This window comes from Rhinolophus ferrumequinum, chromosome 25 (genome assembly GCF_004115265.2).
Source record: "Rhinolophus ferrumequinum isolate MPI-CBG mRhiFer1 chromosome 25, mRhiFer1_v1.p, whole genome shotgun sequence".
In the NCBI taxonomy this organism is placed as follows: domain Eukaryota; kingdom Metazoa; phylum Chordata; class Mammalia; order Chiroptera; family Rhinolophidae; genus Rhinolophus; species Rhinolophus ferrumequinum.
Window position 1 is genome coordinate 8822717 of NC_046308.1, and position 142794 is coordinate 8965510.

Here is a 142794-nt window from a genome sequence, read left to right on the forward strand (position 1 = left end):
CGCGGGGAGAGCAGGCAGTGGTTTCCAGCGCCGGACGCGGACACCCGGGCCAGCCGGGCCGCACACTCTGCAGCTTCCAGCAAGCAGACCCCGTGTCCCCATTCTAGGCCGGGCCTCAGTGGCTTCCCCCGGCTTCGCTTTCGTTTCCCAAGTTATTCATAATTATCTTTTCCCCCCAATCCAAGGCCCACGGGTACGGCGTTTTCTCCCAGATGCCAAGAGCGCGCGACGCGAAATCCTTTGCCCAAAGCTTTGAGATGAGTTCCTATTTGGGGAACGCTGGGCCCTCCGTGCTGGGCCGGAAACAGAGGCCTCGGCCCCGCTGGGGCTGAAAGACGAAGGCGAAACCCTACGCAGGGAGAGTTCCTTTCCATTTGACTCCCTTCTCTCAAATCCACGGTGCAGGGCCCCAAAACCAGCCCGCCCGCTCACAAAGGAGTCCGCCAGCTCAGCCTCCCAGACCCGCTTTCCCACACGCTCCGGAGGCCGCACCAGGGCGAGAATAAATAAAGACCTCAAGTAGATTTGAGAATCCCCATTCTTTTCCTCGGGCATTGGGCAGTACACTGGAAAGAGGCCGCAACACGTAGCATCCCTTCCTTCTTCCGGAGGACTAATGCTTTTTCCCACCCGCTCCCAGCTCGGTTTTCTCCCGAAATCTGGTTTCCTCATTTCAAAAAATTTCTGTCCTGATTTTAATACTGCAATGGATAAGAGAGCAGAGGTTCCTATTTTTAAAAGTTGAAACAAAAGTGAGGGTTGATGGCTGTTGATGTTTTTTCTTCACTTTTGCTTTGTTTCTAAGAAAGTCGCATCCCAAACCACCATATTTCTTTCCTCTCCGAAGAGAACTCACTTCAGAATCCACCCTTTTTCTGCTTCTTTCCCTACGTGTCCCCGTCTGACTCAGGTCTCCACTGAGGGAGAAAAGTAGGGAGAAGTGCAGATTGGACTGGGAAAATTACTAAGAATTATAATAATAATAGAAATGATGACAAAAGTAAACTGACCAACTCAGTTTTCCAGAGAGAGACTCAGGCCTAGGGTGGGAATTCCCCTCATTTCTCAGGGGGTCAACTTTCCCTCCTGCCTAGTTAAAACTGGCTCTATTGTATTTTTGCCAGGACTTCAGTATCTCCCTTCCCAATGTTTTATTTGGTTCCTAGCTTCCCCGTTTCTGACCGGATGTATCTAGGAAGAATGCTGGCTGTTGTGATTATTATTTTAATATCCCATATTCTCCAGTAGGTTCAGCAATTATCATTACCACTTATTTTACTCGTCATTATTCACGTTGCTATTGTTTCCTGTGCTTTGGAACTCTTCCTTCCCCCTCCCCGAAGTTTTGGTGGATGATTTTTGTTTTTTTCTCCTAGTCAGGGTCATGAAATGAGAAATGGAAGTGGGAACTTCTTTCTGGAGGCCCAGATGAGATATCAAGGCTGGAGGTTTGCAAGCTCCAGAAGGGGTAAGACACCATGCTTAGGAGGCAAAGGAGCACTCTTCTTGCTCCCTCCAATGTGAGGGTCCCCAGTGGGGGCGAAGGGCGAGGGTCTTGAGCTGAGAACCTGGTGCCGCTGACTGTCCTGGGGGCTGCACTGAGCCGGAGAACTCCAGCCATATCTGCCACCCAGAACCTGTAGAAAGGCCTTGGGGATAGTCACCATGTCTGCATGGGCAACATATCCCCATAGCCTCAAAAGATGTGGGGAGAAATAGACCGAATTCCAGGCCTTTGACCCAGTAAGATAGAGACTCGAGCTAATACCTCCAGGTCTGGGAAGGAGGCGGGGGGCATGTCTGGATACCCCCTCCCTCAACTGGAGGGTGCAGTGGAAACTTGGGAGCCTGCTGCTCTCCGGGGCTCTGGAAAGACAAATTTTCTTTGGCAAAGGGAACGGTGTCGCCCTGTCGACACGGCAGACTATTTTTCTTGTTCCCTCATGGAGGGGGGGGGAGAAAAGAGAGCAAGAAAGAGAGGGAAATTAAATCCACACGTGTTAAGCTTGCTCAAAGGGCCGGATTCAAAACCAGAGATGAAACTCCGACTCCAGTTCTGGCTGCTCGCCGGCCTCTTTCCAGCCAGCCCCAGGCTCACGGGGCAAGGCGTCCCCACTGGAGAGAATTCGATCTGATGTTTCATAAAGCGCTTTATTTAAGGGGGAAAGGGTGATGGTTCCTCTCTGTCTACACTGCAGAGTCAGAATTCAGAAGCAGCAAAACAACAACAAAAAAGGAGGTAGGAATTGTGAGAAGAATTAACCCCTGTAAGAAAGCTCAGCTTGATCGCTCCCAATGAACCCAATGATTTGTAACATTTACCCAATGGCCAAAATGAGCCAGACCAGTGGTTTTGGAAATTCCTAAGATCTGACTTTCGGACTTCGGCCTTCCTGGATCAAGAGAACCTAAAAAGCTGTTTTATGGACGCTGGAATAGCTGGTTTAATCCGCAGGGCTGACGCCCGTATCCCTTACTCCTATCTTTGGAGAGAAACTTGCCTGGAGCTGAGGCTTCAGGCCCCTGCTGCGGGAGAAGCCCTGCTCCTGCAGGAAAGGTGGGGGGGGGAGGCGAATGGAGTCGGCCACCCCTCCTGGAGCTGCGAGCGAAAACTCTAGTAATGACCTTGAAGGGGTGAAGGGAGGTGGGTGGGGGTTCGGGTGAGGAGAGCAGCCAAACCCCAAACTGGAGGGATCCGTCACCAAAACGATTGCTTGGTCGAGACCTCTAATTTTTCTTCCCTTTCAGCCGGGGCACGCGAGCGCCGCAACGGGTCTCCTATGGTCTCCTTGCGATGGGTTTCCCTCCTTTCTGGGCAGCGGCGACAGAAGGGTCCGGAAGCAGGGACCGGGACGCCTCTCTCCCTGGCCACAATCACACCCGGAAAACACTAGGGTGAAAATGACAGAGGCTCTCGGTGGGGTGCAACTGACTGAGGGTCGCGGTGGGAAAGCTCCTGGCGTTTGTTTCCGCAAGGGCCCTGGGTTTCCTGGTCACCATGGCAACCCTGGAGTCCCTTCGAACAACAACCGGGCGCCCCGGGGACAATTGCTCACTTTTGCGGAGCGTTCTGAGGCCTGCGAGGCGCTTCGGCCCCTCGCTCTTGGCTTTCTGGAGCCTCCTACAAGGCAAGGATGGAAAAACTCCCCCTTTGTCTCAACGGAGGAGAAAAATCGAGGATAGTGGAATCTGTAATCGGGAGGTTCGGGTGTTGAGCAAAAGCCCCCACTTAACAGGGTTCCGCGCGACGACCTCGGAGGCGCGCGCGAATGTAGCTTACGGGATACTTGCTGTCCTCCAAGCCCGCACCTCGAACGTGTCAACCGGGGACCCGGGATTCTGAGAGTCGCGGATCTCTTCTCAGCTACTGCCCACCCCCACCCACACTCGAGATTCCCCACATCCGTCCAAGCAACGCTTTCTCCTACCTGGAATAGCTTCTCCTAGATGAAGAAGGAGAAAAATCGGAAACTAAACTTTCGGCGTTAATGTCTGCACGGTCTTATTGAGAGAAAGAATAAATTACAATCCTTTTCCCTTTAGAGAAACCATTTTCGATTGTAGATGCAATATAAATAACAGTAAGATAATATTTGGGGGTTGCATTGCTCTCTTCTTGAACCTGCGGTGTGTGTGTGTGTGTGAGGGAAATGCTTTTCTTTTGGGAGTGGACAGTGGACAATACAGGCTGACTTATCTGTTTCCATTTTGGAGGCAACACGCTGGGAGAAAGAACCAGGGCGCTGACCAGCTTGGACTGCCCGACTTGGCGGTGATGGAGGGTCACAAAAGAGAGAGGGCCACGGAGAAAAGGGGTCCAAGCCTGGGTGCCCACAGAGGCCTTTGGCCCAGGGATGGGAGTAAGTCCTCCTCCGGGGTCTTCCCCGCCTCGTTTCACTCTCTGCTGTGGATCCCATTCATTTCCATGCTTGTCAGGCAAGACAAAACTTAGCTTCGCTCTGATACTTCCGCCGGGCCATCTAATGTCCCCAAAAGCTCAGGGCTGGCCAGTAGTGCCTCCACCCACTCCTTTCCAGTCTGAATCCCAGGCAGCCGATACAGGTTCCTTTAATATCACTCAAGACCCTTGTCTCCTTTCCTCCCCAGTATTTTGCATTAATAGCCTCAGAAGAGCCCTGCCTGTGTCCACACAGCCACAAAGAGAGAAATGTGGATATTTGGGACTCAAAAATCTGTTAACATTTGAGGTGCAGTAATAGCCAACATTGACCAAGGCCAGGAGCCGTTGCAGCGTGGTTTCTGCTCACTGGCTCACTTAGCTCTCAACGGCTCTGTGAGAAGGTGGTTCCTGGGACTGGCCACCGTGCACGCGCTGGTGGGATTTGAACCAGGTAGTCTGACTCCAGAAGCCAGGAGCTCCTCTTTGACAAGGCAGGGCTTCTCTACCACACCAGGGAAGGGAGGGGGAATGCTAAGAGGTCCGTTGGATTGGGTAAGTTCAAAGGACACTTTTTAAGCATCGGAAAACACACTCAGTTTAAAATGAAAGGCAATTGCTCCTTGAGTCCAAAGGGGTAAAGGCTTAGATCTCTTTCTTCTGTTTCTACACCCTCTCCCAACTCCCAGCAGGGAAGTAAGGGACCCAGGCAAAGGCCTAAGGGCATACAGCCCCAGATTCCTGAGCACTTAGCCAGATGAGAGGAAATGTAGGAAGACGTCAACTTCTTCTCTCCAAACCTCAGCATTCTGTTCCCAGTCCGGTTGTGTTCCCAAACCCTGGCGCACATTTATCACAGCCTCAAATCAGTACACATTGTCCCTTGGAGAGAAGGAAATTGGGTGAATGGGATAGAGAGGGGAGAGGAGATGAGCCTGGGTTGGGTTCTTTTTTTTTTTTTTTGAAACATAATGAGGCTCAGAGAGGGTGTGGATCTGCCCATGTCACACAGCCTCTGCTGGAAATGCACCTCGCTCCTTGCCATTCCCTAGGCTTTGCGCCTTCAGGTAGAGACTGAAAGGAAACCCCAGCCGCTTCCCGAGTGGAGTGTGCAGGCCGCTGTGGGCTCAGCCTGCTAAGGGTGCCCCTTGGAGGTGTGGAGGCCGCAATCTGACGTGGCTGCCCAGCCTGCGGCGTCCCAGCGTCCCTCTCCATACTCGGGGGAGAGAGAGAGCGCTTGCTAGACGAGGCCCTTCCATCTTTGCACCACTCAAGACCTAACAGGCTTCCTGGGGCCGGTGGAATCCCGCTGCCTCAAGGTTCCCGTGGCGGGTTTCAGGAAGGTCCCCGAGCTCTGGGGGTAGAGGCGGGGGGTACAGACCCGGCACTCAGAAGGACCAGCTCCTGGCGCCAGTCCTGTAGTCTCCCCAGCCCAACCCCCTGGCGCTTTCTGGCTTCTAGATCCTTCTTCCCATCACCTATTTGTCCCTGCTACGCACACCTCTCCCACTCGGGCTGCCGCAGGTCCAATTTAAGAAGAGCAGTTCTTTGAAGCTTGGGGACCCTGAGATCCAAACCCTAGGATGAACGCCCAAATGGGAGGCTCAAGGGGTCCCCACTCTCCAAATTCCTCCCGTCAGTGTCCTCCACCAGGGGCCCAGGGGTCCTTCAGGGACTGATCCTTCCTGCTCCCTGCAAAATGCACTCCCTCTGATGCAGTCCCATCTCCAAGATCCCGAAGGACCTCCACACTCCCTCCCCCAGGACGCTGGTGACCAACACCAGGCTGGGTTGTTTTGGGGTTTCTCCCAGACCTCTCACATGCCAGCTCCTCACCAACAATAGCTCCCCAAGAACCAGATTTACAGGTTCCTCGTGCGTCTGGGTGAGTACCCAGGACCCGGGAATGAGTACCTGACCCCAGAACACCTGAAACTGAGCTCAGGCCAGGGTCAGTCCTGTAGCATTCCCCAACCTCCATGCCTGTCTCCGTCTTGTAACACAGCTCAAGTTTCTCTTACCCATTGGAGAGGTGGGCTGTGTGGCTCCTTCTGCATGGCTGAATGACATTACCCCCAAGTCTCTCTGGATGACAGTGTGTCATTAGAGAAGGGGCTCAGGTGCCTCTTTGCTGTTGTGTTACTTTGTGTGCGTGTCATTGAGGGTCCTTCCTGGAGGGAGGGTATTTTAAAATATTTTTTTTCTGTGTACCTCCTTATATGAAAACACCTGCGAGTCCGCGATGGATGCATGGGGGCCCTGAGTAGGTGTAGTGCGGGCTGGTGTGGGTCCGTGTGTTGCTGTGGAATGCCTGTGTGTGTCTCGCCTGCAAGACAGCCACCACCCAAACATCACCACAGGGTCAAATGGTGCCCTGGGCTCATAACCCAGGGTTCAACTCTCCCCCATTTTTATTGGCCACTTTTATGATTATTATTTTTTACAGACAGCTCCAAGTGGGGGCCAGTGGGCCTGGGTCTCCTGGAAAGCAGTTCTGCCATTCAGATGGGAGGCCAAAGGGGCTGTCACAGGCACCAGGGCCACCAGGAGTCTATATTTAGAAACAAATTCCACAGTCACTTCCTGGGAACTGGGCGAAAGGTGCCTGAGAGCAGAGAGGACGATGTCATAAAAGAAACCCCCTCCATGCTTCCCAGAGCTCAGGGGAGGTCCCCACACTCCGGGCACGTTGGCAACTCAGGCTCAAGGCATGGGCCGGGATAGACAGCCGGACAGGCGGCAGAGCACAGTTACTTCCTCCGCAGGCAGTTAAGGAGGCGGGTAGTTGATACACAAGCACAGGGACCCACAAGCACAGGGGTGCCCGTAGCACCCCTCAGTTGTGTACCTGTTCCCAGGGCAGAGGAGTTGATTCTAAATCCTAACATTTGTTTTTGGAAGTTGGTTCCAAGGGATCAGGTGCTACAGCCTGGCTGCCCCAAGGGCCTGACCTCCAAGTCTGTGGGCCTGGTGGGCTCCCTGCATGGGGCGATCTCCTCCCTGCAGCCCTGTAGATACCAGGGCAAGACCACTGGGGACAGCTCTTACCTGAGCTACTGAGCCCGTCCCTCTACCGGCCCTGCACTGAACGCAGCAAAGCTTCTGGCCTCTGCCACTTCCACGCCGGGGTGCGGGGAGGAAGCTGGCTTGCCCGAGCTCCCCATCCTCACCATCTGTCCCCAACGGGTCAAGCAACAAGATGCCCCAGACCCAGCCACTTGGGAGTCACGTATAGCACACACAGCTATGCGCAGTCACCTGCTGCATGTCCAGGGGTGGCAATTCTGTCTCACACACACACACACACACACACACACTCACATCAGGCAGTCACCCACCACATATATAGATGCAGCGATTTGTTGCACACGGCACTCGTCATACTCCTCATCACTCATTCACAAGCACATACCCCCTGATTCTGTCACACACACGAGTACAAAGACACACTCCCTTACTTGGTCTCACACAATCTTACACAGGCAAATACACACCTGTGTAGTCACATACGCATACTCCCGTCCTCATTGTCACACAAAGACACACACAGACACACAATCATGGTATCATGGTCACACACAAGCACCCACAGGCTCATGCCTGCACATATATGGACATTAACCCAGTCGCACATGCAATCCCAAGCTGTCACATTTGCCCACAGTCACACACAGAAAGTCACCCACATAATCACAGCCCTTCACCCTGAGTCACACACACGAGCCATGTGGGCTTGCATGCACACACATGCTGCCGTGCACGGTCACGTTCACATGTGTTCATCCGTGATTGACATTCAGTCGCTGTCTGTGGGACCCCTTGGACCCTCCCGTCTCCTCTCCTGCAGCCTGGAGCATGAGTGCACTCAGTTGGGCTGCCCCTGCCCAGCCTGGCAGAAGTAACTGGGTGGGCACGATCAGGGATCATTCGCCAATGGAACGGGGTGGTTCCCCTGGAGAGAACCCCTGGTTTCAACAGCCCCACCCAGGCTGGGAATCACCAATTCTTGGGGAGGAAGGACATGAGGGTTTTTGTAGCAGGCGAGGGAGAAGCCAGTCTCCAGATACACCTACCTCTTCCTCAGCCTCCTGCAGACCCCCCACAGAGGACCCAGGGGTTTGACATAGACCCCTCCCAGAGGGTGAGACCCAAGTGGGCCCTTAGCAAAAACCAGTCCAGCTCTTTAATTTTACATATAGGGAAACTGAGGTCTAGAGGTGCAGAGATAAGAAAGGGACGTGCCCAAGTTTTCCAGGACTTCGGAGCAGAGCCGGGACGGAAACCCCATCTTCTGCCCCGGTGCAGACCACACTGTAAGATTACCGGATACCCGCCCCCCCACCACCATGGCCATCACCAGCCTTGCCCCCACTGGCTCAGGTCAGCCTCCAAGGATGCCTGAGCTACTTGTCCCTAAGCAAAAATGAGGCAACCCTCAGGTCATGTCCCATCCTTACTCACTACCCTCCAAAGGGGATCTTCAAAGTCTTAGAATAAAATCCCAGCTCCTTCCCATATCCTTAAGGCTCGGCAGGAGGTGGGTCCTGCCTGCCCCTCCCACCTCATCTCCTGCCCCTGCTTTCTGTCTCCACATTCTATCCACCTCCTCCTGTTCCTCATTTGCACCAACCGTTGTGCCCACCTCAGGGCCTTTGCACAGCCATTCCTTCTGCTCCCAGCTCTCCTCATAGCCACTGCCTTCTATCATTTTTGTTATGCGTTAGTTTATTATCTGTCTCCACCTTAGACTCTAAGCTGCTGAGAACAAAGATTGTGGCTGTCTTTTCAACACGGTATCCATCCCTTTCACATAGTCAGTACTAGATAAAATGTGTAGAATAAAATATATAAAGGTATTATAACAGATGGAGTCAGAACCAAGGATGTGAAGACACAAACAAAACATATATAGGGAATCAATGAAATGCACAAGACTGTATAACTTGCCCCACTCTGTGCATAGAATAAGAAGTCTGAATGGTATAAGTTTGGAGGGAACAGAACCCAGTAGCATATTTTCAGCTTTCTGAGCCTCGAAGCCCGGACCGCTTCCTCTCTCTGTGCCCCAAGTGCCCCCCCCAACCCCGGCCATCCCTCCCTTGTCCTCTGGGCCTTTCTTTTGTCCACCCTTCCATCTGTTTCCAGGAAACTGGAGAAGGAACCAGTCAATAAGTGAAAGTAGTATTTTTATAGGCTGATAAAAACCATGCTTATCTAGAAAGCTCTGTCCCATCGCTCCGAGTGCCCCTAATTGGTCATTTGCCCAGTGCCCTGTCCACCAGGGCTATAGACACCCAGGGAAAGGTGAAACAAGTCACCCTCCCTGGCTTTCTTGCTTCTGTTCTGTTTCCCTCTGCCCTCCCCCTCAGTGAGGGCGGGCCCACAGGAAACCTTTGCCAGGAGGATTTGGGATCAGGAGGGAGGTGAGAAAGGATAGGGAAGAGGGGCCGTGGTGAGGGAGGGGTCCGGACTTCCCCAAGTGGGTTCATTCTGCCACTATTTAATGGTGCCAACTATATTAAATTCTATACTCCAGCAGCCTCTTAAATCCATTTATGGCCCAAGCTAGACCCTGAGCTGTAATAATAATAAAAATAAAAGAAAGAATTTATGCACCCAGGGTGTGGACCCGTCACCGGCAGAAAAGAAAGAGCTGTTTCTAGCTGATCTTGCTGGCCTGCTGCCCACCCCCTGGCCTCCTGTTTCCCCTGGGTGGAGGCTCCCAGGGGCAGGGAGGAGAAATGGGCTTCTAGTGGGAGGGGAGATTTCGGGAGCCGAGAGTCAGCTTAAAGGAGCATTTGCTGGAGTGTCTCCATTTCTCTCTGGGACTCGTGGAGGAGAACTTTCTTGTATTATATTTATATTTCTTGTATTATATTTAGAGTAGATCTAGATCCAACCTGTGGTCAAGGATTGAGGAGAGAGCAAAGAACTGGGTGGAAAAGGCTTAGAGAGGAAGGAAGCCGGGCTTGGTGGTTCAGCTCCTATGTATCGCCGTGGGTTCAAATCCAGTCACTTCCTGGTGGTGTGAACTGAACAAGTCTTTTCACCCCTCCCAGTCTCAGTGTCTCAATGGTTCTCATTAGAATACCGGCCTCAGGTGGTGGTGTGAGGGGGAAAAAGAAATGATATGATATATGTGAAACTTCTGGCACAGGCTTAGCGTAGGGCTTGATAAATGCATCTTTCCTCTCAAGGTGCGTAGAGAGGCAGGGTTCACAGAAGACTCAGCCTGGGGTGGGGAGGAAGAGGTAGGAGAGGAGGGTGGGAACTGGATTGGCAGCTATATGTGTAACTGGTCCCCTGAAAAGCGTGAGTACCAATCTACAGTATCTGGAAGGAAGAGCTGGGTTTCTACTGATCAAGGCTTCTGAGGAATGAGAGGCAGGGCAAGGACAGAAGAAGGAGGCCTGGTCTGAAGGGCCCCGAGACACCCCCCAGCCTTACCTCTGTTTGGCTGTTGCAGCCCTTCCCCATATCTCTGCAAAGAACCCCAGATGTAACCACTGATTCCCAGCCGGGTTTCAGTAGGAGACAGCCCTTCTGGGGGCAGGAAGGGTGTAATTGTTGGCCCCCGGCTCCCAGACCATCAAAAAACGCTTGAGTGAGTGGCTGAAAGACTGAATGGAGACTGGGACCTTTGGCTTTGTCATTCTGGCATCCGGTGTCAATGAGGCTAGAGCCAGGGACCAGGAGTGAAACTGTTCTGCTTTCCTACTTGCTGTGGCACCATTCTCACTCCCTGATTACCTTCTCATCAGGAAACTAAAAGAATATACTTGGAGCCTATGGAAGATCTATTGCATTTAATGACGCAATTTTGCACACCACCTTATGAACACACCTTTGGGGAGCCCCCTCTCCCACTGACTCTGGACTTGGCCTCTGTGACTTGCTTTGGCCGTGGGACAGTAACCAGCTTGACACCTTGTGTATTTCTACTCTCTTGTCCCTCTGCCTTCTCCATTTATAGCTGGGCTAGCCTGCCGAGGATGAGACACAAAGCTGAGTCAGCCCAGTGGTCCCAGCCAAGGCCATGGATAAATAAGAAAGCCCAGCCAAGGTCAGTAAAGCCACCTGACTGCAGCTGACCCACAGGTGACCACAAACACCTGAGTAAGCCCCCATTGGCAGACCCATCGAGCTAACCCATAGATTCATAAGCAAAAATACATGTTATTGTTGTAGCCACTGGCATTGGTGGTGATTTGTTACGCAGCATGACTGTGGCAGTATCTAACTGATACAGAGGCTTGAGCTGAATCCAGCCCTGACTATCCTCACATTCCAGGTTTGGCCAAGGAAAAGACTTTTAAAGTTCCAGATGCAAAATCTCAGGCCCTGGCTTTCATTTCAAAGGATGGTTATTTAAAGCATCAGAAATAGATTGGTGCTTCTGGCTTCAAACCATGGAAACTGGAGCGGATGAGGAGCGCGGAGAGTTCCTGTAAGGCCAGGGCTACACTGAAACAACTTGCTGTTAATCGAAAACACATAGACCTGCGTTTAGTGACACAGGATGAGTGACCCTTCTGAGAAACACTATGGCGGGTTTTACCGTAGCACACGTTGTCATGCCACAGTGGACAGCGTCCATTTCCTCCTTGGTGATAGCACCCTGATTTTTCCCTGGGAAACAACCCCTACCTCCCTCTCATTACCCAGGAGATGACCAATTAGCATATTCCATTCCCAGCCACGATGATTGGTTCAACAGTAGGCTCGTGTTCAAATGCTATCCAATCAGAAGTTATTGTGGGACTTTTGCCAGACACCTTGGGAAGAAAAGGCCTCTTTCCACTGGACTTAGAGTTTTAAGGATGGAAAGCCTAGTGTTGCTGGACACCATTTTATTACGCCAGGGAGCACCTGCCCAAACAGGCAAGTGCCTGACATCTGTAAGACTGTTTTCTCACATGTAAGAAGAGGATAATAATGGTGTCCCCTCATAGAATTGTTGTGAGGCTTTGAATGAGATAATTCATGAAAAGTACCAGGCGAGTGATCCATAAATGTTAGCTATTGTGATTCATTTGGTGCAACCATTGGCCGAGATCTGTAATTGATATTTAACCTGTAACTAAAAATGAGCAGATATATAACAAGCATCTCTATGATGCTTTCCATGTGCACATGGATGCTGGTAAACATATTGTATGGCATACACTCCCAGATGCGCTAGTAAAAATTCAAGCCCGTCTTTTCAAGTAAAGAGACTCCTGACTCCAATCAGCCATGTCCTTTGGCTTACTCTAGTGAGGCGGAGGTTTGAAAGGAGCCACCCCGAACTCTCCCTGGTCACCAGAGGCACAGATGTGGCCACCGCAGAAGTTCCAGCTTGCAATAAGGACCAGTCGAGTTTGGATTAAGTTTACCTTCAGCCCCATCCTCAGCGTCTCCCTTCTCTCCAGGGCTGTGTTAAAATAACTCCGACCGAGTGGCTCAAACAACAAAAGTTTATTATCTCACAGTTTCGGAGGCTAGTCTGAAACCAAGGTGTCAGCAGGGTTGGTTCTTTCTGAGGGCTGTGAGGGAGAATCTGTTCCATGCTTGTCTCCTAGCTTCTAGAAACTTGCTGGCCGTCTCTGGTGTTCCTTGCCTTGTAGACACATCGCTCTGATCTCCGCCTTCCTTGACACATGGCGCTCTCCCTATGCGCGTGTCTGTATCCAACTCTCCTCTTTTTATAAGGACACCAGTTGTTTTGGATTAGGGCCACCCTAGTGACCTCATTGTGACTTAATTACCATTGTAAAGCTCTATCTCCCAATAATGTCACATTAAAGTACTGGGAGTTAGGACTTCAACGTATGGATTATTTGTGGGGACAATTCACCCCATAACAAGGGGGTCGTATCTTCTGTGCTCACCCACAGAGTATGTCCAGACCTGTGGGCACGTTTCCAGCATCCGTTTAACTAAAATCCACAGCCATGGGCCACAGGGACGTCATGAGGGCAATGCCTACGTGACAGGCATTCTGAAAAAAAGAAGAAAAGCAACAGGGAGCTGATCTGCCTCTCGCTGTGTGACCCTTATGAATTATTGAGCCTCTCTGAGCTTCCACTTCCTCAGCTGTTCCAGGGGCTTGATGGGAGAGGGAAAGTGTTATAAGAATTACATGAAGTCACACATGGGAAACAAAGATGGCAGGCATGTCACTAGCGAACAACGAGATGTGCTTTAGAGTCCATCCATCTGGGGTCCAGTCCTGGCACTGACAATTACTGACTGTGTGGCCCTGGTCAGTTAACAAACTCTTTGAGCCTCAGTTTCTTCACATCTGAAATCAGGGTAGTTTCAGGACGCACCTCGTCATATTAGGAAGATAGTTAAATGACAGTAGTAAGTGTCGGGTACGGTGCTTACAACCTATTGCGTGTTCAATAACTGTTCGTGATTTCCCCCCCTATTTTTCCCCCCCGATACTTGCTTTAATCCCAATTTTGAAGACTAGATTAAACACATACACTATGGTATACATCCTGGGAGCCGAGACTTGAGCAAGACAAGTCGTCCAGAATTTCTGCTGCCGATCACCCGACTCGTCTCTGGGGAGAGATGCGTGCAACCGGTTTCATGAGCAGATGAGACGTCGTCTCAGGCTGTATTCTCCAGGAAGTGTCTGTCATGTGGTAGCGACTGAAGCTGAGATTGTAAAATACCTTCAGCCGCTCCAAGCCCAAAAGCAAAGGTGTTGGTTCAAACACCTAGCGCTATCTAGGCACTGTTTTATGACAACACAGCTGTAGGCTGTCCCCGTCCCGTTTTCTACCTCCCCCCACCCCCACCCCCGTAGCTCATAAAGCAGCCATGCTTCGATTTATGTGACGAGACAATGAATGAATGAATGGGTCAACACCCATTATCTCGTATGAGACTGCAGTAATTTACCTGGCACAACTTACATGTCAATGATGAAAGATATTTACACAGCCCGCATGGATCACGGTAACAACATCCTCTTTTCCCAGGAATATTAGTCTCTGTTTATTTATATCAAAGCCTTATTTCCCTCTTCACACCCCTAAAAAGAAAGCAAACAGTAGGGGGATGCAATATACCAAGGGACCCCCAGGAGGTTATTAAGCACTAATGGAGGGCGGTCTTACTTAGAGCTGACTTATAGTTCCTCTCCTGCTGGATTATGAAGGCAGTTCAAAGGGTGGCCCGAACGTCAAGGTGGCTTGCTTAAGGGTTGGGAAATCTTAAATAGGGCCTTTCATCTCTGTGACCACATTCTAGCTGAAAGTCATTACCATCTGCTTGGAGCTGGGTGGCCAGAGGGTCGAGCTGGTGGTCACTCACACCAGCTATAGCCCAATTTCCACATCTCAGTAGCCCTGGACAGTTGCCTGGAAGGGTGTATTCATGTGGCCATGCATGGATTCCGTGACCATTTCTTTAGACGCCAATATCACACTATTTCCTGGCCCGTGCATTATCAAACATCTCATTTCACTGATGAAGGAAAAGAGATCATGAAGTTTTTAGCAGGCTCTCGTGTGATGTGGAAACAAGCCAATACCTCCTGGCCAAGGGCTCATTGAGAGGTGAGAAAGGGATTCGCAATGTCAAAGCCCATTTTCCATGGAGCTCAGTAACTGGACCCGCTGTGAAGGGCATTCAGGTGTCGAGGTTTAGAGCCTAGACAGGCCGACTTGGGTGGCCGTGGGTAAATTACTAAACTTTTCTGAGCCTCAGTTTCCTCTTCTGCAAAATGGACCCACTAGAACTTCCCTTCTGGGATTGCTGAGAGGATTAAAGGATTAAGTAAGATATTCATGTAGAACACTTAACACACCACTGACAGAGGGCCACCAGATGTAGGGAAATTACCGTTCTTCCTCTCTGTGGTCCATGTGTAAAGCTGAGAAAACTTGCTTCTCTTAACCCACAACAAAGGGTTCAGGCCTTTTAATGGGAAGGAAAGTCAATCCTGAATAGGTTGTTCCTCAGCCTCAATGACTTTATCTGAAAAGATGAAACTGTGAACACCCACCTTGTAGGGTTATTGTGAGGATGACAGATAAAGCTTGTGAAGTGCGTGGCACAGGGGAGAAACACAATAGCTGGAGATCAAGTATAATTGGAATCATAAGTGGCGAATCAGATCAAGAGCCCCTGGGACAGAATTTACTGAGCCTTAGTTCATTGCTGTTCCTTTAACACACCCTTCAGCTCCAATATCAGCATGTACTTACGGCCTCAGTGTTCGAAGGCTGAGAACATCCTTTCCACCCATTTCCCTGGACCAATTGAAAGAGATTTAACAGATGTAGCTCTGAGCTATACCTGGAATTCATTTCATGCTCTAACCCCATTTTATTCCAAAATCAACCTCCAGGGCTGCCAAGCAGGAGCTTGTAATTTATGTAAATATTGACTGTGTGTCTACTATCTACACTACTCTTGGTGCTGAAGTTAGTGATCAAAGTCAATAAACATCTCTGTCCTCAAGAAGCTCATATTCTAATGTCACGCTACTCAACCACAAACAAATAAGGCGCTTGCTCTACTCCACGTTAGCTGCCTCAGCCCCAGCTTTCTCTCAAATGTTATTCTAGAAAGGATCGTGCAGGTCTTTATTTGCAAAGGAAAGGGCGAACTTTACCCACAGAGAGAGGTAAATAGAGATACATAGACACACACAAATACATAGCTGGAGATGCAGGAAACGATTTGAGCACTAATGCTGTGTTGGCCATTTTGCTAAATATGCAACTGACTTTAACGCAAATTTAATCCGCACAGCAACCTAGGAAATAAGTATTGTTTATGGATGAGAACACTTGAGGCTCAGATAATAAAAGTGATTTGACTCAACAAAGAATCACTTCAGAACTCCACCGTAATTGGTGTAAGTGCAACCTGTGAGTAAAACCTCAATTATGGGGATGGATTAGAGGATATGAAGTAGATTCAGACAAGTTGGAATATGGAGCAATGGTAACGGTTTGAGTGTAAATGGTTAAATAAAGGGAAGCAAAGACTTTTATGTTTTTACAAGAAGACTGCCTTCCTGAACACATCTTAAGAGGGACCCAAATCTGTAAGCAGATTTATGGAAGCACATCTAGCTGAAGATGACCTAAAATGGCCTGTGGGCTTGAAGGTAGTGCTGAAAAAGTCACATGGTCTTTGAAAACCCAGCACCCATAAAAGTTTGGCCAACGAGCGTCATGAAACCATGAGCCAGTAACACAGGAAACTTGGATGGGCTTCCTTCAAAGCCCACTTCTATGAGTTCACAGAAACCAAAGGCTTGGAGCAATGTTATATTAGGTGTCTAATGAAAAAGCTATCACCTTCCAAAGGACTAAACATTATGCTTGCAAAAAAGCACGTGGGAACATCAGACAAACTCAAATAGAGGGACATTTTGCAAAACAACTCGTCTGTACACTTCAAAAATGTCACGGTCCAAAAAGACAAAGGAAGCCTGAGAAATTCTTCCAGATTAAAGGAGAGCAACATGTGGGCTCAATGTAATGTGTGATCCTGGATTGGATTTTGAACGGGTGGGGGCAGAGGAGGCGCAACAACTATGAGGGGTATCACTGGGTCAAGTGACGGAAATGTGGATTTGGTAATAGTATTGACTCCATATTGTATTTTCTGCTTTGGGCACAGTGCTATGATTATGTGAGAGAACATCCTTGTTTTTAGTGAATACTTGCTGGTGTGTTTAGAGTAAAAAAGAACCATGTCTCTAACTTACTCAGATGGTTCATTAAAAATTGTGTGTGTACATATATGTACATAAATGTGTGTTTGTATGTATATACATACATATGTGTGTATGTATATATACTACACAGACACACACAGAAATCATACGTGAGTGTGCTCTAAGCCTGATTGGCTATAAGCCCAGAGCGTCTAGTGACTACTATCTGGAAACATCTTATCTGATGATGAATCCAGCAGAGAGGAACCAGAGCCAAAAGATGAAGAGGCATTGTTGAGGTCCTTGATCCAAATATGCCTGAAGCCAACATGCCCTCAGACTTCCCAATTTAATGAGCCAATAAAATCCTCCCCTTTTAAATCAATTGTTTTTGCTCGAGCCAGTTTGAGTTGTGTTTCCGTCAGCTGAGTGAAGTACGTTGAGAAGGGCCTGGGCCCTGATGGTGACTGCATTGCTCTAGTATCGGACCACTCTGGTGCAGGCACTATGCTAGATGACAGGTGTACAAAGATGAGTAAGACCCAATCCCTGGGTAATGGTGTCAGCATGGTCCAATAGGGAGATGGACAGACAACACACTAGTACAGTACCATGCCATCCAATTTTTTTCAACCTCTCCTTGCTTGAAATAGCCTCATCTCTTTTTCCCACCTATGCCAATTCTCGTTTTCTTCTGGCCTGGAGGGGCCCCGCCCAAGTTCATCCTCCTTGGGGAGCCTTCACTGACCACTGCTTCCTTTGGGATCAACCATCAAACATCCACTTGTATGAGGAACGGTATATGACACTGCATACCCTACCTTGCCAACTGCGTTCACAGCTTGTGGGGCATGAAATGTGTAGAGAACCCTGGTATGTAATAATAATTAAGGACTGTTTTTGGAATTCATCAGATCATATAAATAGCCTCCTTGGTGATGGGAAGAGCTACTCTCCTTGGTGATTGGAAGAGCATGGGTTTGTGAGATGGGGGTTAATGACATTTGCCAAGAGAGAGTAGCTGAAAACAGATTCTGAGAGGAACATGACTTTCTCAGGCCTGAGAGACCCTCAGAAAACATTGGACAACGTGAACCGCGTCTTGAACTGTGACGCTGGGCCAGAAGCTCTTCACCATACTTCAGCCTGATTAATCATGATTGCCTTTCGCAGAATTCTAAAATCTTTACCTAAAAATTACGATGGGTTAGAGTCACTGGGGATTAGTCATCCTTCTCATGGGATAACCACATTCCTGGATGACAACATTTCTGTGAATTTGCCAAGAAGGCAACAAGAAAGCACTGCTTCGATCCAGTTTCCACTATTATTTTTTGTGGTTTGTGTCATCATCTTGGATCTAAATGAAGCCTGAGTCCATGTCTGCATATGGCTAATCATGGGGACTATAAATTAGGTTCTCCCATGAACATATACTCAATATGCTTTATATTAATTTGTCAGGGCTGCCATAACAGAGTACTGCATGCTGGGTGGTTTGAACAATAGACGTGTATTTTCTCATGATTCTGGAGGCTAGAAGTCCAAGATCAAGGTGCTGGCAGGGCTAGTTTCTTCTGAGTCCACTCTCCTCCGCTTGTAGATGGCTACCTTCTCCGTTTGCTTTCACGTGGTTTCTCCTCTATGTTTTGTTGGTGCCTCATCTCCCCTTCTACGAGGATACCAGTCATAATGAGTTAGGGTCCACCTGTATGACCTCACTTTACCTTAGTTACCTCTTTAAAAGATGTACCTCCACATACAGTCACAGTCTGAGGTACCAGGGGTTAGAAATTCAATGTATGGCTTTTTGGAGTACACAGTTCAGCCCGTGTCATGCATTTACTTACTTGTCGAAAAACTCATCAGGTTCCAGGGCACTGTGCAAACACTTTACGTGCCTGCTTTATTTCATTCTCACAATAAACCCATAAAGATGGCACGCTCACCCCCATTTCACTGATGCGGAGACTGAGGCTCAAAGCAGGTAACTTGAACAAAGTTGCACAGCTATGAAATGTTAGAGCTGAGGTTTAAATCAGTTCTGACTGACACCAACCCCTACGTTCTTAACCATCACCCTAAAGTGTCCCACACTCTGGCCACTCTCAAGATGATATGAGGTGCAACTGGATGAACTTTAGGGGGAAAAAGGTAAATATGTATACATTCATTTTAACGTGTACTGTGTTTTAAAAAAGACTAACCCACCAAGTTCATGCTTGCTCAGGACGAGCCCAAAGTAGATATTCAGGTTTAGCACAGTGGATAAAAAGGAAAATAGAATAGATAATGTTCAAATGTGGCAGAAATGATGAGGTGAGCTGAACGACGACTGAAGTATGGGGAGTGATGAGTTCTCAATCTTCAAATTCATGCAAACACATTACAAAGCCACCGTCGTCCGTTGCTTGCCAGTGTGACACCCGTACACATCTCCTGAAGTCATATTTTATCCCGACGCTAACAACACTAACAAACTCTTATTTTTTCCTAATATGATACAGCTACACCACATACTGGAGTACACCTGGTTAGGCTAACCCTTTCCCCACACGAGGGTACAAACTCTGTTTTGGTCTTTGAGGAATGTCCACTCTCCGTTCTTCTCCTAGCCCATCGATACAAACAGAGGACATTTCTTTCATCATTTGCCTTCAATCTGTCACTCTCTCTCTCTCTCTTACCCCCATCCCCTCTATCTTTCCAGCCCCATTATTCCCACGTCATCAGCCTTTGGAAAACAAAGCCAGCCATTCTACCACCAGGGCTTGGCTGAAGGAGCAGGTTGGGACCACCGGTGAAGCTCACTTCTGATTTTCTCCCTTCCCCCAAGGATAGGGTGCATTGTTTTCCTGCACCCGGCAGCAGCCAGCATCTTTCATCAGTTCTTTACCATGGATTCTGCGGCTTTATTAGCAAATGAAAATGGCCCAACTCCAACTGACATCAATGGGGTCTCAGCTACGAGCAGGTCCAGAGCTTTTCCTGTGGCCCCAAGCCTCAGACAAACCAGTTTGAAGAGAAGCCAGTTGGCTTTAGTCAAGCTACCAGTGAGCTATTTTTGACATAAAAAGAAGCTGAATTTAGCTGATAACTGATTGAAGAAATTTTAAACACAACTGGGTATTTGGGGGTTTTAACGTCTTGGCAGCAGTGGCAGAGAAACAAAGGAACGATACTGAATTTGGTCAGGCACCATGTTTTGAAAACAACTAATTAAATTACATCAACTAACCAATTGTTTGCAAAACAATGGTTTGAGCGAGTTGCATCTGTGTATTTTTCTCTCCCTCCCATCTTTCTACTACTTAAATCAGTTTGTGTAGGAAAACGAAGCCTTAATATTTTCACGAACCAGAAGTTGGCACTGCAATGAGAAAAATTCTGTAACGCACGAATATAATGTGGACCTGTTAGCTCCCAATTTCTAAAGTTCAGATAACATTTTCTAAAATGTTTAGGATATGGATGCAACAGACAAATGGTTTCTGAATGTCCGTCCAAATCTTAGGTACAGAAAATCATACTTTTGTGACTGCTTCAGATCTTTTATTTTCAATCATTTAGAAAGGTTTCACCCAATTCACATCCCTACCACCCACCCCACCGTCTACCCATCTATGTTTCTTCATAGCAAGAAGATATAATTCTTTTTCCTTGGGATCTGGAGAAATAGACACCCAGAAAGATTGAGGATCTGCCCAGAGTTGCCCAGCCATCATCACTGGGCCGGAATGGTCCAGTTCTATTTGAAGTCTCTGCTTCATTTTGCTCCCTCTGCGTTGTTTGATGTGGTTTGATATAAAAATTTAACAGAAGTCCCTGTTGCTTATTTTTAAGCCTATAAAATAATAACAACTAAGAGGCATTGTTAGTTGGGTCCTAGAGATCATTTTTCAACTTTGGAATGTGTCTCATTGATAAGGGTCTGGCCAGCCTTGCCAGAGTACAATGCCACAGTAATATTCTTATTACAAACTATAACAGCTACTAGTTATTGAGTGTTTACCACATATAGCTCCTTTAATCTCCACCTCAACCTTTACAAGCCAGCCCTTACGTCTCCATTTTACAAAGGAAGAAACCGAGGGTCAGCAAGGTGAAGGCTACCCAAGATCCCACGTGCAAACGTGACATTGAAAATGTTTGGTAAAACCAGCCGTGCATACACTCAAAGCGCCAGCATTCTTCTGGGCATCTATTTGATAGAAACTCTTGTACATAGAATAATAACCGGCACATCTGAAGAAACAAGTACGAAGATGTTCATTGTATCATTGTTTATAGTGGTGAGAATAAAAAGGAAACAACCTAAATATCCATCAACAGAGAAAGTGGCCTTGGACTAGTTACTTAACTCTGTACGCCTCAGTTTTCTTACCCAGATAATGAGGACAGCAACAGCACGTTTCTCATAGATTTGAGAATTAAGTGAATTTGTTACATAAACTGTTTGGAACAGTGCTTGGCACATGGAAAGTGCTGTGTTTGTGTTAGCTACGATTATTATTCTACAGATGATTGCTATGTAACAATGAAAATGAACAAAATCTATTTATGTAATATTTGCAATCATGTATTATATCTATTTACCAAGACAAATTAAACTCAGAAATATAATGTTGAGTGAAAAAAGCAAACTGTAGAACTGTATACACAGGATGAGGTTCATGCGAATTAAGAAATACAAACTAAAGTTTTGCGTTGCTTATGGAGAAGCGCATATTTTATAAAAGCCTAAAAATGTGGACTGCAGATAACAACCAAAATTATGATAATGGTTACCTGCAAGGATAGGAAGAGACAGGGGATGAGGTTAGAAAAAGGAAAAGCACTTCAACTTTATAACATTTTACTTCTGTTGTTAAAAAAAAAAAAAAAAAGATTTGAAATGAATATGACCACAAGTTAATAGGTGGGGTTTTTTCTGGGTGTAAGTACACAGGTATTAGAGATATTAATCTATGTACTTTTCTGTATTTAAAGAATTTTTTCCAAGTGTAAAGAAAAAGCCCACAAAATTTTTGTTTATGTGGCTCTGAGAAGCCCACCATCAGCACGTTTGTGATCTCGTTATCTTCCTAGTTGTTTGGCTTTTTCCTGGTAGAAAAGAGGAATAGATTTTACTTACTAATGAGCAAAAAAAGAAAAGCATCATTTACCATCCAACTGTACGACGGTCTTTGCAAAGAACTATGAAGTCACTGTCCGAACACATCTCCAGGGAAGAACACAGCATTTGCTGCTGTCTCCATGGGGTCCAGAAAACTTCAACCGCACACCTTAAACCACAGACCCCAGCCTGAGAGAGCCCTCCATTACCAACCTGCAAATTCTCTCCAAAGAATGCAGAGGAAACACCTTCTACCAAAGGTAGAATATTTCCTGCCAAGATATGAGTCAATTTAAGTAAACAATGCTTGAGCGTACTTATAAAAGGGGATGAATGTTTACCCAGAAGAATGCATTTAAAAAGGCAATGGATAATTTATAATTCCTGCAGCAGCCTTAAATTTGTAAATACCACCCTACTTTTTAATATGACCACAGACATTTTCAAGTTTACGCAAATTTCCTTCCTTATTGAGGTCTACCCACATGCAAAGTAACCAGATTCTGGGTTCAGGCATTTGCTTCAACTGCTGATATCACACACACACACACACACACACACACACACACACACAACAGAAATACCAATTCTACTTTGTACAACCATCCTCTCACTTTGGAAGAAACCAGGTTTAGACAATTTTAGCATCTTCCCCCTTTTTCGAATGTTGCAAGCTGTAGGATACTTCCTCTGATGGTAAAACCTAATTCCTCAGTTATTTTTCGAGCCACGGTCTAAGATTCTATGACCTACATCAGGAAGGAACCCAGTGAAGGAGAATGGGGCAGCAAGACAGAGTGACTAGATCACATTTATTATTCATTCTAATATTAGTAGCTACTATTCATGCATCCTTTCTCTGGGTGAGGCACAATCCTAGATGCTTTGCATGTTTTGTCATATTTAATCCTCATAGGAAACCTTTAAGGCAGGTACTAATATCAACCCCAATTTACAGATGAGAAAACCAAGGCAGAGAAGTTAAAGAACTTGCTCAAGATCACAGAGCTAAAAGTTATGGCCCAGTGGATGGATCTAGGTACCTGAACTCTCCCACACAAAGCTACATGTTGAGTCTAAAAGGTTACCATTCAAATAAGAAGCAATAAACCATGCATAGATTATATCCAGAAATATACAAGAAAGGAGCCACTTTTGGAATTGCCTGGGAAGAAGGAAACTGGAGGTCTGCCGAAAGGGGCTGAGATGGAGACATATTTTCACTGCATAATTTTAAACGAGAGTTTGAATTTACTTTTCGTACTATACAAGTATATATGAAACTAACACATATTTTAGCATCTTGAACATGTAGTGCCCTGGACATCTTAGACACTCAAGAGCCATGCTAACTTGGCCCTGAGTTAGTCCCATCTGCCAAAAACTAGGATTCCTGGTATTTTCTCGGGTGTTACTCTGGTGGAAAAGGAATGCATTTGAAGTTTGAAGGCATCACATGCAGAAGCCCCATTCTCAGATAAGAGGAAATTTGGTAACCTCCAGCTCCTACCTTTAAGGGCTCTGCGCATGAATCTGAGCGCCACATCCGATCTTAACCGGGACATTTTCTGAAACCATATTCTCACACCCCATTACCTTTCAGGGCTTAGAGCTGGCTCCGGGAATGAGGACGCACTAGGATTTATGGGAACCGCTGTAGGAGCTGGAGAAAAGGACAGACTTGGGACCAAATCCTCTTGAAGCACCGAGTCCACGGGTGGGTTTCCTATGAGCAGCCGCGACATGCCTGACTCACTTCTGTCTCCAACTTCCAGCCCACCTCTCGGTGCCTTCTGCTACCATGTCTCTGGCAAAACTATCTTTGCATTTACATGAGAACCGCTCCACCTGCCTTGATCTGGACTTTAGCTGTTCTCTCTCAGGCATTTTGTTTTCACATATTCACTTGTGAGTGCTGCGAGATGGGAAGGAAATTAAGGATAAGACAGGGGCTAGAGGAGTTGGAAAAAGGGGGGAAAATGTGGAAGGGGGAAGAGGATGCTGAAATAGAGGTTAGTGAGATTGTAGTTATTCCATTTAGGGTAATAGACTATCTGGGTTTGAAAACATCTTCCTAAGTATGTGACCTCCGGCAGCAGATTTGCCTCTAAGAGCCTCAGTGTATATACCTGTAAAATGGGGCTACAGATGCCTCTTGGCAAAACTTATGCAAGGATGAAATGAGATGTTTTTAAAATGGTTGGCTGCACCCCTGCACACATCGTGAGGGTTCACCAGATGGTAAGCATCCTTCTGAAAGGGAAAAGAGAAGAGAAGAGGGCAATCTGGGGGCTGCTGGGGAAAGGACCATGAGGACCACAACCATTTTCTATTGTTTTTTTTTCAATTCAATTAAGAATTGCCTTTGGCATAGGTAAAACATGCCAGAGGCAAAACAGCAGGACACGGACAAAAGAGTACACAGTGAAAAGTGAAAATTTCTCCCTCAACTATTCAGTCAGCTTCCTAGAAGTAACTGGTGACAGGGTGACAGGGTCTCTTCTGTACACCCTTCCATAAAGCCTGCACATGTTTCCTCTCGCAAACGGTAGCACGCTCTACAAACTGTTCTGCCCCTGGCTTTTAATGTTACATTTTTACGTATATCCCACAGATCTTTTCTTCTCTGTACGTACAGAGAGGCCTCACTCTTTTCCACTGCTGCGTAATGTTTCACTGCTCTTTTTACCATGATTCGTTTGATCACATTCCCCGTCAATATCTATCAAGTGGTTTTCCAACTTTTGCTGTGACAGCAGTGCTGCACTGAATGTCCTTATACAGCTCTCCTTTTTTGCCTATATATGTTTGCAGCTGTAGGATCAACATCTCGGAGGGAAATTGCTGACGTAAAGGGGTATGCTGTCATATTTTCGGTGGATGTGCCACATTGTGCCCCCCCCCAATCGGTTGTAGCCATTTTCCCTCTCCCACACCCTCATTGGCACTGTCTGTTAATTAAATGTTTTCATTTTTCCCAATCCTCTTACTGGTTTCTCAGCTTTCAAGAGAGCTCAGCAAACAATGGCTTAAAAAGCAAGACTCATCAGCCAGCTGCTGGGGTCATTCCAGAAAAGCCAGACATAAAGGGCTGTGGTCAGGAAAACGAAGTGTGAGGCTGCTACCAGCATTTCTTTCCTGAAGCCACCTCCTGGATCCCCCACACAAGAGCGCCTGTTTCTCCCTGTCTCTAGAAGCACAAGTCCCCAGCATGGGTGCCAAGGGAGCGTCTCCCTGCGTGAGGCTATGTTCGCCCCTGGTGTTGCCACTGGCTCAAAGATGTCAACATTTTCTTCCTGTCTGGTCTGAACTGCAGGCTGAGTTTCAGGCCTGGAAGGAAATGACCTCTTATTAATAAGGAAGCTTGGGAAAGGTAGATGGGGTGGGGGCGACTTACGGGGCACAGTGGTCAAATGGTAATATTCTCATCACCTAGGAAAAGGGGCAAGGGTGTAGAATTCCTGCACTCTTTGTCAAAGCAAAGAAGTGAAATGGTTAGAAGATGGATGTTGGTGGCTCTGAACAGCATATTATGGAACATGAAGCTTTTCATTCAGGTATATTTATGTGATTTTTATTTACCTAATAAATACAACAATGGATGAACAGCTGTTGCGAAAGGGGAGACCTGGGCTCAGAAAGGGGGAGAAAAAAAAGAAATCTGTCATCCAGGAAGGGAGCTAGGTGGTCCCAGCAGGATTTTAACCTTGGGTGGTTGTTTGTCTTCTTGAAATTCATGCTAACTCTTGGCGAGGGTTTCTCCGGGGCTCTCAGGACAGACCAAGAGGAGAATGAAATGGGCCGCAGACATGCCCAGACCCTGATATGTACATGTGGGTGATAACACATAGGACAGACGCTGATAAGTGGGTATTTCCCCCAGATATTTTGTTCACACGAACAATCCTGCTGACTCTGGAACCTTTGAATTCTTATTAATCTTCCAGCCCCGTCTCCTGTCTAATACACCCAGTCCTGGAGAGGCTGGGGGTAACTGAATGCAGGACTTCTGGATGCTGGTATTAAATGTGCTTCCCTTTCTGATTTTCTCCAGGCCAATGTAACCTGTCTTTAGTTGGATTTTCCATAATCAAGACAGTTTCAGTTCAACTGCTGCACATTCTAAGCTAAGCAGTGGAGAACTAAAGCAGAAGGAAAAGGAAAGGAGGGAAGAAAATAAAAGAATAGGTGGGTGTGAGTGGGTAAGGGGGAAATGCAAAATCGTATAAATAAGGAAAAATTCACCCGAAAGAAGGGGTGAGGCTGGGAATCCTGCAAAGGTGAGGAGAAAAAGAAGGGAAAGCAAGAAAGAAAATTGAGCATATAATCGGAAAGAAGGGATCCAGGAGGGAAGGCGAAAGAAGAAAGAGAAACAAGAAAGGGAAGAAGGAAGGTGGGAGGGAGGAGGGGGAAAGGAAAAGAAGGAAAGAAAAGGATGAAACAGGAGGGAGGGAGGAAGTTAAAACTTGGAGGAGAAAGGAAGCAGAAGAGACCCAGAGGACGCTGCAGGATGAGAAATGGCCAAGACAGCTTCCGACTGGCAGTGTTTTGGAAATTCTGTCCAAAGCACTCCTGCGTCTCCCTTTTGCGGCAGCACAGACGTCTAACCTCTTACAAGCTTTTGCTTATGGCGAGGCATATAAAGGCATTTTCGATTAAACCTAATTAGACGAGCTAAAATGCCTCCCTGGCGGGGCTGGAAGAAGGAAGCAGGGCCCCATCTCCGGCGACCCAGACTATGAGGACATCGGGCCCTGCGCACCGGAGGCCAGGACCTCGGCCTGGTCCCTTTCTCTCTGGCTAGTGAGGCCACCCGGTTGCGGACAGAGTCCCTCCCAATGCCCGGTTGCCCAGGCGCGGGGATGGAGCCCGCAAACGGCCTCAGCGCACCGGTGCGCGCGGCTCGGGCTCCACATCACTTTAGAACTCACAACCCGCCTTTCCCGAGCCGCGCGCTTAGGCCTCTTTACAACACAAACCTATAATTTACACATTTTGATTCCGCCTGTAATTTCGCCCTCCGAGCTCCGATGCCATAAAACTCGTGGGGCCTGGCAAAGGGACCCCCACCCCACCCCACCCCCCAGGCCCCAGCTCTCCCAGAAGTTCCCTGTGCTGCTTCAAATAATCGCGTGGAAGGCGGCCAAGAATAACTAGAAAATAAACACAGCTCCCCCGGCCCTCAGAGCGCAGGCCCTGGGTCCCTGCCGGCCCCACCTGGCTCTCGGGCCCCGGGGAGGCGCTGAGGCCGTACCGAGAGCTCCGTGCTGGTCGAGCTGCGGGTAACCCTGGAACCACTCCTGGACCTCTATTCAAAACTGGTGACCCCGCGCTGGCTGGCCTTTGTCCCCGCTGTCTTTCCTAGCGGGAACACCGTCTGGCTTCCGACCTCTGTCCGAAAAAAAGAACGACAACAAAGAACATACGCGGACTTGAGGGAGTTTTTTCTTCTAAGCTCCGGAACTTCCCGAGAAGATAAGAGATCGCGCCCTCATGCTTCTGTTAACCCTCGAGGACTTCTCCTGTGGGTGTGCTCCGAGGACCGTGCAGAAGTGCCAGGGCTGCGGGGGTGCCCAAATGTGTGTGTGCGTATGTGTATGTGTAAAATGAAGTGTACACGCGCTAATGCGCGTGCAAAGAATTGTGTGGGCGCAAAGATGAATCTGTCTGCAGATAATTATGCATAGATTTTCGTGGCTCAGAAGATGCAAACAACACATGCAAACGATTATCGATATGCAAATAATTCCGTGCCCACATGCAGGACAATTTGGGGTGTGCAAGTAGGTGCCTATAATTCTTGGGGCAAATTGTTCCGTGTGCAAGCGTGTTGGTGTTCGCACCTACGTTTCTACCGCTGCAAACAATTGTGCTGATGTGTGATGTCCTTACAGAGCCGAAGAAAAAGGGCCCCCAAAACTCGTGTCTCTAAGGTTCGTCAGGGTGCACATCTGCGAAATTGGCTAGATCCCGAGAAGCTGCGCGTAGAAGAAAAAATTGTCTTTCTTCCTACAGTGCCATCTCCACGCAGACTGCCTGCTCCCGGAGCCCAAGGAAAGCAGGGGGTGGAAGAGCGGATAGGCATTTTGGGGTCCTCTCTGTGCCTCTCCCAAGCTTCCGGCTCTGAGAGGTCCCTGCATTCAGGGCAGTGGCTTGCGTTTACACAGCACTGTGCCGCGTACGGTCACGCATTCCCTCCCACGTGCGGTCTCCTTGCTGCCGCCGCAGAGTGCCAGGACCCTGCCAAGGTCTCCCAGGGCCCCGGAATCTCCTAAAACCTTCTTGAGCCCGGTGTAAGCGACCCAGACCGGCGTCACCGGGAGATATTTCTTGCGTTTTACCAAGCGCTCGAGCACACTGCAATACCCCAATTGACAACCACTGGGGAAAAGGTGGGGACAGTAAGCCCATGTGTCCCCCACGGGCACTGTAATGGCGAAGCATGCCCTAGCTAAAGCAGTCCCTCCCAGTACGCACACGTGTGCCCAGAATTATAATACAATATAACACATCGTAATATTGGATGTTATGCCGCATTTACCTTCCATTAGGATGTGTATATTGTGTTAGGCTGTGCTTATGTGTTTGTTACGACGTGCTGTGATATTGTATCTCTCAATCTCACTACCATGCCCCACGCACCTACTCGATTACTTGACCCGCACGGTGACCCTGCAGGCAAGACTCACTTCTCCCACTGCACGCAGGAGGCACAGAGAGGGACATTTGCCCAACGTTATCCAGCTAGAAAAGGGCAGGGCTTGGGTTGGAACCCACAGCCTGGGGACTGGCAGTAAGGGTGACATCCACCCACACAGCTCGGGTAGAAGAGATGCTACACCACACACTGCTGTTTCTGGAATAGCCCAACAATATATATTTATTTTATTACGCTCACACCATCTGGCTGAGATGGGCGGCTGCCAGCCGACACTCTGCCACCCTCTGGCTGAGAACTCAGCTCGGAAAGGCCTGTAGCTCTACCAGAGGAGCTCAGACCCCATCTTGATCCAGCCATCCCCTTCTCCTGCCCCCTTTATTGAACAACCTGAGGAGGGAAGTACTGTCATCCTCCTGGTTCACAGATGAGAATGAAGTTCAGAGAGGTTAAATCGCTTGCCCAATGTCACTCAGCAAATGATAAGAGGTACAGTTCAGACATTCCAACTCCAGAACCCTTGATTTTAACACCTACATTCCCAGGCCCACCTGAGGTGTCCAGTGTAATTGGACTCCCAAGGTAGGTGGGGGACCGCCAGCGGGGAAACAGGTCCTCGCGACACTGTTCTTAACATTTGGGAGTTAGGAACATCCTTGGGGTGCAATAAAAACAAGGAGGAGGAGATCCATGAACTTGGATTAAAGTCTCTGGAACCACAATTGTGGTCCCGGGCCTGGTGTGTGATTGGGTTGGAGCCCCCAGGCTTCCTAGGGGACAGAGGATGGATCCTTCACATATCCTAAATTTCCCTCCTCTTCTGTGCTGCTGGAAGGGGAAGGCGGGGACGCCCACGCAGGCACAACCACGGGACACAGTTTGATCCCCTGCCTCCAACTGTAAAAGTCAAGGGGACGCTGTCTTTTCTAGACACTCAAAAATGTCCCCCACAACTGGAGAGAGAACAATAACCAACCCCAATACCCAGGAGCCTCGGGGAGGGGACTTCTCCGTGTTGGTTTTCAGACTTTCTTGCTTCCAAGCAAACGTGGACACTGGCAAGATGAAGGGCAAGGGAAAGGACTGAAGACCCGTCGTGCCTGAATTATTCCACCCCTGCCCCCAGCCGGCCATAGGTTTTCCTTTCCAAATATCCAAATCCGTGGGTAAACCTCGTGTTCTGCTAGTGTAGCACCGGCCTCATCTAGGGCTCTGTCGGAGGGACTAGACGCCGGGAAACCCTCTCCCTTGCAGGGGCTCTCCAGGAAACGGAAGGGTCAGAAATTGGCGCCTCTGGCAAACCGATATCCGCTCCCGGGGAGATCTAACAGACGTTTCCGAAGCTGCAAAAGTCGACAAAATCGTCCCAAACCCTGGCCCGACTCTGCCGCTGCCCGGTTCCTCCCGCTGGGTTTGAGGGACAAGCGGCAGCCAAGTGCGAGGAGAGAGATGTTTAAAACAAACAAACACAGGGTTTTTTGTTTTGTTTTGTTTTGCCTTTCAAGATAAAACCCGTGTATCTACACCTTCCTTGAAAGAATAGAGATGAAAGGGAACTAGAAAGTTTTCCGGAAATTTTGGCCTTAGCTTTCCCTCTCCCATATACACTTAATTATCTGGACATTTGGGGGAAAGTTTAGAGATTTAGTGTCTGGGTGACTCGAAGCAGCGCTGTGATTTTTCTATTTCTGTGTGTATGTTGGGGAGTTCTGTCTGTGTGTGTGTGAGGGGGGGAGTGGGTACCTGGTGCTAATTTGGGGACTCTTGGCTAGGCAGGGAAAACACCTTGAAACCCACAAAGTCTGAGAAGAGGCCAAGTGGACCGGCCTCACCACACCCATTTCTCCCTCCCTTCACCCCAGCCTTGGGGGCGTCGGGGAAATTTGGCAAAAGAAAAGAAACTCCAGAAGTTTCTGGAAAATTCAGGAGCCGGTGGACCCTTCGGAGTCAGCTGGAGGACTATTTCACTCTTTGCTAACAGAATCTGGACAATTGTCCCCGTAAGAGCAGATTTTGACCGCCTGGCAAATCCAGGAAATTCTGGATAAGTCAGTATAATAACATCTGGGTAATTGGAAATTTCGCCTGGATAATTCAAGAGACATATGATGGGGGAATTTGTAACGAGGCAGCGATTTCGAGCCAAGATAAAAAGTTTAGTTGGGTTTTTCGTTTTGTTTTAATTCAAAATGCGCGGTTTTGGCTAGAATTTCCGCCTCCACCACACTCCCGAGGCACTGAGAACTACATCGTGATGGACACTTTCATCCGCGGCCAAGCCCCCCTGGAGCAAATCCCTGGCTCGGCCGAAGTGGGGGCCACTCGGAGGGAAGGGTCGGTGGGCGCGCGCGGAGCACATTTGCCCGCGCGCACCCAGAAAAGATGACATAAGTGGCGCTGACGAGTGCTGCCCGGCTTGAAACGCGCTTAAATAAAGGGTCCGCCGGCAGCGTGGGCCGGAGGGATTGCCTCACACTCCGGAATCGGGCCCAGACACGTTTAGAAATGTTTTGCTGGACGCCTGCCCCGCGAGGGCGACAGCGGCAGCCGGCGGCCTGGGCGAAGCTGCGCTGCGGGTCACAGGCTGGCGCTGAGTGGCGGCCGTGGTGAAGCAGAATGTCTCCTGCCTTTGCCTGTGTGTGTGTGTGTGTGTGTGTGTGTGTGTGTGTGTGTGTGTGTGTACACACGCACCCTTCACGTTTGTGTCCCCCTTGGGGGCAGGGCTCTGTCTGCAGCACCCCAGCTGTGACCAGGAAGGCGTTAAGGAAGTGAACAGGCAAGAGTTTGGCACCGAATGAGGCACTGTTGGTTTTAACATCGGTTTCCCCCGTGATCTGAGGGCTGCGCGGGGCAGAGGTCCATCCTGGTCCCAGCTGGGTCCCCGGAGCCCAGAACGGAGCCTGAAACTAATGGGATATTATTTATTGAGTGAATGAAGGAATCCAGAAGTCAGGCTTTCAATCCTCTCATAATCTCTTCTGGGACACTGAATGTCTCTCTCTGGCCCGCGTCCCCTCATAGAATAACAGGGCAGTCTTGTGGTTCCTGCCAGGCAGTCACAACTCAGTCATAATAAGTGGTAACCACAATAACATCTGACACTCATTGACCACCTACGCTTTTCATCAAGCTTTGTATTTAATTCCCTAAGAACTAATAGGGCTAGGTACCCTTATATTCCCATTTTACAGATGAGCAAACCGGAGCTCCAAACAGCTAATAAACTGAGGCTGCCTAGTTCACTCAGGGATTTGATGACTGTGTGAGTCCTGTGCTCTGCAGGCCAGCGTCGCTCACGCGTGCTCAGCCGGTGGCCCCCAATTTCTCCAGACTTAACTACAATTCTCCACAAGTCCTTCCAACAGCACTGAGGGTCTGCTTCTTCCCCAGCTGTGTATCTATCTGAATCCAAGCAGCCCAGCCAGACTAAGCCAGGACCCTTGGAGGAGACTGTAACCAGCTCTAAACTTACAGATCAGGGCTAGGGCCCGTAACTGTTTGGGCATCTGTGTTCACTCGCCCTTACTCTGGAGGCGAGAAGAGATCCTGCCCAAAGCCGCGCATAAAACTACTTCTTAGAATCCCTAAAGCCCCTAAGAACCTAAAATGTCCCCAGGTCACTGCAGACAGAGTCCTGAGAAAGGTCACTCCAGGGGCGGATGTGACGGATTTAAGCCCCTGCGCCTTCACTCTGTGCGCCCCACCCGCGTCTTTACGCACGGGAGCAATTGCGCCCCGCGCGTTGGCGCAAAATAGGATCCTGCCCGCTGGTCTCCAGTCCCTCCAGGCTTCGGCCACTGCACACTAGTCAATGTAATGAATGGAGAGAGAAAAGAGGGGAGGGGAGGGAGGGGGCATTGTGAAGGGGGTGAAATATCTTGGAAATAATACACGGAGAGAAGGAAATATGGACAACAGTTTATCAGCACCCCGCCCCCATTGCCCGCATGTTTAAAACCCCTAAGTAATTTTAGATCGTGTCTTCAGTTAATATATCTCTCTCCCTTTCCCGCGGGCTGACAGGGAAGCGCCGTTGCTGCAAGATGTCTGCAGAAAAGGGTCTTTAAGAGTTTCCACATTGTTTAGCTACACAAACGTGTTTGTGGTTCCCGAGGTCCTCCCCCTCCCCCACCCGCCTCCGAATCTCATTTCACTTTATGACTCCAATTGTTTGAGGATGCCCGCGCCACATAAATCCTGCTTCGAGATTAATCTTTCTGCTCGCTCGCGCTGGGCGCAGTGATTTTTTTTTTTTTTTTTTTTAGTTCTTTAAAAGAGGGCGCCGGGCGGAGATTTATTAACAAGGAAAAATAGTTTATTTTTATAGTCGACCTCGGAAAAGTGGGGGTGGGAGCGGGCTGGGGAAGGGGAGTCGTTCAGATGGATAAACAATGAGGCTGAAGCGGCCGGGGTGTTAAAGACCACTTCAGCTGAGAGTGGGCTGGCGACTTGAACTTTTCTCCTGGCTACCCGCAGCTAGCTGTGGATGCCTAGCTAGGGGTGTGTGGGACCACGCCAGTACCTTCGAGCTGTATCTGTGTGTGTCTGCTGATGGAGTGTGTGTGTGTGTGTGAGATCGAGGATCTCACACACTCCAGAGGACAGCTTCTTCTGCAACTCGGTGCCCAGAGGGACTCCCTCAAACCGGCCTCTCTCCCCCAAGGGTTGTGATCTTTTTCCAGTCGAAGTGAAAACACTTGGCCATGACTACATGGATGGCCATCAATTGCCTGCAGAGCACTGTATGCTCTTCGCAAAATTGTGCACGTTGGTGTCTTTTTCTAGAAAAAAATTCAGTTTTCATCAGCTTCTCTGTGGATACTTTGTCATCCAAAAGGTTAAAAACCCACTAATGAAGGAAAGAGCTAAGGTGGGCCTTTCACCTTCCCATGCTGCTGGCAGCTGCGCGCTCCACCCGGTTTTGTCCTTCAAATCCGTGTAGCATGTGCCATTAAGGACTAACAATGACCAGAAGCCACCACCTTAATCTAGGGTATTTTGGAGGCTGATTTTGACTCCATTTTGGACCCATGACACTTAGGAATCTTAGGAACATTAGGTTAAGAGACCAGGGTCCTGAGTGTTGCTTTCAGCCTCCTATGTGCTGTCTGACCTTGAGCCAGTGGCAGTTCCTCTCTGGACCTCAGTTTTCCTTTAAACTTTTCGAAGGGGCATTTCTGAGGGGTGTGTGTGTGTGTGTGTGTGTGTGTGTGTGTGTGTGTGTGTGTGTTTCCTTTCTTGCAGCCAGCTGCCTTGAGGGTCCATGTAGGAGAAGAACACAATCTGGAATGTTCCGCCATGCACTAAGGTTAAGGTTTTGAGATCCTGTGAGGAAAGGTGATTCTTAACCTTTAGGGGAATGCACACCCTACTGGGAAGCTGATTAAAAAATATCCTTTCTCCACACCAAAAAAGGAAACAACAACACTCAAATAGGCGATGCTGCATACAATTTGCTGGATCCCTGGACAGATGAAGTTCCCCAGCTTAAAGCGAAGAGATGGAGCATAAGCCCTGACCAGTGCCTTAGGGAAGGGCCTGAGCAAGCCTGGGGGCTCCGGGCCATGTGTGCCCACCGGTCAGAGCCCCGCTCAGTGCTCCCAGCGAGCAGAGTAGGGCAGGGTGAAAGGGTGAGAGGAGGAGTCCTCTCCTCCTTTGATTCACAGACTCAGGCGCAGCCGGAGACCGCCCGGCACCGCGGCGTCTGTCTGTCTGCGCGTCTGCCCGCGGGTCCCCGGCTGTCCCCAGTGAACTCGAAGCGCGCCGAGCGCGCGCGGTTGAACCAATGTGAGGGCGCGCAGGGAGCCGACAGCGCCCTGGAGAAGACGCGCTGGGGGGCCAGGCTCTGGCCGCCGTCTCCCAGAGGCCCCGACCCGAGCCGCTTGTTTGGGATACTGGAATTAAAGTTCTCTGAGACGCCTTTGGCTGATGTCTGCAACCCTTGTCGGAGAATCACTGGCTCCCGCCATCGTTCCTCCCAAACGTCTTTCCCGAGGCTGCGGACACCTGCTCAGAGCAGAAGCGGTCCGTGGTTCAACCTGCTTGACCCGGGCCCCTTCTGGGGGAACACACACCCCAACCAGCTGGGCTCCCTGTTGACTCTCCCTAGACAGTGCCAAATTTTTCTAATACTAATAGACCACCGAAAAATAAGGCTCTTTCTATTTTTATAACGCCTTCCAAGCCATCATCTTACTAAACCCCAACGATCCACTTAGTTGCTATTAGAATTTCTCCCTCCAAGAGGGAGGCTAGGCCCAGAGAGGTTAAGCATCCAGCCCGGGAGTGCACAGTAAAAAGCGGAAACACTGAACGGAAACTCAGGGCTTCAGACTCCAAATCCCTGTCGTTTTCCAATGCACCACAATCACCTTCTACTACAGGTCTTCCCACCCCAACACGCAGGTACCCCAACAGGCATGCTGGCAGCGGAGTGGAACAGAGTGCACAAGGCGTTACCAGGCGAGGCCCAGTTTTGGGCAAGTGACAAGACACAGCACCTTTACCGGCAACTGGGGGTGCACAGCCCTCTGCATCCCAGCACCTCTTCTCCCCTGCCCTCATGTTATCCCCATCCTGCCGCCCTCGGCGCGCGCGATGAAGTTGCTCTGACCCCAAAGCATCCCTGCTTTTGCTCCCACCTCTACACCCCGTCTCCACCCTCCCCACCCCTTCGCTCATAAAATGCCAGCCCAAAGAGAGCAGTCCTCTGAGCGTGGAGGCGCGTCAATCGCTGCACGTCCACCTGATGCCTTACCTGGTCGCGGGTGGCTGGGCGAAGATCTGCACTCCGCGGAGCCTAAGCGCTGGCGCGGGCGCCCCAGGACGCAATCCGCTCCATCCAGCATCCACTGGCCTCCAGTCGCGTTTCCGGTTGTAGCACTGGGCGCCCCCGGAGTGGGCCCGATAAGCTATCGGCCGGCCCAGGAGGGGCGGTCAGCGGCGAGCCAGGGCACCTCGGGCTGGCTCCCCACTCCGGTCCGGCTGCCTGCCAGCGGCCGCTAAGGACAGCAGCGAGATGCCTGCCGAGGTGTTTCTGGTTACAATCACCTCACACACAGGCCCCGCATTCCGTCCCAATCCCCCCCCCCCCCCCCCCCGCCCCATCCTTACCATTATGTCTGAAGTCACACCTTCTGCCGGGCCTGGGGAGCTTTGTCGGGGTGGGGGCGATGAGTGCCTGAGAGTTGGGCCAAAATTGTTCATCTATAGAGCTTCCAGCAGGTCCGTAAAAAGGAATATTTTTGGTGGTCAGAAACTCAACATTGAGTAGCTATATAGCCTCCGTCTCCTATCCACCGGGACCTAATTTTCTACCAATTCACCCAGCACAGCTGTGTGTTCCTGATTATTTTCTGGAAGGGCTGAGGCATACAGTTTAATGGATTGATTTGTTTTCACCTTCAGAAAATGGAGGGCTTCAGAGATAAGAAAGGATTCTCAAGAGAAAGCTAATCTTGCCTCTTATGCAGTCTAAAAAATGATAATGATATTGTAGTTACCATTTATTGAGCCCTTATGTGTTTCCATCCTTTGAAAATGTCTAGGAGGTGGGAGGTATTATTTTGCCCATTTTGCAGATGAAGAACTGAGGCTTAAAAAAGGTGATGTGATGTCCCAGAGTCACAGAGCTGTAGGAAGATCAGCCCCAAATGGCCCTCAATCTGCCTCACCCAGGCACTCAGTAGGTGTGTGATAAAGGTTTGGGAAAGTCTGGATGATGGAGGGAAGGATGCCTTCACTAGCTTGCCTTGGGGTGCAGCCTGCCACTCAAAGGACGAGCAGTCAGACCCCAAAAGGCCCCGTACCATTTCTTCCCCACTCCCTGAAATGATTCATGCCCGTGAAGAATTCCAAACAGAATGGCCCTTGACTTGCCCTGAGAATGGGGCTCAGAGGGGTCCAGCCTGACTCGCTCTGGATAGGATGGACTCTGGTGCTTTCCCAGGCTTCCATAAGAATTGCAACCAAGCCCTTTGGGTTTCTCTGCTAGCCCAGTGTCCCAGGGGTGAAAGCTTAGATTCCAGCCACCCCTCTCCAGGCTGACAGTCTGGTTTCTCTGTTTGGTCCAGCCCAGGAGCTGGAGCCTTCTCCATACCTCTGGGGTCACTCCAGGCTTTGTTGAACCTCCCCCCATCTGGAGAACAGGGCCGCCCAGGATCCATAGAGCAATTAACCTCACCCACCCTCTCCCTACCAGTTTCCTTAAAATAAATGTGACAAACGTGCGCCTAATGATCTGCGGAGGGAAGATGTATATGCTTCAGGACCGTAACACATGGCTCCCTCCCTCCCTGGTGGAGCAGCCGGCTGTACTTCAAAGAACAGCCGGTTGGTGATATTACAGGGGTTTCCTGGTTTTCAGGAAACAAACAAACAATCCACCAGGTTCTCTAGGGGTAGAATAACAGCCAGAGACCCTCACACTAAACATGATGATGGTAATGATGATGATGATGATAGGGGCCAATGTTTATTAACTACAGGTGTCAGGTTGGGTGCTAAGACCTTTGCAGCCCTAACTCATCTGTTCTTTGCAACAACCCTAAGAGGGAGACAGTACAATTGTCCGATTTTACAGCCAAGGACCATTGAAGTCGCATGTCTACACCGCCATGTCTAGTGGTCGAGCAGGATTTCAATCAGATCTCCTAACCTTTAAATAATAATAATAATAATAATAAATTCACATGATTATCAAATAAGAGATGAGTATGACATGCAGTGACTCCTGACCAGTGCTTCTCTGGTTTCCTCTCCTGGCCTCTCCACTGCTGAGCTCCACCGCTGAGACCCAAGTTTGCGGGGGGGTTTTTTTTGTTGTTGTTTTTTTTTTGTATATCTTTTTGTTTTCTGCCTTCTTTTAAATTCCAAATGGAACTCACAATATAAACTGCTCTGCACTTTGCGTTTTGATTATTCGGTTAACTTGATGATGCGTTTTTTTAAAGCATGGGCTTTTACTCACTGATTACTGTAGGTAAAAAGAGATTTTTGCCAAGCACACACACCAACAAAAAGGGCGTGGATGGGGCTGGTTTCCTTCGGCACGGTGCTCGATCAAGTTCTGCTCAGGGTCATTTTAGCTGCTTAGGGACACAAACGGAGGGAGGGAGAGAGCAAGAGAGGGAGGCAGAGAATGGAGAGGCAGGAGCGAGGAGATGGAAAGCTCAGGCGTCTCTTACATTCCAATCAGAGATAGCAGATGTCCCAGGAACAAAACATGCTCATCCGCTCTTGGCACGGGGGTGTCACTGGACTTGCATTTCAGAGCAAGAGGTTTTCAAAGCCTTAAATGGTCTCTCAGAGTCGTGGCAGAGCCTATCCACTCTCCACTCTGTGTGGAGGGCAGGCTTTCAGGGTGGAGGGCTGAGTGACATCAGCCCCCGCTGGACACCAGGAACTGGGGGGTGAGGCTGGCCTATTTTGGGCCTGGCTCCCCATGTGGTCGTCCCTGCCAGGGTGCAGTGAAGTTTAAGGAACCATCCAGTTCACACCATTCCTCACCCCCAGCCCCAACACAATCACCACTTAATTTTTGTAAATTTCCCTTTTTATATGTTTTGGCTCAAATCGCTCAGGCAAAGGGATTTTCTCAAATGGTATTTGTGTTCCTATGGTTTTTAAACACAGAGTGCCTTCTTGACAAACCCGTGAAGCTCCAAGTAAAGGCTGCTAGGCTATCTGTCTCCCAAGTGGCAGGTGGGCAGGGCCAGGGCCGATGGAATCTGTTCAGGGAAGTTGGAGTGGCCAGCATGCAAGGCAAAGGGTAGTCTCTTGGAGAAGAGTTCCTGGACCCACAGAATCTGCTCCTTGTTAGAATAATAATGACCAATGGTTTGGTCTTCCTCTCACTGTCTCCTGGTCCACAGTTTCTAGCTCTTAGCAAAAGATAATGATCCATCCTTTTACTCTTGATCTCTTCCATTTCCGTTTTCTCTCACTCCTATTCTCTCTCTGCTCCTCTGTGACCCTTCCTGCTTTCCTTCCTTCCTTCCTTACCTCCCTCCCTCCCTCCTTCCCTCCCTCTCCTCTTTCCTCCCTCCTTTCCTTCCTCTACTTATCATTCACTTTTCCTACTATAGCCACGTCTCCCCCTTTACCTCTCTGCTCCGACCGCTCTTATTTGGGGAAGGAGAATTATAATATAATGAGAAATACATGCCAAATCTCTGGGGTCTTCCAATTCTGGATCTTTGGGGAACTGATCTTAACTGAAACAGCAAGTCTCGTTTACTATACTGGGGGGACCACAAATGGAAACAGCCTACTGAAGGCGCCTTGGCAGTTTGCAGTTCATTTTAAAGGTGCACACATGACTGTTTGCCTTCTAGAAAAGTTCTCTAAAGAAATCACCAGAAATGTGGACAAATATCTGTCTATAAGAATGTCTATAGTAATGAAATATATAACAACAACAACAACCAAAAAAAAAAAGTTAAGAGCTTAGATACACAAAAATAGGAGGTTGGTAAAATTATGCTTTATCTATAGCTGGAGAACTATGTAGCCACTACAAATCCAATTTTTGCTCTGTAGCCACTAAAAATCCGTTTTTAAGTGAGAAAAGTAGATTTAAAATAGGACGTATTTTTATGATTCTATTTTCTTTATATGTATGTGTGTCTGCGTGTGTGTATTCCCTATACATTAAGAAGATGGTGTGTCTACATCAAGATGTTAACTCTGGGAGGTAAGATCACAGAATTTTGCAACGTTTGTATTTTTCTATCTTCCGCTCCCAAATGTCTATGTTTGAAGCTGAGTGATAACATTACAGTGGCTTGTTATAGTGTCTTTTCTACTTCAGTGTATGTCTGAAACTTTTCCATAATACAATCTTTTCAGTGTTTACAATGATGCACAGTTATTTCATAAGTGCTAAAGACATAGTTCAAGTTCATTTCCCCTTTGGGGCTCTTGTTTTAGAGCTTCCACATAGCTCCCTTTGCCCATGCAGCCAGGACTCTGGATTCTGGGGGTTCATAAACCCAATTACACCCTGCAAACCAGAGTGGAGCCATGGTGAGAGGAGGGGGTGCTGCCCACTCAGGCTTCCACTCCTGTCCGATAATGAACTGGCCAGGACGGCCGGCAAGGACTGGAAAAGGGGCAAAGTCAATTAGGTGGGTTTGCAATAAGAGGTTGTTCGGAGAGGCCAGGCGTTAACATACACAGGCTTGTGGCCACGGGGAGCGAGAAGGAGAGCCTTTTAGGCCTGGGGGACATTTGGTTGCTATTATGAATGAACAAACCCAGGGAAACTAAAACAGGAAAATGGCAGAGTTGGGCATCTCAGTGGGCTGGAGGGAGGCCCAATGACCTTGGGGCTAAGTAATTCCAAATGGTCTTTGAAACCTTCTGACAGTGGAGCCACTGAGACCTGGGGGCCATGGGGAAGCAGGGCAGAGGTCCCATTACAAAGGGGCTGAGGTTCTAGGCACGGAGCCATTTTCGAGGTTAACGATTGCCCTCCCTTGCCGAAACCCTTAAAGGAACCACCAGAAGTAAGCGTTCTTACCCACCAGCCTGCAGAAAACCTGCACACTGGCTTTTGAGAGAAGGGAGATGAAGTGGAAATTTTTCACAGCTGGAAACAGAATCTGTCAGCTCAGCCAGCAGCATGGCAGCCTGTGAGCTCCAGGGGCCGGGTCTTCCACTGGTTCTGCGGGGTCAGCTTGGCTGCAGTGCCTGGAACACAAGAGGCGCCAATAACCACTTGATACACGAATAAATTGATCGATTTGTTAATTAATATTGTGTGGCTTTGTGCAGAATGGCCCCACCTTTACTGAAGTATTGCTTGCAGTGTGTACCTGGGACCACCTGCTAACCCATCGCCGGACGGATGGATTACAAGCACTGAGTCCTCCGGCTCACCCCAACCTCATGAACCAGACTCTCTGAGGTGCATCACCAGCTATTTTAACACTCACCCCAGGTCGTTCGGATGCCCCCACAATCTGAGTACTGCTGTAGTAGGTGTCATTGCCACTCGCGCCTAGAAGAAGGAAACAAGTCATGCGACCATAACTGAGACTCCTACCATTTAGGCTGTGTTTTTTTTAATATAGAAAAATATCACAGGTAAATATTATACTTAGCTTTAATTTCAGATTTATTACGTGTCGAGAATTGTGACTATATGATCTCATTTAATCCCAAAACAGCTTCTTCAAGTAAATAGTATGCCTGTTTTACAGGAGAGGAATTGACGCATAGAGAGGTGAAAGGGATTTGCCCGGAATCACACACCTTGCAACAATAATGGCGGTAGCAGCAACCATAGCAATAACTATTTATTGAGGGCATCCTGGGAGCCAGGTACTGTGCGAAGCATAGGTTTTTAAACAATTTTCATTCAACCCATGTAATTTAGCTTTACGTGGACGATTTCATTTCATTCCCATGACTTTATAAAGTAAACCATTACTATACCCATTTTATAGATGAGGAAACTGAGGCCTCGGGAGATTGACGTCCTCTGGCCACAGAGCTGAGGAGCAGTGGTGGCAGGATTTGACCCCAAGTCACAACTCCTAAAAACTTCAGGATGTGATGTGATGTGGGGACTCAGGCTGCTTTCTAGTGATAACCCAGGACACTCTAACCATTTGCTTACAGAGCTAGCTGTTTTTAAACCTCAGACTGGCTTTTAGCCTAGTAGACTGTGGATAGAGGCTCCAAGGTATCTGGGGGGGGCAGAGATGATGTAGAACAAAAATCAGGCATTCTAGATGTTAGCCTTGAATGTCTGTGGGGTGATCTCTCACTCAGTTTACCTACCGGTTAAAAATGGGGAGATGGGCCCCTGAGAGTGGTCCAACAAGGGTTAAATAGGAGGAGAGTAAAGTACCCATTAAGGAAAAGAACAATGGACCAAGAGTTGAAGACGGCCAGCCGGTCCTGAGCGCAGAGCTGACCCCAGCTCACCAAGTGCTTAGGCAAGGCAGTGCTCCCTCTTTGGGGCTCCAGTTCCATGACTGTCCCATCACCCTGAGACCCTTTGTTCCGGAGCCCTGTCTTTCCTGAACTTCAGTTCAAGCTCCCTGTGAGCCCTTTTTGCCAGCTCAGATTTTATAAGAAAATAATAATAATAATAATAATAATAATAATAATAAATAAAACTTAAGATTCCGGGGATAAAAATGCTCCAAAATACAAGTGGCCGGGGGGAGTTTTCCCAGTCATTAAAAAGGGAAAACCAGCCGTCCTGAGCAAACAAATTCTCCTCTCACTGTAAGTTCAGGTTATCAATCGGAATTCTGATGACTTCGGGACTGACAATTTTAACAACCACTTAAGTCTTGCCCTGTGCCTTTTATCTGAGTGCTACACAAACATTGTTAAACACACAAGCTGAGGCCAGGGAAAATGGTATCATCCTGGAGGGGAGAAGACCCAGGCAACTGAGGTGTCCACAGGCCGTTCCCTCCCACTCTTCCCTCAACAGAGCTAATCAATGGCCTGGCTAGGCTTAGAATTAATAAGTCTGGACTCTTGCACTTTTGACCTAGCTGTTAGATAACAATTCCTTGAGGTAGGCTGTGGGTTATTAGGCATGGAGAGTCAATGTGATAAATAGATGTCATTTTATTTATCTAAATTTCTGGAGGAATGGTGTTTATTTTAAAAGAGAAGAATGTAATTTATAAATAATTTATTTGCACAGTATGAGTTAAAACATTGAGTCCTTATTGGAGAAGAAAAAAAAATAACTAGAAAGATTCTTTCGTTTACCTAGCCTTCAATTTTTAGCGTGTCCACAATGTTATTAATGAGTCATAAAAACTGGAAATGTTAAACATTAAATGATTTGGAGCAGAAGAATTGATAGGTCTTGCAGAAAAACATGTATGTGTACTGACTGTGTAAATAAAGTATGTTGTATGCCAAAAAAACGAACAAACAAACCTAAAAAGTATCTCATTTTTTATTGATTTAAAAACAAAAACAAAAACTGGACTCTTTCTACCTGGGTTTTTCCTCATCTCTTTTTAGTCTCCTTAATGCCTGAGTGGCATTTTGATTCGTTGTTCTAATATTTTTGCATTGAATCTCGTGGTTGGAAATGGCTCTCATTTGCCACAGATCAGTTATAATTCTGCAATGATTTTTAATTCTGCAAAGTCAGAAATAGCCTAACTAATACCTAATTGAGGATGGGATAAATGAATGATGATACCTCTGCAAAATGGAATATATGCCTGACATCCTAATATTCTAGAACTTTATTCATGTAGTCTCTTTCACATGCAAACGGTCTCTCTGTCTCTGTCTCTATCTCTGTCTCTATTAATATCAATATTGCTATCTCTATTTCTATCTACCTATCTTGCTCTTTCTCATCACTAAGTAAATGAAAAAAACACAATCAGGTTACAAAATAGTTTGATTGCAGTTTCTTAAAAATGTTCAAATGTTCTATCAAAATAACAAGTACACATGCCCTGTGACCCAGCAATTCCACCTCCAGATGCATTTGCAAATTTTCATAATGATATAGCTACAAGAGTAGTCATTGCAGCATTGTTCGGAATAACATAAGATTGGAAACATTTTAACTGCCCAGCAGTAAGGGTCTGGTTAGATAAATCATGATTGAATCCCTACAATGGAATGCTACACAGCCATTAAAAGGAGGGAAAGGGGAACCATCTCTGAGATACATGGCTAAAGAGAAAGCTAAGGCCCATAACACTGGGTGAGTATGTGCCAGTGTGTGCAAAAGAGGAGAAAGAGACCCAAAAAAAGTAAGGACAAGGGTTGCTCTGGGCTGGGGAACGGAGCTGCAGGGCACAAAAGTGGGAGGCAGATTTTTTTCACTCTTTGTACTTTTGTAGCTTTGGAAATGGGAACCATGTGAATGCTTTCCTATTAAAAATAAATGAAAGTATAAATAGCCAGAGGACACCTGTGAATCTCTGTGCATAGAAGACTGTTTAAAAAGACACATAGATTTGGTTATCTCTGGGTGCTTTGGTCTGCGGATATTTTTATACTTTTTCCTCTTTCTCTTGCCCACGTTTTCTGATATTTATGAAATGCACATAAAAAGCGTTCTTTTGTAGATTAAAAGAAAAGAAAGGATGAAAATGACTTTCCCTTCTTCACTCTCAATGATATGAATTCCTTAATATATGTATTAAAACCTCTGTAAAATGACTGGGGGTGGTGGGAGACAGAGGGAAAGACTAATAAAAAGAGGTTTACGGGCATTTGGGTGGGATGAGAAGGACTTCCAGATGCGTACAAGCCAAGATTTGAGAAGAGGGAAGAGGGGGCCCTGTGCCAGGCTGGAGTGAGATGCACTTTCGAAGTTTATGGCTGCCCTGCGTCTTCCTGCTAAGATACCCCAAATGCTCAGTACTCATGATGATTGCCCGTTTGGAAAACAGAGAGAGGGGAGAAGCAGTTAGGATCCCTTTTCAAGGAGAAAGAAAGTCAGATGTGGAATGAGTCCCCTCCAAGGTCACCTAGGACCACAGAGAAGAGATTCTGAGTTTCCCTTCCTGGGGAGAGTCCCTTCCTTTGCTGTGATAATGATGAGAAGAAGAATACCTCATTGCCATCCAGCGCTTACTCCATGCCAGACACGGAGCAAAGCACTCTATGTGTATTATCTTCCTTCACCTCATAGGTTGCTGTCAGGATTAAACAAGATAATACCCCTTGAGCAGTAGACAACCCTTAGCACTGACCAGCTACACTCTCTATACTCTCTTGTCAGCAGGTTAAATCTAAGAGGTAAATGTGGCCACCTATGATAGAGGCTCTGTTAGTGTCCGCTCGTGTCTGTTCACATTTTCCTTTTCAGCACGCTAGTGGACCTTCCAACTGCCGGCACCTGAAATTCTTTGCCTGAGGACTTTCTCCAGCCATTGGAGCCTCCGCTGCTTGCTGATGGGCAAATTGGAACTGCCAGGTCCACCCCAGGGCAGCCCTCAGTCCATGATCAACGGAACAAGGGTATAGAAATACTCCAGCTTCCTTGCCCCTAGCGTGGGTTACTCTGGGTGCTCGGTTTGCACTGTTCCCCACAATTCCCCCGTGGGATGAAGCTCCACGGAGGTGCCGTGGTTCACAGTGTACCCTGTACTGGCTCCCTCCCTTTCTTGCCCCACTCCCCCACTCCCTTAGTTTCTCCTGGGATCACCTCCCAAATCAACTACTTGTACTTGAAATCTTGTCTCTCTCAGGGTCTGCTCCTGGAGACCCAGACATCCACTGTGGTCCCATCTTATGCCCTCTAAAAAAAAAATCTGTTCTCTTTTGCTTCCTCTTTTGTAATACGTAATCAATAGAGCATTTGATGGGTTTCAAATCTCCTTCACATCTCTTATCTCAACTGAACTTCCCCCATTCTGTGACACAGCCTGCAGTCATGACCACCCACCCCTCCTTTTACAGATAAGGATGCTGAGAATTAGAGAGGTGGCCTCGCAGAGCTAGGAAGGGGCAGAGCCCAAATCCTCGCCTTTTGATTCCATATACTTACCCTCAGTCCATTATACGATTCTGCCTATCCTTTCTCTCATAAGAATGCCTCATGATTATATCTCGCTGCATATTTTTTTCTGGATAAAATCTCATTCAAAGTTCTCTGTATTTTATTATTATTGTCATTATTGTGTAAGGATGAAGAACTCGAGACTCACAGAAGTTAAGCCATTTGTCTAAAATCGCGGACTAATAGGTCTTTTGACTCCCGGGCCAGGTCTCATTCTGTGACCCCAGGCCACGCTCGCCCCGCTCAGTCGCCTATTCCATGGTTCAAGCAGAGGCAACTGTGGAGACAGGAGAGCTTCAGAAGAGTCCAGATGCTAAACACTATATTGGGATTGTCCTTCACAGTAAGTTGGTCCGCGTTGCTTAGAAATCAACTTGAACTTTCAAAACATCTACCAGTAAGAGAACCTGGCTCAAGCCTTGGTATATTTTATGGCATGGGATTGGCCCAGAATTGGGCTAAGTTTTCAGCGCTTGATTCTCTGGTCTGTCTTGGGGGACATTAGGAGGTGTTTGGACTTTGGGGGAAGGGGTCGTTGTAAGAACCAACCACAATAAAGTCACAGCTGTGTGGGGAATGCAAGGGCCAGCCTGCCCTGGTGACTTCTCAGAATACTGGGATGTTCAACCTTTATTGTGATACAGTCCCCCGTGGGATGGCCCCATCCTACCAACCCCATGGCCCTTGCCTGTGATTGGTCGGAATACACCTGTGACCCAACTCTGGCCAATGACATACAAGGAGAAGTGTGCGAGGAGGAAGGGGGCTATGGAAAAGCAGGCCTCGCAGTATTGAGGTCCTCATGTTGTCTTTGCCCCTTGAATCTGGGTTGGCCCCGGGCCTGACTTTTGCCTCATAAGCTATGGTGACAGTGATGCGGTGTGACTTCTGAGGCTAGGTCATAAGAAGCCTTGTAGCTTCCAACTACATCTCTTACTCTGGGCAGAGCCAGCTGCCATGTGACAAGTCTGATTATCCTGAGAATGCCATGCTGTGAGCAAGCCCAAGTTAACCACGTAGAAAGGCTACAAGGAGAAAGAGAGAGAGAGACAGACAGACAGAGAGACAGACACAGAGAGAGACAGACAGAGAGAGAGAGACAGACAGAGACAGAGAAAGGGAGAGGGGCCTGGCCACTTTCCATCTGTTCAGTCATTCCAGATGGAGTTCTAGACAAGAAGCCGTCTTGGACACTGAACTGAGTTGACATTCAAATGACTGCAGCACCAGCTGTGATGTGACTACAGTCTTTATCAGATGACAGACCCCAAATGAGAACTGCCCAGCTAAACCCAGTCAACTCAAAGAACCAGGAAAGAGAAGCTTCTAAGAAAGACACATAGAGCAAGATGCTCCCTCACCTCCTTTCCTCTGCACGTGTCAGGTCTAGATGCAGCCAACATGGGGACACAAGAGACCTAGTTGTTGAAGGCAAGGTCCATACACCGAAGATGGCAGAGCAAAGAGAAGGAAAGAATCTGAGTCTTTGATGGTGCTGTAGTCTTTGATGGTGCTCTGAGTCTTTGGTGGTGCTCAATCCACCAGCCCTGAAATCCACCCTACTTTGGACTTCTGTCGGTTGAAATAATGCCTTCAGTGTCGACACCAGTTTGGGCTTTGTGTTAATTGCATAGAAAGCTTCCCAATTCGTCCTTAACTCTGAGCTGGAAGGGAATAGACTAGAAGGATTAGGTAAAGTCAACATGGGTTTTAATATGGGCTCTGATACTTCCTGGCTGCAGGGCCTTGGAAAGCCACTTAACTTCCTATGAACCTCAGCCTTCTCATCTGTGAAGTGGGGAGAATAATTCTGCCCATCGCATAGGATTGCTATGAGGAGTCAATGAATGGATGTATGTAAGTGCCTGACCCACAGCAGATACATGGGTCCTGTAAGTCGTGGTTGTCACTAAGGCACCACCATTCAGACAGGAAGTCCCCTGGACTGCCAACACCTCTTCAGAAAGGGAGTAGCTTGGGAACGGCCCCAGAGATCACCAGATGAAAGGTCTCACCAGAACACAATGTGTTCCTGTCATCGACCTGGGGTTTCCGAGAGTCTGAGGTCCACCCCGGCACATCAGGACCCCAGATGCCTTCCCTCCACACACCTGGTTCTTCATCAGCTCAGGGGCAACCTTCCCTTTGAAGTTGGCCTGTCACACCACCTGCTCCCAACTGGTTTGAAATTGAAGTTCAAAACCAAACCAAAGTTTCCTCTTCCTCTCTCTGTTCTGTTTAACTTTCTTCCATACACAGAAGCTTGTGTACAGTTAACCGGCAGAGGAGTAGGGGAGAAAGGCGACTTGGAGATGCTCACCAGGCTTTGTTTAATTAGAACAAACTAATTAGATGGTTCTCCTGGGTGTACAATGTCCTAAGCTGTTTCACTAGAGTGGAGGTGGCATGCATGCAGAAGTGGACATGAGCCCAGAGCTCACCCCTCTCTGCTTGCCTTCTCGGAAGAATCAAAAATGGAGGGATCGTTTGAGAATGTCTCAGGTGTTTCAGGTGTGAAAGCAGGAACCCCAGATGCAACTGGATCCTACGATTAAAAATTAGGGAATAAACAGCCATAAAAAAGAATGAAATGTTGCCATTTGTGACAATGTGGATGGACCTAGAGGGTATTACATTAAGTGAAATAAGTCAGACAGAGAAGAACATACACAGTATTAGTGAAATACACTGACTCTGGGAGTCAGTGTAAGCTGTGCGCCTCAGAGTTGACCCACCCAAGAAATGGGATAGCTGGAGGATTTATACAGCAATTCCCAGAACTCATCGGTTACAGGCTGTTCACAAGGAGGCGGTTGAATCCCCAGCACTTCTTGGCCCTGGTAAGCAAGAGAGTCTCCAGGCACAGAAATGCAGGCACTGAAATGATACAGACAAGAAGACAGGGGTGGGGCCAGACAATATTCAATGGAAGTCTCTAGAGCTCACTGGTGTTTACTGGAAACACAAAGGATTGGGGAACACGTGACACCGTCAGGGCATTACGTAATGATAAAGGGGCCAATCCCCAAGAAGACATAATGATCTTCAACACCTACCAACAGCAACTCGAAATACACAAGGCAAAAGTTGATAGAACTGCCAGGAGTAACGGACAAACCCACTATTACAGTTGGAGAAGTCAGCACGCTCTACGAGTAGGACAGATCCAGCAGGAAAAAGTCAGTAAGGACATGATTGAACTCAACAATATCATGGATCAAATGGATACCATCAACATTTACAGGCTAGTTTCTCCAACAACTGCGAAATACACACTCTTCTCAGGCTCACATGGAATGTTCACCAAGACGGACCAAACTCTGGGCCATAAAACACACCTTAACATATATAAAGGAACAGAAACCACACAATAAATGCCCTTAGATCACAATGAAATTAAACCAGAAATCGGTGGAATTAAACTTGAAAAATAGCTAGACAATCCCAAAATATCTGGAGATCAAACAACATACTCTAGACAATAACATTAATAGATTAAGCTAATAATAGATTAAACACCACTTCTAAATAACACATGAGTCAAAGAAGTCTCAAGAGAAATTAAGAAATAGTTTGACGAAATTAAAAGACAACCTACCAAAATTTGTGGAATTTAGTGAAAGCAGTGTTCAGAGGGAAATTGACAGCCTTGAATGCATATATTTAGGAAAGAAGAAAGATCTAAAATCAATCATCTAAACTTCTAACTTAGGAAACTAGAACAAGAAGAGGAAAATAAAGTAAATAGAGGAAAAGATATAATAAAAAATTAAAGCAATAATCAATGAACTTGAAAACGGGAAATCAATAGAGAAAAGAAATGAAACGACACACAGGAAGCAAACGACAAAACCAGAATCTATGACTTGTTTCTACAATAAGTCAATAGCATAAAATAAGAGTTGTGTTGCAAATGGGGTGCTGTTCTAAATGAAACAATATCTAAGAGGCATATCAACCAATTATAATAGGTGCACTTTATTTGGACCCTAATTAGAAAAAAAACACCATGAAAACCTTTTTTTCATCAATCAAGAAAATTTGATTCTAAACTGAGTATTAGATGATAGAAGAGATTCATTGTTAAATTTGTCAATGTGGTAATAGCATTGAGGTGACATTAAAAAAGAAAAAGTCCGTGGTAGTTAGAGGTGCCCACAGAAGTGTGTAAGGATGAAAGAACACGATGGCTGGGATTTCTTTTAAAATTCTCCAGCAACAATTTTAAACAAAAACAGGGTCTGACCACCCCTCCCCCCCCTCTTTACTTTTCCTCAACTTAATCCTCGACCTGTCAGATCTCGTGTGTATTTAAAATTTAAATAAAATTTAAAATCCTAGATTATTTTGCATTAATTTCGATTTTTTAAAAAAATTATTACATTAAGATACTGTTATCTTGATGACTGAGTTTGTTGGTGCCCCCTTAAATTCTATGGAAGTGAAGCAACAACAGTCGTGGCCTTGAACTCAAGCGGCCTTATTCCCTGCCTTGGGGCGGCCCTCCTTGGGGGTAACCAGAGTTGGTCACTGTTTTCTAGGTAATAACCCACTGAAGGTTTCACCACCATCCACTCTCACCACACCTAAATATTTAACACCCTCTTCCACCCTTCAAGGAGCCATAATGGAGGACATGGGCAGTCCAAAGTTAGGACATGGTGGCTTGTGGTTAATTAGGAGTCTCGCCAACGGGGAACACATTTTTTACAATCCCTGCCTTGAGTGGCAGGTCCACCCTGCGAGGCTGCCTGGAGTTTTGCTAGTGTTTTCAAAGCAGCTTAAAAATACCCATAGCCATTCCCCGTGCTCCTGTCCAGCTTACTCTTCAAGTTCTTACCTCTACCCACTTCTAACCTGATGGAAGCCACCTTCTCCTGCCACCACTCCTACTCCCACCCCCACCCCCAGGGGGGCGCCTTATGGATTCTCAGGGATTGATTCCCTGCCCAACTTCCAGCAGAAAATAGAGACAGCTGAGTCTTTTTCTGACTGAGCACAAATGCGATGCTTCCTAGGTCTTAGGTGCAAGAGTTCTTGTTCAATGCATGACATTCTACTTCACATGTTCCTAAAACCCTCTTGGAAAAGAATAAACTGTCACACTTGGAAGAGCCCTAAAGAATAAGTGAGTCTCATGCCTCTTAACTCTTTTTAGGAGGTAAATGATTAAAGCTCTGGGAATCAGATGGATCTGGGTTCAAATTCTGACTCCACTGCTGTGGGTTTTTTGATAAGTGATTAACCTCTCTGAGCCTCTGTCTCTTATCTGTCAAATAGGGATAAAAATAGTATCAACCTCATAGGGTTATTGAGACAGTAAGTGAGGTGATTACCTGGGAAGTGCTTAGCATAATTCTTGGAACAAAGTAAGTGCTTAATACATGCTGATTTCAGTGTTTATTTTGGGGGTCACCTGTACCTCTTTGAGGATCTATAAAAAGCTATGAAAGACCCCTCAGAAAAATATACATCAAATGTTTGTACTCTTTTACATTAAAAAAGAACTACATATGTTTTTAAAATGAACTGAGACAGGCATTTTATATTATTATTGTTTATATTACTATTAACATATTTTAATTTGTGAAAAAAGGAAAAATAATAAAAATACCACAGGAATATACAATAAAATAATTGAACAGACGATGTGTAAAATAGAGGGAAAGCATGCACTTCCTACCTCATAACAGAGAGGTCGCTCTGGTTCCCAGCGTTTCCTCCACCAAGTGGCTCGGCTGACGCCCTTGGCTTAGATTCTTGCAAAGCCAAGAGCAGCCACGGTAAATACACGTCGTTATCCTGTTTGTTTCACTCACCAAGATAGACGAAACTCTTCCTCACGTTGCTACGCAGGCTTCATACATATTATTTTTAAACATCACTGTTTTCTTCTGATTACGCAACTGATAACATGCCTTCATATGTGGATAAAGTGAAAAAGAAGGTGTCATAATCCAACCCTAGAGACAAGCCTTGACGCGTTGGTATACATCCTTCCAGAATTTGCTCAGTGCAGTTACAACGTGTGTAAGTACACATACCCGGTTTGGCAGAACATCTACAGAGAGGTGGTTTGTCACATGGCTGCAGGTAGGAACTTCCACAACCCACACACCTGGTTTTGCATCCTGGCTCCATGTCCTTGAGTGACCTTGGACAGTCCTCTTAACATCTCCCAACCTCATTTCCTCATCCGTAAAATGGAGAAAGTAATAATAATAACTAGCCTGAAGAATTGTTGCAAATATGAAATGAGTTGCTGCATGTAAAGGGTTTTTCCACCTGGCCACAGTTGACATCTGGGGCTGGATAATTCTTTGATGCAGGGGCTGTCCCATGCATTGTAGGACTCTTAGCAGCACTCCCCGTCTTTACTAGAGACCAATAACAAGCCCCTCTCCCACCGGTTGTAACAATCAAATCTCCAGACATTGTCAAATGACCCCTGAGGGGCACATGACTCATCCTCCCTCAGGGAAAACCACTGCCTTCCCACCTTACCTGGAACATAGTAAGTGCTCAATAAAACCTCCCTGAAATCATCATCATTATAACAAGGTGCATCTTTACTGAACATAAAACATTCAATTGTTCAATTACTACAAATCGACTGGTATTTTAACTGTCCATGAAGGAGTCCATTTTTTTTCCTACTCATAGGCTGTTCAGACCAAATCCTCAGTTTAACCTCAGATGCAAACTTCTCCTTATAAGAGCTTTTCATCTGTACAATATTAAACTACTGGTGAAATACTCCATAATGATAGGATTCCACCAATTTTATTGGCCCTAGCCCTCCCGAATCTCTCCTTTCTCTGCCCCTCCCCCCACGCAGGTGAGAGACAACATGGAGCCCACAAGGAACACGCTGCTTTTCCCCGCTGTATACACCTAATTTCTCGTCCCTCGTTTTGCATTGATCGAGGTGTTTTGCCACGGAGCTCTAGGAAGATGGGATTATGTGTGTGCATGTGTTCATTCACAGGCTGGTTAGGATCGAAACCCCTGGGGATGCATTTGGAAAACGACCGAATTAATCACTTATGATCTGCATTCGGTGCACATTATCATAATATTGATATAATACACACACTGTTCTTTGCTTATTTCTATATTGAGTGAAGCCCTGCAGCAATTTTGAGGAAATTTGAGACTCACGCACCTGGCTAAACGCTCTCTCTAAATAACCCCAGGTCTCCTGGTTTGCAAGGATTGGCCTAAAATGAGTTACAGTTGCCAGAACATTTTTAAGTAGGGAAATAAATTAGAGTGGTAATAATCATAACAATTATATAATAAATGTTAAAAATTGTAAGTTCCCCAGCGTCCTTAATAACTTTATTTTGGTGGTGGTGGTGGGGGGTGCGGGATGTGGAAATTCCATCGCAGGTTTCTGGTGACATCATCAGGCTGAAGTGAGAGGACAGGCTTCTAAATTCCAAATGTCACCAAGGTGCCGAATGAGGTGGCACTTTGCCTTTCTCAGCCGAGTTTGCTGGGCTTGAATTATTAAAGTCATCGTTTGCAAAATAAATTTAGGACTTCGTGAAAGTTTCTGGATTGCCCATCTCCTTCTTCCACCTTCTCTCTTTCTCTCCCTTTCTCTTTCTTTCTCTCTCTCATTTTCTTTCTCCGTAAGGGAACCCAAGGCAGCCACAGCTGCACAAATCATCCAGATGCCCTCACTCCCAGCACTTCCCCCATCTCCAGCTGCAGGCGGAAGACAAATAGGACTAAAAAAAGGGATGACAGCATGTCCCCCAAAAAGAGACCCTTCCAGGAAGCCCTGGTGACCGGAAGCATGTGAAAAATGCCCCAAGTGCCCAAACCTACATGCTGGGCTATAGGGTTTGGTCTGAGATGCATCCACTCGGTACACAGATGAAAACTAAGGATCCAACCATGTGCGAATCAACGTGCCTCACAATCACGCTGGCCATCATTCATATGCCAGGCGCTGTGCTAAACACTTTGCTTGTATTATCTCACTTCTCCCGCAGTGGTGACTATTATCCCATTTCACTGACGTGGAAACTGAGGCTCAGAAGGCATAGATCAATTGCTCAAGGTTACAAGAGCTGTAAGCAGGAGAGGTGGGAGGTTAAAACCAAATCAGAGTCCCTACTCTGATACTGCGGAAACATGATACTATGTAACTAGGACACACTGTATCCTTGCAGGATGAAAGGACTTTCAAATCCTCAAGGCAGGCCTGCAAATCTGATGCAGTAATGCATGACGTGAACAAATTTTAGCACAACCAGAATATGGATGTTATGGAATTGAGCCCTAACGAGCGTCTAAGTGAGTTCTCTCCATGACGATTTGGAAGATCCTGTATGTCAAAAGTCAGTGCTATGTCTGTTATCAGGCATAAAGAACCAAAGCAGAGTTTACGCTCTGACCAGTTCTCTCTGTTTCTTTTCAGAGTACCACCAATAGACCATCACATGAAGTAATCACCCATGCTCTATTTCTCTTCTTGTTGGGTCACATGTTTTCCAAACTCCAAGGATCCTCATTACAAATGGCTGGAAGCCCAGGCTATGGTTAGACAGTCCAGGTTTGAAAGCTGACTTCCCCTCTAACCAGTGCTGTGGCCCTGAGCCAGGGACTCCGCCTCTCTGAACCTCAGTGTGCCCACCTGTGAATGGGAGGGATGGTAACAGCCAGGGTCACTGCTAGTCTGTACCGTGCCCTTGCAAAATTAGAAAAAGGCACACCTTCCTCAAGTCACTTTACTTCTTCCATGCTGGAAATTTGTCATAATATACTGATGTCATTAAAACAAGACACTCTACTGCCATCTGCTGGAATGCTGTTGTAATAAATATATATAATGCGCAAAGGTGAGAGTGAATGGCATCCCCTTTGTGCAGTGCATGACCTGCGCAACTGTACATGGTTGCCCAATAATTACTCACTGGATTGTTGGGGAGAGAAAATTCGATATTGCCCCCAAGTGTTTACTTAGCACTTTAGTAGACATGGCTCACCTGTCCTCAGCAAATGCTCGTTGCTCTGTTAAGCTCTGGCTCAAACAGGTTGGAATATGGTGTTTCTTCTGGACAGTAATCACTAGAAATCTCATGTAGCATCATCTGGCTTGGCGGATGGTGTCTCCGAGTCAATCTCAGCCCATTCTCAGCCCTTATCCAAGTTTCCATGCTTCCGGGCAACTCTGGCTGACCTGAACCACCACTTTACACCCCTGAACAACATGTCTCCTTCTCCTGCCTCCTGGAGAAGAGACTAAGAACTTTCTGAGCCTTGCTCTTAAAACTCTTTCTGGCATTTCTTTGGTGCTTTGATTCTCTGAGGCTTCCTGGACAACCTTGCAAAAGGTTTAGTATGTGGGGCAGCTGGTTGGCTCAGTTGGTTAGAGTGCGGCGCTCTTAGCAACAGGGTTGCCGGTTCGATCCCCACATGGGCCACTATGAGCTACACCCTTCACAACTAGATTGAAACAACTACTTGACTTGGAGCTGATGGGTCCTGGGAAAAAACACACTTAAATAAATAAAAGTTTAAAAGAGACAAAAAGGTTTAGTATGTTCCTTCAGCTTTGCCCCTGGTCCAAAATTTCCTAGAATGGGTTAAGAACATGGTGTCTGGAGTTCAACAAAAACTGCTAGGTTTGAATCCTAGCTTTTTCATGTACTGTAATTGCTGTGTGACCTTGGGTGAATAATGTAGCCTGGCTGTGCTTCAGTTCCTTCACAGGTGAAAAGGCAAGACTTATTCATCTATCACAGCAGTGTGGAGTGAAGACAAAAGGAGAAAATGTGTTTAAAGCCCTGAAGAGTAAGCCCTCTATGCATCAAAATTATTATGATCATTAGCGACAGGAAAAATAATATTTCAGAGTTTGTTATAGGTCGTCCATTTCCAGCTGCCCATCGCAGCTCTGATGACCTTGTTTCCTGAACCCAGCATTAGAACCTCAAATCTCACAGACCTAAAAAAAACCCAAAAAAACAAAACATGCCTTCCTTGAGTGGTTTATATGAAAAGCTAAAAGTCTCAGTATGTTTACTTCTGCACTGAAGGCATCACACAAGATCAGATGTCCCCAGCTTCTGTGGGACACAGAGTTGCTTCACTCAGGAAGTGTTTTTTAACTTCACAGCTGTTTCTTCTTCAACAACAAATACTCTAGAGATATGAAGGACGACGCACGGGGACCAACCGGGATGGTTTCCTCTCTATGATACTCATACTGCTGTAACCGTTCCTCTAATCATTGCTTCCTTTTTATTTTCCTGGAATTTTAGGCAGGATCAGGACATTTTCTCTGCCCAGTTTCTCCTCTTATGTTTTCTGTCTGCTCCATCCGCCATCCATGGCTCCAGACTTCCAGAGCCTTCTCTCTCGGCCTGAGGCTCTGTGGCTTATTGAAACGCCTTTGGTACACAGAGTCCATGCCTAGGTTGTTACTGGCTAAAAAGCAGCTGTTTTTGGATGATGGTTTAGTTCATTCTGGGGGACATGAGCAGGGCAAGGAAGGCCAGTGTGCACGCAGATGATCCAGACAACGCTGAGCCGAGGCAGCTTCTGCAAACTCCCTTGGCTGTGTGACTTTGAGCAAGTGGCCTCACCTCTCTGAATTTCCCCACACTTCCGTTCTTAAGTCTTCTTAAAGGCAAATGCAGCAAAATTTTCACAAATGTGTTCTGCTTGAGAACTGGATCTTTGGAGGAAACTCACCTGATCTCTGAAGTCTATCTTTCAGCTGCTGTGTGACCTTAAACAAATTACTTTCCCTCTCTGGGCCTCAGTTTCTTCATTTGTTGAATGGGGACAAAGGATAGAGCCTATCTCCTGGACTTGTTGTGAAGATTAAAAGAGATAATACTTTGAAAATGCTTGGCGAAGTGTCTGACCTGGGGTGAACACTCCATAAATCTTAGCCATTATTATACGCCTTTTAATAAAATGGAGGCTTTCTGGGGATTGAAAAAAAAAAAAGAAGAAGAAAAAAAAAAACATGAATGAGCCAAAAGCATTTTGGAAAACTGCTTTATTTAACATGTTCTCGATGTATCTGGCTGGTCTTTTCTACTAAAAAAAAAAAAAAAAAAAAAAAAAAAAATTCCCCCAAGGAGGCCACAGTCTCGGCACAGCATGGCCTGCCCCAGGCCACACAGTAAGTTTGATTCGAGCTCCCAGGAACGAAATCCAGGCCTCTGACCCCACGTCAGATGGTCAAGGCTCCCTGCTCTCAATCACAGCCAGAGATGTCACAAGGAATGGTGCCACATCCTAAGGGAGGAAAATGAGATTTCTCACTTGCCTTGATCTGACCGGTGGCCCCCGTCAGAAAACAAGTTCAGCACCCTCAAAATCTCCCTTCTGGCCTTCTGTCCTCCAATTCCTGAGTACCCAGGCCTCTCTGCAGTGCCCTAATCCCCAGCTGTTCTCCAATCCAGGAGGGGACCAGAGCGAGCCTCCTGGCGCTGCAGATGAGGTAGGGGCAAAAATCTCAGTAATCCAGATAAATCATATTTTGATGCAATATAGTTTAAAAAATCAAAATGAATGCAAAAAAAAAAAAAGGTCCACGATGAACAAAATGTCACCATTTTAAATAAATAAAAAAATCGGTGGCCAGGATAGCCCCCTCACCTGCAGCTCACAAGGTGACCTAAGGGAGTGAGATTCGATTCTGCCCCCACCCCCCGAGCCTAGCCCCTTGAATTTCCTGCGAGGGCCACAGCCATAAATTTCCACCTTCCCTCCCTGGGCGCCCCCCTTCCCCACAGAGGTGAGCTGGGGTGAACAGCACAGAGGCTGTTTGGAAGGCTGAAGAGGACTTGGGTTAAAGAGGACTTGGGTGGGACATTCCAACTTTCCATCTTGTTTTTGAACTCCATCTAGGCTCCTCTCCTTAATCAATAAAACAGGAATTAGGTCTCAGCTCCAAGAGTCGCTTTCTGTCTTCCAGTTTATGACCTTGGCCACCTCGCAGCCTTTAAAGTTGCCGGGCTGGCTTCTTCAAATACCTGAGGTCGCAGAAAGCAGGTAGAAAACAGATTTGGGAGTTTCCTGCGGCGAAGTGGGCGGGCAAGCTCAACGGCCGGCTCCCCCCACTGCAGGCGTTCTGGGTGCAGAGTGCTCGCTCGCCAAGAACTTTAAACCTTTTTCTTTGATGCCCCTCTTTTTTTTTGGGGGGGGAGGGGAGCGTACTGGTGGGGAGGGGGGAACAGCGGGGAAACGAGGTGCCGAAGCAAAGTCTTTCTGCTCTCCTTCCTCTGGCTCCAGCTCCGCCCTCGCTCAAGGGGGAGGACTCTGAATTCCAGACCCGGAATCCTACCCCTTTTGAAATTGATCGATTTTATCCGGGAGCTTCAAATCGAAACCAGGAGAGGGGGCTTTGAAATGTCAAAGAAAAGTTGCAAAAGGAAAAAGGAGGTGGGGTGAGGAGGGGGAGATAAAAAATAAGAGGGGTGGGCAGACAGAGGTTTTCTTCTGAAAACCTACCTTTGTACCGATTCGTAACCTTTTCACCCTTTCAGCGTGGTGGTGGGTTCCTGGGAGCTCTTTGAAAATCGGATGAGAGCTGTGGACCCACCCCCCCGACCCCCCCACCCCCCAAAAAAAGTGCCCTTTAGGGACGTGCAACGTTTGCATTCAATTTCTGGAGGCCGAGTGGAACCGTTTTTGCTCCATTCGGGAAAGTTTTTGCAAAACCCTCTGCTGGGCCATTTGCATTGGAATTGAACCGTCCCCAGCTTAAATTTTGGACGGGACGTGTTTGCCTGGAGTAATTTTGACCTAATTTTTAAAAATTATTATTTGGAATAATAATAATAATAATAAAATCCAGCCACGTTCTGGAGAAGGGAAGAGCTGGCAGGCAAGACTTCTAGCGGGGGAGTCGGGTGTGGCCCCAGACTCGGAGCACGAAAACCTGGGCAAGTTGGAAGCTCCGCCCGCGTCCCTATTTCCAGCGAGGCCACCTCCTCAGGCTGGTGACGCCCGCTGCCCCAGACCTTTCCTTCTGGTCCCCAAGACCCACACTCCTGCAGCGAGGTGCTGGGGCAGGGGGCTTCTAAAATCGGCTCTCTCTCTCCTCTTCCCTTTAGGCGTCAAATCGGTAAGACCCCACCCTGGCTGGTGCCCAAAAGTACCTCTTTAGGCGACTGGCACCGTGGGAGGCCCGGAAAATGTAGATTCGGTTCTTAGCAGGGAGCTTCCAGGCTTCTTCAGGCGGCCAATGGGGCTAAGGGGATCGAAACACATATTTTAGGAGTTATGGCAAACCTAGTTCAAATTGTTTTTAATTAGAATTTTGAAGACCTCCAGATGGCTAGGCACCCTGGGGCTGGGCAGGAGAAGTGGGTGCCTGGTCTAGCCCAGACAGGGCTGAGCTCACTCTGTCACTTTCCTCTCCAGCAGCCCAGGGCTGGTGCTGCAGGTGGGAGGGAGGCAAAATGGGCACCGAGGGTTCTGGGGTCTCTGAGGGCAGCTCCCCCAAAAGGCCAGTTGTGGGGGAGGCATTGAGAGATTTATCAGCTTAGGAAACACGGAAGGTGCATCAGACATAAATGTACAGAGATAAACAGAGGGATGAGCATCAAGCAAAGACACAGAGAGAGGAAGAGATGCAGAAAAGACAGAAACAGGGGAACAGGGAACAGTGGCACAGAGCTGACAGAAGCAGAGGGAGAGCAATAGGCAATGAGAGACACACAGAGAAGTGCGGAGAGAGACACAGGTTGAGAATTGCAGCATCCTGGGTGACCAAGCTGTCATATGGACCCCCACATAAGAGAGGGGCTAAGCCAGAGCTGGAACTGGATCTCCTGGACCGACAGCTCCCCTGTCCTTTCCAGGGCTCTGGAGATGGGAGACCTGAGTTCCCCCCAGGAGAGTTACAGGACGCAAGTTCAATAGGAGTGGATCAGGTGGGTCACTTGCCCCTGGAAGCTGCTATGGGGGTGAGGGGCTGGATCTTTGCCTTTGAGCTTCTGACCACACACATCTGCCTCTGCCTCTGGCTGCATCTCCCAGGCAGAGGGAAAAAAAAACATCCATTGGGCTGTACACCTGGGCAGACCCATCCCTGACACCGGGGCTCCCAGGATGAGGGCACCAATCGAGGTCCACATACTCTGAGAACTTCCAAGTTATAATCAAGCTGGCAAAGTATTAAGGAAACGTGTGCTATCATCCGACAAGCTGACACGTGTATCTTTCTAATAACCTGGGAGGCCAAGTGGACTTGAGTTCTGTCCCAGAATCTGGTAACGTGGGAAGAGCTGACACCCAGCCTTCCCTTTCCTCCCCACCGCAGTCTGTCTTTACCGAGATGGACGCCGTGCACATGTGTGGACACCCCAGCAGGCAAGTCCAAGCCTCACTCACATCCCTTCAGCAAACAGCCACCCCTTGACTCTCCCCCAGGCCTCGGGGAGCATGAGGGTGGGGAGATTTACCCTCCAGGGATGGATCCACGGGATAGGACCATGCAGGATCTGGACGCAGGGTGGTGCCCATATGGGCAGAAGTCTCAGTGTCCGGTACCCTGAACGTGGGGTATAAGTGCTGGGGGCTGTGGCCCCTGCCCCTAGGAGAGGGGCACACTCAGAAGAGAGGCAGAACAGAACTCGCTAAAGCGTAGAGACCTTCTAGCCCAGGGCTGTGAGTAGCACCGCCCTGGGACTGCCGGACCCCACTGTGGATGCCCCCCAGAATACCCCCCCCAATGGCTGCAAACCCTGCTGTGGGTGCTTTCTGACACACACAGCTTACCCGCTCTCCGAGGCCCCAGCCACACTCAACTCCTGCCATGGCAGACGTTTCCTCTGGGAGCAAATTCTGCAAGAAACTCAATCTGCTGTGTACAGAATTATGGGTTGTTCTTGGCCGCGGCCTCCCCTGGCCCTCGGTGCAAACACAGACATCCACACAGAGCCGAGCGGGCTTTGCTGCAGCGCCACGGGGCTTGGGGCTATGCCGGGGAGACCGACCTCTCGTTTCTCCCTTTCTGGGGCTGGAATCCTCCCAGCACCAAGCAGGGAAAAACAAAGGCATTCAGGAGCAGACTTGGAGGGAAACCCACCTCCCCTTCTCTGGTCCCCCCCACAGAGATACAGCTTGCCCTGCACCACGGAGAAGGCCTCTCTGCCTCCCTTCCCAGATCACAGTCCAGCTGAGGTTTCTGAGGTGATCCCCGCATGTACTAGAACCTCCCTGAGGCACCCCCCCCACATGGTATGCAGTACTGTATATGCGTATACCTCTGTCTCTCTAGACCTGTGTGTGTGTGCATGTGGGCGTCGGGGGGGGCGGGGGGGGCCTCAGCTTTCCTCAGGTTATCCAAGATGTCCCTGACCCCAAGAGGGGTTTGGACTCCTGGGCTAGGCGGTTGAGGGTGTTCAAGGGCAAACGGTGCCCAAGGTCACCAGTCTGTGTGCAAGAACCTTCGCGACAACGTCGTTGCCAGGTGCAGGTGACTGACTACATTGCGATAGAGTCATCGAGAAGAACGCGGTTCTGAGAATGAACCAGCAACCACCACGTCCCGCAAAGACGCGGATGAATCTCCCCAGCGTTAACACTGAGCGAACCGAGCAGACACGAAAGAGCGCCGGAGATGCCACTGAATTGACACACCCGGGGAACCCAGCTGGACTTGAACCACGGTTTGTCTCACCCTTTCAAACTCCCGAGGGCTACACTCTTTAAATTACTCTGCTAACACGCTGGTCTTGGAATGGTCCCCGAGGGTTTAGGATGGAGAACCTGCCCGCTTCGTAATGCTGAGAGAGGCGGGGGGCAGGGGACACTTAACGGGGCAACATACCCCGCATGTGGGGACTTAACTAGTCCGGGACAGTGCAGACAGAGGGGCGAAGGGGCTCTGGAGCTTGGAAAATAATTATTTTCCAGCCTGTATTATGGTCCCTTGGAGCACATTAAGGTTTGAAACTCAATTCTGACCATTCCAAGAAGGACATTTAAAAGTTTGGCTCTACCATCACTCTACTCTTCCTTTGAAAACTAATTGAAGAAAAACAAAAACAAAAATCTTACAATCCCCTACCCGCCTCCAAATCCTTTAAAAAGGCCACAATATGACGATCCAGGCAGCATTACTGATCACAACTTGCCCAGAGAGGTTATCCTAATAATCCTTTGAAGTACGACTTTGCTTTCAACCCTTCCAAATATACTGAATAGCTATGTATATATTTCCCTCTGTTTTCTCCCTCATTAAATTCCTCAGATGCAGGAGCCAAAGGAAGCCTCCTGCAGAACCCAATTATCTGTGTTCCACATGTTTGGTTTTTAATAATAAAATAAAATGAAACCCAAAGGGCGCAAGTCTTCTGACCAAGCTTTTATTACCTGAGCAGAACATATGTCGCAGCCACGGATGGGGAGAGGTTTCTTCTCTAACCCGATCTGTCCAGGAAAAAGCTCTTATCTTGTCCCCTGACCCCATGGAGAGAGAACTCCAGGGGACTGCTCTGGAGTTCTCGTCACCCACGTTTGGCTCTTCTGAAAGGGCTGTAGGTTCTTCTGGCAGAGGGTGAGCTCCAGCTGAGAAGTAGCGGAGTCCAGAAGTAATTAAGTTCACGATTCCAAAACGGGTTTTCGTACAGCTTAGGTCACTACATCTGTTCGCCCAAACTCCTTTGTTTTCCTGTTCATTAATTCAAGAAATATTTATTTTGAGCATCTATTGTGTGCACTCAGTGTGCTGGAGCGAGGGAGGAAAAGAACAAACTGGATGGATGTAATTCCTTTGTTGGAGAGGTAGCCATTCTAGCGAAAAGATCCAGACAGGAAGCAAGTAAAAAATAATATGTATATACACACACACATATTGTGTGTATATGTGTGTGTGTGTGTATCTGCATAGTACTTAATGATTTCTAAAATTATATAATAATATATAATTATATATACTATTTTAGAAATTTATATGCAGAAAATCATCTCTATACACACACATATCCTCACTCACTATAATTCTCTCACATGATTTTGTCTTATTTTCTGCATACAAGATGTGATCAAATAATATGGTGAATGTTTAAATAAAAAAAATTATTACAATAGAAGACACATTGCCATTAATTCCCCTCACAATACTCTCCGTCGCTTCGAACACATTTATCCCATCGTTCTTGCCACTTTCGGAAGCAGTTCTGGAAGTCCTCTTCCGTAAGTGTCTTTAGTTGCGCTGTTGTGGCTGCCTCGAGGTCCTGAATTGATTCAAAATATTTACCTTTCATGGTCATTTTGACTTTGGGGAAGAGCCAGACGTCGCACGGTGCCAGATCTGGTGAGTAAGGTGGATGAGGACGCACTGTAATGTTTTTGTTTGACAGAAATTGCCGTACCAGAAGCGATATGTGACACGGAGAATTGTCATGATGGAGAAGGAAACCGTTTGCTTACTTCATGTTACTGTGTTGTTCGTGATCCATGATTGATGCCACACTTTAAAACACACCTTCTCTCAACCGTAGCTCACACCTGACTGACTGCACCGAACAAGCTGAAACTTGTCACACACTGTGACTAAGGTTCCACGTGCTGCTTCCTGTATTGAAGGGCCCTGCCTTTCTGTTGGATGGCACTCGGCAGCAGCACTCACCATAGTCTTTGATCACACCTTGTAGTACTTAATGACTTCTAAAATTATATATGTGATATTATATATGAATATATATTATCAAATTGTATAAAATTACAAATAAAGTTATATATAAAATTTTAGCATCGTTACGTACTATGTAGAAATAGAATCACGTGAGAGAGCATTATGGTGGGTGAGAACGTCATTTAGGTAAAATGGGGCTGGAGAAGTCCTCTCTAAAGAAGAAAGCTTTTCTTTTTTTAAAGACAGGTTTATTGAGTTAAATTTACATATACTAAGTTCACCCGTGATAGTCATACAGTGCAATGCGTGTTGACAAATGTGTACAGTTGTGTAACTGCCATTACTATCAAGGTATACAACACATCCTTCACCCCCAGAAGTTTCTTTGAATTCCGTTACAGTCAGTCTTCCCTTCCCCTAGCCCCTGGCAACCACTGATCTGCTTTCCGTCCTGTAGTTCTGCTTTTTCTGGAATGTCACACAAATGGAATTATGTAGTATGTAGTCCTTTGTGCCTGGCTTTTTTCACTTAGCCCCGTGCTCTTGAGTTGTGGCACGTCTCATCCGTCTGTTCCTTTTCATGGTTGAATAGTATTCCGTGGCATGGACGTACCACAGTGTGTTTGTCCGTGCTGTCGCTCATAGACACATGCAGTTGTCTGTAGTTTTGGGCTATTGTGAATAAAACTGCTACAGACATTCATGCCCACGTCCTTGTGTGCACATATGTTGTCCCTTCTCTTGGATAAATCTTTAGGCACATAATTGCTGGCTCATATGGTAGCTCTATGTAGACCTTCACAAGAAACTGCCAAACTGGGTTTCCAAGTGGCTCCACCATTTTGCATTCCCCCCAGCAACAGGTGAGCAGTCCGGTTGTTCTGCGTCCTCACCAACACCCGACACGGTCAGACTTTTTACTTTGGGCCATGTGAGGGTGTGCAGAGTTTTTCCCTGATGACTGGTAATGGTGAGTATCTTTTCAGGAACTTGTTGGCCGTTATTATATGAAACTTTAATTTTTTGTATATGTTTACAATATATTATAATGTATATGTCATTTGTAGGCCTGTAATTATTTAACACATATTATATAAAATATATTTGACTTACTTCAATGCTGATACGAAGGCAGACAGGGGAAGAGGCAGGGGAGACTGTTCCAGGCTGAGGGAACAGTGATGGCAAAGATCCTGAGGTGGGAACCAGCTAGGGATGGCTGAGGAGAAGAAAGGCCAGTGCAGGGCTATGTAGCACACAAAGGGAAAAATAGAGTCCTTCAGATACCATTGTTGCATAACAAACTATCGCAAGACTTGACGGATTTAAATAACAGCTCTCTTATTATGCTTCTAGATTCTGAGAGTCAGGAATTTAGACAGGGCATAGAAAAGATGGTTTATCCCCATTTCACAATGTCTGAGACCTGAGCTGGGAAGGTTCCCATGGCCAGAGGTGACTTGATCCCTAGGGCTGGAACCTTCTAAATGCTCCTTTGCACATGCCTGGGGCCTGGATAAGGACCACTCGGAGGCTGGGCTCAGCTGGGACTGTCAACACAGCACCTCTGCTTGCCCTCCTCATGTGGTCTGACGTTCTTACTACATAGCAGCCTCGGGGGTCCAAGCAGAAGTATTCCAGGGAGCAAAGCTGAAGCGGCATTGGCTTTTATGTCCCAGCCTGGGAAGCCACACATCATGTCTGCCCCATCCCATTGGAAGAAGCAGTCCAAAACCTGCCCAGATTGAAGAGCAGAAAAGCAAGACTCGTGATCGAGAGTGTGAAGTCACGTTGGAGAATAAGATGGAGGATGGAGGATATTGTCATGGCAGCCTTTGGAAGATAGAATCAGCCACAGAGTAAGAGCTGGTCGTGATGCAGCTTGTTCTGCTCAACAAATGCTCCTCACGGGTGATGAATAAGCATGTGGATGAAAAAGACCCTGTCCCTGAACTTGAGGAATTCTCAAGGCAAATGGAAGGAGATGGCTATATAAATAAAAACCATACTGTACAGACTTCAACAGCATGTATCACATTAGGCTGTAAAGTCCCCAGGAAGTAATCCATATTGCCTGGGAGGTGGATGGGGGCTTGGGCTCTGGGGCGTGTGCGGGAGTTTACCAGTTGGGAAAGGACAGTGAGAGCCTGAGAACCGAGACCCGGATCAAACAGTGGTTGTTCAGGCAGGAGAGGAGGGTGGAGATGAGGTTTGCAAGGCAGGCTGAGCCCAGGTAGGAAGAGGTTCCAAGTGAAGGCTGGGCAGTTGGCCTCAAGCACATGGATAATGGAAAACCACTGGGGGATTAAGTGCTGTGCTCAGGTGCCTGCTACAGGAGAAGCCTTGTGGGGACTAGAAGGGCGGATGGACTGACCATTGACAAGGGATATACTAAAAGCCCAGTAGCCCATGGGGAGGTTTGTGTAGCAGTCCAGGTGAGAAGTGATGAGTCCTGGGGCCAAGGATGGAGAGAACGGCCACAGTTAGGAATCTGAGTAGTGGGTTTAACACGGTCCCCAAGAATGGGGAGGAGCTAAGGGGATGGAGAATGTCCCACATCTGAGCAGCTGAGCACCTCATCAGTTCTTAACCCCGACCATGTACTTGAGTCACCTGGGGGGAGCTTTACCCAGCCGGAAGGGTGCGATCACACCAACTCAGCTCAACCCAAACTTCCAGGTTGGGCACCAGGCCTTGGTGTCTTTTAGAAGCTCCCCAGCACATTCTTTTGTGCACCTGAGGTTGGAGACTGATGAAATCAGGGATGCGTTCCCTAAGACCCTGTAGGGAAATTCTAGAACACTGGTTTGGGCAGAGCGAAGAAAGAGAGAAGTGATTTTGATTTGGGACATGCTGGGTTCATGATAGCAAGGATGTCAAATCTTTCTCCAAGAGGCATAACAGAGTGTAACAAAAGTTGGCTAATCCATAAAAAGAGATTAAGTTACTTCTCCACCCGCAGAGTTACGAAGGGGACTCAGCGGGCCTGGAAGCCACAGAAAAAATTGCTCATATTCCTGACGGTCTAGCACAATGCTGTGGGTTTTCTATCAGTCCCACTAAATGCTGTGATTATCACACTCATTTTGCAGCGGCGGAAACAGAGGCTCAGAAAGACCAAGGAACTAGCCCTAGGTTACACAGGGAGGAAGGAAGTGGTGGACCCCAGAGTCAAAGGCAGGCAGTCTGATCTCTGAGGCAGAGCGCTCAGTTCCTGAGCAAGAACTCGCTCCATCGTTGCATATCATTAGCACCGTGGAAATTCACGCCCTCATGGAACCCAGCCCTGTAATTTCCATCACCTCTGTGTCTTCACGATTCCCACCGCAAACCCTCCGGACCATCACTCGTGCCTTTTCACTCACACGGTCCTCCAGGCCCAAATGCCGCTGAGAATTTCACAGAGCCTCCATGGCATATCATAAAACAAAACCAAATGCTTTCTCTCCCCCCACCCTTTCCCTGAGTATCTGTCAAAGCCAGCAGAGAAATAAAAACCAGAATCTCCAAACAATACACTGCCCCACAGATAATAAATAAAACCTCCAAAGAGGGAGGGGGGAAGAGCAAGGAGTCCCACGAAAGCAGGGAGGGGGCTCGGGTGCACCCACAACAGCTACCAGCAGCCCCGGGTAAGGAAGCAATTGAGATAAAAAATGGACGACCACATTACACATGCCGCGTGCATGGAAGTGTGCGACACCGGCAAGGAGGGCAGACCTCATCAGCCTTTCTTGCTCTTTTGCACACAAATAAATACACATGTTGCCTTGCATGGAGCAGACACTCAATAAATTCTTAAGCAATGCATCAAAGTACCAATATTCATTTGTGAATTTTCCAAGTACACATGTTTATGGGCAATTGCGTTTCTCCCTCACAACTGTGGAACCAGCAGGAACTTCTTTAGAAAAAGAAGAAGAAAAAAAAAACCTTTTGTATTTATCGCACGTATTCAGCTAAGCTTTCCTGTGCATCGCACATGGAGAAAGGGCGAGAACGTAGTGACCCAAAGTGGCGGTGGCGGATACCTCTGGGGAACGGGCAGAGGGGAGAATGTCGACTTTTAGTTTCTGTTTCTTAGATTTTTTTTTTATATATCGATGATATTTTACTAAAGGGCCTGTATTGACTTTTTTTTCATTTAAAGAAGTTCTCTTTCTAATGATCCCTCAGGATTGTTATGAAATTAATAAAGTCATCACAGAAAGTGAAAAAGAATTAAAAAAACATTTTGAAGGGTGCTACAGAAAGACATCACCACAGTATGAAACAGCAAATGGGCTGGCCGTTCTCCATGGCGACTGATCAAATATTTGAGTTTTCCTGCCCTCTGGTCCCTGTACAGTCATGAGTTTTCACATGTAATCAGAGTATAGATGGCCATTAAGATGTGTTTCTCTAAGCTCTGTGTATGAGCTTTACGACGGCTTTTAGCCCATGGAGGCTGCGCACACATCCAGATGTGGAGTTGATGCATAGTTTTTGGGTACCAGGGCCTGCCCTGAGCGCCAGTCCTTGGAGAGTCCCACTCTGTCCCTCCTCCAGCCATACCCTTCCATGGATTGAGGAGCCCCCCAGAGACCACCCGTCTCTTCTGGACCATGTAGTTGCCGTCTACCGAGTACTAGGCAGATACGTTTTTGTGTACTGCCCATGGGTCCTGTGGGTCAGCTCTAGACTTCAAGTGTGTCATATGACCTCCAAAACGAAATCTCACTGACACACCGCCTCCGTGCCTCTCGAGTTTGGGAATGAGGCTAGATTTTGTTTTCAGCTGAAGAGGGGATTATAGCTGGCCATTTTATGAACTGGGTTCTTTTCTTTGGAGTGACTTAGTCCTGGAACTTGGCTCAGAGACGTGTGTGTGTTTGTGTGTATACGGTGGTTGGGGGCTGGAGAGACGATTCCCCCCCGCTCCGTGAATCCCAAGCTTCTCTGAGTAGGGCTGTGTGGTCCCTGTGAAAGTCGGGAGTCAAGAGATCCCAGGAATTATGACTGTTCCATGATGTGAGACCCAAGATTCTAGATCTGGATTGCCAGATACCTACAGGGTATGGCCACGTGGCCTGCACTCAGCTACCTCAAACTCAGGGAGTTCCCACGGGAGCTGATTTTATTCTCTCCAAATCTGGATTTCTCCTGGGTTCCTCATCTCAGCACGTGGCTGCTCCATTCACTGAATCTTCCAGACCAGAAGCTGCACACCATTCAATTCGCTCCCTTCTGCACCACACCAATAACAACAACAAAGCATTAAGCTGCCGTTAGCTGAGCACCTACTTTGTGCTCCATGCATAGAGTTATTCCTCCCATGTACCTATGAGGCTGGCATTATTATGACCCCCGCTGTACAGATAAGGAAACTGAGGTTCAGCCAGTGGACAGAACTTTCCTAGAATACACTCTAACAAAAGTTAGCTTCCAACCCAGTTGGTCCGAACTTGTCCTTCCCTTGTGGTCCTCCCTCCCCAGCAAAGTTCTCCAAAAGCACCCAGTAGGTGTTCAGAAAAGATCTGTTGAACTGAACTGAACTGACCTTCTGGAGCATGTTCTGCACTGCGTCTCCGCCCCGTCCGGTTGGAAACTGTTGCCAACACGAGGTCCTCCTTGGAGAGGAAGGGGAGCAGGCTAAGAGTGGGGAGAGAATGGACGGGGAGACTTCAAAGGGAAGGAAAACCGATTACTGGGAAATCTGTTTATAGAGCCAGTGAGTGATGGTGAGGGGGAAACGCTGAAAAGCAGGAGGGCGGGGGAGTGCCCGGTCCACGAATCCATCACCAATCCGTTTTCATCTGCTGGCCAAATTATGTGCCCCTTTGAAAGTCTCCTGGTCCCCTAAACTGGGAAGCCAGCACCCAACCACCAGCCAGCCCTGAGCAGCGCTGGTCGTGGCATGACTTCAAGGTCACCTAAGTCTGCCTTCCGAGGTCTAAAAAGTGGTGTTCAGGCATAATTAGAAACAGTATCAACATGCATTTTGGTAGTGCTTTCTACGTGTCAGGCACAATTCGGAGTTCTTCAGAGTTTTTTTTCCATCCTTATGACAACCTTATGTGGAAGTTACTATAACTAGCCCCATCTTACAGGTGAAGAAACTGAGGCACGGAGAAGCGAGCTTGCCTAGATCCATAGCGCTGGGAAGAGATAGAGCTGAAAGTGTAACCCAAGAGTGTGACGCCAGAGGCGACTCTTTTACCACCTACCCTCTGTGCCTCCCTGGCAGAGAAGCTCTGGGTGGTGAGTTCAAACCCTGCTGCCCCAGCACTCTGCAACTGGGTGACTTCAGCAAGCTGCTCCCTCTCTGGGCCTCAGTTGCTGCATCTGTGAAACGGGGACAATATCATAACTACTTCAGAGTGCTGCTGTGATAATTCTGAGCTAATTCTCACAAATACAAAGAGAACTTAATGGTAGCCGTGTTATTATTTTATCCAAATGTTGGGAACTTCTTTCCCCCATGTTCACAATTACAGAGACAGTTGGAAGGATGAAGAGGGGGAAATAATGCTTCCTTGCCACAGGGTGTCCTGAGAAGCAAAGCACCTAATGTGTGTATGTAGCAGCTTTTCCTTCTGGCCCCTTGAAATATTTCAGGCACATGAAAGAGTAGAGAGAATCGTACAATAAACACTCGTGTATTCAACACCCAGCGTAAGAAATAAAATCTTTCAGATACCATTTCTGGTAAGTGACACTCCCTAATTGCATTCCTTCTGCTCCCTCTCCATGGGGAACCACCTTCGTGATTTTGAGGGTTCTCACTGGTATGCACGGCTTTACACTTTTACCATAGATGCATGCATGCATCGCAAACAATCCATGCCTACGTCACACGTGGTATCGTTTCACACGTTTTGAAACTTCATCTGAATCGTGTGGTCCTGTCCATATCCTTGGGCAAGCTTTCCCCGACATGGTGCCTGTGAGAGTGACCCATGCTGGCTTGTCTAGTGGGTTCTTTGAACTGCCGTGGAGCGTTCCTCGATTTACTCATTCATTCTCCTGTTGACGGCCACATTGAGAGTTCCCAGGTTTTTAGTACCACGAGCAATGCTGCAATCAATGTCCTTATGCAGGGCTCCCGGTGCCCGTGGACCATGGGAGGTGTTGCATTGCTGGGTTGGAATGTTTGTGCATCCTAGAACTATTTCCTCTTGTCCATCTGCCCTCCATCCCCACTGTATCCTGACACCAATGGTGACCGGTGGTCCCATTGCTCCATATCCTTGCCAATCCTTAGTTTTTTCAAATGGCAGCAATTACAATGATTAGGAATACCATGTGGCCTGTTTGGAGGCCGGGGCATTCTCGGCTTTGACAATTGAGCCAGACGGGGGATTTGAAGTCTTTCCCCAAAACAAGTCTACAAGAAGCCCCAGTCTTCTCTTCTCCTCCAGGCAGCCTTCCACGATGCCTCAAAATCTAACCCAGGTCCCCTTTTCTTGCACTCCTACAGAGCGGAGTTCCCTCACACAGGGTATACCCATGGCAAAATTGAAATTGCCAGTTCAGTTTTCCTCCTTGATTCAACTTAGCGTCGTGAAGTTGGCACCCATCATTCGCATTTCAGCCCTTGAGTCAAACCCAGAGCCTGGCACACAGTAGGTGCTCAATAAATTTTTACTGAATGAGTAACTGAATCAATGTTCAGCGCTGTAACCTAGTGCCTGATGCATGGTTGGCAGGGGCCTGCATTTTGCGGAATGCGTGAATGAATGAATGAACAAAACAGCCAACATGTGCTAGGCCCATGGTCCCCATCTTTAAGCACCTCCTGGTGTGTTGTTTTGTAGTGTGACAGATGCTGTGACAGACGTCAGCTGGGGATGGGAGGCATGAAGTCTTCCCAGAGGAGATGGGACTTCCTGAGCTCTCCTCCTTCTGCCCTCCTCTCCCCACCATCTCCTGAGAACCCTTCCCCACTATTTCCCAAACTGCTGAAGAGGTCAAATTCAGTTGCTAGATTCATGTCTCCTTTACCTTCAGTTCCCCCCAAATCAAAAGTCAAAAGGTCAGCGTAGTCGAGGTGTGAGCTGAAGGGCTTTTGAATTTGGTCCAGGGAGGTCCTTGAAGAGGTTTGCTTCTTTCTTTGGCTATTACTCAAGAAAGAAAAGATGTGGGGTGGGGGCGGCTTTGCTGACATCGAAGACAGGGGCTGGAAGCAAAGGGGAAGGAAACATCCTGAAAGAGACAAAAGCAGGCTCCATGACACATCCTGGTTTTTGGACCCAGGGCTCAGCATCTTAGAAACTCGCACCTAGAGACCTGCCAAGCAAGCCTGCAAACACACCTCCCAGCTCAGGCACAGCCATAAACCACTCAGCCAGCACTCGCCAGCATGACTGTGATGGCCCCTTGATGTATTTACCCAAAGAGAAGAAGTGAAAGGTAGCTGTGGGCATGAAGCCATAAATACATCCCAGTGTTCAGGTGACATCATCCCAAACGCTCCACCCCGTGTTCCATGGCTTATGAAGTCACCACACCAGGAGATGTCTCCTGGGCCGGTGGGGAGGCAGCTCCAAATTTATTTGACCTACTTCATTGAGGGGTTTCCCTTTCACTTTGGGAGTGGGGAGTTGGGTTGACTTCTCTTGAAGAGAGTTCACCTACCTCCTTGACTGACTGTCTTCTGGGGTTTCTAGAGGGAGAACAATGGAGCTTTGCAAATAACAGGGAAAGTGGGTCTGCTTGGAGATCAAAGTGGCTTTTCTAGGATTTCGCTAGATCCATGCTCCTCCATGTTGAGCTTAATAAGAAGCCTCTCTCTCAGTGTTGGCTTTCCCTTTGGACCTGAAACATCCAGGGCAAAGATTTCTACTTTCTCTGTTCACTGCTGTGTCTCCAGGGCCTGACACCCAGTATGCACTGGATAAATATCTACTGAAAGAACGAACCACTAATGTAAGGTTTTGATAAACTTTACCTTCAACAGAAAACACTGACAAACTGAGATGCTTTAATTTTGTAAAGCCTAAGCCAGAATTCTTAAACAATAAGGATCGGAGTAGTACCAATGGATCAACCTTTCTGGTGGGAAAGTTCAAAACATGTTTCCAAAAGCCTTGAACCACAGTAATCCCAATGCTAGGAAAGCGTCCTAAAGAAATAGTCAGAACTCTGCAGTGATATTTAGATGCAAGATGTTCATTGCAGTGTTATTTATGACGGAAGGAAGTTGAAAATAACCCAAGACTCCAGCAATAGAAAACCAGTTGGTTAGAGTATGTCACCATACTTCGTGTTTTAGAAAACTAGCGCTAAGAGTCAATGTGCATAGTCTGTTTGTAAGTACGGGTTGGGTGGGTTATCAAACAGTATATCCTATATGGTCCCAATTTTGTTAGGAAAAATATGTTTATAGATGGCTGTACACTAATAAGCTGACAGAGGCTATCTCTAGGTGGTAGAATTTGGTTATTTAATGCTTTAATTGTTTTATTTTATTCCCCAGTTTTCTACAATAAACATAACTCAATCGCACGATAAATGTCACGAAGAAATATAGAAGGTCTTTTCGAAAGGATACACTCGTATACCTGCTCTGTGTGGAAGGGGCGCCTAGAAAGCAGAGTGGCTTGTTTTGAAGGCACAGTCCCAAACCCCACAACTCGTTCAACCATCCTCATAAAAAGTAAATGTTGGTTACCGACCCTCATGTATGTTCTACTTGCTACCCTTTCTGTACCTGTCACTTTCTGTACCTGAATACCCTTACGTGGAGACCATACCATTTTTAGTAGATCTCAAGTTTTTCCAAGTCAACCTGTACGTGAGTTATGTGGTTAGATGAGCTACTATTGCAACAATGCTGCCTACCAAATCCTCCCCAAATTCAATGACTGAAACAACAGACATTGATTTCTCGCTCAAGAATCTAGGAGTTGACTGCAATTCTGCTGATCCAGGGCTGAGCTCAGCCAGGAGGGCTCCGTTTAAGGCTCTGAGTTGGAATCTGGTCTGATTTATCATCTCTCTCATCCTTCATGGACCAGTGATAACTCAGGACATGTTCTTAACATGATCAATGGAAGGTACATAAAATCAAGCATTTATGCTTCTCTCCACATCACGTCCACTGTCATTGCATTGGCCAAAGCAAGTCACATGGCAAGACTCATGTCAGTGGGTCAGAGAAATGTACTCCACCCACTCCAGTTGGAAGTCACACGGCAAAGTCACATGGCAAAGGGTGTGGATGGAGTATAAGGAGGTTACGAAATGCTGCAGAAAACAACTCAATCTATCACACATGGGAAGGCCAGCATCTGCTCACTGCCAACTTTCACTTTTCCCTGTCTTTGTCAAAGACTGTAAAACTCTGGAGAAATCACAAGTCCCTCCATTTCAGATGGCGGAGGCTTGGCTGTATGCTGTGTCTGCACGGAGCCTGTCCGTGTCTTGCCTCTTCTGCAAGGTTGCAGATGCAACACACAAATGGTACTTTATACGTCCTTTATAGACTCCGTGTCATGCAGCAGGTCCCCAAGTGGGTTCTCCAGACACTGTTGACAGATTCCCATTTGGACTATGTGGTGGTTTGTAGACTGTCAGCTTGGCTGAGTTGGAACGATGTCCCTGAGAGTCCCCTTGGTGTTTGGGTCCAGATTACAGTTGGCCCAAAGCAGGATTTGTGTGAGAGGAGAAAGGCAGGATGAAGCACAGCCATTATCTTTGGAGGGTCCCCTTGGTTAGATGTGGTGACAAGAGCAGAAGTGTCGGCACTTTCCTCTGTTCTGTTTCCAGTTCTGCCTCCCAAATGCCGAGCACCAGCAGCCCCAGGCTCCCTGACAGATGTTTGGAGCTGGACTCACAGAGGCCACAGCCACACGGAAATGGAGCTTCCCATAGACCCCTCTCCCCACCACATTTTTCCCCCGATGGGCTTTCTTTTAATCGTCCCATTGTGACAGCTGGACATGTGTGGTTTCTCGGGTTGTCTGGTCGGCAATTCCTTTCAAGGATCCTCTAACTTCTTCGTGGACCTTCTGCTCCCCAGGCCTTCCTACACTTACCCGTCATCACACCCCTTAGCCCAGACCTCCCTGCAGTTCTGCTTCTCAGATTGGACCCCGAACGGGCACAGACCATCTCAAGTGAGAGTGGCAGGTAGCAGTTTCAAGTAGCAGCTAGCAGGTATATTCTTTCTCTTATAACCTGTGCATGCCTCCGTTTCCTCAGACGTGCAATGGGCCTCTCCAATTCAAGGCATGGTTACGAGAAAGAAATGAGCTCATCGATGTTGATACGGATGGTTAGCCCAGTGTACTGCTGGCTCTTATTTTCTCCTGCTCCTCTAATCCTTTTACGGAGAAGGCAAAAGGAATGTCTCCCTTTCCAGATTGTAGAGGCTGTGTTTTCAAGCTGCCCAGTTCCCGAAGATGATTCTGGCTAGTATTTAAGTTGTCGGACACGATGAGTGAAAAGAAAGCTCGGTTGAAAAACAATACACAAAATAATTTGAGGCGTATGTTGAGTAGTGATAAAATAATTTTGCATTCACCATCACATTCAGTTTCTTGGTTCATCCCAGGAGAGAGGCAGGTCAGAGAATGTTATTTTCATTTTACAGCTGCGGACACTGGTATGACAGGCTCCAGGGGACAAAGCTGGTAAACGGCAGGAAGTAACCCCAGGCATTCTGATTCCAGGTTCAATGGTTTTTGCATTACACTCAGCTGGCTACCATAGCTGCCATTTTTGAGCCTGTATTGTGTGCCGGCGACTGCCGTGAGTTACCCCCTTTACTCCTCTCAGCTCCTTGCAAATTAGATATTATCATCATCCATTTTTGAAGTGAGGAAACTGACGCATAAGGATTTCAAGTAAGTTGCCCACTGTCATATAACTTGTCTCTAAAGAGAGATTCTGTGGGTACAAACATTGCCCACGAAGCTGCATGGAAACAGAGCATTGGGGGAGGGAGGGCTGATTTGGCCTGAAACCATTGGTTGATTCTAAGACATGGCGACACATACATCTCTGCACATCTCTTCTGAGTCCAGTAGCTGAAGTGATTGGTCCTGATGGCTGAGTGGCATGGATCCCTGAGGTCCCGGAGTCATATGGATGGCATCGTTGTTATGGTCTCGGGGTGGGTGGGGCGTGCTTGCTGAAGGGTTTGGCCATGTGACTTGGTTTGACCAATGGGATGCTAGTGGATGTTATGCACACTGAGGCTTGAGCAGTTGGCCTCTTGCCTCTTGCGCACTGATGATCTGCCATGAAAAAAACATGCTCAAGGTGGCCACTGCCCTTTCACCTTGGTCTCCACAACGAGACACATGGAGAAGATCCCAAGCCATGGATGGTCCAGGGGAGTGAGACCTGGACTCAGCTCGAAGCCAGAAATCCAGCTGAGTTGCAGCTGACCCACAGACCTGAGAGTTTGAGAACGAATGATGGTTGTTTTAAGCCACTGAGTTTTGGGGTGGTTTCGCTAGGGTGCATTATCGTGGCAAGAATTGACTAACACAGTAAGATGCTGTGATTTTGTGGGGGAGGGGGGAAGTTGCTAAAGATTGTGCCTAGTAAGTTCTTGTTTAAACATAGATGCATATGGTTGCGTGTGTGTGTGCATGTGTGCGTGTGTATGCAAGTCTATAGATCAGATGTTAATGGTGATTTTCTAAGGACATGGGGTGTCCAGGAACTTTCACTGCGCGACTCAACCATGGTTGGAAAGTTCTGGGTTTTTTTAAACTCAAAGCCATATCATGCTTTTGTAATCACATAATACAGACTGGTTTTCTTTGTAAGACCTATTGCATTCTGGTCACTAATGGCTCTGTCACCATTCCTGGTGACCTTGTCCTGGGTGAAAATACAGATGTGTCCTTAGGAAGACTTTTCCCCTCGGCCGAGCAGATTCCACCAGCCACGTGATGTGAGCAAGTGGGCACCCAGATGAGGGATGGGAAAAAACAAACAGATGATTTCTCCGGAGCAGTGGCTCTCAACTGGAGGCGATTTTGTGCCCACAGGAAATGTCTGGAGACATTTTGGATTGTCACCGTGGAGGGTGGGGGACTGTGTGCAAGCTACTGGCATCTAGTGGGCAGAGGCCAGGGACATTGCTCCACATCTTATACGCACAGGACAGTCCCATTCCTCCAACACAGAATTATCCGGCCCCAGATGTCCATAGAGCGGAGGTTGAGAAACACTGACCGAGAAGCTGTCTGTGAAGCTCTCCATGGTCCCAAATCTGTGACAGGCTGGAGAGGCGCAGGTGAGCACACTGCACAGGATGCAGCCTGGTCCACTCAGGGGGAGAATATACAGAGCCTGGTCATCCTGAACTCTGGGATAGAAAAGTGAGGATGGTATGAGTCTGAGAAAGTGGATGGTACTCCAGTCAGGGCTGGTGCCCAAGACAAGACCTCGTGGTGAGTTCATGGTGCAGCAGTGCTTGAGCCACGATCGCTTCTAGGACAAAACGTGACCTCTCGTCACAGAGTAGTATGTGTACTATGAGTAGATTGCTGTGAAAATGACAGAAATAAAGTCTCTCTCTCTCATATGTGTGTGTGTGTGTATACATATATGTACACATACACACTCCATTATATATAGATATGTATCACAGATCATGTATATGTATAATGTATATCATATATATTTCTAGAAAAAGGTCTGAAAATATGTACCTAAGCTATGAGTAAAGTCGTTGGGAAGAAAAGGTGAATTTTGCGTTTTTACTTTACACTTCGGCAGAGTCTGGATTTTTTTTTTTTTATAGCAAGCATGCATTTCTGTTATAATATTTTATATAAAGAAAATAATCATTGAAAAACATAGAAGAATGATATTTAAACATATGCTGTTGTCAGGAACATAGAAATACCAATCACAAAGGTGTTATGGGCAGTAGATGAACTTTTATAAGCTTTTTTTTTTTTTTACAAATTTATATTCCATAACGTTTATGTGTTTGAAGTGTACGGCTCAATAATACTTTAGTAAATTTACAGACTTGTGCCACCTTCACAACAATCCAGTCTTAGAATATTTCCATTGCCCCAAACAGGGTCCTTGCACCCTTTTGCAGCCACTCCGCATGCTGGCCTCAGATCCAGGCAAATACTGTTTTCCCTGTTATAGACGTGGCTTTTCTAGACATTACATATAGATAGAATACTGCACTGTATGGTTTTCTGCTACTGGCTTCTTTCACTCAGCATAAGGGTTTGGAGATTCATCCGTGTTGTAGTGTGCTCTGTTCTTTTTCATTGCTGAGCGACATTCTATTGTATGGATGGACCACATTCACCAGCTGATAGACATTTGGATCCTTTCCCCTGTGGGGCTCTGTTGAATGTTTTTAAATATGTTTTTAAAATATATTTGTAATTATACTTATATTAATAATTACACCTTGAAAAACATCAGTGTTTCCCTATGCAGTGATGCAACCCAGAATATAACAATTCCTTTAAATATGTAAATGCTGCAAAACATATTATCTATCTGTCTATCTATCTATCTATCTATCTATCTATCTATCTATCTATCTATCTATCTTTCTATCTATCTATTTGATGCCCCCACATTCTCAGGCTAATCTCAACAGTTTAGAATTCTTTAACATGGAAGCCATAACTTTATTTAGTTAAAAGGACTAAAACAAACTAAATACATGTGTACTTAATAGTTACTATGTATTAAAAGTTTGTCTTATGCTCGGAAAGTATTAAAGTGCTTGAGGAATATTCATTCCTTTCAGTCTCTTGACCACCCTACAAGGAAGATAATGTTATTATCCTATTTTACAGATGAGGAAACTGAGGTGCAGACAGAGTCAGCATGTGCCCCAGGGCACATGGTTAGGCAGTCTAGCTCAGGACCCCAGCGTCTTCCCCACTATGCAGGCACTGGTTCTTTTCAATCGGTATGAATTACTCATTACTATCTGCTGATTCCTTGGCTTTAAAGCATCCATGCCAACATAAACGAAACTCCCTCTGAATGTGCTACAGTTTGAGCATTTTGATGAGGTGTTCAGTGTGGAGCCTCAGACTATGTGCCATGGAGTCCTGCCACTTTAGCACTGTGCAACGTTGAGCAGGTACCTCCATGTCTCCAAGCCTCGGTCTTCTCATCTGTAAAAGCAGGACCATCCACCTCATAGGGTTGCTCCAGTATTAAATGAGATGAACATCAGATGGCTGACACAGAAAAAAAGCATTGCCTGGTGTAAACTGGTGTGATTTTTGTTACATTTGTGTCAGGCTTCTACTTGCCATTCGTGTTCGTGTCAGCTGTGAATATTGACACAGAGCATGGGTGGCTGCTTTTACACGATTCCACATCTGTATTTACACGTCAAGAGGCACTCGCCTGGAATTGTGAATTCAATCTCAAGGAAGCCAGGGTGGGCTCCAAGCTGCACGATCTTCCGGAGGAGAGCAGGGAAAATCTGTGCTTAGGACATGCACGGAGACCCCCAGCTACACGGGCAGCCTTCACTTACCACCACCACCCCCATCATCCACCCATCCCCCTCGCTTCCAGCATTCCAAACTGCCGAAGCTGACCCTGTCTCTCTTGATGATTTAAGTTTTGGAGAAGGACCGGAGAAGGATTTGTTTTGACATTTAAAGGCAATCCAGGTAATGAATGGCAGGGGCGGCGTCCACCTCTTCGTCCATATATCTGCACAACAGTATCTATTTTTGACATAGCTGACATGCCATTTCCTTTGGCAGTGCAAGGGGGGATCGTCTTTAAATTAAACTCGTCTCCGACCCCTCCGATCTGCAGCCCGTTCGGGGGCAGACGCTGGTGAGGGAAGCAAGAGAGGCCTGTTGGCGGTCGGTGATGTATGGTGCAAAGGGCCCTTGCACCGTGATCTGGAACTAGGACCGTCTCTACAGCATTAACTAATGACAGAGGATGTCCCCAAGCCTTCTAATCACCTTCAATGCACACGTTTAGAAGCCAACTTTAAAGCAGGTGAGATAAGCCGGTCAGGGAAAGAAAACAGAGTCATCTCATTGTTTCTAGGGGCTGGTTTGGGATGGGGAGGGGGCGATGCCTTTGATTAGGAATTAATGATGATGAAGAGACTGCTGGGCTTCCGTGAGAGTCTTTCTCGGTAACTAGCTGATCCCCCAACCCACTGCCCAAAGGTCCCAGAGTTCTGTCCCCAAGAGCTAACTTGGGGGAGCGGGAAGAAAACGCTAGTCTACGAACCAGCAAAAGACCAGCTCTGCCACTTTCCTAGCTGGGGGGCAAGTGTCTTCCTTTGCCAAGACTCAGTTTGTTCATCTGTAAAAAGTCCCACGATAACCTTTGAAAGGTTCTGGAAAGGGTCTAAATGCAGAGAAATGAAAATGCAGAGATGAAGGAGGAGGAGAGAGACTGTATACATGCAAGCGATTTATAAACTGTTGCAATGTACTTTCCAAATGTTGCAATTATTAGGCAACAATGGGGAGACATTTGAGGTCTATGATGGGGAAAAAAATAATAACAATAAAAGAAGGTATTAAGCCCGCCTGCCTTCTAAGCCATACCAACATTTCTCTCCACGCTCTGCCATTACTCTTCCCTCCAGTCCTTTTCCCCCTGAGGTCCTGAATCTTTGATCTTTTACTGTAAAAAAAACTTCTGATCTAAACCTTAAATAAAACAGAGACCTCCTGGAGAATACCATTGCCAGGTTGGCTTCTCTGATATTTGGGAGAATTTCCTTTCTGTCAAAGCAAAGAAAAGTGGGGTCAGTGAACGTGTTTTAAGGGCCGGAAGAGTCTACTCTCACACACATGCACACCCACTCTCCATCTACTAGCCATGAATTCTTATAACGTGGAACTTGGGTGGAAAACCATTGCAGTTTCTCACTGGGTCAGAGTCACCATGATCTCTGGTCCTGGCTCCTGGAGGATGATGGAAGATATGTCCCAAGAACCAGGCAGAAAAATGGTGAGGAACGGCTTTTTGGAAAGCTACTGTCTACCCCAGGCTTTCCCATAACAATGCCCCTGGGAGGGAGAGCCTGGAGAGCAGTCTCCAAATCTGATGGCCAGCCAGGTTTCTGTGTCCCCATCTCCTCAGACTCACAGCACCCCAATGCCTCAGAATCACAGCATGTTTTAGTGCCTGGATAGAAATGGACTGAGCATCTGAAGTGGTCCATTCCTTCTTGCTATATGACCATCTTTCTCATGATGTCTACTAGTATTTCATGGAATGAGATATCCCGGGAACGTACATGGGAAAATATTGTTTCAGAGCCATGCTTTGGGCTTGGATCCTCTCTGTTTTATCACCAGTAATGACCATGAAGACAGCCCTATTTAGAGACGACATCAAACTGGAAAGGATACCTCAGATTGGGATGATTTTAGAAGAACCCAAAATTCTAAATGCTGCTGGATAAAATGTGAAGTGGCGAGTTTAAGCTTGCTTTTATTTTTTTAATCGGATGCCAAACAGGAAGGAGAAGTGGCTTCGTCACGGCTGATATGACAGTGACGTGCCCTGGGGCTTTGGGTTACTGCATCCCATCAATAATCAGTGATATCAAAATAACTCTGGGGCATACAACCCAAATGTCCATTAACTGACACATGGATAAACAAAATCTGCTCTATCCACACAATGGAATATTACTGACCTATAAAAGGAATGAAGTACTGAGACATGGTACAACGTGGATGAACTTTAAAAGTATGATGCTAGTTAAAAGGAAATAGCCACAAAAGACCACTTATTAGATGACTCATTCATACAAAATATCCAGGATAGGGAAATCTATACAGGTGGAAAGGAGGTAAGTGGTTGATTTGGGATGGGATGGACAGACGATAGGAGCACCATAGCTAACGGGTACAGTACTTCTTTTTGAAATATCAATGAAAATGTCCAAACATTTTCATTTTCATCTCAACTATCACCCAGTCGGGTGATAGTTGCATCTACCTGTAAACATAGTGAAAACCACTGAATTATACATTTTAAAGGGTAAATTGTGTGGTGTGTGACTCATATCTCAATAAAGCCGTTTAAAAAATAACAATATCTGTGCTGGGTTGCATTCACAGACTCTGAGCCAAGGTGCTGTTTGATCGGACCACCCCTATGATTTGAGTCTGGGGCTCCACTGTTTGTGAAGGACAGGAAATAGCAAGAGGAAGGGGTGCTGGACCTCAAGGCCAGCAAATGAAGCAGTTTGTGGCTATAATCCTGGGGGAAAAGATGGCAGCCCACCAATATCTAGAGAGTTGTGCTGTTGAAGAAAAAAAGAATTTCATTCTGTACAATTGATGAAGTTCACGGGAGAACCTTGTGGGTTCAGCACGTAATAGAGATTTTAAAAGCTAGAGTTCTTTAAATATGCAATATATAGCATATAATATTGTATATGTGTATGTATATGTATATGTATACAGGCTGTGAGAGCAAGAGCTCCCTGTCAAGGTGATATTCAAGAACCAAGAGTCTGGGATGTTAAGAAGAGATTCTTGCACTAAGGAGAGAGTTTGGAATAGAAGCCTGCCAAGACCATTTCCATTCTCAAGTGCCTATGATTCTGGAAAGAATAGATGCCAGGTTCACTAGAATCCTGCTAAAGCAATGTCAGCTTTGGAACAAAACTCAAGTGAGGTGGGCCAAAAAACAAAAAACCCCAGAGGACCGCTTTATAAAGCTTCTTGAGGTGTTGTCCCTTGGGACAGTATTTCCATGATGACCCTAAGGGCCAGCAGCAGGAGACAGTATTGTAAATTGGCTACAAGCATCACTTTGGAGTCAGGGAGACCTGGGTTTCAATTCTGACTCTGCCACTTATTTGCTGTAGGATGTTGGGACAAGTTACTTAGACTGTCAGTTTTCTCGTCTATATCAGAGTGGTTATATATACACCATAGGGTTATTAAAGCACTAAAATGAAAGCTTTTATTGACATCCTAAATTCTTTTCCCCCCTATCTGCAAAGATAAAGTCAACATGTGGTAAAACCTTCATGCAAAACATAAACGTTAGACACCAGAAGCAAACACATCCTGAAATCTCATTTTCCAGCTATACATGCTACTTCCCCTTTACACTTTGATATATTTCCCTATTTGCTTCAATAAGAGTTTATTATTTTCATCAAGAAAAAAATATACTTGATACAGTAAATATTAAAGCTTGATGCCACGCTTACAACATTCTGTGTGATCTGCAAGTCAACTTTTGCCTCCAACATCCTTTGCTAAAACATAACAGGCTGTAGTACTAAGACTTAGGTGCACTGAAAACTCAGATTTGAGACCTGGTCTCCATCATCACCTCCATCCCCACCATGGTTACCACCATTGGCACCACCATCTCCACCATCACCACCACCACCATTGCCATTCCCCATCATCATCAGGAGCAATTATGAAATGCCTTTGGGCAAGTCACTTCAGCTCTCTAGATTCTGTGCTCGCACACCAGACCTGTTTGCTTTTCTTTAATTAAACATCTACTTGACCCTAGAAAAAATCTGAATAGCCTTTCCTTATATCATTCCTACCAGGGTCCCAAGGACGTCATGGACATTCAGTTCTAGATGTCCGCAGTCTCATACATGTTACATTTTAAATTTGTATTCAAATTCTCTGTAGCCTCTTACTTGGGAACTTTGTTGAAGGTTTTTACTATCAAGTTCTGCGTCTCTAAGACCCGTTTTCTTGGAAGACTGAACCACACAAATGCATCCAAGAAAGAGTGGGACAGAAGCCAGCATCACAAAGATGAGTTCCTCAGCCCAGGGGTTGTGAAGCCCAGTCTTATGAACAAAGTTCCCTCAAAGAATCTGGGCAGTCTTTGATTTTTCTGGACTCCATCCTTGACCTGTTGCCTCATAGTAGAGTGTGTTTCTAAGAGACGCGATCAAGACATTCCATTGAGTTATACTACATCCAAATATCAGACGGTGCCTTTGAACCCCTCCAACAAACCACAAACTTAGGAACTGACATTGACACAACACTCAGCGGATTCAAAACACTGGGCAGGGAAAGCAGGGGAGGGTGCGGGCAAAGGCTCTTTGATTAAATGTGTTTCTTTCTCTTTGTGCTCTAATGGGGTCTAAAGGTACTGCCTGGCAACTTCAAAGTTCACGTGCTTGCTTTCCGAAGAAAGTCTCTATCAAGTACTCTCTCAGAAGTTTCCAGCCAAGAGCAATAGGGGAGATTTGTTATTGGTTTAAATAACCAAGCATTTAAATGGATAAACATTCAAACAAGAAAAGGAAGTCACAGAGGAGAAATGTCTCTTAAGAAAGAAAGGGATGTGAAGAAAATCAAAGTCTTAGCAGTCAAAACATCTTGTGGTCCAAAGGACCAGGCTTATCTTTGCACAGACTTTCCCTTGCAGGAATGACTGTCTAACCTCCGTGCCATGTTTTTAATCCCTCCAAACTGGTTTTAGTTTTTGCCAAGATGGATGTCGGGTCCGAATTAAAACCAGAGTCATTTATCTTTGCCAAAGTGTTTTCTTCTTCTTCCACGACAGAAAGTTATGAAGATAGGTGCCTCCTTTTTGGAATGTGCCCCTTCCGAAGTTATCAGGCCCCTGTGGTTTGCTGATAACCAGAGGGACTCAACCTCCAAGGGGCAGAAGCTCCTAGAGGATAAATGAGGAGGCCATTAAAAAGAAGACATATGGCTTTGCAGTCAAGGGGGAGAGAAAGAAGCGGTTTACTGGATGTGGCGCTATTTCGTTTGCTAATAAAGGGGGCTTTTGAAAGGTTATGCACCGCGATTTTCCAAATCTTGGCTCTAACTCCTTCCTTTGTACCTCCTAATTTTGGGGGAAACATTAGAAATCCAGGCACCTTTTCAATTAAGGGGGAAAAAGCTAGAAGGAAATTCTGCCATTTGTGACAACATGGATGAGCCTTGAGGGCATTGTGCTAAGTGAAATAAATCAGGCAGAGAAAGAGAAGTGTTGCATGACCTCACTTATATGTGGAATCTAAAAAAACAAAACAAAACATAAAAGGAACTCACAGATTGGTGGCTGCCAGAGGTGGGGGTGGGCAAAATGGGTAAAGGTGACCAACAGGTACCAACTTCCAGTTGTACGAGAAGTAAATCCTGGGGGTGTAATATGCAGCCTGGTGACTATGGGAAACAATAAATACTGTCTTGTGTATTTGCAAGTTGCTAAGTGAATAGATCTTCAAAGTTCTCATCACGAGACAAAAACATTGTAACTATATGTGGTGACGGTTGTTAATTAGACTTATTGTGTGATCATTTTGCAATATATACATATATAAAATCATTATAGTGTACACCTGAAACTAATACAACGCTATATGTCAATTATATCTCAATTAAAAAATAAATATATTGGGGCAGCCAGGATGGTTCTCAACAACAAGGTTGCCGGTTCAAATCCCGCATGAGACTAAAGATTGAAAACGGCGACTGGACTTGGAGCTGAGCTGCGCCCTCCACAACTAAATCAAAGGACAACGACTTGGAGCTGATGGGCCCTGGAGAAACACACTGTTCCCCAATATTCCCGCTCCCCCCAAAAAAATTTTTTTAAAATAAATAACTAAAAGCATCTGATCCTTGAAATGTCTTTTAAAAAATAAATAAGTAAATAAATATATTATAAACTGGAAAAAAAAAAGACTATGTTTAAAAAAAAATAGCTAAAAGGCAATTTAAAGCCAATGACTGATTTCTTTCTTTCGTTGCTCATCGAGGAGATGGATTTTCCTGGAAGTCTGAATCTGAAACCTTGTCAGTAGGAAAACCTAGACTCTGCCCGAGAGAGCCTCCTCTGGTTTGAGGAGTAGGAGAACCGTTGAGAGGGTGTTCTGTCCTCCGTAAAGTCGGGTGTGCACTTTAGCGAGAGACACAGGACCAGGGTCTTATCACTGGCGATTAGCAAACTCACATTTTTGGGACTTAGAAAGCATCTCTCTCGTTTCTCTAATCTATCAGCAGGCACCACCCATCTCTCAGCTCCTATGAGCCTGGGGATTTGTAGCTGCCTTTTGGAGTCCAAGACCCAGAGTATCACCACCGGGGACCGCCTCATGGATGCTGGTTGCTGTTTCATATTAATTATTAATAATTAGGGACTGCTCCAGTCACAGGCCACACGATGTCCAGATACACATCAGGCTGTCAATTTATTAAATTCCTTCAACATGAGGGGAACAAAACCCAAGAGTACCTCATCAGAGGCCAAATGAAGCCGAGAGGAAATTAACCAGCAGCATGTCACTCAAGGATGGAGCTGATTCATCGGAAGTGGGGAAAATAATTAAGAACTTAAAAAGAAAATTATTTTGAGCAGTCTCTTTTCCCCCCTGTATGCCCGTAGATTTTTCCCTCATGGTAAAAATTACCAGCTGTTTCACAGAGTATTAAAGTTCTCAGGGTTTGGAGGATGGAGGACCCCTCCCAGCAAGGATTTTGGGAGCTCGGGCCACTGCTCCTTTTTATCTCTGGAAGATAGGATGGAAAAGAACAGACAGCCCAACCCCAATTCCCACAGCGCTGCTACTGGCTGGAAATATGTATTGTCAGTGCCCTCTAGTGGCCAAAGCTTGGCTGAACTTGAAAAGACATTTTTCACCCTGAGCTGGGTGTTGAGTGCTTTTGAAAAGCTATTTTGCAACTTGTCTGTTGCCTTGGTGCTCTACTAGGAATGGCTTTCGACTGCATGACGCTGGTTCTTTCATTGTACGCTGTCTCCAATCCTCTTGGGGGAGCGGGTGGGTTTGAACTCAAACTACAGTTTTTGAAAATGGCAAATTGCAGTTTTTCTGAGGAAATCTTCTAGCCTCCCAAGTAGACCATTCTTTGTCTGCACGATTTCCTCTTCACTGCCTATCCCCCAAAGCAACGTCTTCATATTTATAAGTGTCTTTTATTGCCCAAGTTTCTTTGACAAAGCCATTTTTCTTCTTCATGCTAATGGTGTGCCTTGCAAAGTCTCTAAAAATTAAGCAATTTCCCTCTGACCTGGAAATTCCACCTCCAGGAATTTTCCCTAAGTGCTCACTGTGGGAATGAGCAAGACTGAGGACAAGCTACTTGTTGAAGGATTTCTCATAACAAAGAGAACCACACCCCCCCCCCCCGATGTGTAATAGTACTGAATTTGATAAATCATAGTTCAACCAACAAACGAAGTGAGATTTTGTCATTGAAAATGACATGTTCCAGTTGAGAAGATCCTTCTTGTTAACAGATGGGGACATTAAGATCAAGACAGATGAGTGACCTTCCTGGTGTCTCACATAAAACCTGGGTATGGAGACATGAGGGTTCTGTGATAAGTCCTTGACCTGTATATTCCCTAAATATATGCATATTGCCTAATTTTAAAAGATTTTTTAAAGGTATCCTAACTCCCCATTTAATAGCCTTTTTGTGAGACTATTTCTGCTCCTAGCAAGAAAGTTAGAGGTACAAAAGAAGAAGAAAAAAGCATATATGGCATCTGGTAACTAGATTTAAAAATTGCATTTAGAACATTCATATTAAGAGACTAAATTTGTTTGCCATGGCTTTGTCTGTGGTGAATTGGAAGACAATGTGAAACACGGCTCAACTGAAATTCACAACTTGTTAGCAGCTGGAAAATAATACACCTAAAGTTTTTGGCTCCTTGGGGATTGGAGATTATCCATGCATGTCACGAATTCATATTTCCTTATCCCCATAACAACTGTGAATTGTCATATTTTTTGCTGTCATTTAAAAAAACCATAGAATATTTAGAGAAAACCAGTTTGCCTAAATGTCCAAGGTAACGTAGACCTCTTCTCCTCTCTATTTCCTTGCCAGAAGCAGAGCGATAGTGAGTGAATTTTGAGTTAATAACTCCTTATTTGGGGTCTGTTACCCTGAGACAATCGTGAAAAACAGCTCAGCCCCAGACTTCGAGTTTGTCCTCAGTCTGAACAAGAGGAAGTTCTACATCCACGAAAAAAAATTGAGACTAACATTCAGCAAGTGAATGCACAGTGTACAGTCTAAGGGTTATAATGGTATAAGGAACAAAATCAAATGTTAGAAACTTTGAGTTAGATGGCTATGGATATACGTCTGCAAGGACAGTTGAGTTTAAATCAATGCAGCTCAGTTTCCCTACCTGTAAAATAGGGGTAATGTTGGTACCTCCTACTGTAAAGATTCAATAAGACAATGCACATTGCTGAAACAGTCAATGCTCAGACATGTTAATTGAACACTAATGCATTTTATTAACAAACATCATTGAGCCTGGCCAACTAGACAGCCCAGGTGGAAATTCTTAGTTTTATATCAGGGTAAGTATGCAGGTTTAACTTTAAGAAATTGTTTCTCAAGCTGAAATAACCACGATGCCTGAGAAATTACCCTTCCCACATCTTTTGCTGGTTTCTCTCAGTAGATGGTGCCCTTGAGACTTCTGTCCACAGGGATCTTTTTTTTCTTTTCCATCCCAGGGAAAAAGAACCAGTTTTTGTGCCAAGTACAAATTCAGAGGACAAGAGATCCAATTTAGCTAATTCCTAAAGATCTTAATTTCCAAACACTGTCACCACAGAGTGTATTGCTTAAGAAATGCAGCAACGAATAAATGAACAAGTGGCAGAAAGCCCTGCTCTGTCTTGTCAAATGACAGTCAAGCCATTTAGGGGTTTGTAGGGCAACTGAGTCAGGAAATGCTTTCTCTGCTTCCCTTCTCAAGAAGACACACAGTTCCTGGTGTCTAAAGAGCTGGTTTTGAATCCTGGCTCTGACTCCAGCTTGCTGTGTGACCTCAAGCTTGCTGCTCGCCCAGCCCACCATGTCTGTTTCCTCTGTGTCTATTTCCTTCTTCATAAACAAGGAGAGATAACACTGGTGAGGCTCAAGCCCTTTGATGGCAAAAATAAAAGCCACTATTTGTTAAATACTTATGTTGTTTTAAGCACTTTATCTGTGGTATCACTTTTAATCTTACACAACCCTGTGAGATAGGTTTTATCAGTGCTTGTATTTCATAGATGAGGAAACTGAGGCATGGTGCAATTAAGTGACTTTCCCAGGGTCACATCTCTAAGTAAATGAGAAAGCCAACCCTTGATCCAGCCTGTGTGGCTCCACAGCCCACACCCCTCACTTCTGTGAGGTCACACCACTCACGACTCTGTCCTTAGGCTGGAACTGGGGGCTGGCACAGAGTAGGTCAATGAGAAGAACAAATAAACTCGAATGCCCATCACTTGAGACTGTGAGAAAATTATGTTTTCATCGAGACAACAGGATCTTAAAGAATATCGGGGTTTATTGAATCTTTAGGAATCACTAAGTTTATCTAGAGCCCTAATTTTTATATGGGGAAATTGGCACCCTGTAGGGTTTTTAAAAAATAACTGTAAATTCAGATCCAAGATGGCAGAATAGATAAACACTGTGCCTGTGTCATTCCAGGAACACATTAAAATTACAACTAAATTATAGAACAATCAACCTGGAGAACCATCTGAAGTCTAGCCAAACAGAAGTCCTATAACTAAAAATATAAAGAAGAAGCCTCATGGAGACTGGTAAGAAGCGTGGAGACCCAGAACAGGCCCCAAACCTTCCTGTGATGGTTGAGAATCAGGAGGAGTATCTCAGCTGCAGGGGTTCCCCCCAGAGGAGTGGGTGACCCCCGCCTCCCACGCCAGGCTCCCCAGCCCAGAGTACTGGTACTGGAAATAGGAGCCCCCACAACATCTGGCTATGAAAAACAGTGGAGATTCTGACCATCTGGCAGGAATGGAAGGCTGCGGGAAACCCACACATCCTCTCAAATGGCCTGCTCACGGACTCACTCTCTCGCAGGCACTCACCCTGGGCTCCAATGGAGAGACAGCTACTTGGGGGTTGTTAGAGGCATGCAGGGGGCAGACGAAGGTGTGTGGCTTCAGGACAAGGGCTGGAGGTCCTGTGAGGGGGGTCCTACTCCCATGCAGCTGGCAGGCGGGTGCCACCTTTCTGGTGTTGAGCCCTCCCCAATAGGTCAAATCTGAATTTGATTGGTATGGTGAGCTCCACTGGGACTTGGCCCCACCGAACTCCCCCAATGCCAGAGGCACTTTCTCCATGAGCAGCCAACCCCACCCACACCGCACTTTTTCTTGGAAAACTACCAGAGTCCGGCAGGCCTCACATAGATGGCAACTGGCCTTGATGTGCTCTGAGACTTTTGCTGAGTCACTCCAGGCTCAGCACTGGCACCAAGCCAGAATTTACATTAACCTGATGACCACAACTCTTCCAACTGTAGCGACGTCCTGAGACCCTGCCTCACCCAACGTGTGTACCACACAAGAGCTCATCAGCAGTTGAAACTTAAGGGAACTGGCAGGTTGGAGCAGGCCTCGGGGTGTCCTGGCTTTTTGGAGAGCTACCCCAGGCCCAGTACTGGTGGCAGACGTCCTCAGTTTGCAACCGTGGCTTCTCCCACGTGTCTCCAGGCAGCAAACAATTGTGGATCGCTTTGTAGCTCCTACCAGGTAGCCCCTGGCCCATCACAGGCAGTGGGTGACCTGGGCCTACACCAGAGCCCCTCCTAAGAGGCCCCAGAAAAAATATACCTGGAGGTTGGCTTCAGACCACAGCAGAGCACTGCCCAATTAGCCCCACAAGTGGCGTACACAGAGGGCGGTCTCAATAGGCCCCAGAGCCTGCTGGGGTGAATCCCACTCAGAGGGGTGAGTACTCTCCACAGCAGCCCATAAGCTACGGACATGGCAAAACTGCACAGCCAAACACCCTGAGGGTCAATCCCATCCACTGACATGCCGTACCATTCAGGGCTCAAGTATAACAGGAGGGCAAATACAACCCACACAATGGACACTCCTGGAGTACCCAGTGCAGGTGACCAGGGAGACTGTGCCACTGGGCCCCACTGGGCACCTACGACATACAGCCACCTGGCCAAGACTGCGAGACATAGCAGCCCTACCTAATACATAGAAACAAACACAGAGAGGCAGCCAAAATGAGGAAACAAAGAAATGTGTCCCAAATGAAAGAACAGGAGAAAACTCCAGAAAAAGAACGAAACGAAATGGAGGCAAGCAACCTACCAGAGACAGAGTTCAAAACAATGGCTATAAGGATGCTCAAGGATCTTAGTGAGAACTTTAACAAAGAGATCGCAAACATAAAGTAGGACATTGAAACCATAAAAAAAAAAGTCAGAAGTGAATAATATAATAACTGAAATGAAGAATGCCCTAGAAGGAATCTCCAGCAGACTAGATGAAGCAGAGGATCAAATCAGCAATTTGGAAGACAAGGTAGCAGAAAATACCAAATTAGAACAGCAAAAAGGAAAAAGAATCCAAAAAAAATGAGAAGAATTTGAGACCTATGGGACAATATCAAACGTAACAACATTCACATTATAGGGGTACAAGAAGGAGAAGAGAAAAAGCAAGGGATTGAGGACCTACTTGAAGAAATAATGACTGAAAACTTTCCCAACCTGGTGAAGGAATTAGACATACAAGTCCAGGAAGCACAGAGAGTCCCAAACAGGTCCACACCAAGAAACATTATCATTAAAATGGCAAAGGTTAAAGACAAAAAGAGAATCCTACAAGTAGCAAGAGAAAGGCAACTAATAACTTATAAGGGAGCTCCCATAAGACTGTCAGCTGATTTCTCAACAGAAACTTTGCAGGCCAGAAGGGATTGGCAAGAAATATTCAACGTCATGAAAAGCAAGACAACCAAAATTATTCTATCCAGCAAGGCTATCATTTAAAATTGAGGAACAGATAAAGAGCTTTCCAGACAAGAAAAAGCTAAAGGATTTCATCATCACCAAACCGGTATTACAAGGAATGTTAGAGGGATGTCGTCAAGATGGAAAAAAACCCCAAAACTATGAATAATAAAATGGCAATAGCTACATATCTATCAATAATTACTTTCAATGTACATAGATTAAATGCTCCAATCAAAAGACATAGGAGGGCTAAATAGATAAGAAAACAAAACCCTTACATATGCTGCCTACAAGAGACTCACTTCAGATTGAAAAACAGACAAGACAGGAAGTAAAGGGATGGAAAAAGATATTTCATGAAAATGAAAAAACCTGGGTTAGCGATACTTATACCAGACAAAATAGACTTTTAAAAAAGGCTATAAGAAGAGACAATGAAGAATGCAGTAATCCCACTTCTAAGTATTTATCTGAAGAAACCCTAAAATGTTACTTTGAGGAGATGTGTACATCCATATGTTCCTTGCAGTATTGTTTACAATGGCCAAGATGTGGAGGCAGTCTGGGTGTCTGTTGATGGAAGAATGGATAAAGAAGAAGTGGTACATATAAACAATTTTGCTCGGCCATGGAAGGGAACGTGTTCTTGCCCTCTGCAGCAGCACGGATGGACCTGGAGGCTATTGTGCTGAGTGGAGTGTCAGACAGAAAAAGACAGTTGCAACGTGATTTCACTTACATGTGGAATCTAAAGAACAAAATAAACAAACAAACAAAACAGAAACAAACTCATAGATACGAGAACATGGTTGCCAGCTGGGAGGGAGGTTTGGGGTGAGTGAAAAAGGGGAAGGGATTAAGAAGTACAAATTGGTTGTTAAAAAGTAGTCATGGGGATGTAGGTCATCACACAAGGAATATATCCAATAATATTTTACTAACTACGTATGGTGTCAGATGGGTACTAGATTTGTTGAGGTGAGAGCTAGGAGGGGGTTGGGGGACAGGGTAAAAAAGGTAAAGGGATGAAGAAGTACAAATTGGTAGCTACAAAATAGTCATGGGGATGTAAAGTAAAGCATAGGGATCATAGTCAATAATATGGTAATAGTTATGTATAGTTCCAAGTGGGCACTAGACCAGTCAGGGGGATCTTTTCTTAAATAATAAAAATGTCTAACCACTACGCTGTACACCTGAAATTAATATAGAACAATATTAAATGTTAACTGTAATTGAAAAATTAAAAAGTGGGGGCAAGGTGAAGGGGAATTAGAGGTCCAAATTTCCAGGTATAAAACAAATAAGTCATGGGGATGTAACATACAGCACAGGGAATACAGTCAATAATGTCGTGATAGCATAGTACAGTGTCAGATGGTTGGTGGACTTACGGCGATCACTTCTTTCGGTATAGAAATGTTGAATAACCATGGTGTACACCTGAAACTAATATGATATTATATGTTAGCTATATCCTTAATAAGAATCTTCTTTAAAGTAGCTATAAATCCTTTGACATTTCTCCCATAAAGATATAGAGTCTAGGTCCCCACCCCTTGAATCTGGGCTGACTTTAATGACTTGCTCAAAAACCAGTGGAATTTGGTAGAAGGGAGGCTTTGTGTTTACTTCAGGCTGGGTCATCAAAGCTGAAGCAGCTCCCACCTTATTGGAACGAACTTCTTACTTGAACCTTGAGCTGCCATATAAGAAGCAAAATTTTCCTGAGACCGCCATGCTGGTTAGATCATGTATAGACACGATGATTGACAACCCAGCTGGGCAGCTGATTGGCAGCCACCCACATAAACGAGCCATTCTGGATGCCCAAGCCAATTTCAGCTTCAATCAATGTCTGACTACAAATTCAGGAGAGACCTACCATGGCCCAAATGAGCTCTTTAGGAATCCCTGACCCACAAAATTGGGAGCAAACTGAAATGGTTGTTTTGAAGCCGTGATATTGGGCTACTTTATTACATGCCAGTAGTCACTAGAAGGGGAATCAGAGTAACCCAGAGGGGGAAGTGACCGACCCAAGACATTCGTGGGCAGTGGGAAGAGCAGGGCTAGAATCCAGTGTTCTGACCCTTCGCCAGAGTTCTGCATGCTCCCGTGCCCATCGGAGCCCGTTTTTCCCTAAGGAATATTCTAACCAGGACGGGCAGTGCCCAGCCCTGTAACTGGCCAACACCAGGGAACACAGTAGTCACATGCCAGGGAGAAGAGACAAATGTCTCATTGCGAATTCCATTTAATTTACGTAGAACTTTGGCCGCACCGTGCAGGCTATAAAGCATGACTCCCAACCTGCAAGTGTGGTCTGAGCATCGTGACTTTCTTCCAAAGACTACAGGATAGAATGGGAAACAAAGACTAACTTCGGGGAAACAAAGTTACCATCAGGCAAAGTTACGGGAAACAAAGACCATCAGGCTGTTACACTAGCTTGTTTCAGATGATTAAAGTTCATTAAAGAGAAGCTATTTCATTCCAGCTTTTGCCCAGACCGTCTGAAAATGCTACCGATCATTCTTCTCTTGTCCTGTTTAATATGTCCTGGGAAGTTAGATGGCCACTTGGTTGGAAGGGCTTAGATGGGACGCAAGAGCTAGATACTAGAACTGCATGGGTGTAAACACACACACACACACACACACACACACAAATGGTGCTGTCAGCATTTGTCTAAAGTGTAGTCTGCTTAAAAGATGTTTTACTTCATAGCTGAAGGATTTATCCATTTAACATTCCTCATGAAAGGTTTAGAGAGACATCAAATTTGGGGTGTCTTTCTCTTCTTTTAAAAATACATCCTTATTCTGTTTATTTCCTGATTAAAAAATTAATATGTGCTCTTTGTAAAATGTTCAAACATGCAGAAACACATTGTATAGAGAAAAGCATGACTGTCTTAAAATCCCTTGTCTTCGCCAACCCCCCTGCCACCAAGTAATCACAGTGGGCAGTTAATGGTACATTCTAGAGAAGATGTGTGAAAATGATAGAGGATGATGGAAGATTTAGAGAAGATGGACATTGATGAGATGAAATGATGAGAGTGAATATCAAGTACGTTTCTGTTTAATCTAACTGAATAATGATGGGACAGGGTGCACTGGAGAAAAAGAACAAAACAAAATATTAGAGAAGTCTAGTTGAGATGAAGTGCTGTAATGGTGGATTCTTCACTGGTGTTCCCGTCACCACACCCTTCAGAAAAAAATGGTCCCTGCCAACATGGAGTTTGTATTCTAGTAAGAGAGGTAGACATTAAATAAAGAATTCCATAAACATATATCTATAGATAGATATAGATGGAGGTGGACAGAGAGAGAGAGAGAGAGAGAGAGAGAGAGAGAGAGAGAGAGATCACAGCAGGTCTCAATAAGGGTGAGTTTGCCTCCCAGGGGACATTCAGCAATGTCTGGAGACATTTTACTTGTCACAACTGAGGGAAGAGGGAAGTGATCCTAGGATCTAGTGGGCAGAGTTCTGGTAGCCCCTCTCCCAGCATCTCCTAATGTTAGAGTCATATATTACCATGGAAACTTTGTTGCACCTAAGAAATGAACATTGATACAATACTGGTAACTAAACTATAGACTTTACTCAGACTCCACCAGTTTTTCTTCCAATGCCCTTTTTCTGTTCCATACCAGGGTATGATGTCTCATTTAAGGATTTCATAAATGTTTTGACATCTTTTGGTAGAGTTTACCTGGTCTCAGCTCTCCCAAGCATTAGACAGATCCTCTAATTCCCACTCCACCAATGATGGTGGAAAAAGAAAGCATTGTTTATAACAGCAAAGAACTGGAAACAATATAATTATTCAACCATGGAACAATGGGTGGTTCCATATATAAATATAGTATTGTGGTATATTAAACAGTCATTTAAATAATGTTGAGACTGCATAGTCATTGATATGGAAAGAATTCACATATAATTGTATGCATAAAAGAAGTTACAATAAATTATTACGGCATGATTTCACTTTTTTCTTTTTAATAAATGTGCATTAAAAAGTGGGGTAGGAGACAGTTCACCAAATAGCTAGTCATCGAGAATGTGGGCAGTTAACACCCCTCCAGAAATGGTTCCTATGTTGTATAGTATTTGGTTTCTTTTACTTATTTGCTTGAATTCTTGAATAAAACATTTTCCAGTTTAAAACAAAAGCGGGGCAGGAAATAAATCAAAAATTTAACTGTAGTAAACTTGAGATGGTGGAATTACAAATGATTTTATTCTTTACTCTATCCTTGACTCCCCCCACCCCCACCCCACATGTCCACGGCATAAATACACTATCTACTGTTTTAAAACATTAAAGACAGAACTGAAATTACACAGCAAGTTAGAGACGGTGCCAAGGTGATAAGAGTTGTGGCCCAGTTCTCTCAATATGTAAGATCAGCTCCTCCATTGGCTCAGCAGTTCTGTAATAAAAGCTCCCATTAAAAAACTTTCTTTTAAGAAGATATACTGTTTTAAATGGAAGCAATCATCCCTAAGCTCTTGACTATTCCACAATTGCTTTCAAAGTTGCCTTCGGGGACATGTGAAGAGAGGAAAAGGGGGAGGTTAGGCACAGAAAAAGACAATCCAGACGCAGAGCTGGAACGTGCTGAGGAAATGCGGTGAGATCCGAGAGACAGTCAAGATGAGAATGGTGAGCAGAATTCCTGCCTCGGGGAAAAATATCTGTGGGAAAAATATCTGTCTAGCTCTCAAATCTTCGTCTAAACCATCATTCATGCCCCGACAGGCAGTTGTAATGGGTCTAAGAAATGGGTAGGAACAATGTGTTGCGAAGTTCATTACCTGGGCCTCCGGGACACTGTCCCCATTGCTGAATATCTTATCTGAGTATTGGTTCCAAGTTTGCACAATCAAACACTTCCGACAGCTTAACAGATGGTAACTGAAGAGGAGCCAAGGCACATAAAAGCTTAATGGTTTTTTGTTGCTGTTTTGGTTTTTTTAATTTTGTTTTGTTCTTTTTCTTTTTTCTTTTTTTATTATTTATAATTTGCTCAGTAGTTCTCTCCAGTGATGAACAAGAAACTCTGGCATTTGTGTAAAACGGAAATGTCTGTATATTTCTCCATCTAAAATAAACAGCAACCTTTTCCCTCGCAGGCGAGGCAAGAAACAGAGGGCATCTCTGCCTTTAAAAAGTCCCCTTTTCTTGGAGGATGTGCTTCACTACTGAGTGGGAACAGCTATATGAATTTCGATATCTAGGTTCTGAGAGGGTAAGTCAATAGATAGAAATGAGCAGGAGAAGGAAAGACTTAAGTCCAGTTAGAAAGCCCCTCGCTGCAGCTCTTACTGGGGCCAAGACCCCTGGCAGCTGCTCAGCAGAATTCCAGGCTTACACATGCCTCTAAATCAAAGAAATGCATTGCTAAATGCCAGAGAAGGGAAGACGAGGCACTCAGGGGAAGAACCATAAGAGAAGTGAGAGGGGGAGGTAATTCTATCCATAGAAGTAAAAGCCTTCACACAAGGAGAGGTGACGCTGCTTCCCTCTCTTGGGTTCTCCTGCTCCAGGTCTCGGAGTATACTTTCTCTTACTAATAAACTTTTGGCTGTTCTATGCTGTACTCTGTCTCTTGGTTGAATTCTTCCCTTCATGAAGAGAAGACCCGAGGTGCAACGTCATTTCCCAGTAATAGTTCCAGTACCACCAGGATCTTAGAATCTTCCACTCTGGTTCTTGTATTTCTGAATGGTCATCAAACGATTCTTTCGAAGGGGAGGAAACCTTTGTGGCACTGAGATTTCTCGAACAAGACTGATCATCTAGCAGTTAAAACAGGAGCTGCTGGAATACGAGTCAGCAATAGAAAGGAAGAAACCATCAGTATACCCAACAACCAAGATGGATTGCAAGGGAATTAGGCTGAGTGAAAAAGGCCACTTGCATAAATCATTCCAATTACATAACATCCCTGACGTGACAAAACCATACAGAGAACAGAGGGCTGGTTGCCAGGGGTTGGGGCGGCAGGGGGGCAGGAAGTGGTTGTAGCCAGTAAAGCGTCGCAGGAGGGGGTCTTTGAGATGAATGCTTTGTATCTTTATTTTTATTTTATTGAATTATTGGTGAGTAAAATTCTGTAGGCTTCAAGTGTACAAGTCTATAATACATCATCCGTGTACTGCATTGTGGGTTCTCCACCCAGAGTCTTGTCTCCTTCTGTCACTATGTATTTGACCCCCTTTACCCTTTGTATCTGGACTGTGGTGATCCCAAGAGCTACAGGTGATAAAACTGCATAGAACTAAATACACACAGTCACACAACTAAGTGCAGGTAAAAGTGGTGGGATCCGAATACGGTCAAGTACATTGTGTCAAAGTCAGTCCCTTGGCTGTGGTCAGTACCAGAGCTGTGTGACACGTCACCCCTGGGGGAGGCCGGGTGGAAGGGACGTGGGGTCTGTCTGGATTATTTTTTGCAGCTATTATACATGTGAACCTACAATAATCTTTAAAAGTTTTTTAAATCGGAGCTGTTTTGGTGCTTGGCTAGAGATGACTTCTTCCCCCATTCTCTTTCCTCCTGGAGTGGGCACCACAAAGCACCGTGAGAAAACTTCAGGTCAAGTCCAAGGCCTGCATTAGGCAATATTGAGCCCAGAGGTGGCACACGATCCGCTCGGGGTCATCCAGCCCTGGGGAGAAGCCTTTTCTCACCCCGCCAGTTTTTCGGCTTAAGGCTTTTTCTCTTAAATCCCAGTGGTTTGGTTTTTGCGGAATATCTAACATAAAGATCAACTTAGCTAAAGTTATAGAAGCAATTTAAAAGAATGAATACTGTTGGCTAAGGAAGTCTTGTAAAACCGATGGGGAAGATAAGGCAATTATCCCCATTTCACAGGTGAAGAAACTAGAACACGGAGAGATTAAGTGATTTGCCCCTGGGTAACTAACAATTGGCCCAGGAGGGTTCCCTAGTGTTGAGGGAGCTCACGGTATTCCTGCAAGGCTTCATGTGTGTGTGTGTATGTGTGTGTGTGTGTGTGTGTGTGTGTGTGTGTACACGTGTGTGTATGTCTTTCAGAAGTCAAGCCCACATGTCTGCTAAGACCATGGTAGAAATGAAATTTGGGTTTAAAACTCAGCAACTTTGCCACTGTTGTATGCTTTCCTCCCCCAACCCCCAAGGGAGGAATTTAATTTGCTCTGGAATCTCCCCTTTTGCCCCTGGGGAACCACAAAGTGACAGAACCTTGGCAGCTCCAACTGAAGGCTCCAGTTACTGGGGTCCAGCTCAGCTTGACATCGCCAAGGGAAGACCCAAAAGTCAGGTAGCTCAGACTTCCGCTGCTGGCCTCACGTGGACACCGCGGTGACAATATTCCTGACCGTCATTTACTCCTATTCCTGCCTTCCCGGGACGCTTAATAACCTTCTCTTTATTTAGTTCTCGTCACTTTTACTGCCTCCACTGTCCTTAGAATTTTTACTTAGCTGTCTAAACCCATGCCTCCTTATCAGAATCAATTAATTCATAATTACAGGACCCATTTTTACCAAGGGACTTTCTACTGTTTTCTTTTTAATGTGTTCATTTACTTATTTTAAAACTAAACTTTATTTTTAAGAACACTTTAGATTTAGAGAAAAATTGTGAAGATAGTGCAGATAATTCCCCAGTCCTACTGTCCCTGTTATTAACATTTAATATTAGCCTGGTACATTTGTTACAATTAATACACAAATATTGATGAGTTGTTATTAACTAAAACTTGTACTTTATTCATATTTTTTTAGTTTTTGCCTAATGTTCGTTTCCGTTCCAGGATCTCATCCAGGATGCCACATTATTACATTTAGTTATGTTTCCCAAATGGAGGTGACTTTCCTTTGTGTGTGTATGTGTGTGTGTGTGCGCGTGTGTGTGTTGTTTTGTTTTACACTTTATTTATTATGACATTCAATATTGTATTATATTAATGTCAGGTGTACAGCATAGTGATTAACCATTTGTATAATTTAAGAAGAGATCCCCCTGACTAGTCTGGTACCCACCTGGTACTATACATAGTTATTACCATATTATTGACTATATTCCCTATGCTTTACTTTACATCCCCATGACTATTCTGTAGCTACCAATTTGTACTTCTTAATCCCTTCCCCTTTCTCACTCCTAACCCCACTCCCAGCCGGCAACCATCAGTATGTTTTCTGTATCTATGAGTTTGTTTCTGTTTTGTTTGTTTGTTTTCTTCTTTAGATTCCGCATATCAGCAAATTCACGTTGCATCTGTCTTTCTCTGTGTGACATACTCCACTTAGCACAGTACCCTCTAGGTCTATCCAGGATGCCACAGATGACAAGAACCCATTCCCTTCCATGGCCGAGCAATATTTCATTGTATATATGAGCCACCTCCTCTTTATCCATCCATCCATCGACAGACACCCAGGCTGCCTCCACACCTTGGCCATTGTAAACAATGCTGCAATGAACATACGGAAGCACATGTCCTCTTGAAGTAGCAATTTGGTTTTCTTAGGATAAACACCCAGAAGTGGAACTAGCCTTTGTTCTAAAGTCTATTTTATCTGGTGAAGTATTGCTACCTCAGCTATTGTTGTTGTTGTTTGTTTGTTTGTTTGTTTGTTTTCATTTTCATGAAATACCTTTTCCTCATCCCTTTACTCTTGGTCTGTGTGTCCTTTCTTATCTGAAGTGAGTCTCTTGTAGGCAGCATATGTAAAGGTCTTGCTTTCTTATCCATTGGAGCATTTAATCCTTTTACACTTAAAGTAATTGTTGATAGATATATAGTTATTGCCATTTTATTATTCATATTTTTTATCTTTGTTTTCTTCTTTTTCTGTCTTAGAGAAGTCCCTCTAACATTCCTTGTAATACTGGTTTGGTGGTGATGAACTCCTTTAGCTTTTTCTTGTCTGGGAAGCTCTTTATCTGTCCTTCGATTTTAAATGATAGCTTTGCTGTGTAGAGTAATCTTGGTTGTAGTTCCTCGTTTTTCATCACTTGGAATATTTCCTGCCAATTCCTTCTGGCCTGCAAAGTTTCTGTTGAGAAATCAGCTGGCAATCTTATGGAAGCTCCCTCGTAGGTAACTAACTGCTTTTCTCTTGCTGCTTTTAAGATTCTCTCTTTGTCTTTAACCTTTGACATTTTAATTATGATATGTCTTGGTGTGGGCCTCTTTGGGTTCATCTTGTTTGGGACTCTTTGTGCTTTCAGGGCTTGTACGAGTATATCTATTTTCTTCACCAGATTAGGGAAGTTTTCCATCATTATTTCTTCAAATAGGTTTTCAATTCCTCGCTCTCTCTCTTCTCCTTCTGGTACCCCTATAATGCGAATATTGGTATGCTTGATGTTGTTCCAGAGGACAGTTAAACTCTCATTTTTTAAAAATTCTTTTTGCTGTTTCAATTGGGTGTTTTCTGCTACCTTATCTTCTAAATTGCTGATTTGATCCTCTGCTTCATCTACTCTACTGTTGATTCCCTCTGACGTATTCTTCATTTCAGTTATTGTATTCTTTATTTCTGACTGGTTCTTTTTTCATGTTTGCTGTCTCTTTGTTGAAGTTCTCTCTGAGATCACTGAGCATCCTTATAACCAATGTTTGAAACTCCGCATCTGGTAGATTGTTGTCTCCATTTTGTTTAGTTCTTTTTCTGGAGCTTTGTTCTATTCTTTTATTTGGGACATGTTTCTTTGTCTCCCCATTTTGGCTGCCTCCCTGTGTTTGTTTCTATGTATTAGGTAGAGCTGCTGTGCCTCCCAGTCTTAGTAGGGTGGTTATGTAGTAGGTGTGCTGTGGGGTTCAGTGGCACAGTCTCCCTGGTCACCAGAGCCAAGTGCTCCAGGTGTGTCCCTTGTGTGGGTTGTGTGTGCCCTCATGTTGTAGTTGAGCCTTGGTTGCTGTTTGCACGTCAGTAGAAGCGATTGACCTTCAGGCTGATTTGTTGTGAGGACTGGCTGTGATTATACTGGAAGAGCTGTGGTGCAAGGGCTGACCCTACAGGGCAGAGTTTGCTTTAGTGGGGCTCTGGTGTCTGCTCAATTTGCCCGTTGGGTGTGTTATCCCTGGAGGCAGCCAGGTGATGCTCCAGCTTGGTTCAAAGCTAGCCACTGGGGGTGCCATTTCAGGGCCTCCTGGGAGGGGCCTCACCACAGGCCAAGTTTAGCTGCCCAGGTACACCTGGTATGAGACACAAAGAAATCTGCAGATGTCTGCCACCCACCCTGTGTTTGGAGTGGCATCGAGAGGCCAATCTGTGAACTGCTGTTGCTAGTGCCAGGTTTAGGGCTGCTCAGCCAGAGGTACAGGACATGCTGAGCCAGATGCTGCGTATTTGGATTTTGTGGACCTTTGAGAGATTTCAGGAAAGTCTTCAGCATGAGCTAAGACAGGTTGTTTGTACAGAAAAGCCACTGGAAGCACCTTAGGTGTGCCCAAAATTTGGATGGAGTGTGGTCTCAGAGAATCACTAGAGCAGAGCAGATGAAAGGTGATAGCCAGTTTGATGGAGACTCAGATATCTGCCTGCATCTGCATGCAGGGAGGCGGGAGGGCTCAACAAAGAAAAAATGGCTTCCTCCAGCTCCTCTGTCCAGGAGAAAGCTGCCCCTCCAGCCCTTGCCTTGGAGCCAGACAATTTACTTCCTCTCCGTATATCCCTGCAACCTTTTGAGCTGCTGCTCTAGCCCTAGAGCTCAGAGTGAGTGAGTAAGTCCATGCACAGTCTTTCTAAGAGGAGCATCTGGGAGTGCAGCCACCGTGTGTCTCACTCAGCCACAATCTCTGCTGGTTTTCACAACTAGAAGTTATGGAGACTTCTCTCCCCTGCACTGGAACACTGGGCTGGGGAACCTGTTGTAGGGCTGGGACTCCTTGTTCCTTCCAGAGGAACTTCCACAGCTGAGATATCCCTCCTGATTTTTAATGGTCACACGTAGGTGTAGGACCAGCACATTTCGTGTCTCTGCCCCTACTACCAGTCTCAAGGTGGCCTCTTCTGTATATCCTTAGCTTTGGGGCTTTAGTTCAGCTAGACTTCAGGTGATTCTCAATAATAGTTGTTCAGTGGTTTAGTTGTAATTGATGTGGTCCTGAAAGGAGGTGAGCACAGCATTTACCTACTTCATCTTGACTGGAAATCTTCTACTTTCTACTGTTTTTAATGTGGTGGCTTTCTGAGGATGATAAGACATTGAATTTTCTCTTGTCTCATGAAGGTCTTCCTTGGGTTAAGATTACAAGAATCAGACGTTGGGAGAACAGAGCAGGCGATATGCATATTCACACATGCTTTAGTTTTCTTTTTACAAAAATAAAGTCATATCTTTTTATAGACTGGTTTTCTTCACTTAATAAGTTGGGAAAATTTTTTCACATCATTTTGGTGGACACTGAATTGAGCTGACTAGTGTCCTCAGAAATTTCATGTCTGTGCAGGACCTGAATGTGACCTTATTTGGAAATAGGGTCTTTGCAGCTGTAATCAGGTTATTATGGGGTCTTATTGAATTAAGGTAGAGCCTAATTCAATGACTGGTGTTCTTAGAAGAAGGAACTTGGGACCCAGAGACACTGAGGAGAGGAGGCCATGTAGAGATAAAGGAAAAGTTGAGTTACACACTTGCATAGCTACCAGGTTATCAAAAGTTTAGGTGTGATTTCAGGTGAGTCAAGAAATTAATGTACTGTGATTGTATATAAGATTAGGCAGACACTGTTCTAGGCCAAATTTCTTAATATTCTTGTAGATTCCTGACCAGCCCAGAGGAAAAGATTTAAAAACTGATCTTGATGCAAGGATGGAAGTAGAGATTGCCACATCATGTCATGGCATTAGACGGGTAATTAACCGGGGTAAATTCCTATGGTCATGACTACTTTGCAGACATGAACTGATTTGGACAAGTGTCAAAACCTGCCACAGCATCCGACAAGCAAGTGAAAAGATAGTCACCATCACTAGCCATCAGGGAAGTGCAAATCAAAAACACAATGAGATATCACCTCACATTTGTCAATGGGTATGATCAATAAGACAAGAAATAACAAGTATTGGGGAGGATGTGGAGAAAATGGAGTGACATCTGTGAAAGGTAAAGGGGAGGGACAGTATTGGCAAGGGAAGGCTTCAGCTGCAGTGCAGATCTGACACTTATGAATGAAAAACTGGGGGGAAACAGAAGCAGGGAGAAAGCCTCAGATCCCAACAATGAACATCCAGCGAGGCCTTAACCAACCCCATGGGAGCTCCAGAGCCAAAAATGCCTGTTAGAGAAGTCCTTCATTGGGCAGAAGTGGCTGGGCCCTTGAATCCCTGCCATGATCCTTCATTGGCCAGGGGGTCCCTGGGAAAAGTGTGTCCTTAGCTCATAAGCTCTGGCTGACCCCACTGGTGTTGCAGATGGAGACACTCAGCTCACTGCACTTCTCACACTCAAGCTGCTAGTTTTTTCTTGAAGGTCAAGGCCCTCTCCCCCCCAAAAAAATGGTTGCCCCATGCCCCATGTTTGTGGGGTAAAGTTTATCCTGTACTGTGGATCTACTCTGAGCACTTTGTATCTACCAACCCATGTAATTCTCAAAACAATCCGGCAAGGCAGGTTAGGAAATGAACTTGTTAATTATCTTGCTCAGGTGGGATAGCCAGTAACGGAGCCCGAATTCAGGCCCAGCCAGGAGATCAGACTCCCATGTCTAAGCTCTTAATCTTCATACTAAGTACACTGGCTTATGGTCTATGAACTGGTGGACACGTAGACAATCTGGAGACACAGCCACCAAACTCTGACAGAGGCATAACTCAGGGTCGAGGTGAAGACACATTCCAATTTATGTATTTCGTAACAAAAATTATTAATTTTGTAATCATAAGGCAAATGATAAAGTCATTTTAGAAAAGATGTAGAAGTCCCCAGCTTAGGAATCTGCATATGTGGGCTGCCAGGGCTGTCACTTGTCATTTGTTGGGACCCCTCTGGGTTATTGGGGACCGAGACTAGGTGGGAGGTAAGCAGGAGAGACTGTTATCATCCACTTTCTACTCTATTTCTACCTCTAAAAACTTTGAGCAAGGTTGGGGTTATGGGCTGGATTGTGTCCCCCCCAAAATTCACATGTTCAAGTCCTGAACACCAGTAATTCAGAATGTGATTATATTTGGAGATAGAACCTTTAAAGACGTAATTAAGTTCAAATGAGGTCACTAGGGGAGGCCATAATCTAATATGACTGGTGTCCTTAAAAGAAGAAGAGATTAGGACACAAACACACAGAGGGAAGACCATGTATATGGGAAAACACACTGTTTTCCGTTACTCTCTCTCGCCTGCCACACTCATAACACTTCCAACACCAGATCTGCGGAGAGATTTTTAACACTACACTAAGCAATTCTCTGCAATGCCAGCTGGGTATCTACAAGTCAACGGGAGTTAGTGCAGACCTCACAGGTTAAGAGCTCAGTCCCAAAGGACTGCCCTCCCTCCCCCTTCAGAAGCCAACTGCAAGTAGTAAGTCCCCAGGTTACCCACAACTTCTGTCTGATGTGGCTACAAGTCAGAGGCGCCCCCTGCTTAGATTCCATCATTTGCTAGAACAACTCACAGACTTTCAGAAAAATTTTACTTATGTTTACCAGTTTATTATATAATAAATGATGTAAAAAGAGAGAGAGAGAGAGAGAGAGAGAGAGAGAGAGAGAAAGAGAGAGAGAGAGAGAGAGAGAGAACAGCCAGCTGAAGAGATGTATAAGATGAGGTCTGGAAGGGTCCTGAGCACAGAAGCTTTGGTCCCCATGGAGTTAGAGTGTTATTACTCTCACCAAACCTGAGCAGAAACACTCAAATGCATTGAATGATGGAGCTATAAGAATAAATGATTGTTGTTTTACATCACTGAGATTTTTTACACATTATACATATACAATTAACTGAGATAGAAATACAAGTGACTGCTAAGTGCAAACTGAAGAATAGCATCAACAATAATCAAAGAAATTTTAATTAGGATACCAGTAAAAATTTTCTCACTTATATGAGCAAGGATAAAAAGAATGATAACACTCACAGTTGGCAAGGATGTGAGGAAATAGCCATTCTTGTACACTAATAGCATGAACACTTCATCTCTGAATCTTGGGGCAGTTTGTTACACAGCCTGTCAATACAATAGCTAATCAATACAACATCTGTCACAAGCTGAGCCAGTCATGGTGCCATAATTTTCTAGACCTTGAGAGATGGACACTAAACCCAAGCTTGGCTAACACTTAGAGCCCTGCCCCAGGATTTTTCAACTAGGAACCAGAGAGTGTGAGTCTTGGTCTCTCCCTGATGGTGAGGTGTCAGCCTAAAAGCAGCTGGTAGACAAGTTGTATGTAGAAATCTGGTCTGAACATATGAAATCAATGGGCAGAGAGAGATGGTAGTTGCCAACTTTTCAATTTTGATTGTCCCTGACACTTACCTGCTTCCTGCCACTCCTACTGCTCAGTTACGTGAGTGACTTCTCTTTTGTCTAATCAACTTCAATAAAATCCTGACTAATATACCTTGCCCACCTGCCATGCAAATAAACGTCTTCCCAGATTAGTCCCAACCAATTTCCAGGCAATTGCCACCTATGAGCTCCAGGAGAGAACAAACCCACTGCATACAGAATAACAAGACTTTAGTGATAGTCTAGTCTAAATCTCTTACATTCAAGATAAGCCAATTAAGTCCCCAAAGGGGAAGGACTTTCTTCTTTTTTCGTACACAACAAATTTACTTAGCATAGTCTATCCCAACATTCAGGACAAAAAAAGTTTACAGAAGATAGAAAGTGCATTAATAAAAGCCAGCCTTTAGCAAAAGAAAACAGAAAATATAGTATTGATTCAAAATATTTTACACTTGAATGATAAACTGCAATAACTTATTCTGGGCACCTACTGATCCGAGAAAGGAAGAGAAAAAAAGAATGCTTTAAAAAGAGTTCAATCTCGATCAGAAACCAGGAGATTCAAGATGGGCTGAGTAGATAAACACTGTGCCTGCTTCCTCCCGTAAACAAATTAAAATTACAACTAAGTTATAGAACAACCAAACTGGAGAACCATCTGAAGTCTACCTGAACAGAAGTTATAAATCTAAGGATATAAAGAAGAAGCCATGTCCAGACTAGTGGGAGGGGCTAACCTCCATGTGCTCAGCCACAGCGATGGAGGTTCCCCCGAGAGGAGCAAGAAACCCCAGCCCCACGCCGGCCTCCCCAGCCCAGAGTACTGGTGCCAGGAAGAGGAGTCCCCACAACATCTGGCTGTGAAAAGCAGTGGGGATTCCTACCATCTGGGTGGGACAGACGGCGGTGGGAAAACCAGGCGTCCTCTTAAAGAGCCAACGCACAGACTCTCTCACCCCCAGGCACTCACCTTGGGCTCCAGCGGAGGGACAGTAACTTGGGGGGTATAGGAGACATACGGGGGGGCAGACTGAGTTGTGTTGCTTCAGGTTGAAGGCTGGAGGACAGTCTCCATTTCCCTGTGAGGAAGATCTTTCCATCTTTCCTGGGTTAAGCCCGCCCCCACATGGCCAATTATGAATCTGACTGGTCTGGTGAGCTCCGCAGCTCCTACCTGCTGACTCACTGGGAGCCCACCCCACCCAACTACCCCCATTCCAGAGGCACTTTCTCTAAGAGCAGCAAGCCCCATCGACATTGCACTCTTTCTTGGAAAACTATCAGAGTCCTACAGATCCTAGGCAGGCGGCGACTGGCCTCAGCATGCTCTGAGACTTTCTGCTGAGTAGCTTCAGGCTCCACACTGGCACCAAACCAGAATTTGCATTAACCACTGACCACAACTCTTCCCACTCTAGTGACTCCCTGAGACCTTGCCTCACCCAACTTACATACCACACAAGATTTTATCAGCAGCTGAACCTTAAGGGAGTCAGCAGGTGGCAACAGGCCTCAAGGTTTCCTGGCATTTTGAGGAGCTACCCCAGGCCTGGTACTAGTGGTAGCCATCCTTGGTTTACAGCGTGGCCTCTCCCACGTGCCTCCAGGGTTAGCAGAGGCAGTGAACAACAGTGGATCACTTTGTAGCTCTTACCAGGGAGTCCCCAGCCAGTCACAGGCAGTGAGTAACCTGGGCCTACACTGGAGACCCTTGCAAGAGGTCTCAGAACCAACATACTCTGAGGTTGGTTTCAGCACAGTACTGCCCAATTAGCCCCATACGGCACACACAAAGGGCAGTCTCAATAGGCACCAGAGCCTGCTGGGGAAAATCCCACTCAGTGGGGTAAGCCCCCTGCACAGCGGCCCATAAGTTGTGGGCATGGCAAAATCCCACAGCCAATCAGCCTAAGGGTCAATCCCATCCATTGATGTGCCAATAGCAACCAAGGTTCAACGATACTGGGAGGGCACACACAGCCCCCACACAATGGACACTCCTGGAGCACCCAGTGCAGGTGACCAGGGAGACTGTGCCACTGGGCCCCACGAGACACCTACTACATAAGGCCACCAGGCCAAGACTGGGTTACGTAATACATAGAAACAAACAGAAAGACAGTCAAAATGAGGCAAAAAGAAATTTGTCCCAAATGAAAGAACAGAAGAAAAATCCAGAAAAAGAACTAAATGAAATGGAGGCAAGCAAACTACCAGAAACAGAATTCAAAACAATGGCTATAAGGATGCTCAAGGAACTTACTGAGAACTTCAACAAAGAGATCGCAAGCATAAAAACTGACACAGAAACCATAAAAAAGAACCAGTCAGAAGTGAAGACTACAGTAACTGAAATGAAGAATGCACTGGAAGGAATCACCAGCAGACCAGATGAAGCAGAGGATCAAATCAGTGATTTGGAAGACAAGGTAGCAGAAAATACCCAATTGGAATAGCAAAAACAAAAATGAATCCAAAAACATGAGGGGAGTTTCAGAGACCTCTGGGACAACGTCAAGCATAACAACATTCACATCATAGGGGTACCAGAAGGAGAAGAGAGAAACCAAGGGTTCGAGAACGTATTTGAAGAAATAATGACTGAAAACTTTCCCAACGTGGTGAAGGAAATAGACATACAAGTCCAGGAATCACAGAGGGTCCCAAACAAGATAAACCCAAACAGGCCCACACCAAGACACATTATAATTAGAAAGGCAAAGTTTAAAGACAAAGAGAGAATCCTAAAAGCAGCAAGATAAAAGCAGCTAGTAACCTATAAGGGAGATCCATAAGACTGTCAGCTGATTTCTCAACAGAAGTTTTGCAGGCCAAAGCGATTGGCACAAGATATTCAACGTGATGAAAAAGCAAGGAACTACAATCAAGATTACCCTACCGAAAGAGCTTATGAGACGAGAAAAAGCTATAGCACTTCATCATCACCAAACCAGTATTAATTACAAGGAATGTTAAAGGGACGTCTTTAAGATGAAAAAAGAAAAGAAAGGATCAAAATATGAATAATAAAATGACAATAACTACATATATATCATCAATTATTTTCAATGTACATGGATTAAATGCTCTACTCAAAACACAGAGGAGGGCTAAATGGATAAGAAAACAAAACCCTTACATATGCTGCCTACAAGAGACTCACTTCAGAGTGAAAGACACACAGAGATGGAAACTACAGGGATGGAAAAAGATATTTCATGAAAATGGAAATTAAAAAAAATAATAATAAAAAGCTGGGGTAACAATATTTACACCAGACAAAAATAGACTTTAAAACAAAGGCTATAACGAGAGACAAAGAAGGACCTGGTAACCCCACTTCTGGGTATTTATCTGAAGAAACCCAAATGCTACTTGGGTGTGAGGTGAGCACCCATATGTCCATTGCAGCATTGTTTACAATGGCCAAGATGTGGAGGCAGCCTGGGTGTCGGTCGAGGGATGGATGGATAAAGAGGAGGTGGCACATATATACAATGGAATATTGCTCACCCATGGAAGGGAATGCGTTCTTGTCATCTGTGGCAGCAGGGATGGACCTGGGGGTGGTGTACTGAGCGCAGTGTCACAGACAGTTGCAATGTGATTTTGCTCATTTGTGGAATCTAAAGAGGAAAATAAACAATACAAAACAGAAACAAACTCATAGTTACAGAGACCATATTGATGGTTGCCGGCTGGGAGTGGGGTTGGGAGTGAGAAAAGGGAAGGGATTAAGAAGTACAAATTCGTTGTTACACAGCAATCATGGGGATGTGGGGTACGGCACAAGGAATGTAGTCGATAATATCGTAATGACTACGTACGGTGCAGACGGGTCCTAGATTTGTTGAGGTGACAGATGGGAGGGATTGGGGGCAGGGTGAAAAAGCTGAAAGGATTCAGAAGTACAACCTGACAGTTACAAAATCGTCATGGAGATGTAAACTAAAACACAGAGAACCTAGTCAGTAATGTGGTAACAACTATGCATAGTGCCAAGTAAGTACTGGACTAGTCAGGGGGATCATTTCTTAAATTATACACATGTCCAACCATGCACCTGAAATTATTATAAACTAAAATTGAATGTCAACTCTAATTGAAAAATTTAAAAGGTGGAGGGGAAGGTAAAGGGGAATAAGAGGTCCAAATTTCCAGGTAGAAAAGAAATAAGTCATGGGGATGTAATATACAGCACAGGGAACATAGTCAATAATATTGTGATAACGTGGGACGGTGTCAAAAGGTTGCTGGATTTATGGCGATCACTTTTTTAGATATATAGACATCGAATAACTATGGTGTACCCCTGAAACTAATAGAATATTGTATGTTAGCTATGTTCTAATAAAAATCTTTTAAAAAATAAAATAAAATAAACTGAATAAAAATGGAAAAAGATGAGTTGAATCCCCAGCTGGTATCAGAGAAGGCAGTACAGGTCACTGAGACGGCAGTGTTTCTTGCTTTTTGCGTTAGTACCCTCAGCTGGAACTGTTTACGGGACAGAAGACATACGTGCTTTAGGAAGACATTTGGTCTATGACTCCCCACCTCAAGGCTTCTCCCGGGTAAAAAGATAATGTCTTCAATAGCATTTTCCTCCGTGTACGGATTTAGGATCTGTTTGTATAGTGAGGCTGTGGGAATGATAACTTCATCAATATCCTTGCTTTCAGATGGATTTGTCATTTTCTCCAGAGAAGAACTGAGCTCTTCATCCTTTGTTCTCAAAAGTTCTGTGTTTTTATCAACCTCAGCTACTTCTTGATCTAAACAGGTGACCACCTCTTCCAGTTTCCGGTGATCTTTTTTCAGGTCTTCCTCTGCTCATTTCAAGGCATTGAGCTCTGCCTGGGTGCAATCCATTTCCTCCTTCATCCGCCACCTCAGTTTGCCACTGACCACTGAGATGATGGTGTCCTCACCGATTGTGCCATCCCTACTAGGACCAACAGTGGTCACGGGAAGCGGAAAGTGTACTGGGGACTTGTGGCAGGCTACTGACCACCAGTGCGTAAGGACAGCCTGAGTAACCCGTGGGATTGGGAGGGTATCTGGTTGGGTATGCAGAGATCCCACTGGGCACGCCTGGTGTATAGGAGGTATTTGGTGGCCCTGTTGCCTGGTATGGTGCATAGGATGCTGAAAGAGTAGGTTGAGAGAAGACTGGCGGTTTATCTCCAAACACCACGATCATGAGCTGAATAAGCCCCAACAAGTTGACTGTGTGTTTCTACTCATGTAGATAAGGAAGATATATCTCCCCTTTTGCTTCAACACGCTTCCTTGTTTTGATAGTCATTGAACTAGCAGGCTTAACAAAACAGACAGGAGGATTATATGGGTCTGTGTCCAGCAGCCAGAGACGCATTGGGATATTATATGCATTACCTCTATAGGGCACAGGAATTGCTCCAATAAGGTTCATTAGTTCCCTGGACCTGCCATCATTAAAAACATATGACTCCAATACAAGTTTAAAATCCTTGTATGACAGAAAAACACTGACAGTTTCACATACAGTTAGGTCTCTGTATTTGTACTTGGACACCATTTTCTTGAGCTGGCTGTCCAACACCACCACGGCGACCGTCTCACGGCTCCCGTCCCCAAAGGCAGAGGATCAGCTGCTCTGGGGCTGCCCCAGGCCGCCCCACACAATTGCACACTGAACAGCCAGCCCCCCACCCCACCCCCTACTGGGAAGGACTTTCTTGAGGTGACACAAAACAAAACAGCCACAAAATCTGGCTCTCTTGAACTTGAAATATACCAAGAGAATATCTGAGGTGCCCGGAACATTCATAGTCCAGCTGGTCCCCTGAAAAATCTTTAAGGAACTCGCAAGTCAGAAACGTTTGTTCCAAACATGAAATGAACACGTTCAAACATCAACGGCAGGTGTTCACATCAAGACAAATCTTTCTTGGAAGACAAGTGGTGTATCTTGTCTAGCAACCCAGTGATGTATCTTCCAATCAGTTATCTCAAGGAGATAATTTTACAAGTTAAGGGAAATGTTATATGCAAAAAAAGTCTTCATCGTTGCCATTTCTGAGAAATATTAGAAGCAATCTAAAAGTCCAACAGGGGGCATTAATTAAATTAGTGATGACCCGTCTTCTCTTCAATGGCCGTTAAAATTTGACCGTGTACTCGAGTGGGGGTGAGAAGAGAGAAAGAAAGAAGGTTAAAGAGAAGGCGGGGGAAGGGCTGGAGGGTGAAAAGAGAATTCTGGAAGAATACACGCCAATATGTCATTCGAGTTTCTCTCTTCAGGACCGACTTACTGTTGTTAGGATTTTTGTGTATCCGTTTGTCTTTCTCTTTTAGAGTTATCTGTTTGGGTTGCGCGTTTGACCTCTGCCCCACATCAGAACTGCAGAAGATTGTTCCAATATAAGCAGACACTTGGTCCTCCCTTGTTTGCCAAGGATCGTAATCTCGGCAGAGAAGTCATAAATAACCACCAGGACATCTGGTGGTACCTGGCCAACTTGGCTTTCCTGACGACCTTGGTTCCAAGAACACCAAAGCCCTTCCCACACATGGGTTCACTCATTCTTACACCTTTTGGCCGGAAGCTGACTTGGAACAGCAGATGCAGCCAGAGCCCTGCGGCTCCTTGGGAAATCCTTGTCCTTTTTCTCCTCGCTTCTGTTTTCTCAATGTGTTCCCTTAGTACCGCCCTACGTTCCTCTTCATCTGGCTGTTCATCTGTGTCCCTCACAATAGATAGCAGTGGTCAGTAAGTTCTCTGAGCCCTGATAGCACATTATTCAGTCTGACTGGCATCTGAAGTGAAGGACAGTCTTGGGGGACTCACCCATTAATCTGTGGGGTCTGCACTAACTCGTTAGTGTCAGAACTGAATCAAACTGTAAGGACACCCTGTTGTTGTCCTCAGAGAACGACAGAATTGCTTGGTGTGGGAAACCCACACGTTTGGTGTCAGAAGTGTTGTGCGTAGAGAAACAGTTTTTCCCTTTAGCCCTTTAGGAATTCCGTGTGGTTCGACCTAATGGGATTCTCTAAAAATTGAGAGGGATTGATAGAAGAGTCAATGAAAAAGGAGGGAAGGCTCTTGAAACCCAAGAAATTCCAGGAACCCTAACTTGCTGTGATTATTTTGCTATATGCCGTAGCGTGTCCCCCTACCCTTCCCTGGGGCTGGCTGCTACCCCGTCTGTGAAACCTCCCTCTTTGCACAGTTGGCGGGTACCCGACAATAAAACTTCAAGAAAGGAAATGCCAGTAGCTGTAAGAGTGTCATGACTTGGTTTTATGCAGCAGTAAGGAACCCCTGGCCAATTGTGGCGTTCAGCTGTCAGTATACTTCACACCTTGTTATAAAAAAAATGTTTTTAATAGAAACTTCTGTGTGAGTTCATTGTACAGCAGTTATAACTCATAAGGGCCACTGGGTGACAGAGCAGGGAGGTTGGGTTTCTTAAAGTAAGTGTCAGTAAGAGATCAGATTTTAATTTACTAGCAGCTATCCCTGCTTAGGTCAAAGGGTATAGCATGGGAGAGAACAAACCCACTGCGTAGAGGACAGCAAGAGAATGGGAAAGGGAGAGACACTGTCTGCTGAAACTTCTCGGTGCGTACAGATCTGTTGTCTCTGCTCCAGCTTACTGTGTCATCCAGAACAAGTTACACTTCTCTTGGAGACTTTGTTTTTTTTTCTTGTACACAATGGAGCAAAAACTAAAATCACCACCACAAGGGGCAGTTGTGAGGGTAAATTGAGACACTCATGTAAATACTGTGGCAAATAAGGAACGTCCAATAATTAGCGGTAAATATTATCATGCATCCAGTGTCTGCTGTGTGCCACGCACGGTGCCAGGAACTTCACATAGATCTGTCAACAATTCTTTGCAGCCAGTCTACTAAGCAAACATTTTTCTCCGTCCTGCATTGAGAAAGGTTAAGTCACTTACCTGTCTGAAATCATAGCATGAGAAAGAGTGGCAGCTAGGATTTGACTCATAAAGGAGAGTTTGGATCCTTTGGAGGGCTAATATCATTGGTTCTCATTTAGCTGTCTCTGCAAATCCTGGTGCCAAATCAGCAACGCTTGACAAATGTTGATCACGTCTAAACTCATTGCCAGACGCGCAGCTAGGTGAACACAATCTGGCCTCACTGTCAGCTGTTAGGACTTTCAATCATTTGCAACTAAAATGTAAAAGGAAAGAAGAAGAAGACAAAGAAAGACAGCATCTACAGGAGAATAAGTGTGAGGGATGCCCTAACGTATTTCCATAGCCTGAGCTGCAAGAGAAGGCTTCCAGAATGTTCTGGGAAAGGAGAGTCTGGTGTTCCCAGCCACCCACCTGCTCTGTAGAGACAGACAAGAACAACTCTCCAGGCTGGCGGAGAGACTTGTAAGTCTTATTAGTTCACTTTTATAGGGCGTGTTGCAAAGTTTTCTCAACCCACATGGGGTTGCTGTCCATGTGGCTTGTGCAGACCCAGGACACTGGGCGGCCATTAAGGGAGGCAGCATTGCCCAGTGCAGGACTAAACCAGGTGGAGACACACAAGCTAATGTTCCTGCGTCACCCCCCACTTTTCACACCTGCAAAATTATGACCCAGAAACAACTGACTCTTCAGTTGGGGGGGAACCACCCACAGACTGAAACAGCTTGTCACGCCTAGGGCTGGCCAGCCACCCCTGACCCCACCCTCAGCCCCCTTGCACGGAAATAAACAAACTGCCCCTGAACTTTCCTTTAGCCATCTGATTCCAGACACTTCTTTTGTGGCATGAGGAGGAAAGACCATGGCCCTCACCACCCCGAAGACCTCAACCATTTGCTTGCTGCCCCTTCCTGTGTGGGGTGGGTTTTTTCAACGAATATTTTTATAGAGTCGTGGTTTTGTTGTTGTTTTTCAAGATTGGACATTCTATGTGTTGCAAAGGTAGCCTCTCTGATAATAAACGTTACACTCATTCTCGGTACTAATTATAAAATGTCAATTTAACCGACAAGATACTATGGAGGGCTCAGCTCTATGATATCAAGAGCAAACACTTGCATTATTTATATTCAGTGCCAAGCATTGTTCTAAGTGTTCTACCCTGAAAGAAAAGGACTTATTGGATTTGTGTAACAGCTGTATGATTTGGGTTCTCTTATGATCCCATTTTACAGATGAGAACACTGGGGCCACGGTGACACATCCACTAAATGACAGAGCTGGGATTTGAACCCAGGGAATCTATCTCCAGACACCATGTTCTTAACTAGGATTTAAACCACCCCTGAGGCTGGCAAAGTTAAACTACTGAGGATCACCAGGGATGGTGGGGGTATAGGGAGACTGGTTCTCGTCAAGGCTGATGAGAGTACAAAGTGACATAAATTTTTGCAGGGCAATTTGGCTGAATGTATAAAAATTTTAAGTATTCATTTCTTTGACCTAACAACTTTTAAGATCCATCCTCTAAAAACCCTCATACACATCCACCCAAAAAATACACACACTACCACACACTCATAATGGCTCATTGCTGCATTATTTGTAAGGTTATGTCAGCAGGGAAAACTTTGAATGATAAAATTAATAAATATATACTATGAAAAATGTATGATTAAATCCAGACACTCAAATATAAATCACAACCAAGAATTTGGGCGTGGAGAAAAGGACAAATGATCGAAGAAATACCCATTTAAATACAAAACTAAGATTAAAGGATGTGAGAATTACGGTTACAAAATAGAATATTAGTGTTAAAAACATTGCCAATACAACATAAATAATAAAACCAATAAGTCAGGATGGAAGGAGGAAAAGTGGGGGATAGGATTCAAAATATCAAGGGGGATAGGATTAAAAATGTCAAAAATCGAAATTTATTTCCAAAACGATCCAAGATCTTAATGTTTTTCATGATGTTTTTGCCTTTTTTCCTTAGAGGGAAAAAAAATCTTCTGTGGTGAAAGAAGGTGTACTAAGTTTTTATCCTCCATTTCATTTTATTTTTCATTTAAAAAATTTTTCAATTACAGTTGACATACAATATTGTATTAGTTTTAGGTGGACAACATAATGATTAGACATTTTTGTAACTAATGAAGCGATCACCCCAATAAGTCTCCTACCCACCTGACACCACACATAGTTATTACAATATTATCGACTATATTCCCTATGCTGTACTTTACATCCCTGTGACTATTTTTATAATTGGCAATTTGTACATTTTAATCCCTTCACCTTTTTCACCCATCCTCTCAATGCCCCTCTCCCATTTGGCATTATGTATCGTATAAGATAGGGGTTCAATTTCATGCTTTTGCATGTGTCTGTCCAGTTTTTCTGGCACCCTTTATTGAAGAGACTGTCCTTTCTCCATTGTGTATTCTTGGCACGTTTGTTAAACATTAGCTGACTATATATGCATTGGTTTCATTCTGGGCTCTCTGTTCTGTTCCTTCATTTTATAGGCCTGTCTTTATGCCAGTACTGTACTATTTTAATCACTGTGGTTTGTAATGTATTTTGAAATCAGGACGTGTGATGCCTTCAGCTTTGTTCTTTCTCAAGATCACTTTGACTATGTTGGATCTCTTGTGGTTCCATATAAATTTTAAGATTATTTCTTCTATCTCTTTAGAAAATGCCTGTGGGGTTTTTTTGTTTGTTTGTTTTTGGTTTTTTTTTTAAAGATTTTATTGGGGAAGGGGAACAGGACTTTATTGGTGAACAGTGTGTACTTCCGGGACTTTTCCAGTCAAGTTGTCCCTTCAATCTTGTGTGGAGGGCGCAGTTCAGCTCCAGGTCCAGTTTCCATTGCTAGTTGCAGGGGGCACAGCCCACCATCCCTTGTGGGAGTCGAACCGGTAAACTTATGGTTGAGAGCCTGCGCTCCAACCAACAACAGCCATCCGGGAGGCAGCTCTGCTCAAGGTGCCGTGTTCAATCTTAGTTGCAGGGGGCGCTGCCCACCATCCCTTGGGGGACTCGAGGAGTCAAACTGGCAACCTTGTGGTTGAGAGCCCACTGGCCCATGTGGGAATCGAACCGGCAGCCTTTGGAGTTAGGAGCATGGAGCTCCAACCGCCTGAGCCACTGGGCCGGCCCCTGTGGGGCTTTAATGGCATTGAATTTGTAGATCGCTTTGGGTAGTAGGAACATTTTAACAATATTAAGTCTTCCAACCCATGAACACAAGAAACCTCCCATTTATTCGTGTCTTCTTTAATTTATTTCATAAATATTTTGTAGTTTTTAATGCACAAGCCTTTCACGCCCTTGGTTAAGTTTATTTCTCAGCATTTGATTATTTTTGACGCTATTGTAAGTGGGATTGTTTTCTTAATTTCCATTTTGCAGAGCTCATTGCTAGTGTACAAAACACAACTGATTTTTTTGTGTATTGATTTTGTATCCTGCAATTTTACTGAATTTGTTAATTAGTTCTGACAGATTTTTTGTGTAGAGTCTTTAGGATTTTCTACATGTAAGATCATATCATCTGCAAACAAAAATAATGTGGGGCAGCCGGATCAATTGGTTAGAACGTGAGCTCTGAACAACAGGGTTGCCGGTTCGATTCCCACATGGGCCAATGAGCCGCGCCCTCCACAACTAGACTGAAGACAATGAGCTGCCACTGAGCTTCCAGAGGGGCAGCTGCATGGCTCGAAAGGTTAGAGCGTGAGCTCTCAACAAGGTTGCCAGTTCAATTCCCGTATGGGAAGGTGGGCTGTGTCTCCTGCAACTAAGATTGAAAACGGTGACTGGACTTGGAGCTGAGCTGTGCCCTCCACAACTAGACTGAAGGACAACGACTTGGAGCTGATGGGCCCTGGAGAAACACACTGTTCCCCAATATTCCCCAATTTAAAAAAAATTATTAAAAGAAAAAAAAGCACAGCCAGTGTGGTGATTGGTGAAGCTGGTTGATTGGTACCCAGGATTCGTGGGGGTGTTCTTCCTATTTTTGTGTATGCTTGGCCGCGATCAGAATGAAAAGGCCAAAGGAAATTTACAAGAAAGAACAAGTGACCTTGCGTGGCTTCATCACTTCACCATACGTTAAACTTGGACACACAACTACTCTCTGTTTTAATTTTCTCATTACTCAGATGTAAGTAATATTATCATTTGTGTCATAAAATTTTACGATGACCAACTGAATTAGTCTATGTGAAGTGTTTAGGTAACTGAGACACTGTAAACCCTCAAAAAATGAAAGTCCTAATTATTATTAAATGTGGATTCAAGTAAGTACAGATTTATCTGACAGACTTAGCATTGGGAAGGCAGGCGAGTGAATTCGGATTTACAAGGGGGCAAAAAGAGTTCCTCTGTGTGAGAGGGAGGGCTGACATAGTCACCTGGGCCTGTATGTTGAGAGGGAAGCAGCAATCGGTCACGGGTGCAAGAGGACATCCGTGGGCTTACATGCTCCGTGACCCAGCCTCCCCTTACCTCTAATGCCAGTGTCTCCGGAGAAGGAGGGAACAGTGTTTAACACAAACGACCATTGTCACTAGTAGTCCGAGTCCCTCTGCTAGGGGGCAAATATGAAACACTTAAACGACTAGCGTCCAGTTGGTTCTGCTGTGGAATGCCATTTAAGAGAAGACGAGAAAAGAAGGCATTTTCCTCAAGTCTCCAGTTGTCAATACTCCTGGAAATAAGTGAAAGAAACCCTATACTAATTTGCTTGGGCAAAAGTGGGAATGATTAGCTTGTGTTGCTGGAAAGGTTGGAGCTAGTTTCCCCCAGTGGATCCAGGGATTCAACTAATGACATGAAGACCTCTCTCTTTGTCTTTCAGCTCCCTGGGGGTTGGCTCATCCTCGTCTTCTGCAGACGTGTTTCTTCCTTAAGGTGCAGGAAGGGTAAGCATGGCTGTAGACGGCTCCAATTTGACATCCTCTCAACTCCCAACGACAGAATAGAAGGAGGTCATCAACTTCTTGGTGCCTGCATAAAATCCCAAGGAATAGCTCTGATTGGTCTTCTTAGGTCATGTGTCCATTTCTTGGGCCAATCACTGTAGTCAGTGGGTGTGTCATAGGGATTAGCCTGGCTTCTGGGACTGCTACTGTGCTTGGCCACCATCAGCATCCCAGGGATGGGGCAGGACCACAGGACAGGGTTATTTGACGGGTACAAATAAGAGGAGTAAATGGATTATAAGGCAGCAGATCGGGCAGTCACTCCACACCCTGAGCTACTCTACAGCATTAAGTGTCCATAAGGGACATAGTTAGATGGGCCCAAGTGGAACAGTGTGATGTCATGACAACCATGGATGCTCACTCCTGCAGTGAGCAGCAACAGTGACAGAGTTCAGGGGACATCAAAGCATAGAGAGCATCTGTGGACCATAGTTCACAGGGATCCAGAACAGAGGGACCTCACAGCTACACGGATCAGTCTGGTCACATGCAGAAACACCTCCACTTCTTGCAGACTTTTAAAGTCCAGAAAAAGACCTTTGTGGGTGTGGCAGGCACTGTTCCTGGACTTCCACATCCCTTAACCCTTTACCTGAGGCAGCTTAGTGCGAACACCTGGACTCTCTACCTGAAAGCCTTTCTATTGTGAGTGCCAGAGCACTCAGCCTGTGCAGAAAGCAGACCCGAATGTGTGGGCAAGACAGAAGAGCCAGCGGATCAATGCTGCTGAAAGCGGCCATCAACCAATGATGTATGGAGTTGTGGATAATGTCCCAATGTGCTTGCTCCTCACTTGGGACAACTCTGAGGTGTGTGTTCTATGCTGTGTCCCAAAGCCCCCAGTGGGATTGTACCCCAGTTGCCCACAGGGGTAGCTGACATGATTGGTTATACACTTTCCTTTGACCTCCTTCCCGGTCTTACTTTCCCACCTTCCTTCTGGTAGGATCCCCTCCCAAATAAACTTTTACATTTGAATCCTTGCCTCAGGGTCTGCTTCTGAGAGAATCCAAGCCATGAGGGTTCACAAACTGGTGTGGCTAAGAGAGATTTGGGGTACACATCTCAGCATTTCTGAGGGAGTATTTGAAAGTTAAGCAATGGGGTTAAGAACACTGGGATTAGGAAAGATAGGAGGAGGAAAACAGGGAGAGATGACACAAGGGAGGGAAGAGAAGGATGGAGGGAAGGAACGGAAGTAACTAAGTAAGCAAGTAAATAAAAAAAGCCAGGTCATCGGCTGTGCTAATCTAGAGGCAATAGAGCAGCGTCACACCTGGGACTGAATCCTCACGGACAAACTCTAGGTAAGTTATTTAACGTCTCTGGGCCTCAGTTCCCTCATCTGTAAAATGGGGGCGGTAACATTACCTGCCTCAGAGTGTTATTGAGACAATCACACCATATATGTATATTGCATAAGTGGATGAATTCATAAATAAATGGATGGCTAAGTTAAAGCTTCCTTCATTTTAGCTTTGTACGGGTTAGACCCCTGTTCTTCTCTGAACATTTTAATACCAACAAACAATTCAGAAGAGGCACCAAATAAAGTGATACCAATTCCTTAACATAAAAGCCCTTCTTGGAATTTCATTTTTCTCCTCTGCAAGATGGTGATCAAATGGCGATCGATAAAAGTGACAATGCCACCACCTTCCTCAGGACCTGGGCGGATAAAATGCAGTGAAGCTTTGCCTAAGCGAAAGACCTCTTCCAATGAGAATTTTTATTGGTGACGTTTATGGGAACAGCGCTATCGCTATGACGACAGGAGCAGTGTCGCCGTCATTCCCAATGGACTGTAGCAGAGAGACTCTGCCCGCCCAGTGTCTACCACCCCGTAGAGGCTTGATTAACATTGGACAAATAAACGGATGCCATCAACAGGTGACTCTTATCTCATTCTTGTCTTTTATTGCCCAATAATTTAACCCCACTCAAGGGATCACCGAGGAGACTGCCTGTCCTATTAGAAATGTGGATACCCACCTACCTTTACCTTTTCCGTAGATTTCGCCTTTCAAGTTGGAAATGTGGCTTGGCGGTAGAATTCATAAGGACAAATGCCGGCTTTCACACAAATCTATTCTTATGCACTCCACGTGCATACGCTTTTCTTCTTTGATACCTCCTTGGGCAATGTGATTGAAGAATAGTGGTTGCTGAGGGTCATGGAGAAAAATATAAGGTTGCAGGCTTTTGGTGGGAGCTTCTGGGCATAGTAACGGGTAGGCCTCATTCCTAGGCAGTGAACGCAGGCAAGTGGATGGCGTAAATGTTTATTTTAAGGGGGGAGTCATTTATTTTTCAGGCAGAAAGTTTATACAGCTTGAGAGAATTATTTGAAAGGAAATGAAACCCAGGGCGTATGATGCTTAGGGGGCCTCGTCCACCTCCCTACTCTCTGCCCAGCTATGAAAATGAGAAGGTTGACCCCCCCCCTTCCTCTCCCGGCCCCTCGCACACCCAGGTCTCACCATCACTAGCTTGACAACAGACATTTGCACAAGAGCAGCTGTTGTTGGAAAGGGCTCCAGGTCGCAGCCTCAATGGTCCCCACTGAAGGATAAACGTAAGCAAGTTTTGTGGATGGAATGAAGCTGGCCTTTGAAGGAAGAAATCTGGAGATGTGAATAGAAGCCATAGGCTTCTGAGGCAGAAAATCTAGCCTGCCCTGTGCCAGTCATCTGTGAGGTGACTTTGAGCCTCAGTTTCCCCACTTCTAAGTAAGTTGGTGGACTGAATTCTTCCCCTCCAAAGTCCCCTTCCAATTCTAATATGATATTTTAGGAAAGATCATACTGCATCGGTTTGGTTTACTGACAGCTCTGTCGGGCAAAAGCCCTCCAAGTGTCTTGTATTCTTCCCTGGGTCCTCGTTCCTTTTTAATTCCTTTTCCCAGCTATCGTTCTGTATTTAGTCATTGAAAAAAATAATGTTGAATGCCCTTTTACAGACCAGGCCATGCAGTGGGCCCCAGAATATAGCAGTCCACAGGACAAAGAACGTTCTCATCTGGAGTTTCCATTCTCATGGGGAAGGCACACAATATCTAAGAAAGCAAGTAAATAAAAAAAAGCAATACCAGGTCATCGGCTGTGCTAATCTAGAGGCAATAGAGCAGCGTCACACCTGGGACTGAATCCTCACGGACAAACTCTAGGTAAGTTATTTAACGTCTTTGGGCCTCAGTTCCCTCATCTGTAAAATGGGGGTGGTAACATTAACTGCCTCAGAGTGTTATTGAGACAATTAAATGAATGAACAGAAAGCTCTTAGAACCATAAGCCTTCTCTGCTATTATTATCCTGCTGACCACCATCATCACTGTTTTGGATCTGCCATAACTTTCACCAGTTCTTCTCTACTTCCTCTCTCCTTTCTCTCCCCAGGCCTTTGGCGTCAGGCAGGCGCAGGTTCAAATCCCATCCATCACCCACTAGCTGTGTGACTTTACATAAGTAATGTCACCTCTCTGATCTTTAGTTTTCTCAGGTGTAAAAAGGGGATAACAATGATGATGATGACGATAATTCCTTCTACAAAAGCGTATTGTGAAGATTTCTAGAAAGTTCTGGTACTAAGTAGGTCCTAATAAATATTTTCTTTCTTCTCTCTCACATATTCCTATTCATGAAGTGTCTTTTAATTTTGATGCTACATTAAAACATTTTTTACCTGAAACTAATATAAAAAATAAATAATTTTAAAAAACATTTTTGATGATATTTTTAATATAATTGATTTTCTTCCTGTGTGTTCGATGCATTGAAGAACATTCTTCTGAAATGGGATCTGGGCTTCCCCAGACTGCCAAAAGGGTCCATAGCAGTCACTAGAAATATCTAGGCTTGGCCAGTCCAGAACTTTCTAATGGCAGCTTATAACTTGTTACATCTGCTTGAAATGTTTCCAGACTTAAAAATCATTTCATTCAAATTGGCAAGGAAACACCTGAAACTAATATAATATGGAATGTCCACTGTAATTGAAAAATAAAAATTTAAAAATAAAACGCTGAAATGGTTAAAAAAAATCAAGAAGAGAAATGTCTTTTTAACCTGTCCCTTTCTCTGGCAGCCTCTGTCTCTGTCTGCCTCTCCCCGATCTGATTAATTATCATGATTTCTTTGGGTGTGTCCATACAGGCTCTAAAACATATACCTTGTTGCCCTGTGGCTTCCTTTTCTAAAATATATATATATATATATATATATATATATATATATATATATATATATATATACGTGTGTGTGTATATATATATATATACATATATATATGTATATATATATATATATATTATAGCAAACTACATATCATATACAATTTATATGTATATATATATATATTATAGCAAACTACATATCATATACAATTTAGCATCTTAACCACTCTTAAGTGTACAGTTCAGTAACATTGTTGTGTTACCATCACCACCATCCATCCGCAGAACTCTTTTCATCTTATAAAACTCAAACTCTGTCCCCATTAAACACTAACTCTCCGTCCCCCCCAGCCCCTGGCAAGTACCATTCTACTTTCTGTCTCTACGAATTTGACTCCTCTAGGGACCTCATATAAGTGGAATCATATTGTATTTGATTGTGACTGGCTTTTTTCACTTAGCATCATGCCCACAAGGTTCAGCCATTTTGGAATATGTGTCAGAATTTTCTTCCTTTTTACAGCTGAATAATATTCCATTGTATGGATAGACCACATTTTGTTCATTTTTCTGTTGAGGGACACTTGGCTTGCTTGCTTCCACTTTTTGGCTCTTGTGGATATTGCTTTTCAATTCTTTTGAGTATATATCCAGAAATGAAATTGCTGAATCATATCTAATTCTGTTTGGCTTTTTAAGCGGCTGCACCATTTTGCATTCACACCAGCAACGCATAAGGGTTCTGAGTATTTCCACACCTTTGCCAACATTTGTTAATTTTCAATTTTTTGATAGTGGCCATCCTACTAGGCATAAGGTGGCATCTCATTGTGCTTTTGATTTGCATTTCCTTGATCTTTTCATGTGCCATGATGTCCCTTTTTTCCCAGTCAATAGGGGATTACTACATCGTAGAGAGTTTTAGTTTGGGAGCGAGGAGAGCTGGGTTCAACTCTACCTCGTAACCAACTAGCACGTCACTGGGCAGAGAACTTCCCCTCTCTAAGCCACTATGTTCCTAGCCATAGAATGAAGCTGAAAATCTGCCAATAGGCATTGGAGAACAGACTCTGCACCAGGCTCTCCATTGATTCCTGCGAGCACAATAATTGGCTGTGACCTTGAGCAAGTTTGTTTAACTCTCTGAGCTTTAGAGTCCTCGTCTATAAATGATGGTGACAATACTAGCACTTACCCCACAGAGTTTGGGGGAGGATTTAATTAACTATTGAAATAAAGAGTTTAGAAGAACATTGGACAGAGTTAAATGTTCAACCCATGTTATTATAATCTCTCAGTTTCATGTGAGAATTATTTTTAGTCTATATAAATTTCCAGACATATTAAAGAGTTGAAAAGTCGCTAGCTGTTATTATTAGTAATAGATTCCTTTCACTTTCCTAACTTATGTGGTATATAATTTCTCATTAAACCACCATAACTGGAAACAAACTGTGTCTCCCCAGTTCAGCCTTCTTTAAATCTGATATATTTTAAGAGGTTCTCCTTCTTTGCCCATTGCATATTTGCTTTTATTATTTAAAAAAAAGTAATTAAAATAACATTTTAATATTAGTTTTCTTTTTTTGTCCATTTTATATTTGCTTTTATTATTTTAATTGCATGAGAAATGAAAGTTTGTTGTAGGAGAAATAGAAAATTCAAATTTGCAGTTAGGAAAAAGGACCCTCATAATCCCACAGCCAGAGATAAACACTGTTAACATTTAGATCGATAGCCTTGTACTTTTTTAATAATAATATTAAATATACCATCTTCTAACCAACTTTTTTTTGCTTATTGTAATATAAAATATTACAGCCATCTTATCAGGTCCAGAATGCAGATCCAAAACATTGTTTTTAGTGCCAGTATAATTTTCTTTATAAATGTACTATCATACTTCAACTCATCCCCTCCTGCTGAGCATGTAGGTTATTTTCATCCTGCACATTTTAAGCCACCCATAATGGAATCATTCCTGTACTCACTGGTTTCTTCATACTGTTTCTGAGTGATCCCAGAAGGTCAGGCAGAGTTGCAAGGACCCCGCGTGGATGTCAACATTGAATGAAAAGTTTTCTCCACTCTGTGAGCTCATTGCCATTGTAAAAATGGGAGGTCATAAAGAGGTCATAAGAAGGCCTGAGATGATAATACCTGTGGGGGCCTGTTGACTTCTAAAGAAAAGAGAAGAGATCATTATTTACCGATAACCTACCATTTCCTGGCAACTCCCAGCATGCTATAGTGCACCTCTGGTTCTGCGCCCCCTGATATTTAATATAATGAAGAGTCTTATGGCCCCCTGAGGTTGCATCAGGCAGGAAGAAAGCAAAACATGTGCAAAACAGGAAGATTTTATTTTTCTCACTGAATCACTCCCCATTTTCCTCTTGCTGCCAGGAAGTCTCCCAACCCCTTGTCCCAGTAAGGGTACAAAGGATGCAGTAGCCCCTAGGTAGCCCTTTGTCAGGTTTTGCAGGTCATGACCCCCCCATACTTTCCCTTCCACCACTAGAGCTCTCGATACCCCACTCTAAAACATACTCCGACCCACTCCCCACGCAGCAGCCTGAGTAGGAAACGAAGGTCATCGAGCCACATGGGACAACATGTGTGTGTAGTGAACATTCCCGAAACGCATAAGTGCACTTTAGACCTCACGTACAACATCTTGTTTGACGTGCACAAACGTCCCAAGAGGAAAAGTATTACTATTCCCATTTTACAAAAACAACAGAACGGAGGCTCAGAGTGTCCCGATACCCCCCGGCTAGTAAGTGGGGAGCAGGTTTTTAACCCCAAGCCTTCAGGCCCTGCTGCTCTCAGTACAGATTTACTCTGTCTCTGTGGACCGTGGCTTTGATCATGAAGGAGGCACTGGTTCCAGAGGCCACGAGACATCTCGGCTTTTCAGAGTGTTAATCTCACCTTTCAATCAACACAGGATTGACATGAGTCACATTAAAAAGGCCAATTACATAATCATAGATGTGCACATGTCATATATATACCTATGTGCATATATATATAAACTATGTTTAGTTCTTGACCTGATTCTTCATATATATGCATGTATATAGTATATATTCTTCATATACACACATATATACATGTGTGTGCATTCTTCATATATATGCATACACACATGTACACATATATATAGGAAGAATCAGGTGAAAAACTAAATACATGACATATGTATATGTATGTGTGTGTTCATATATATTCATATATATATATGAATGAATCCGGTCAAAAGCTAAATACAATTATTATTCTGCCTCATGTAAATGCTCAGCGATACAGTCCTGACACTCTAACGAGAACTGTTGGAAATTCTGACAATGTCACACCTCAGATTCTCCAGGCTGTGGCACATTTTTTTCTCAAACTACTACTCCTCAAATTTAAAACAACAACAACCATGTATTGTGAGAAGCATGTCACGTGTGTGCTCCAGCTCAGGCCAAGTTAAGTGTTCATGATTCCTGTCGGCTGAAATGTGAGTGAACCAGAGTTCGGGGAAATTTCAGGCTAGATTCATATAAAGCCATTCTAACGAGTGTTTCCAGAATGTCTACCCCCTGAAAGAAAGCATAAGCTACTGCGAGAGTGCTTGTGGAAGTGTATGCCGGCTGGCACCACAGGTGACCTTGCCTGGATCAAGGCCACGGGCAGAGAGGTCGCTACCGTCTCTAGTACACGTGCAGATACACTTTTCGCCACAGTAGACGCCTCAGTTCAGAGTGATCACCTGGAAGTTGACATTCCTGGTACTGTTAGAGCCTTAAAGGCAACTCAGTGCAGGACTGGACCCCAGGGCAGCTGGGCTTTATACAGGTGACAACAGGGATTTCTGTTCACGTAGAGAGGCTTGGACTTTATTCCAGAGGGCCACAGAGGAGAGGACTAATGGCAGTGAGTGGGAACCACGGGGAGGCTGATTTCAAGTATGGCACCTCTTTTCTCTACATGAGAGGGACCTAGGTGTCAGTGATAAAGAACTTGCTAGAAGAAAATTAGGAAGGGGACATTTTCCAGTGGGACCCAGCATCCAGTATACTACTGGAGATATTATTCTCCCTCAAAAAGTTCAGTGACAACCCCACAGTCCAATTCTGATGAGACCAGTGGGAAATAGTGACCCTTCCGTGGCCCCAGTGCCCCCTGCCTGCCACCCCCTGGCCTCAGAGCAAACATTCATTCCAGGCACTTCCGCTGGAACTCGACAAACTGTCTCCTCCTGCCACAGACACTCAGCCAGAGAGCTCTTCCTGGTCACTCTGTGAAAGGTTAATTGCTGGTCCCCTGGCAATAATTACACCCACGGTCGGAACACGAAGCAAAGCAACAAATTTCAACATCGCAGGGTGGAGAGGGCAGGGGAGTCACAAGCCTTCCAAACTAAAGGTCTCAGTCGTCAGACTGTACAGCTCATTGACTGCCTCAGTGTGTAGCAAGCGCCCAAGGCTTAGGGGAGAGGAGATGTGACAGGTCACCAAAGACCTTGCTGGCCAATTTCTGCTCACCTTGAGGTCACGGTTCCCAGGAGACCTGTGTATGTGGTGTTTGACTCTGCCCAACTTCTCAGTTCTGGACATGGCTTCCTCTCCCTGGAGGTGACTCCCGCCTTCTAGTACACTTTTGTCTCAGAGAGATGGCTGAGACTAGCCCCAGCTTCTCCCCTTGTCTGCCAGCTGCTGAAGAAAATGTCTTCACTGATTTTATTAGTAAGAGTAGTAGTAGTTGTTGTTGTTAATATCTGCTTAGGTTTGCTTCCAAATAATCTGGAGGGGGCTTGTCTTGATGGCGTTACAGATAAGCACAAGACTGGCCGTAAGGTATGAATGGTGGGTGCCTGGAATTTCATAAAACTGTCCTCTCTACTTTTGTTATTTGTTCAAACTCCTCCCTACTCACAAGTTCTTCTGAATGTTTTTTGGCCCCCTGGACAATTAAAATATAATTTGCTATGCTATGATCTACCAAAATATAATTTACTAAATTTTATTTGCTGAAATATAATGCTCTAAGCTGGAGAAATCAAATCAAAAGCAAGAATCAAATGAAGGCGTTTAAAAGGTATTTCAGTCATCAGAGGGAACAAAGGCAAATGGTAAATTTATACAGGCCAAAGTGCGGGCTCACGAGCTTGCCTCAGGGAACTTTCTAAGTGGTCGTGGGCAGGCGCCAACCGGGCTGCCACGTTTACTTTCACCCATCCTAGACCCTGGAAGGGCAATCAACCGTGGGCTGCCTGCCTCCACTTCCCAGGATGGAGAAAAGGGAAAGAAAGCAGATGGGAAGACCCAAGTGCAGACCTGGAGCTGTGGTCTCAAGACTGCTGTGGTCAGACTCCTTGGTTACACACGTGGCGCCCTGGCAGGGGTGTGGAGTCTGCTGACACACAACTAGAGGTATTCTCGTCACTTGTACTGTCATGGCAGACTGTGAGGGGCCTGGGCTTTTGAATCAGACAGACCTTGGTTCACATCCCAACTCTTTCCTTTAGGCGCTGTGTGATCTTGGGCAAGTCACTGAGGCTCTCTGAGTCTGTTTCCTCATCTGTCGAAGGAAAATAAGGGCAGATTGGAACTCTGAGGATTATTGTGCGAGTTTAGTGAGACCCGTTTTCTCCAAGTGCCTTGCGTTTCATTACATTTTTATGGCACTTCCAGCATGCACTTGTTTCAGAGGATCTTACACGGTTTCTAATCATTTACAAACATCTTGGAAACATAGACAAAACTATGTATGTGGAAGGAAAGAGAGAGAGAGAGACAGTGTCTTTAGGGAGAAGGTCCCTAAATTCTCTCAATGTCCTATGACCCCAAAACCATTGCTTTCCACCTGCACTGCCCAGTAGAAATCCCTGTGTGATAAAGACATTCTAGAGCCGAAGGGCTCAGTACTGTAGCCACTAGCCCCCCGTGGCTGTCAAGACTGGAGAACTAAATTTACTGTATTTAATGTCAAATAAAAGTGCAGCTCTAGGTGATCTCATTTTAACCTCGCCACTGCCCTGTCAGAGACGGTGAGAATACTGAGACTCAGAAGAACTGAGTGACATGGACCAGATTAGTCAGCGGATGGTGAAAGAGCAAGACGTGGAGGCCAGACCCGCTGAGATAGTCTCACGTTCTCGCTGTTGCATTCTAGAGGTCTCAGCACCCGCCTGGTTCCTGGACCAGGAGCTGCCGGCATCGGCACATTGGCTCTGGGCCTGCATAAGCCCAGGGATGCAGATTAGAAGTGCCACCACTCACCGGCATGCTGGTGGAGCAGAAGGATGACTCTGGAGAAGACCACTGACTGGGGTTGGGCTTTCCTGGGAGCAGATTCTGAGGCAAGGATGGGAGAGCAAGTGTTTGATTTAGTAGGTGGCCCCAGGAAGCACTTGTAGGGAGTAGGGAAGTGAAAGAAGGAAGGGAAGAAACCCAGCTAGGGTGTGTTCAGGAGCAGGTGTTTCCTTGGGGGGGTTGAGGCTGAATGCCGGCAGACACTGCTGAGAGATGGTAGAAAACAGATCTCAGAGTTGACCACCCACAGGGGAGAAAGCTGGGGTTTTATGCCCCAACTCTTGTCTGTCACTGGCTGGGGGCTGCTCTCAGGGGATTTGTCTCCGCAGTGCTTGAGGCCTGAGTACGGGCTGAGCATGTCAGAGAAAGCCATCAGATGGATTGTCCTTGCAGTTGGAAGTCCCCAGAAAGCACAGATCAGGGGGTGCCAAGGGGACTCAGTGAAGCACCAACAGCTTCTGCTATTAACGGCAGAATCCAAGGACAGCCGATGACAAAATCCAGACACCTAAGCATGGCCGAGAACCTACAAAGAAAGGGTACATTATTTGTGACATAATTAACTTATTTGAAATCACATGCCCTTTATTTCGAATAATCTGTCCTTCGGAAATGCACAGGCTCACAGTGATGTAAGAGGACCTCAAATACGCATCTGCACAACTAATTTTTTTAGTTGATGTGTTAAGTGTTATAGAGGAGACGTGCAAGGAGCTATGAGGGTGCATTATAAGGTGACCCAACCTGTGAAACAGGCTTCACCTCAACAAAATAATGTAATAACTATATTATTTACAACAAATACTTGAATACCTCCAGTGATATGGAGCTCATTCTCTCTCAAAGAAGTCCGTTTTCAGTTCTTGAGACTCTAGTTAGAAAGGTCTTTCTCGGGCCGGCCCAGTGGCTCAGGAAGTTGGAGCTCCGTGCTCCTGACTCCGAAGGCTGCCGGTTCGATTCCCACATGGGCCAGTGGGCTCTCAACCACAAGGTTGCCAGTTCGATTCCTCCAGTCCCGCAAGGGATGGTAGGCAGCGCCCCCTGCAACTAAGATTGAACACGGCACCTTGAGCTGAGCTGCCGCTGAGCTCCCAGATGGCTCAGTTGGTTGGAGCACATCCTCTTAACCACAAGGTTGCCGGTTCGACTCCCGCAAGGGATGGTGGGCTGTGCCCCCTGCAACTAGGCAACTGGACCTGGAGCTGAGCTGCGCCCTCCACAACTAAGACGGAAAGGACAACTTGAGGCTGAACAGCACCTTCTGCAACTGGGATTGAGGGGACAACAACTTGACTTGGGGGGAAAAAAAAAAGTCCTGGAAGTACACACTATTCCCCAGTGGAGTCCTGTTCCCCTTCCCCAATAAGGTCTTAAAAAAGGGAAAAGAGAAAGAAAGCTCCTTCTCTTTCTATTTGCTTAGCTTCCCCCGAGTCCTGTCTTCTGCTACAAAGGAAAAGCCTCTATCCCTTTGAAACAAGTCATTGTCTCTCATTCAGCTCTTAACTTTTAGGCCTTTACAATATGTGCATTTGCAGAAGGGCTGGTTGGAAGGTCAGGGTGTCATTTGTGGGCTCTTCTAATCATAGCTTTGGGGGCACAATTAAACCTTAGCCTTCCGTCTCCTTTTCTACATTGGCCTCTGTTTCTTGGCTCTATGGATTTAATATTTTCCTCTGGGTCACACTGTAAACCTTTGTACTGAGAGTACTTCCATCACTAAGAGGCAGTATGGTGTTTTGTTTAAAAACATTCATCCCTCTCCTGGGTATCTACCAAAAAAATTTGAAAACATTTATCCATAAAGACATGTGTGCTCCAATGTTCATTGCAGCTTTATTTACAGTGGCCAAGACATGGAAACAACCAAAATGTCCTTCGATAGATGAATGGATAAAGAAGTTGTAGTATATATACACAATGGAATACTATTCGGCGGTAAGAAAAGATGAAACAGTACCATTTGCGATAACATGGATGGATCTTGAGATTATAATGCTAAGTGAAATAAGTCAGACAGAAAAAGTCGAGAACCATATGATTTCACTGATATGTGGTATATAAAACTGAAAACAACAGAACAAAACAAACAAATGAAGAAACAAAAACTCATAGACACGGACAATAGGTTACCAGACAGTGGTTACCAGAGGGGAAGGGAGGAGAGGAGTTGTAGAAGACGTTAAACGCGGTCAAATATATGGTGATGGAAAGAGAACTGACTCTGGGTGGTGAACACACAATGTGAGATATAGATGATGTATTACAGAATTGGACACCTGAGATCTATGTAACTTTACTAACAATTGTCACCCCAATAAATTTTAATTAAAAAAAATAATAAATGAATAAATAAATAAAACATTCATGCCTGAGTCACACTGCATGAGTTTGAATCCTGGAGATCCTGCTAACCAGCTGTGTGATACTTAGGCAAGTTGTGCACCCTCTCTGAGCCACAGTCTATTCATCTGTAAAATAAGAATAATATAACCCACATTCTAGGGTTATTGTGCGGAATAAATGAAACAAAACACAATGAAGTGCTCTGAAGGGAGTGCCTGGTACCTGGCAATAAATATGAGCTGACATTATAATTACCCATTTATTGAGCACCTAGCACAAACCAGGAACTTTTCCTATATTATTTGTGATTTTTTTCAACAGCTCCACAAAGTTGGTATTTATTCCTGTTTTTCAAATTAGAAAATATATATGTAAGGCTCAGAGGGAGTAATCTTTAAGATTTAGTCTTTCTTTAGCACTTACTAGAAAAAACATTTTATATTTTCCTCAAAAGGTCGTGGCATTAGAATGGCTATTATCAACAAGGCAAGTAATAACAAGTGTTGGAGAAGTTGTGGGGGGAAAAAAACCCTCATACACTGCTGGTGGGATTGTAAATTGGTGCAGGCACTATGAAAAACAGTGTGGAGATTCCTCAAAAAACTAAGAACAGAATTACCATATGACCCAGCAATCTCTCTTCTGGGTACTGTAATACAGGGTCTCTGGTCCCGCTCCTCGCACCAGAACGCAGGACGTGGTGAGGCCAAAAAGGAACACCCACGGAGCCATAGATAGGGGAGTCATACCACCATATTCTCACTGCTGTCCACTTCTCTGCCAACCAACCAACCAACCTACCGCCTTGCCAGTGTAGCCACGGCAGTTATATCAGTGGCTAATAGCTAACCGGTAACAACAGATGGCCAACTGGTCACAGCTGATGGCCATCTACTACCCGAGCCAGCACCTTTCCACGTGAGGCCGAGAGCCTGGAAACTGCTCTCTGGGACTCTGTCCCCACAGGTATCTACCCAAAAAATCTGAAAACATTTATCCGTAAAGATATATGTACCCCTATGTTCATTGCAGCTTTATTCGTGGTGGCCAAAACATGGGAAAAACCAAAGTGCCCTTTGATAGATGTTTGGATAAAGACGATGTGGTATATATCACAATGGAATACTTCTCGGCCATAAGGAAAGATGGAGGACTGCCATTTGTGACAACATGGATGGATCTTGAGAATATCACGCTAAGTGAAATAAGTCAGACACAAAATGTCGAGAACAGTATGATTTCACTCATATGTGGATAGGAAACTGAAAGCAATGAACGAACAAGACAAAAACTCACAGACACCGACAACAATTTAGTGGTTACCAGAGGGAAAGGGGGGAGGGGGACGTAGAAAAGGGTAAAGGGGGTCAAATATATGGTGATGGCAGGAGATTTGACTCTGGGTGGTGAACACACAATGCCATATACATATGATGTATTATAGAACTGTACACTTGAAAACTATATAATTTTATTAACCAATGTCACCCCAATAAATTTAATTAAAAAAAGTTTAAAAGGCCATAGCATTGTTTCTGGTCCTCTATTCTCTTCCAAAACCTTGGAACTCCCCCATCTAGAGGTGGACATATTGCCCCTCCCTTCCAACCCAAGCAGGCTTTTGTGACTGACTCAATGAATTGCATGTTGCAGAAGAGAAGCTCTGTAAAATCTGAGATAAGGACATAAAAGATGAAATGGCTTCCACTTAGGCTGTCTCTGTGTTAAGACATTCACCCTTAAAACCCAGCTGCCACATTGTAAGGAAGCCGAAGCCACACAGAGAGGCCACATGTAGGTGTTTGGGCAGATGGACTCAGTTCAGGAACCAGCCAAGAGTTAAGGAACCAACCACCAGACCTGTGAATGAGTGAGTCATCTGATAATCCCAGCCCCCAGCCTTTGAGCCACCCCAGCTGATGCTGAGTGGGACAGGAGACAATCTATCTTCACCAAGCCCTGCCGCATTGCCTATCTGTAAGCAAAATACATGTTGTGGGGACAGAGCCAGGAGTGCAGTTTCCAGGCTCTCGGCCTCACATGGAAAGGTGCTGGCTCAGGTAGTAAATGGCCATCAACTGTGATTAGATGGCCATCAGCTGTGGCTAGTTGGCCGTCAGCTGTAACCAGTGAGCCATTGGCCATTAATATAACTGCTGTGGCTACGCTAGCAGAAAAGTGGGGGCTAGCAAGAAGATGGTGGCTGAGCTAGCGGGAGCAGATTGCAGTTAGCAAGTGAGGTTGGTTGGCAGAGAAGTGGGCGGTGGATTGCAGATAGTGTGGCTCCTGCTTCCTATGTCTCCAACCCAGCCGCCAGCGAAACTATAGTGGTATGACTCCCCTATCTATGGCTCCATGGGTGTTCCTTGTTGGCCTCACCATATCCTGCATTCTTATGTGGGGAGTGGGACCAGAGACCCGAATGACACCCTGCATGACACATGTTGTTGATGTTTTCAGGCACTGAGTTTTAAGGTGGTTTGCCCCAAAGCTATAAATGCCTGGGACACAAGGGATCAAAGCATTTGGCAAAGATATCGTTTAATTGAATCTTTCAACAATAGCTACACAAGCTCAGTATCTGTGTGTTAGAGACGTGGAAGTAGGACTCGGAAAGGTAAGGTGACTCGGCCATGATCACATAGCAAGTAATTGGAGAAGCCGGAATGCTGACCTACGTCTCTCTGGCTGCAGCACCCACATGGGTTTGATGAGAAACACCTACACAAGAGGAGGCTGGGAAGAAATCAAAATTATCCAGCAGCCATCAGAGCCACGGCACCTAAAAGAGAGTCCCCAAAACGGATGAAGCAGACTTAGACATTTCGTTTTATGAAGACTTCGTTTCCCAAAGAAGAAGCCAGCATGGAGCATCTTGCAAAGTGTTCCTCCACGATGGGACTCCATGTCCTGCCTCCCACTGCTGTATTCCTTGGAGAGGCCCAAGGTTGTGGGAATGGGATGTGTTGAGTGTGGGAAGATGTTTGTTTGGAAGCCTAAGGGTTTATGGGAATTCCTTCATCTCTGGGGATAAATGGTGGCTTACGCTGAGCCACTGGCATACATGCTGATTAACCTAGACTGAGGTTTATGATGGGAAAATTCAAATAGAGTATTTCCTGCAACCCACCCCCCTCCACTGAACCCTGACCATAACCCCAATCAGCACCAAGAAGCAGCCTCATGGGATCAAGTATTATTCAAGAATTCACTAACAGTGACTGAGAATGCAGCGCATGCCACGATTTAATCTAATCACATCAATACTGTTATTATGCCCAATGTACGGATGAGAAAACTGAGGAAAATAAGTGAATTGACTCAGGTCAAATAGCTAGGAACTAGAAGAGGTGGAATTTGAACGCAGCTCTGTCTGATTCAGATGCTGCTGCTCTTTATAGCTAGCTGCAAGACTGCCTTTTCATACACGGGGAGGAGCGGGCAGACCAGGTGGAAGAAATTGTGTGAGCAAAGGCAAGAAGACACAAAGTCAAGGCACATCTGACTTTAGAATTCTATAGAACAGAAAACATGACACCAATTATGATGATAAAGAATGCGTTAAATGGCTTTTGGATGAATGTCTTTGACGGAGGAGGAAACAGAGTCCCAGAGCGCAAAGGGACCTGCTCACATCTAGTGAATATCAGAGCCAGAACCGGAATCCAGGACCCTGGTTCTCAGTCCAGGACTTGACAGGAAGCTCTAACTTATCGACTGCTTCTTAGATGCCAGCCCCTGGGCGAAGCTCCTTTTCTTGCATGACTCATCTCTCCCCTGTTTTCACATAACTTCTGAGAAGTCCAGAGACTTCCTCAAAGTCATAAAAGTAGGAAGCGGCAGAGACAGCATTAGAACGTAGGACTGCCAGACCGTGGAGCCTATACTTTAGATGTCTACCACCCTGCTATGGAATCAGATTAAATTGACCAAAGGGTTTCAAGGATATTGCTTTGTGTCAGATTGGCTGGATCTATCTGGCTCACTTAAGCACAAGCGGAAGCTAGAATTGAATTTGAGTTTTGCCACTAGTGAGCCACACAGGACATTAAGGAGTTAACCGCTCTGAGCCCTAGTTTCTTCTCGATGGCATAGGGATTGATAGTGTATGTAACTCTCAGTTCAATATGTTTTAAATATTTAGATAATGACTGTTATATTGCTAGTGTTCTTGTTGTCTACTAAAGGGTGTGAAACCAATGAAAACTAACCCCTGCTAAGGGACTGACCAGCTAAGCAATAGAAGAGCCTTGCCACCAGGGGGCAGCAGAGCTCCAGCAGAAGCTGTCGGCTTCACCACCCCAAACCCAATTCTGGCCACGCCCCTTGTAGGGGTGAACTTCAATAATCTATAATCAGCCTTGCCTTTGCTTGGTTTGATCACAAAAGTAAATTGCAAGTGCATCTTGCTTTAAGCAAAGCCAATGGTTTAAGAGCCCCAAATGTCTGGAATTAGATAAAGCTGGCTGTGTGCCTTTGGATAAGTCATTCACCTTGCTAAGCCTCAGTCTCCTCATCTTTAAAATGGAGGTAATGACAATACCTACCCTATGACACTGTTGTAAAAATTAAATGAAATAATCTGAAGTAAAGCTCTTCAGGGAAGAGTGAAAGTCCAAAAACAATAAATAGTTATCAAAAACAATTAACCCAAACACTGACGTGAAAAGCAACATAAAAAGTAACTGTGATAAGCCAGCAAGCAAAATATAAGCCCATGCATCGTAAACTTACATGTATGTGTGTGTGCACACACGTGAAATCTTAAAAAGTTGTGTAGAAAATTCATCAGCTATAAACAGTGGTTATCTTCAGATAGTGGGATTTGGAGGTCACTTTTAGCTTTTTGTTTCGAAAAAAACAATTCAACAAAATGAAGAGGCAACCTACAAAATGGGACAAACCATACGATCTAGTAAGGGGTGACTATCCAACATAAATAAAGAACGTATACAACACAGCACAAAAAAACAAATAATCTGATTTAAAAATGGGCAGAGGATCTCAGGAGACAGTTTTCCAGTGAAGACATACAATAATGGCCAACAGGTCCACGAAAAGATGCTCAACATCACTAATCATCCGGGAAATGCAAATCAAGACCACAATGAGATATCACCTCACACCTGGTAGGATGGCTATTATAAAAAACACAAAGGGGGCGGCTGGAAGGCTCAGTTGGTTAGAGCGCGAGCTCTCAACAACAGGGTTGCCGGTTCAATTCCCGCATGGGATGGTGGGCTGCGCCCCCTTCAACTAAAGGTTGAAAACGGCGACTGCACTTGAAGCTGAGCTGCGCCCTCCACAACTGGATTGAAGGACAATGACTTAGAGCTGTATGGGCCCTGGAAAAACACACTGTCCCCCAATATTCACCAATAAAAATTTTTTAAAAAATACACACAAAGGATAAAAATAGGTTTGTAACACCCCCATGTTCATTGCAGGATTATTCACACTAGACAAGATATGAAAACAGCCTGTGTTCATCAACAGGTAAGTGCATAAAAAAAATGTGGCATCTACATACAGTGGAACATTATTCAGCAGAAATAAAAAGAAGGTGATTCTGCCATTTGCAACAACATGGATGGACCTTGAGGGCATTATGCTAAGTGAGATAAGTCAGACAGAGGAGACAAATGCCATTTGATCTCACTTATGTGTGGAATCTAAAACAAAGCCAAACTTGTAGACACAGAGTCCCTAGGAGATTGCCAGGAGCTGGGGGTTGGGGTAAGTGGTGAGATGTTGGTCAAAGGATACAAACTTTTAGCTCCAGAGGAATTGTTCTGGAGATCCAGAACATAGCATGGTGACTCTAGTTAACAACACTGTGTTGTATTCTTGCAAGTTGCCAAGAGGGTAACTCTTAAATGGCCTCACCAAACATACACAGACAAAATGTAATTGTGTGAGATGAGGGAGGTGTTAACTAACCTTATTGTGGTCCTCATTTTGCAATACATACGTGTATCAAACCACCACGTTGTATGCCTTAAGTTTTCACAAAACTATATCTCAATTGCATCTTCATAAAGCTGGAAGAAAATTCAAACTTGACAGAGAAGTTGCAGCTATAGTACAATGACGCTGCATACTCCCTTTCACCAAAGTCAGCATTGCTGACATTTTGCCACATTTGTTTTATAACTGTGTCTTTACTTATATCTATATCTGCGCCTATATCTACCTATACACAGGTTATGATTGTTATTTTTTTAGGGGGGAACCATTTGAAAGTAAGGTGCAGGCATCAGGACACTTTACACCTTCATTCTCCAGCATGTATCTCCTAAGTGCAAGGATAGTCTCTTACATAATGACAGGACAGTTATCTCTATTATCTAATATACCATCCACATGCAAATTTCCCCAACATTGCATGTATAATATGTGTGTGTGTGTGTGTATATATATATATAACTTTGGTGCAAAAGTAATTGTGGTTTTTGCAATTATTTTTAACCTTTCAAACCTCAGTTGCTTTTGCACCAACCTAATAGATATATACATATATACGCAAACACATACACATATATATATATACCTATTTCTAAATGGTGATCATTTTTACTTTCCTCTTTATATTTTTTAGAATTCTTATTTCTTTATTTCTAAGGTCATAAAAATCATCTTCACGATTAGAAAGGACCCTAAGTTACTTCCATTTGGGGAAAATGACAAAATACAACTCAGAGACTCGATGAGTCCTCTACTGCGGAAAAAAGTGAGCCCCCAAAGGCAGTCATTGGGCCCTGTTCCTGCCCCCCACCCCTGCCCAGGAGAACCTCTCTCTCCCTTCCTGGAGCTGCCTGGGGGGTGGGGTGGGGGTGGTGCCAGGGAGCTCTGCTGGGAAGATTCTTCCTGATTGAGTCACCGGAGAAGCCCAAATCCATCCCAGGCTCGCTCAGATAGGCATCAAAGACAGGGGACCATCCATTCCCTGCTCTCCTTCCGTCTGGGCAAGCCTGCTTCAGCAGGTCAATGGAAAGACCCTCGGGCAACCTGAGATTATGGGGTAGAAGACTTCTTTCTCTTTCTCCTTTTTTTTTTTTTTTTTCCTTTTTTGAGAGATTGAGACAGGATGTAGAAGAAAACCCCCAGTACCTCCAGTTCTTACCCAGGACACCAAGAACAAAGGCTCTATGACCGTTTTAGGGGGCAGTGTGCTGAATATATATATGCACTCCACTTGTGGGGTTCTTCCCTAGGGACGCTCAGAGGCACGTGTGCATACACACAGGGAGAAACAACCACGAACGTTGTTCCCACATCATGAAGTGTGATAGCTTCAAACTTGAAACAGCCCCACAGCCCCCCAACACTAAAATGGGAGACGGTGAACTACAAATTACGTATGCAGCGATTACCATGATGACACGCAGCCACCTGCAACACCACGGACGGTCTCACAGGTGGCATGTGGAGGGGGAGAAGCCAGACCTGAGAAACTCACAGAGCACGATTCCATTTATATGAAGTTCAAAAGCAAAAGAGGTGAGATGAAGCTCTATTGCTTAGGGAGGCTTCTGTGGGGGCTAAAAAAGAAAATGAATCAAATCCACAGAGACAGATGAACAGGAGAAAAATCAAAATTTGAATACATGTCCATGGAACATTCACGTAAGCATGAAAATTCCAAAGACACGGAGGCAACACTGAGTATATATGACACTTTGGACAAAGGAGAAAAGGGAGGGAAAGGGGTCTTAGATTTCAGAAGTGAGAATGGGCGATTTGCAGGTAAATTGAAGAAAACCTGAACTCACGTGGCAGGCAAATTCTTGATGGGCGACTGAGAAACAGTGGGACACAGGGAACTACAGGCAAGCCTCCATCTGAAGCCATATTTACCACACTTAATTCAAATTAGGCGAAAGCAAACATCCTAAGATCTCCTTCCTGAAGCAGGTTTTTCTGTCTGAATCTCTTGAGCAGGGAAGCGGGTGGGGTCAAATGTTCTTTCTGAGTCTTTTGTTTCTTAATAAACAGCTTAAAATTGGTATCTTCAAATGGCAGCTTCAGGGGTGGCAGTTCCCTTCATTTACGCAGGGCTTAAGGCGACAAAGAAAAGCAAGACAATGATTACCCCAAATAGCCAGGTTACTCTTAGGGCGAGGGACGGGGGACTAGGGGAGATTTGTGGAGCTATTTTGGATAATGTCTTCATGCCAGTAACCTGATGTTCACTTTCAAAGTATGGGTGAAACTGCGTATATCCTACGCGGTTATGTTTCACGAACCAAACACAAAAACAAAACACATGTTATAAAAGACCTAAAGCACCCCACAGGTGGTTCTTATAGCACCGCGAGAAGAGCATTGACCGTGTGGGGCTTTCACACCGATGGCCCAGCTATAAGAGACGGAACTCAAGGGTGCTTTTCAGTGGATTCAATCAACCACTATGGAGCATGCACTGTGTTTCGAGGTTAGTGCTAAGTGCTGAAGCTACTCCAACGGGGAAGACCCCGTTTCTGTCCTCTGAGCTGAAAACCTAGAGGGGGACAAGTCAACAGGCTGGCCACATGATGTCACGCAATGATACCTACGATGGGGCAAGTTCAGAGGGCCGGAACATTTTCTGGAGGAAGAAGCACCCATAGGAGAACAAAGGGCGAGTTAGATTGATCTAGGGATAAAGCAAACCGAGCATGTCCCAGGCAGTAAGAATAGAGCGTACAAAGTCCCAGGGGCAGGGTGCATGCCAGGGCGGGCAGGTCATGAGATGAGGCTGGACCACGGAGTGTGGGCTGCCTTGCGATGAGAAGGGACAAGAAGGCCCAGTCCAGAGCAGGAGAGGGAATGAGAAGACGTGAATGCACAGGTAGTACGGAGCCATTGAAAGATTTAAAGCCAGAGGTGTCCGATTGATATAGAAGGAACAAAAGGGAGACGATTAAAGGCCGGGGGGGGGGGGGGGGGGCGAGATTCAGAGATGACAGAGACCTGGTTTGAGGCCAGAGAAATAGTCCTGGAGGCAGGGGACACGAAACACAGTGAACAAAGCCAGTTCTGAACATAATTCTGACTCAGTGGGGGGAGGCAGGTTGGAGGTGCACACATTTACACACTCCTGGGAAAGCTCTCCTGCTGGTCCACAGACCACGGCAAGGTTCTATGTGACACCAGGCTAGGCTGTGTCTGATTGTCCTGAATGTATTTAAATTAAGTCCAAACTCGATTCACACCTGGCTGTGTCATTTGCCAGCTGGCGGTCTCTTTACCACCTTCAACCTCACTGTGCTCACCTGTAAAAAGGGTGAATAGTACAAATCTCAGCAGGCTTGCTCTGCCGGTTAAGCAAGGAGGGTGGACGAATGGAAAAAACAAATTCCTTATCAGCCCGAGCCAAATGACTAGGGAAATAAAATATCGCCGAATTGACCTCAAAGACACAAGATGAAGTCATTAGAGATTCTTGACAATTGAGGGATTCGCTGTTTTCCTCCGTGAGTGCAGGTATATTTACATGAAGTCTCTGGGTTTCTTAGAGTTGGCTCTGAGCTTGAAGCCACCCCTGCATTGGCCACTGGGCTTTTAAGGGGCGTTTAGGATGAGGTGGCCCAACTGTCCCAGCCAGGGAGGAGAGGACTCTGTCATGAGGAAAAGGGGCAAGCAGATGTTCTGATAACTTTCCTTCAGGATTTAAAAAAAAAAAAAAAAAAAAAAAAAATTGATGGGCTGTGATCATCTTTTCATATTAAAAAGAGAAAGAATACATGTTTGATGAAAGAGAGAATTCCTACCATTTATTGAGCCCTGATTAAAGCGCTTTATTTTACATCTTTATCTCCTTTAATCATTCCATGTTTTTATGATGAGGTTCCTGCTATTATCTCATTTTGCAGATGAACAAGCCGAAGCTCAGAAGATGACCTTGCTTGCCCAAGGTCACACAGCTAGTGAGCCACGGAGCCTGGGTATGAGAACGGGACTCCCCCATCCTGAAGCCGGTGCAGGCGCCTCTGAGAACTCCTGAGAGGCACAACAGAAAAATAAACCCTACCCAGGGACAACCCCTGAGGACATTTTGCTATATTTTCCCTTGTGTCTTTGTGTAGATATTTTTTTAAAAATCAATTTGGGAGCATACCGTGTATTCGGCCTCATTGAACATTTTAATGTATTTTTTTTAATGTTAGAAAAGTAGCTCATACTTGCTTATTGTTTTTTTTTTCCTTTTCAATTCAAAAATACACGAGTATATGCAGGTGAAAGAACACTCGCTCTTCCTTAACCCCCCACCCAGCCCAGAGGTCTTCATCGGCTTCTCCTGTGTATCTTTTCTTTCCATTTGTCAAACAGGTATTTACACCTGTTCTGTGCCATGACCTGTTCTTGGCTTTGGGATCAAAGACATGTCAGGAAGGTGAATCACAGAGCCCTTACCTCTACGGTCTCCCCTCGGTCTTGCCAAGGTGGGAAGGGGTGAGATACACTGTGCACTTACGCCTGGAGAGGTGGGGTAAGTGTGGGAAGAATAAAAATAAAACTACTGGGCTTTGGTGTATTGTAGGGAAGAAGGAACCCCTTGGTGCATCCAGAGTTTCTGGAGAAGATAAATAGAGAGTAAGCTCTTGACAGGAGTAAGCAAACCAGCTTAAAATTCCATCAGTGATTGGGATGTCCCAGCCGAGAGCATTTGGATCACACACTGCTGCTCCGGAATGAAAGGTTAGCCAAGAGGAGCAGTTCTCATTTTTTGTAAGGCAGGATTTTTTTTCCCCCCAATCAGGGCACATTTCACAACATTTGAACATATTTTTGGTTGTCCCAAATGGGGGTGAAAAGGTGTTTCTACTGGCTTCTAGTGGTTAGAGGCTAGGGATGCTTCTAACCAACCTGCAGTGCACAGGACAGCCCCCGCCACAAGTTGTCTAGTACAAAATGCCAACAACACCAAGACCGAGAAACCCTGGCCTGGACAGGTACGAGGAAGCGAGTCATTCCAGAAAGCGCATCCCTGGGACCAAGTTCCACCTCAGTGACTTCCTAGCTAAGCCATCTTGAGAAAACGGGTTTACCTCTCAATGCCTCAGTTTCCTAATCTGTATAATGGGAGATTATAGTAGGCGTATGACAAGGATAAACTACATGAAGAAGCATTTATACAGTACCTGGCACATAGTAGGCACTTGATAAATGTTAGTTTTTTTAAAAAGTGAAAATGGGGGCGGGAGCAGGTGTTGTAGAGACATAAACAATATTTTTAAATACCTCAAAGGGGAGTCTAGACTTCTATTTTCTCATCTGAGGACTTGAAGTTCTTTGAACATTTATGAAATTTGATATTGAGGTAATTCACATGATTTAAATCCACACGTTATTGTTACTCCTAGGGAACTGGAATATCAGAGGACCAAAGACATTATTGGGGTGGGAGATGGATGTAAATTTTTTTTAACAGTAAGACATATATTACTTTTGAAGTTAAAGACTATAATTTGAAAAGTGTCCGATTATGGGGAAAATCTTTAAATGGCAAAACAAACAAAGAAATTATTTAAAAAAAAATTCTAAACAAAAATAATCTCTAAAGATGATTTACGTATTTTTTTTAAAAAAAGGCTTTGGGCCATGGCTAAAGAAATCAATCCTTGAATAATTCAGTGACACACACACGTATTAACTTTAATGGCTGCTTAGAACTTATTTCCAAGAAAAATATGGAGCTATATTTCTGTGGTTTTTCTCTACCGGGCCCTGAATCCACAGCTCATTCATTCAACGTTGGGTCATGGCAAAATAGACTGCATTCCCAGTTCAGAAAAAACCTAGGGGTGCTTGTTGTTGGATATGGACATGGTGGCATAAAAAAGTGTGCATCCGTAGTTCCTAAGTAAACTATTTCGAAGTGATTCTGAACTTGTATTTGTCCAGTGCAAGCACATGAACCACTGGGGACTTAATCCTGCAAACCTTCCCGGTCTCTCCAGAAGGTCTGCATACGGAGCATTGCCTACGAGGCCAGGTGAAAACTGCAGTGCCTGAATCCTTGACATCCACAAACAGCTTGGGACCTCTTTACTTCAGAACCAGCAAAAAGTGAACAGGTCTTGCCGAAAAATCCTGCTTTCTAACAGCAGATTTAAAATATAGGGCAGCTGGGGGTAGGAGTCGGGGTCACACAGAGGACTAAAGACCAGAACTTGGAACCCGTCGGATATGTGGCAAGTTCTCAGTATGCATCCTGGCTCCGTGACTTAGGTGACCTTGGGAACGTGACCTCTGAACTTCTGTAGCTTCCTCTATTCAAAGGGGTCTATCAGCCCTGTCAGTCTTGGCAGGTTGTGGTGAACGTATAAAGAAGCTGGAAAGTTCTGGAAATGCCCAGTACCTGCTCTGGTAAGGGGTGATCACTGTTACACCTTC

At 45.5% G+C, this 142794-nt stretch overlaps 1 protein-coding gene across 1 annotated transcript; it reads right to left on the bottom strand.

Moving 5' to 3' along the window:
• Positions 1-34010: 34010 nt before the first annotated feature.
• LOC117017817 (tumor susceptibility gene 101 protein-like) lies at positions 34011-110241 on the bottom strand. The gene is given in 5 exon segments (XM_033098411.1): positions 34011-34348; positions 35100-35253; positions 40279-40343; positions 109100-109628; positions 109630-110241. Coding segments are annotated over 5 exon segments (1674 nt in total). The 5' UTR covers positions 110218-110241.
• Between the last annotated feature and the right edge of the window lie 32553 nt (positions 110242-142794).